The sequence below is a fragment of the Calypte anna genome, chromosome 1 (assembly GCF_003957555.1).
Source record: "Calypte anna isolate BGI_N300 chromosome 1, bCalAnn1_v1.p, whole genome shotgun sequence".
In the NCBI taxonomy this organism is placed as follows: Eukaryota; Metazoa; Chordata; class Aves; order Apodiformes; family Trochilidae; genus Calypte; species Calypte anna.
The window spans coordinates 82047546-82190255 of NC_044244.1; the positions used below are offsets into that span (position 1 = coordinate 82047546).

General features: G+C 45.3%; 3 protein-coding genes and 1 long non-coding RNA gene across 7 annotated transcripts; 2 read left to right on the plus strand and 2 right to left on the minus strand.

Annotated features, from left to right (window-relative positions):
* Nucleotides 1-253: 253 nt before the first annotated feature.
* Nucleotides 254-16210, minus strand: ILDR1 (immunoglobulin like domain containing receptor 1). 2 transcript variants are annotated; one of them, XM_030469443.1, is made up of 8 exons: nt 16134-16210; nt 12903-13073; nt 10906-11055; nt 10088-10207; nt 9780-9926; nt 5147-5278; nt 2628-3442; nt 254-1575 (listed from the first exon to the last, which is right to left on the minus strand). In XM_030469443.1, the coding sequence occupies exons 1-8, from the start codon at nt 16186-16188 to the stop codon at nt 1534-1536; spliced, it is 1632 nt and encodes a 543-aa protein (XP_030325303.1). In that variant the 5' UTR covers nt 16189-16210; the 3' UTR covers nt 254-1533. The 2 variants fall into 2 exon arrangements, with proteins under 2 accessions (XP_030325303.1, XP_030325304.1); XM_030469444.1 differs by lacking the exon at nt 10088-10207 and having other exon boundaries at nt 255-1575.
* Nucleotides 16211-17102: 892 nt separating this feature from the next.
* Nucleotides 17103-60098, plus strand: CFAP44 (cilia and flagella associated protein 44). The gene is made up of 34 exons (XM_030450642.1): nt 17103-17118; nt 24094-24186; nt 24999-25176; nt 26195-26357; nt 27383-27485; nt 27806-28022; nt 29382-29496; nt 30004-30168; nt 31149-31304; nt 31948-31995; nt 32480-32579; nt 33742-33836; nt 35161-35370; nt 36290-36400; nt 37106-37258; nt 38772-38990; nt 39479-39624; nt 40369-40639; nt 42564-42619; nt 43000-43162; nt 43500-43630; nt 44587-44777; nt 45188-45353; nt 46032-46209; nt 49473-49961; nt 51380-51587; nt 51993-52184; nt 53148-53258; nt 54748-54878; nt 55994-56110; nt 57014-57215; nt 57852-58045; nt 59179-59313; nt 59859-60098. The coding sequence occupies exons 1-34, from the start codon at nt 17103-17105 to the stop codon at nt 60096-60098; spliced, it is 5463 nt and encodes a 1820-aa protein (XP_030306502.1).
* A 1425-nt stretch (nt 60099-61523) lies between these two features.
* On the minus strand, nt 61524-118946 carry BOC (BOC cell adhesion associated, oncogene regulated). Of its 3 annotated transcripts, XM_030469268.1 has the most exons (19): nt 118567-118946; nt 85850-86023; nt 85183-85461; nt 76673-76819; nt 75963-76106; nt 75244-75537; nt 74510-74782; nt 73471-73769; nt 70571-70739; nt 69623-69733; nt 68232-68438; nt 67232-67413; nt 66100-66205; nt 65796-65918; nt 64898-65119; nt 64255-64481; nt 63603-63682; nt 62774-62967; nt 61524-62234 (listed from the first exon to the last, which is right to left on the minus strand). In XM_030469268.1, exons 2-19 carry the CDS (start codon nt 85932-85934, stop codon nt 62050-62052), a joined length of 3327 nt encoding a protein of 1108 aa, XP_030325128.1. In that variant the 5' UTR covers nt 85935-86023; nt 118567-118946; the 3' UTR covers nt 61524-62049. The 3 variants fall into 3 exon arrangements, with proteins under 3 accessions (XP_030325128.1, XP_030325127.1, XP_008500862.1); XM_030469267.1 differs by lacking the exon at nt 118567-118946 and having other exon boundaries at nt 62022-62234; nt 70577-70736; nt 85850-86010; XM_008502640.2 differs by lacking the exon at nt 118567-118946 and having other exon boundaries at nt 62022-62234; nt 70577-70739; nt 85850-86010.
* Nucleotides 118947-119144: 198 nt separating this feature from the next.
* LOC115600337 lies at nt 119145-120160 on the plus strand. The gene is made up of 3 exons (XR_003988905.1): nt 119145-119160; nt 119593-119779; nt 119998-120160. It is a non-coding gene; the product is annotated as an uncharacterized LOC115600337 (long non-coding RNA).
* The last annotated feature ends 22550 nt before the right edge of the window (nt 120161-142710 follow it).

The following is a 142710-nucleotide window of genomic DNA, read 5'->3' on the forward strand; positions in this document are numbered from 1 at the left end:
AAGAAAAAAAGGAGGTAGGCAAAGTGAAAGCCTCTTCTAGGCAGTCTTCCAAGTGAAAGCATAAGCACATCAGTAATAAGGACATTAAAGAACAAATTGTTGAAAGTGTCTTATGCATCACTGATTGGGAAAAAAAGCTAGGCAATAGTCATTGATACTGGCCAGTCTCTGCTGCATCTGGGTTACAGAATAATTCACAAGATGCTCCAAAAGTTTCCTGCCAACAGTTGAGTATCTTGAATCCAAGAAGTGCCTCTGGCAAGCCAGTTTCCTGTGGAAGCAGCCAGCATTCAGAAAGCTTCTTTTTTCCAACACATTTTAAGTGAGAATGGTGAATGAGTAACATCAAGAAGAAATGGACAGTTCTTCTCCTTTGCAACTGGTCTCAGAGCATATAAAAATTCTAATTGAATATAAAAGTTCTAATTGCAGGGTAAGAGATGAGAAACCCCTGCAATCTAGCTGCAGATCAGATATACCACATATGCAGAGCTTGTCAGAGTAAAGATCAAGGGCAATAGTAAAAATGGTGACTGTAAGACTACCCCACCCCATGTATATGATACATGGAAAGGAGTGCAAAGGGAGTACAAAAAGAGTATGGAAAAGAGTACATGGCTTACAGATATATCCATCAAAGCCACACTTCCAAGTCTGAAGGAAATTCTGGTCCATGGTATGAGGCACAATAGTCCTACTTCGTTCAGTCCCTGGGGGGATGGCCAAAACTTGGTAAATTTAGCCCTTTAAGTTTACAAATAAATTCAAGTCTGGGTTAAAGGCTAGAACAAGTCTCTTTTAAGGCATTAAAGTCTAAGCTTAGGCAAGCTGTTTCAGCCAGTACAGGGCTGATAAGCTGGCAATTTGCAGATGTGCTAGTCAGCTCTTATTAAGGCAGTCAAACATCCTTCCAGCACTGTGATTCTTCTGTTTGGGAGAGAGGCTTACTGGGCACAAAAGAAAGCAACTGTTCCAAACATGCTGAGCAACCAGGCAGAAGCAGCAAAAATTACACATTCTGAAGCACAACAGAGGGCCTTTAGAAAAGAGATGCTGTGCTTTCTTACATCAAACTCCCAGGAGGCTGGATCAGATGATCTCAAGAGATTATACTGTCCTGTGACTGTACAGCTTGGTGATCACTGCAGCCATTCCCAGTATCTGGCATGATAAGGACCAGCATACCACAGACTGAGCTGGCAGTGCCAGAGCACCTAGCAAAGACAACTGGTATCTCTCTTTAAAGACTGGGCGTACAACATTTTACTAAATAAAATCAGATGTTTCCACGAGAATGTTTTCAACATAGCACACCCCACTGCAAACCTAAGTTTACAAACTACAGCAAGAATAAAGAGGGGTTATGTATTGCTAGATACAGATATAGATTCTTCAGAACTGTAAGTCGAAGGGGAAGCTGCTTCATCTGTATCTTCACTGGTTGTCTGTTTAATCAAACACAGCCATCCCATCCCACATAGTAGAAAAGCTAAGAGGAGTCCAATGAGAATCTTAGTTCTTTCAGCACGAGCATTAAATGACTATGCTTCTTCCACTGTGGGAACTTCCTCTGTCCTGTAAAAGAAAATAAAAGATTCAGGAGACAAGGAAGGATTCACAGAGATCATATGTCTTCCTACCTGCTCTGAGCACCATAACAAAACCATTTCTACATCCCAGCTGAGACTAGGACTGCACTCCTTCCAAAATTCAGAAGAGAAAATGGTAGTATTAAAAATATACAGCACTTTGAGAAGACTCTCACCTGGTAAAATTCTACATATACGTGATAACAGACACAGCATTTTTTTATTTAAAAAAACTCTGTTTTTATTGGCAACTACTAACTTGGAGACTAGCAATTGGTTATGAAGCTTTTCACACTTAGGCTGCTAACTGAAATTTAGTCCCAGTGTAAACAGATAAGATGTGTTGTGAACAATAGCTCTTCACTGACCATACAATGCACCTTTAGTTCTCAGAAACCCCAACAAGCAAGCCATCCTCTTCCACCTGGCATGAAGGATCATACATTTTAGACCACAACAGCCACCCAAATAGACCTTAGAGTCTATTCCATGTAGCCTTAGGCATCTTACCTGAATGCTCTCTCATATGAACCATCTTAAAAATACCACCAAGATACTATAAAAATTAAATGTTAGAGATAGATAATAAGAGAATCATGTTAAAAGAAATCAGAAATAAACCAGCATCAGAGATGGATTTGTATTAATGCATACAAATGCATACAAATCAGTACTGCTGCCTGCTCTGGCAATGCTTTCTTCCCAGGCAGTGCCAGAACAGATATTCTAACCCAACCCAAAATGGATCAGGTAAGGAAAGGAGTGAGAGGGAATAATATATCATATGTTGTGGGATGAGGTAGGGGACCTACTTTATTTATTGCTTGCTTTGGCCCTGAACACACCATCATTACACAACACATGTCTGAAGGCAGGAAACTCAGCAGCCTCTTCACAGGCAAGCTGTGCAGAGCACCCAGTGCTCCTTTGCCCTCTGTTTGAAAGAGAACAGGCTGCAGAAAGTAACAAACATCCACCTTCACTTCTTAAAACCAACCTCTTCCCTTACATAGGAAAGCCAGAAAGCAGCTGACTCACCGAGCGCGGCCCAGCACTGCTTTTGTTCTTCTTATCTTGACCCGGGATAACTTCTAAGGAGCGGTAACTGGGGGGTTTGTCTTCAGGCCATTCCCGAGACCGGCGGCGCCGCCGCTGCTTGCGGTTTGTCACTGGGAGAGGGACTGGCTCTTCTGAGGAGCTCCATGACCCTCTCCGAGAAGGGGGAGAGTAGCTGTGCCGCCGATGGCCCGGGTTGTTGCTCCTCCCAGCGTGGTGCTGGTATTCTCGCCTCTCTGCGGGCTCCTGTCGCCAGCCACGATGGTGGTTGGAGCGCTCCTTGGCCTCCTCGGGATAGGAAACGCAGCTGCTGCTGCTGCTCTTGCCCCTCTCAGCCTGGCGTGGGGGTGACACGTCCCTCCTCGGGTGCTGGGGCCTGCCATTGTAGCCACCTGTTCTCTGCCTCTGAGGATGGTCCTCTCGCTGCCTGTCCCAGGGCTCCCGACTGTAGCCGGAGTGGGAATCTCTGCCAGAAGGCGAGGGCAACCTCCGGTTTTCCCGCCTGTTCTCTGCTGCAGAGTCCCAGGGTCTGGAAGTACGGGCAGCTTTCTGTGGATGTGAGGCGTTGCTGCTTCCATGAATGGAGGAGACATGGTCAGCAAGAGGAGGTGGCATTATCTCGGAGCCCAGGGAGGACAGCAAGCTGGGCTGCACTGCCTGCTGCTGCTGGGAGGGTGGCCGGAGCTGTGACAACTTCAGGTTTTGGATTTCAGACTCCAGGTAGTCCAAAACACCCTTGTTATGGGAAATCTGAGCTTGTGGCTGCACCAGTGGAAGACTGCTTTGCAGAGACACATCTACGGATAAAAAGCACAGGAGAACACAAGCAAGTCACGGGAAACAATGAGGAGAGGAACTTCTGCACTGCTGATCCTGGCTGAGTATCTTTTGCGCCTTTCTTCTCCTGTTCCTCCTCACTGCAAGAGCAGTGTGAGTCTCAACCACCACAAGAAGCACATCCAGACCACACGAGGTAAGGTGCAAAGAACAGTAACTTGTTAGCTGCAACATTATCTGTGTTTTGGGCATCACAGAGGTAAGAAATCAAAGTCATCCAGCACACCTGGGAATACAGTTTATGTATTTAAAGAGAGGAACATTTTTTCCTATAGCATTGATAAATTTAATTTTAAAAATATCAGAAAAATTTCATAGTGTTTCCTCTTCTATTTCATTCAATTGGAAGAAGAAGAAAACAATACTGCAAAAGAAATGTATACATATAAATACTCACATACATACATACATGTATGTATAGACATAGGTAGTAAATGGAGAAGTTTCTTCATTAGGAGACTGGTCCAGCTCTGGAACAGTTACCCAAAAAAGTCACAGAATCTCTATCCTTGAACTACACAAAGCCACAGCTAATGTGACTGAGGTTGGTGGTAACCCTGCTCTGAAGACCAAGCAACCTTCTACCCTACAATTCTAAAAGCTGATCTGAAATAAATTTAAGGGAAACTTTGGTACAGGAGATTCAAGGACTGTGAAAACACAAGGTAAGAAACTGTCCAAGGAACATACTTGCCCATTTTCTGCCAATATGCACATAGATTTCCTTGAGAAAACTCAGCGCATTCTGACCTAAACCATTGTAGGTCAGTCAACAGATATTCCTAAGGAAAACATATGCCCTGGCTAGGAAAAATGGTAACTGTAGAATTGACCAGCAGGCTAAAAAAGTTTATACTCAAATGTCTTGAATCTAGCATTTAAGATGTTTGCAAACTATTTCTTCTAACAACAGTCAAGACTTGGCAGTAAAAAAAGTGATGAAAAACTAATTTCAGATGAAAAATGTTATAATTATTTGAAAAGTCATGTTGAATTTATCTGCTTTCCTTAGGTGATTAAATGATACTACTGATAGTAGTAATTTTATTATTTATTTCTAGTAATTTTATTATTTATTTCTCTAGGACTTCAGAGACTCCATCTTCTCTGCTTCATTAAAGTTACATATAAATACTACTAATACAGGGGATTTGGGGGCAAATTCTTTCTGGTTCATTAGAGTCCTTCCTTTTTTGCTGCATACAGGCTAGATCTATTGCACAGAAGGCAGTTTGCCCTTAATCATTTGAAGACTAGACTTTTGATAAGAACTCAAACAAATTGCAGCTCACTTGTCATGCCAGTTTTGGCTATAAGGAGTTGACCGTGACCAGCACAGCAGAACAAAGAGACAGTACCCTCCTCTACCACATGGAAAGAGATAAGCTGGGTATGTTTACCCTGCAGTTGCTGGGGTGTAGCACAGTTATACCTTAGTTAGCATTCAACTACTTCACCCAGCACTGAGCCTAGCAAGACACCTAAGATGGATAGGCTGTGTTTATCCACCTGGGCAAATCTGCTGCAGTTGTAGCAGAGCTGTCATGCTAGGAATATCTTTCTCTCTTACATAGCAGAGGCTAAAGCCTCAGTGCTGAACTACCCTGAGAAGTTAAACTGTTTCTCATCCTAAATTCCCTTTGAAATGATGCCCATGGTCTCACCTTGTTGCAGTAGAGGGTTCAGCTGGTAAGAAGAAGGTTGCGAGTTCCTCTCGCCACCTCCATAGAACATGTTGTGTGACATCCAGGGTGCAAGTGCCTGAGCCTGCTTCATGAACTGATGCCGTCGCAATACTGTAAAAGGAGAAGGAAAAAGCTTACAGTAGCAATCCTCAGAGCACACCTTGCAGACCACGTATTATTTTGCTTGATAGTCTGTAGCCTTTGGATGTGATCAGATGTAGGAAATTCATAGAATGAAAAGCTGTCACCAGCCTATGATGGAAGTAAAACAGAGCACATAAAATTCCAATTCAAAGTTGCACAGCTTAAAAAGATACCTCAAACAGAAGAGAAGAGCTACTGTCTGACATTCAAGGTATAGTTCTAGCAACTGGGAGCAAACAGCACTATGAGTAAGTATACAGTACATAACCAAATGCAAAACTTCTACCTGCCCTGTCATTACAAAGACAGTTGCAGAAAGGTGGGAAATTGTGTTTCATACAGCAAGACATACCACACTGTTTTCCCTCTCTTAAAACTTTCAGCTTATCCCTGGTACTTTCCCCTTTTGGCTTTGATTCATAGCTAAAGGAGACCATTTTTTTGCAACCTCTATGTAGGCTGAGTTCAGATCATATTTTCCACACCATACTCCATCATTTCCTCTCTGTTTCACAAATAGGGCACTCATAGATGCACTGTTCAGCTTCTCCCTTTCTAGTACTTCAACCACTCTAGTTGTCTCTCTCTGCAATTTACCTCAGCATGACTGCTAAAATTAAATCCCTTAGGACAGTGTGGTCAAACTGGTGAACAAACTAAATTTCCTGTTCTTAACAGCAATATCCAACAGTGTGCCAAAAGAGCAAGGCTAGTGGAAATTTCTCCCCCTCACTGCTTTTCCACTGCTAATTCCAGATCCCTCTAGTGGGGTCAAACTCCAATTCCACTTCACTTTTTTCAGCACTTCTATCTCACCCCCTCTATACAGACAACATCACCATCCCTGTCTTCAAAATCATTGCTCATTGCTGCTTCTTTTTTTGGAATACCTAAAAACATCTTACAGAAACTTACTCCTTCTACCACAGACAATGAAAACTTAAATTTATGAGCAAGTAAATTCTGCAAGCCCCAGTCCTTACAAAGCCTGTTTCTTTACTTCATGAAGCTTTTCTCCAACAAGACCTTTGCAAAATTTCTATTATATGTCTTCTCTGGAGCTGAAAGTCTTTTCAGAGTTTCATGACTGGCAGGCTTTTCTCTGGTCAGGCATGAACAGGACATTCCTGGCTGCATGGTTCAGGAGACAGATAGGAATGCCTTTGAGATGCTTACCCCTTTGATAAATCTGGTTGAAGTTGGCAGATGAAATTATCCCCTATCTCTTTCCTTCCAATAGCTTTTAGACAGTCAGGTTGACTGTGTAAGCCTTGCTCCTTCAAGAAACCAGGCTACAGCTAAGCTCCAATTAATTCTGTCCCCTGAGTTCATCTGCAGCAGACAGCAGCATTTAGACTGCATGCTCTTTGGGACTGAGCTCTCCATTTCAGGTAGCACTCCAGTTACTAAACATGTCCTCCTTTCGCTGTTTCACTGAATTTATGCATGAAGCATGCCTCTCAACACATCCTTCCCTTTCACCACAGTTCAGGCAGAGTAACCTCACTCTCCACTCCAAACTCCCTCCTGCTCCGCAGCCTGGTTCCAACCAGAGTGAATTCCAGAGCTGTAAATGTCAGGGGTTTTAATCCTAATACTCTCATTTTCTTCAAAGAGACTGTGGCCTGAGGTAGCAGCTTTCAAGCATTTTATGCCAAACATGCTTTGTTTTTTTTTTTTTCTGAAGTGATTTTTCTCCAGTTTAGGTTTCAAACTTTGAAGAAGAGAGAAATAAGAAAATGAAAAAGGATAAAATGGAAAGGCCTTATCTCTTCTTCTCCCATCCCTTCAGTTATCACCTTGAGAATGCCCTGGATTTCACTGAGTGCCACTGGCTTTTGAACACAGTCTTTGCTTGAGAAGTGAAAGGTCCAGAAGCTTTGGGCATACCAACTCAAGAATACCCTCCCTATGATATAAAGGCAGTCACTAAGACCAAAATCATTCTGTCCCTGTAGTTCTATGATTTCTCTCTAAACCTAAAAAATTGCAGAATTCCACTTGGACCTCTTTCACTTCCTTCATCCTCTCTTCCTCCCCCAGATGCTTCCCCTTCCAGTTTGAACCTGATATACACTCTGATTCCTCATCTGCACAATGGAAGTGAAGTTACAGATCTCTTTTTAAAGTGAACATACTTACCTGAGGAAGGTCATATTCACCCTAAATCTAAAACTCCTACCTGCTATAAAACTTGGGCAGAATGTTGCAATGGTCCCTTCACTTACTCTCTGCTGTGAAAGTTTGTTCTTCACCTTTGACATATTTTACAGCTGCTGTGCCAATTATCTAATGATAGAAAAAAATTTCCTACCTAGTCAGACCCAGGTGAAAGCTTATCCTATTTTGCACCAATTCATCTGTAGAAGTCCACTGTAGAAAAGGAACAAGGAAGAACAGAAGGAGGTCGTACGTATATTTACCCTGGTGCGCTTTTCTGAGAGCTTTCCATGGGGAATGTAATTGGCTTGCTCCTGGGTCATGTTTAATATTTCTGTACACCAATTCTGAATTACTCAAACAATGAACTTCCTTTATTACTAGGTTCAAAATCACTTTAGTTAATGACCTAACTTAAAACACCCAGAATTATCTTGCCTCTGTTCAGCAGATCTAGGCTACCCTCTAGTGGCCAAGGACTGGGAAGAAATCACCTGTACATTGCTCACACTGTAACTCGTTAGGGTTTAGTTGAGGATTTCTTCTTGTGTAGAACTGTTATTCCTAAAGGCTCTTTTCAAGATCCCTCCTGTGATTTTCAAGGCCTCGAGATTATTTCTTAGAGTGTGAAAAGTAAGTCAGGGGGAGGATGAAGTGAAGAGAAGGTGTGCTACAGGAGACAAGCAGGCACAGGAATCCCCTGCAAAGCCGATAAAGAGGGCCAGCAGCTGGGGTGGAAATTACAGCCACAGAATCCAGCAGGCAGTCAAGGAGGCTGGATTTGTCAGTACCTTCTTCTCATGAGCAGGGCAAAGTTTGGAAACCCCACAAGAATCCCTATCCATCCTTAGTAGGAGGCAGAAAAGATAGCAGTCTGGACTGCCATTATCTCCTAAGCACAGAAAAACAAAAAAGAACTCACTCATATTCTGAATACCGTTTTTTATGAGAACTAGGATGTTGCGGGCTGTGAGTCTCTCAGCCTAATCAACTCTCCCTGCCTTCATGGAAACTAATTTTTCTGCCAAATTCCCATAGCTTTCTGAGCAGCACACATTTTACTTGGCAGCCTTTGAAGCCCCTAGAGAAAGTGTTTGGTTTTGGTTTTAGCAATACGAGGGGTACTTTCTTCTCTCTCTGCAAGGGCTAAGTAAATTAAGCATAAATCTAGAACTCTCACAAACTGCTAACATGCAAGGGTTACCAAATAGCTCTTTTGCACGTAAAGGGAAATCAAAGAGAGGTCCTTGCTCATAAGTCCTCTCCCTGTAGCATCTGAGGAAGAATCAGGTGATTTCAGTGATAAATAAATGTTTGTTACATTTGGTTCCTGTCACATGGTGTAAGCTGCAAGGACTCTGGTCTACCTCGTGTTGCTATAAAGTTACAGGAACAGAGAGGGTTATAGGACCCTTGTAGCCAAAATTCAAAAGATGTCCTTGTTAAGAGAAAGGGTCTTGCTGCTGAGTCTTGATTACTGCTGAAAATGACACACAACAATATAGCGGGAGGAGCCTTTCTTGCTCCTGAGGCTCGACGAGCTGCTGGTCTCTCCATTGCCTCACAGAAGAGTGAGCTTGGCTTCTCTTTGTGGGTGTGTCCCACCTTTATTGGCCCCCTGGTCTTGCTCATGCCCAATAGGGGCCTGTCCTAATCAGGCACAGGTGGACTCACACCCACTCTTTGGCAGCTCGAGGCACCTGGTTTATCTTGTTTCTCTACACACAACAAAGTTTATCTTGACTCTCAAAACCTCAGAATGCATCTACAGGATTAACCACCAAGACAGACCACCTTTCCCTTCTCTTTCCCCTCAGAACAAACAAAACCTTTTCATTGCAGAAGCAGCAGCTCTGAATGTAAAATGGAAATAGAAAATATGAAAGTAGAAAACTCAATTTTTTACATTATTACCTCTCAGATCAACATACATTAAAGTTAGGTCAGTCTGGAGGTATTAAAGGCATTTGCTTGCCTTCCTCACATGCACAGGCATATGAACCACAAGACAGAATAAAAGTCCTGAGCTATTCATACAAGGAAGACAATCGTGCCCTAGATGACATGAGAGAAGATGGAAGCAAGGTGTGAGTGAGGAGCAACTTCCGTAAGTAGAATACAGAGGAGACCAGCTCCATGTACCCTAGCTCCTCTCAACTCAGGTAAGCTGGTCATGGATGTCGTGCTGGCCAAAGAAATGTTTCAGTCTATATGGACACTGAATTGGAGAGAGAAAGTGGAGCTCACCACATCAAGGTTTTGTCTTGCAGGAGCTATATGAATGGCAGCACATTTGGTGGAACCTCACCTTCTTCATTACAGCAGCACCGTTCTGGGCAGCAGACACACGGGATGTGGCAGCAGCAGTGCTGGGGGCAGCACTGGCACCAGCAGACTCCAATCACCAGAAGGAGGAGGAGCCCACCGAGAACAATGAGGAGTACTGTGAGCCAGTCTGTGGGAAAAAGAGAGAGAAAAGAGGGAGGAAAAGAGATAAAGGGGATCCTGATGTACCTGAGCATAGGAAGTTACGGAGCATGTCTCCTGTGCTGGGTGGGGGTGGAGGAGAACAGGAGAAGGTATCTGCCAAACAGGCAGTGAACCACTGGCACTTACGGAGAACAATCAGCTTAACTTCTTTGTCTGCATCTCCTGAGGTATCTCCTGGTGCTTCCACAGTGCAGTAGTACACCCCATGGTCCCACCACATCACCTCACTGATGACAAGGTCTGCCCCTGTGGGAGAGGTACTGAGAGGTCACTGGGCTATTTGGGACTGGCAGACACTGCTTTCAGGCCCCACTCTAAGAAAGAAGGCAAAGAAAGAAGATGCAAGTGACACTACTGCATCTCTCTTCTTCTCAAGTGTAGCCATCACCTTGAAACAGCCCCTCTGGAGTCCACAGAGAATGGTAAACAGCATCAACTGCCAACTTCTTTTTTCTTTATGTTTCTTGAATGCAACACTTTAGAAGTGGGACTAGTTCTCTGAGTAATGAAATAACCAGAATGCTACTGGGTGGTAGATACCCACACTGCTACTGGTTTTGGAACACAGATCAGTGTTCCCATCGGGTCAGCCATCCCAGTACCTATTTTGGCAGCAGCAGCAGCTATTTGCCCAGGAACAGCAGGGAGTATATAATGCACCTGGTAACTACACAGTACTTCTTAGGCCAAAGAATAATTTTCTAGCCCCTGGGATCCTCATCTTACTTTTGCAGTCTTCAGCAAAGTGCTCAGGCATCCTTAGCCTTAGATGTAGCACCCACAGGACCCTCAAGCCAGCTGGGAACAGAACTCTTATGTTACAGAATATGTAAGGTGCAGATGACATTAGCTGTGTTTATGCTTCTCCTTGCTTGGCAGGCCCAGATCTTGGATACATTTAGTGATAGTTGACTCCTTGCCCAGGAGGTCAACAAGCCACTTACTGTTCTGAATGGTGATCTTCCTTTGCTGGTAGTCGATGCCCAGCACAGGCTCCTTCTGCCCATACTTCTGGATGACAATGCGCACCTTGCGCTGGCTGTCATTGCAGTCATCAGAGGGGTCCTGGCCCAGAGCTAAACCAGCCTGGTATGCTACAAACCAGAAAATAGGATGCCAAAAGTTATTTCAGAGGACCGAATCTATCCCCTTGAGAGCAGTGGAGAAACCCTTGAATGTGTGTGTGCATTTGCTTTGGTTTACTAGAAAAAAAAACCAAAACATGGCTTCTCACCAGCAAGGAAAAGTTGCTTTGGAATAGTCAAAAGCAAATAGAGATAGAGCCACTGGAGTGACAGAGATTATCAGAACACAGGAGCTGGAGAGGATGAGAGGGGAAGTGGAGGGGGGGGCAGGGCAGAGAAGGGGCAGAGAAGGGGGAATGGAGGGGCAGAGAAGGGGAAGGGAGGGCAGAGGAGGGGAAGGGAGGGGCAGAACAAGAAAAGAAAAAGAGAAGAGAGAAAGAGAAGAGAGGAGAGAGGAGAGAGGAGAGAGGAGAGAGGAGAGAGGAGAGAGGAGAGAGGAGAGAGGAGAGAGGAGAGAGGAGAGAGGAGAGAGGAGAGAGGAGAGAGGAGAGAGGAGAGAGGAGAGAGGAGAGAGGAGAGAGGAGAGAGGAGAGGAAAAAAAGAGAAAAAAGGGAGAAAAAGGGAGAAAAGGGAGAAAAAGGGAGAAAAGGGAGAAAAAGGGAGAAAAAGGGAGAAAAGGGGAGAAAAAGGGAGAAAAAGGGAGAAAAAGGGAGGAAAAAGAGGAAAAAGAGGAAAAAAGAGGAAAAAGAGGAAAAAGAGGAAAAAAGAGGAAAAAAGAGGAAAAAAGAGGAAAAAAGAGGAAAAAAGAGGAAAAAAAGAAAGAAAAAAATCTTTTTGATAGGACCCACAATGATCATCTAGTCCAATTGCCTGACCAAAAGTTAAAGCAAATTATTAAGGGCACTGTCCAACTGTGTCCTAAACACAGACAAGCATGGTGCATTGACCACCTCTCTAGCAAGCCTATTCCAGTGTTTGTCTCAGTAAAGTCCTGCTTCTTGATGTCCAGTCTAAACCTCCCCTGGCGCAGCTTTGAATCACTCCCACCAGTCCTACCATTGGATGCCAGGGAGGAGAGCTCAGCACCTCCCTCTCCACCTCCTCAGGAAGCTCTAGAGAAATGAGATTGCCCTTCAGCCTCCTTTTCTCCAAATTAGACAAATCCAAAGTCCTTAGCCGCTCCTCATAGGAAATGCCTTCCAGCTTTTTCACCAGCTTTGTTGCCCTCATCTGGATGCATTCAAAGACGTTCAGGTGATTTGTAAATTGTGGGGCCCAGAACAGCACACATTACTCAAGGTGAGTCTGCACCAAAGCTAAATATAGTGGGATCATCACCTCTTTTGACCAGCTGGTTTACTGTGTTTGATGCATCTCAGGATGCAGTTTCCAAACCATCTTAAACACTCCTGAATTAAGGCTGCACGCACCAAAATATCTGCACTTGAAGCGCTGCCACCCGTACTAAATATTATTCTTTATTAGTCTTTCTGCCCTGCAGAATGCTTGTGTTTCTTCTGCTTCCTAACATCAGTAACATTTGATCACAGGTATCTAGCTGCAACCACAGGGTCCCCAGTGGAATCATAAAGTCCAGTTCTTGCTTGCTTTCAAACTTCCTTCAGCATAAAGTAGAGCTGCCAAGACTGGCATGCATCAAATTGGCTGAGCCATGTTGAGCTGATGACAAGAAGGTCAAATGAGAGGCTTAGGCTGGTACTTCTATGCAATCATATCATAAAGCCTTGGCATTGCAAAGGAAATCACAGACACTACCCCTGTTTTTCTTGGAGTGCAGGGAAATACCACCACCTGACCTGGTCTGTGGACAGGAAGAGGTCAAAGGCCTGTATTCCCTAGTAAGTCTACCTTCCCATTTGAAGAGGGATTCTTCAGAGGACAAGCATGACACTTACAGGCTGAATAGTAGTCAAAGATGGGGTCCTTGCAAAAGGATTTGAAGCGCCAGGTCACTACCACGTCCTGCAGCTGTGCTGAGGTGCTGTAGTCACACTTGAGGACAACAGAGGCAAACAAGGTGGTATAACGTTCAACATCCTGCACTGTCACCAGCAGGGAAAGGCAACCTGCAAACAAGAACACAGAAGGCAAGCAGTCAGCAAGAACAGACACTGCATCACAACTTTAACTCTGCACCAGACTAACAACTGAGGTACATTTCCCTTGGCCTCATCCAGGACCCGTATCTATGAACCTCACCAGCCCCTTTGCTGAAGCTGTCTGTCCAGAGTTACATATCCTCATTAGAATGTGAGTCCCATCTTTCTCTGACAGAAGGCAGCTCGAGCCAGGCTTGATTCAGGCATTACGGAATTAATTCTTAGTGGCCACTATGTATTACATCACTTGGTGCTCTCCTGCGTGGGGAAAAATGTCTCTCTGAGCTGGGAGGGGTAATTCCTTGAGCCCAGAAGCACACAGGATGGGACTGACTTGCCTTGCCATCCTAAGCAACAAAGTTGTGCAGCACCACCCATTCACATCAACACCAAATTAATTTTATCAAGGTCTTGATAACATAGTCATCAGAATGTTACCTAGCGGTGATGAGGAATAAGACAGTACAACTCTATGGCTGTAATGTCACAGTTGAACTTGGATCTGTTGACTGTCACTTCAGAACAGCACACATCAATTACCCTTTCTTACTTTTTAAATGAAGCTACTGTTATAGATGTTTGGAACTCATCCCTAACAACCTCAGCAGCATTTTCTACCCAAGCAGCCGCAACCACTGAGCAAGTTTTTACTAAGTTTCTTGTAAGCTATGCTTTGTTTTACCCACACTCCAAAGGCATCTCTATCTTATTTAAACTTTGATAATACAGTGATTTGTGCTTGTCATTAACAATAGCGAAGTTATCACCAGTTGCCTTTGATAAGGCAATACAAACAGTGCAGAGCAAGTGTGGGATGCCCTTTTTGGAATATACTTCAGAGAACAGAGCAGGGTTTGCAGTGAGTGCTTCTTAAACTGAGGAGCATGACAGCAGGAAAGGAAAGAAGTGAAGGGGAAGGTTTGGGAGCTACCAACTGAAAGGGTCACCACAAAACCTGCACTCTGGTTTGGGTTTTTTGTTTTGCTGTTGGTTTTTTTGTGTATTTCAAAGTTTTGCACTCTGCTCCATGCTTTCAGGATGAGAGCAAGGGAACAAGGGACTATGTAGTAACATCTGGATCACAACTGCAAGCATCATTCTTTCACTGTTCTGTCAGGCTGCACCTCCACAGTACGTCCCAGGAAAAAAAGAGCTCACCCAGTTTCCACCTGGTGGAAAGCATGCTGCAGAAATGCAGCACTGCCTCAACAATTAATTCTGCAGTCGGGTATTGCCACTGCAGTACTTGCTTAGTTTCTGGTTTGGAATGGACTCCTGGTCAACTAACTCAAAGCACAGACAGAACAAACTCATTTGCCTTAAAAATACCACACAAATACAAAGGACTAGGGTACACTCTGAGTCCAAGACTTTTCTGAAAAATAAAATATAGACACATGCACTTATATGAAGAAATGCCAGCAGCTGGTGCACACACACAAAAACAAGGATCTCCAATTTTTACAATACTGTAAACACAAAATCAAGTCTGGTGGCAGAAATTTACAGTGTCTCTTAGTTACTACATTGTAGTTCAACACATTTTGAAGCATTTCAAAATGTGAAACTTTCACATTGTGAAACAGTTGACTAATAGGATCTTACTGCAGGAAATCACATGAATCCAATCCAAAATCCAGACTCTCAAGACTTGCAAAATGTTGATCCCATTAGTGATCAGCTGAATCTCTGTATTAATTCTGATTTGTTGAGGCTCATAGAAACAGATATTCCATGGGTTTCCAAAAGCAGCATCTCTCAAGTGAAAATAATACATTCAAAATCACTATGTGCTTTTCACTTATAGAAACCAAAGGTCTTTGTAAAAGGGATCCTTTCTCATTACCACTGTTCAGCAAAAGCATTAGAATTAAAAGACGAATTCCTCACTTTTTTAGGAAGTTATAACCCTGCTGCTGCCACCAAAGGACAGATGGATGACTCTGCACATCTGATGTTTCATACTAAACTCCCCCAAGAAAACAAAGACGCAGTGAAACAAAGAAGAAGCAGAAAACAAAGAAGAAGCAGAAAACAAAGAAGAAGCAGAAAACAAAGAAGCAGAAAAGAAAGAAGGCCGCTTTGTAAACTTGAACTGCATTTCTCCACCGCCTTCTCCTCTTGGTTGAAAAGAACAAATCTGGACACTATCAGCCTAGTTAAGTTACCACTACCACAGGCCTCTGGCTTTGCATTGAAGACACTAACCTTCAGAACCAGCAAAGCCAAGCTTTAGCTAGAACATCATGCAGAAGCATGGCTGTCAAGCGAGCCAATCAAAAAGTGTGCCTCCAGTTTTATATTTTTTCTCTCTTTTTACAGGTTCTCTGTGAAAAACTGAGCTTTAATATTAAAGCTAAGTCATCAGCAGAGACCCAGGCACCCACGATGCAAAATGATAATTCTGTTTCCTACAGGAGATCAGAGGTAGTCAAGCATCGTGTAAAATTTGGCAAAAAGGGCTCTGCTTGCTGAAGACAGCCTGTGGACATGGAGGTGAGCTCCTATTCTCCATACAAGACATGTATCTAGCAGGTACGGAAGCACTGCAGCTACATCAGGTCCACAAACAGGTTGGGACTACAGAGCTACAAGGCAAGGTTGAGTGGGCGCTTGTGACAAGCCGAAGGGGAACCCCTCCGTGTTTACAACCTGTGCTCGGGGCGAAACCAATCTGGCCCACACACAAGCGATACTGGATGCTGCCAGGAAGCAGGAGGCCACTTCCTCCTAGGAGAGCAGCTGGCCGCACCTTTGGGGTAACCAAACTCTCCTCCCGCACGGCTTTAGCACCGAGCACGGGAGAGCTCGGCGGCGAAGGAGACGAAAGGGGGAAAACAGCGCTCGCCGAAGCCAGCCCACCCCTTCCCCTCGGGGCCGCGGGGCCGCCGCCGCCGCACCACGGGTTGACCCCGGGCACATCCCGACGGCGCCTCCGGGCTCCCTTGTGCCACAGGTTTGTCCGTGGTCGGCGAGAGGCCCCGAAAAAGAGGGCCGGGACCCCGCCGCCACCACCACCCCACTCACCGGCCGGCAGCCAGGACAGCAGCAGCACCCACCGGTACCTCCCACGCGGGGCCATGGCGCTGCCTCCTCCGCCTGCCCGGCCACCCCGCCGCGCCCACAGGCCCTCCCCTTCCGTGGCACCTGTCCCAGCGCCGGGCGCTGCCGCCGGCGGCAGTCCCCTCCCTCCCGTCTTCCCTCCGCGGCCCCTCGGCGCCCGCCCGGCGGCAGGTACGCCTCCTTTCCTCCTCCGCCAAGCCGAGACGAAACGCTGTTCTCGGGAAACGCTTAAAGCAATTAATTTATGTATAAAACGCGTAGAAACAGGTGCATAGGGAGGTAGGGGCATGGATTGATATGCGCGTTTCGGCCCCAGCTCCACTGTCTGGGGAAGCGCTCCCGGAGTGAGCGGCGTACGGGAGCCCTGCGGTCACCTCCCCGGGAGTCACCAGCGCGGGCTGGGAGCGACGGGAGGGACCCGCTCAGTGTACTCGGGGTACGGCCCGGCTTCTTCTTACCGGTACTTCAGAAACGTCTGAAAATACCGAGGGGAAAAAAAATAATAAAAAAACCAACCAAAACTAAAACAAAAAACCCCCAAACCTACCAAAATAGACAAATACAACAAACAAACAAAAAACAGCAGGAAGCTAAGGGAAGTAGTTTCATTTTCTCACTGAGTTTTGAAAAGACCGCAACAGTGCTCAAAAGAGACGTTTTTTTAAAAAAAAAAACCAATAAAAAACCAAACCGAACCTCCCCCGGACCCCTTTATTTCTGGAGCAAGTGAAGCGGCGCTCCCCAGCCCTAGCTGTTCCACCGTGCTACGGCCGCCGGGCAGGTGCCAACCCCCAACACACTCTCCACATTCCCATTCCATTCCCTACTCTCCATTCACCATTCCCCGCATCAGCGCATGCGCACACCGCCCCCTTCGCACTTCAAGTGGCGGAGCGCGGCGGGAGCGGTTGCCTGGCAACTGGTAACGCCGCGATGGAGGCCGCCCCAGGTAGGGGTTGGTGGGAAAGGGTCAGGGCCTCCTCCTGGCCCCGTGTGTCCCCGCATCCCCCGTGTGTCCCAGCGTCCTATAGACTTGCCTTCCTTCTCCCCCCCCCCCCCCTCCCTCAGCTACCTGAGGCACGCACCTCCTCACGCACCTCTTCACGGCCCGGACGTCCCCTCTGCGGCCCCCTCCCCATGGTCTCCCATGGAGGCTCCCTCCTCTGCTCTTCCTGAGGAGCTTCAGGTGTCCCCTGCCTGCCCCTTTGCTATGCCCCGCAAAACAACCGGTTACGCGGCGCTTCTGCCTCGCCATGGACTTTTCCTTGTGTCTGGATGGAAAGGAGGCCTTGGAAGAGCGTCAGGCCAAAGCCTGATGCCCAGGTCTGGACCTCTGTGCAAGGCCATCATCCTTGTGCACTGAAGTCTGTGTGGGACCAGGCTTCCTGCACTGAGGCTTTTGGGAAAGAAAAGCTTTTCTGTAGATGCTTAGCTTAGAAGAAGTGAAACAGGAATGAATGTCCTGCAGCTTAGATGGACTGCATTTGGAATGTGGGCCTTGTTTGTTTTGCTTTGCCATGTGAGGCAGTTAATTTTATTTCCTCTAGCATCTGTGGCACAGTTCTCATGTTCATTTTTATGATTTTCCTTTAAACTGTAAGTTAATAAGTAACTGCGGTGATGTCACCTGTTCTGTAAAAGTGTGGTAACCTTTATCCACAAGGCAGACTTTAAGACACTTGAAACCTTTGCTTGCATGAGAGAGAGCCAGGACCTCTGGGTCTAATGGAGGACTAGTTTAGTTGTAAGGCTGTGTGTTAGAGTTAGGTTTTATTTCTCCTAATTTTATAGGAAAATATTTTTAACGTGTACAGCATAACAATAGGGAGGTTCTAAGCAGGGCTCTCCTGTCTACTTTCTTTTCTCTGTTGAGGGGAAAAAAAGAGGCAATGGGGCTACAATAAAGATAATGTGTCTATATCCTTCTTTGCAGCTTTATCCTTGCTATCTCAGTGTCTAACTGGTAAATATTTTATATGCTCAAATGCTCTGGGAATTGATACCTTTTGTTATGCTCCTTGCTCTCAAGCCTTCCAGCTCTTGTAAGAGACACTGCATTGTTCTCTAGTACAGAAATTATTTCTGTGTTATTTGGGGTTGATCGCCTAAAGCTGCTTTTATTACCAATCTTCTTGTAATGCTGACTGACAATGATACACAGACAGCACTGATAGCCATGCCTGATTTACACTTGGATATTTTTCTTTGTGTATATAAGCACTAAAGGACACTAAGTTTTTTGAAAGAAAGTTTTGCAGAACTCCACTGCTCACAACTGTTGCGCTAATCAGCAGTCCAATAAATTGCTGATGTACCCTAATGTGATCTGAATGCTAAAAGGCATGCTCAGAGAGCTGTTCAGTGACATGCTGTTTTTATAAAGAAATGGAAGACTGAGGAAAAAAAATGCTGAGGGGACTGTGTCTAAAGATGAGTTAAATAAGCAGGACTTGGCAGGTGGAAAGAAATTGGACATGTGCAAATCAACCTAGGCTCGAAGATGATCAGCCTGGAACAGATGATTAGTATGTAATTCCTTGTGGCACACACCCATCATAATAGCCTAACTTTGCAGTCATTATTTTAGACCAGTGTTACCCCCAGACCAGAAAGATAGTGGTCATAGTAGAGTGCTAAGAAGAGTCAGGATTGGAAGCAATAAAATGAAGTTCTGGGACAAACTGAGTTTCTTCATGTGGAATTAAGATACATAGAGTTATAACACAGAAGACAATCTTTACTGAAGGGAAGAACAAATTACTTTTTCTTTTCTGCAAAAAAATATGCTTGGAGTGAACAAAAAAAAATAAATCCTGCAAAAGTAGCATAGTCTGGAGATGAATTTTTAATCTCTTGCTCATTACTGGGACTAATAGCACTGCAGTTATGCTCTGCAGTAATATATCCGTATTTCTGCATATCCTTAATTAGTGATGTTGTGATTTAACCCCAGCCAGCAACTAAGCATCACACAGCCCCTCATTCTCCTGCATGTCAGGATGGGGGAGGGAATCAGAAGAGTAAAAGTGAGAAAACTCGTAGGTTGAGATAAAGTTGAGTAAAACAAAAGCTGCAGGTGCAAGCAAAGCAAAACAAGGAGTTCATTCACTGCTTCCCATGGGCAAGCAGCTGTGCATCCATCTCCAGGAGAGCAGGGCTCCATCATATCTATTTTGGGAAGACAAACACTATCAATCCAAATGTCTTCCCCTTCTTCTCCCAGCTTTATATGCTGACCATGACATCAGATGGTCTGGAATGTCCCTTTGGTCAGCTGGGGTCACCTGTCTCAGCCATGTCCCCTCCCAAATTCATGTGCATCCCCATGACTCCTCCCCAGTAGGGTGGTTTGAGGAGCAGAAAAGGACTTGAAGCTGTGTAAGCACTGCTCAGCAATAAATAAAATATTGCTGTGTTATCAGCAGTGTTTTCAGCATGGGACCAAAACACAGCCTCGTATCAGCTACCATTAAGGAAATTAGCTCTTTCCCAGCCAAAACAGCAGAAGTGGGAAAAATAGATGATCACTCTCCTGTAGATGTGTATAACAGAGGTCTTTTAAGCACAGTCACACAGTTAATGCAGGGGCAAACACAGATTCAGTTTCTAAAATAAAACTGTGGGCCATGTTTTGATCATTATTTAATTTGAGGCATTTTATGTGGTTGAAGCGTCAGTCACAGCATCTATGAAGCTTACAAACTTTTATATTTTTTCTGAAAAGAGGAAAAGTGTATGACAAAATACAAATAAAGCGGTGTATTTTGCTACCAAACAAGCACCCATTTGATTTAATTATCCTGTATTTTGAATAAATGAGACAATTGTCTGAGATGAGAAATCTCTTAATAGCCAAATTTATTGAGATTTTTTTGAGAAGTTCCTATGTATAAAGACTCTATGGAGCAGCAAAAGTGCCAAGGAACATCTTGGGTTTGAAATAACAGGAAGAATACACCCAAAGGAACACATTTCTCCATCCTGAGGTGAGCTGTGGCTTCTGAGAACACAGCTAAGAGAAAGGAAGTTTGAAAGAAAATGGAGCTTTGCTGAAATTCATAGTTCATAGCACTGAGCACTGAAACAAAGAAAATCTGAATTAACTGTTGAGTGAGTTCTTCAAAAGCTAAATGATGGAACTGATGTGGAGCTGTATAGTGTTTCAAATCACTATCTCGAATTACTAGAACTAGGGGAAAAAATAGCACTGTCCTGGTCAGGCATACTGTATAATCATGTTTGGAAAAAATGTCTGGTTGGCAATTTGTTTATTTTTCCTCACTTCCCAGCAGCTTTACTTGCCACTTTCTCAATTTCCAGTATCGAAGGCTGTAATTCTAGATTATTTGGGAAAACTGTCTAAAAAAAAAACCCCGAGACAAACCCACACAAGAAAGTCAGCATTCAGAGAGATGCATAACTTTGTCACGGTAAACGTACACAAAAACTTTCTACATCAGTCAAGCCATAAAACCCAGAATCTGCAACCAAAGTGGTTCCTGCTTGAGCCTCCTCTGAATTTTTAGATTAAAAATGTGTTTTGGTACAGTGCTTGAATGCCATCACTGTAATGTGCACAGTGAACATCGCAATAGCTTTCTTTTACTGGAGCCCAGATATCAATGAAGATAGTAATGTTCATGCCCTCTTTCAGCCTAAAGCATTTTCCAGTTATGAATTGATTTATAATGAAAACTATGATAGTCTTAATTTTTAGAAGATAAATGATTGCTAATTAGTTGCGATAATTTGAAATTTTAGAGCACTTTTCTCTATGGATATCAAAACACTTTGCTAAGATGGGTAAGTATTATTATCTTATTTTTCACAAGAGATAACTGAGACAGCCAGAGGTAAAATGGCTGATACAAATTCTACACGTCATTACTAGGTCTGGAATTAGAATTTATATCTCTCAACACTCTACTATATATGTATAAAACTAGTCTGTAAATATTTCTTCAACTTCAGTGATACCAGTTCTGTTAACCCATTGTGAACCCATGGGTGAACCCATTCTGTTAACCCATTGTGTGTTAAACCTTGTGAATTTAATTTAATTATTGTCTTTTGATTTGTTTTCCGAATTTAAAACTTTCTCATGTCTATTTTCAAGTTTTCTGAGCTCTCCCAAGGGGGAAAAAGCTCATTTTAATTCTTAAATTAAATTATGCAGAAAGGTCAGATTCTGGCAGCAACTCAGAACCTGTGGATGAAGATTGAGTAAGCCAAGTTGACTCTATAATGACATGAAAAATATGTCTCCCTTATTTTTTTTTACTTCACTGTCCTTCGGGTGTACAGTGTTATGGTTGGATGCTTTGCCTATCCTGAAATGCCTAAAAAGTCTAAAATGCCTCAAAAAGTCTTTTCACGAATGGATTTTGACCCAAAGCCAGAAACAGAAAATGCATTTTTAGGGACTCTTTCTCAATATCAAAGTAATGCTTACACATAAAAAGAGATTAATTTGCCACCTGTATGTATTTGTTATTCTGAATATTTAGGTTTCTTTACATTCAACTTCTGAATTTTCTGATTTCTGATAGGATTTATAGTATTTTATAAGCTGTAGTATTTGTACAAAATTGCTCTAATGTTCATTTTAAAGTGTTCTATTTGGAAATGGATACCGTGCTTGAAATATAATGGTAGAACAAATTTAGAATAACAGCAATGCTTGTGCTTTTTTGATTCTTTCAGAAACTTCCTCATAAGTGATCAACATAGTTGGTTTTTTGCATGAAATAAATTTTTTTTCTCACCCTAGAGAACAACAGTAACTAGTGAAATTGTAGCACTCAGAAAATGATAGTCTGAAAGCTGCAAAATGGCTGGAGGGTGTTCATTAAGCTGTTTAAAGGAGTTTTTAATGGTATAGTTTTATTAATTCACTTTCCCTGAATATTGAAAGTAAGTAGTTTTCCTTAAATATTCATCTCTCCTGCTTTTCCTATCAAGACATTAGTTGGTCTCAGAATGTCTATTTCCTGGTATTTTTGTGAAGTTCACCAGAAAGGTGGAGTAGCCTTGTTGTCTCAAAACCAAATTTCCCCCCAGTATTTCAAAAAGAAGCCCCAAACAAGTAAATCTGACTTCAGCTTATCCTGTTGGCAATATTTGGTCTTTCTTAGGCAGTATTTGGTATTTCTCTAGCAATGTACACAGAGCCTGGAGTTAATGCATTCACCCTAAAAATTAGGGCATATCTTTGGGTTATCCATATTTAGGATGTACAGGCAGAACACAAATATTACCTTTGGAAATCTCAAAAGCAAAGGAAATGGTCCAAATGGCAGATGAAAGCAAAACCACTAAAAGCTCCTCTTCACCACACCAGCTAGAAAGGACATTCTGCTAGCTTCTCATTGTCCCCCTTCTATTCCATCTTTTCCAAGGGAACACAAGGGAGCTGATGAGAAGCCAGCAAAATGTGCCTGGGCAGATCACAGTGGTGTCTGTGAGTAATTCCTACTGTTATATGGTGATTCAATATTGAACCTACAGTGGCTTCTGGTTTCTCCCGACAGCCACCCCTTCTTTACTAGTAAGTATTCATCTTACCATGGAATCATAGAATAATTTGTGTTGGAAGGGACCTCTAAAGGTCATCTAGTCCAACCCCTGTGCAGTAAGCAAGGACCTAGATCAGGTTGCTCAGAGCTTTGTCAATACCTTGAATATCTCCAGGGATGAGGCCTCAGCTGTCTCCTTGGGCAACCTGTTCCATTCTTCCACTACCCTTATGGTAAAGAACTTTTTCCTAACATCCAATCTAAATCTGCCCTTCTCTAATTTCAAAGCATTGCCCCTCATCCTATCACTGCAGACCCTTGCAATCAGTCTCTCTCCAATCTTCCTGTAGGCCCCTTCAGATACTGGAAGGTCTCTCTTAGGTCTCCCTGGAGCCTTCTCTTCTCCAGGCTGAACAACCCCAGCTTCCTCAGCCTGTCTTCATAGCAGAGGTGTTCCGGACCCCTGATCATTTTCATGGCCCTCCTCTGGGCCCACTTCATGTCCTTCCTGTATTGAGGGCTCTGGACCCAGATGCAGCATTCCAGGTGAGAACTATGCCTGTCTTACCAGAGCAAAGTGGCAGAATCACCTCTCTTGTGAGGTGCTGTGCTTCTGGCTGTGCTTCTTTTGATGGGCGCTGTTGGCTCATGTCCAGCTTTTCATCCACCAGCACTCCTAAGTCCTTTTCTGCAGGGCTGCTTTCTAAAATCTCCTCCCCACCCCCAGCCTGTTCTGATAGTGTGGATTATTCAGACCCAGATGCAGGAGCCTGCACATGGTCTCGTTGAACTTCCTGAGGTTCACCTGGGCCCACCTCTCCAGTTTGTCCAGGTCCTTCTGGATGACATCCTGCCCCTCTGGTTTATCAACAGCACCACTCAGCTTGGTGTCATTTGTAAACTTGCTGATGGTGCACTGTTTTCCTGCTTGACGTTGCCAAATTTCATTTTAACTCTGGTCAAAGATGATTCCTTCCAGTGAAGTTCTGGGTTGACCATTGTGTCTGCAGTTCCTGCTGTCTCTCAGCCCACGAAGTCTCCCCCTTGAAAATTTTTGTTGCTTAGACCAGTCTCTGCGGTTAGGTCTGCAATAAATCCATTAACTCTCAGTTCTTCTTTGAAAGAATTTTTAATATTTATGTTGGTGAACTACTTTTGGCATTTGCTTGATCCTCCTATTTTACCTTTTCCTGTTATAGGATGTATATCTTTTCTTGCCCTAAGTTTTAAAATACACATTTTTGAAAGCAAATTTCTCCCTACACTTAAAGCTAGCAGGCAGTCAACTGTTGGACAGAAAGGATTCTTTTTAATAATACATAACTATGTATTTATTTAACATGAAATGTATGAGCCAGGTAGTCAAAGGAATTCAGACCTGAAAGAGTATTTTGAATTATCCATTGCAGAAGAAAGCAAAACAGGCCTTCCAAAGGAATCAGCAACTGCAGAAGAGCAGGAGGAAGATGCGGAGCAAGTGGAAGCAGACACTGAAAGTGCTGGTGAGTGCTGCTTGAGGAGATGTTTGCATGATCTTGAAAAAAGCTTTCTACTTATAATTTTTTAATTGTTACTGTTATAAACAGCATCTCAGACTAGTGCCAGCACTTTACAGTGATTGATCTTTTCTGCTTCCTTTCAGTTACCTTACCTTTTGCTCTTTCCCTCTGACCCCTTTGTTGGTTGTTTTCATAGAACACCTAGGAGAGAAAAAAAATCAGGACAGGGTGAACAGCTCACAACATAGAAAATGGGGATTTGATCTGAGATATCAAACTGAAAAGCACATTTAGAAAGTGCATATGATAACTTGGAAGTCAAATTGACAGTACTCTGCATTGCAGTCCAGCAAAGAACTACACTGGACAACGGTGTCTTCTGGTGGTCTGATGTATGTACTTTTACTAATTATTTTATATAATGATTTTCACTAAATAGCTACTGAAAAGAGACACTTCAAAGTTTATTTGGTTTCTAAAGCTGAGACCTAAACACCCAGCAAAGCTGAACTGAACTTCTGCAGTGGTCTTGAGTTTTAAAATCAATGTTTTTAAAACACTCTCCAAATTTTTCTTCTTTAAATTCTTGTTTGGAATACTCACAGCAAAATTTTTATTAGCCTGAGAGAGCACTTGTTACAGGTTGCTCCAGAGCAAGTTGTTACAAAGACGTGGTACCCCTGTTCTGAGCTAAGGAGTGTCTATTACTCTGTTGAAGGAGGAAAGGCACATGTGAATCCTTCTTTATTAGAAATATCAGTAAGGAGACTAAAATTTACTGTGACTAAAATTTTCTCTATGTTCCCAATTCTGAGATGCAGAAGGTGATTTGGAAGAACGTGATGATACTGAAGAACCCTTGGAGGAGGAAAAAAAGCCTGAGAAAGTAGAAAAGAAAATCTCTGAAACATTCTTCTATAATTATGAAGATCTATATTCACGGCCATTTGTCACTGAAGACTCTGGGATACCAATTAACCTTCTTACTCTTCAGTATCCTTTCTGTTGAGACTGTGCAAACTTAAAGCTATTAAATATATGTTCCTAAAATGGTACTTGTCTAATTTGGAGTAGCCCAGGTGGCATTAGTGGGATACCTTTGGTTGAGACACAGATAAGAATCTTGACCATTTGTGGTTCTGAGTGAATTTCATCTTCAATGTTATCTTGAGCTCATAAACATTTCTTATTGGGCATAGTTCTTACTATTATAAGTTCTCTTGTAGGACCAGATCATGGCCAAATTAATGTCACCAGGCAGAAGACTACAGTAAGAGTATCCCCTGCATAACTCTCTCTTTCTATGTAGCTGCACTGGTGTTCCCCAAGAAGATGAGGGGAGGGCAAGAGAAGAGCAGCTCACAGATGTGCTAAGGGAGAAGTGGGGAGGAAAACAGGTAGATATGTAGGTTGGTGCTCAGGTCTAAACTGGTAGAAGGAAGGAAGGGATGCCTATCAGTTAAAAGCTAAACAAGTCCTTTGCTATTTAAGAGCAAGGAGGATATATGTGGTTTTTCCAAATGGTGATGGTGTTCTCTGCAGACAGTCAAGTTGCTATTGAAGACTGGATGTTCCCTTCTCTACATCTGCTTGTAAGCATTAAATAAGTGAACTTTAGTACTTTGGTTTGATCTCTTGTCTGTAGAATAGTTCCTACTAACCTGATGCACATCTCTTCCAATTTGTTTGAAAAGAAATCACTGATAGAATATTAATTCCTTGGAGCCCCAAAGGATCCAGTGAGGCAAGAGGCAAGAATCTCCCCGTAGTGGAGATTAAAGGATGGAATATGAACTGTAGAAGGTGTTTACTTGTGCCTTGGCCTCAGTTACAGAGACTTGATATGTATTACATTCACTGTATACTGAACAAAAGTATCTCCTGCCAGCAGGCTTTTAGTAGCCAGATTCAGAATTCCCTTTTAAAGTTTTGGTTTAAGTGTTTTATCCCCTTTAGTAAACTTCTCTAGGAAAGCCAGTGTCAAATCTTTTCCTTACTGAACTGTTCTCAGATATTCTTTTGGATATGACTGCACCAGAACTGCAAACCTGCTTGTGATGGATAACGAAACACTGATGTATATAGCAGGAAACCAAGTGGTGCTCCTGGACCTCAAAACAAAATCACAAAGCTATGTCCGGAGCAGCGGTGGTGGTGGAATTGGTTTTATCACAGTATGGCTTTTCTTTTATGTTTTAGGATATTGGTCACTTTCTAGAAGTGAAATGTTCATGTGGTTGCCTGATGGGAGATTTCTACACCTGCACACACATATACCTGACAAAGTGTGGTATTGATTTGGGGGATATGTGGACCATGCAGCGTGGGCTACTCAGCCTGTGAACATGATTGGCAGAGGACAAATATCTGCATACCTAAGTCATAGGGTCGGGTACAATAAGGGACTGACAGGTGCCAGCTGGGATTAATTTTTAGAGCTACTGCCTTCTTATTGTTTCATATAAACTTTTTTTATTTTTAACATTCATCTCTCTCTCTCTCTCTCTTAGTCACAACTGGCATTAGAATAGTTTTTTGCCTGTAGTTGAAATTTAGAAAACCATACTGTAAGGCAAACTAAGACAAAAATGTCTGGTTTCACTCTAGTAAGCTCCTACCAAGAGTCTGGACTCTCAAATACTTCTTCTGGATTTGAAGTCCCTTACCTTGTGAAGGGCTCTGACATCTTTTAGTTGTATTCTCCATGAGCAAGGCTTTTGGAATAGTGGCCTCAGACTGTTCTCTTCCATTATAAGAAGGCTTTTCTGGGGAATCATGGTATTTCTTTAGGTCTTCAGAGCAATGTCATGGTGGCTTTTCTGCAGCTGTCTGCTGAAGTAGATGTTTGCTTACAGAAAAGCTGTTCATAGAAAGATCAGTTAGTGAGTTCAGGGCGGTAGGAATAGTGAAAGAATGCATTATAAACAAAATAATTTCACTTTGTTATGGTTCTGCATTATATGTGCAATATACCATTTTATGTGCATAATGGTTTTACCATTTTGTGTGCAAGTAGCTTCATTCTGATATTGAGCAACAGATTGGCAGTTGTTCAGAATAGATGCACTGAAAAAATGTAGCCTGCTATTTATGGCAATATCTTTTTACTAATGGGTGAATAAATACAGTAATTCATGACTAGCAGGATAATAGACAAAGGTGTCATTACAGCATGCAATAGAACTTTTTCTTTTTCAAGGCACACCCTACTAAGCAATACTTTGCAGTAGGAGAAAAAGGAGAGAAGCCAAACCTCATCGTCTACGAGTATCCTTCACTGAGGCCCTACAGAATACTGCGAGGTAATGTAAAAAATTCTCTTAATTTTACACAAATGAGCCAGTGTTTGTAAATCCCAGCAGATGGAGTACTGTGTCACTTTAGAAATTTAGAAGAAAATACAGCCTTTTGGTCCCTTAGAGCAAAATAGAAATCACTGATTCCAAGATTTGTCATTGTTGTGCTGGAGCAAACTTTTATTGAGTTGAAATAGCCAACTGAGAACTATTACCTAGTGAAAAAAGAAATTGCAGTGAAAACAGAGCTCCTTCTAAGTAGAATTTCCTGTTGTTTCTTCCTCTTCTGTGTGGGTGTGTGTACTGGGGCTTGTGTGTTTCTTCAGGTGGAACAGAGAAAGCATATGTTTTTGGTGATTTCAACAATGCTGGAACTTTGCTGGCAAGTGTTGGGAGCAGCCCTGACTACATGCTGACTATATGGGACTGGAAACAAGAAAAAATTATGTTGAGATCAAAAGCTTTTTCACAGGATGTTTACAAGGTCACATTTTCTGCTGACAATGAAGAGCAACTAACTACATGTGGATCAGGACACATCAGGTAAGTTACCTGATTAGGAGTCACACATATCAACTCTGAAATCATAATATATAGAAGATGACTAACAGGCAAGCATGAATGACTAAGGAATGCTATTTTACCTGGTTATTACAATGTAAAAACTGAGAAAGTTCAAGTCCTTCAGCCAGTCAGCCAAGTCTTCTAACACCTTTGCTGTCTTGCTCTGTTGCTTGATGTCGCTCCATTCTTGTACCTCCATTCTTGTAATTTCAACAAGCACTGGAGAGAATTAATTATAAAAAATTGATGTATATGTGTCTTCTAGCTGGTAACATAGCTTATATGCCTCTTGGGCTTTCTGCCTTTGATTTCTTGAAATCGTTTGCTGTTTGGGCAGCCATTAGAACTGGTTGCCAAGTATCAGAAACTCTTAAATACCACCAAAAGCCTGCAAAAGATATGTTCTTGTATAGTCCCTTCTCTGGTAAGTTCATGGATCCTTTTGTAATAAAAAATAAACCACAACTTTAAGCTTTGGGGCAGGGATTAGCTTTGTGTTCTGTATTTATCCACTGTTCAATGTTAATACAGTAGAGACTTAAGATATTACTGTAACAAAAATGTTCCCTTTAAATTAAGGCAAATGTAAAGCTTCTTTGAATTTTAACAGAAGAATCAGGTCAAAGTATGAGATTTGCTTTCTAATTCATTTGCAAGGTGACTCTGAAGTAGCAAATAGCTTATTTATACTCAGAAAGAATGTCGCTTAGAATACCTTATTTATGGAATTCTGACAAAACAAAATCTCTTACAAAATTTGTTTTAAGCTAAAATGCTATAAATAAACTCTGATATTGCTTTTGTAACATGATAACCATGAATTTGCACACAGGGTGAACCAACCCTAATTGCAGTAGATATTAATTTTTCTGTAATGCAGTAATTTAAAGCTTATAATGTTTTATAAATGCTAAAAATGTAACTATCAAAGAGAAATAGCTGTGAAGCTCTAGGATAAAACCTTTGGCTCAGTGAGATTTTATAGTCAAGCTCAAGTCCATGGAGGTATGTGGATGAAATTTAGTGAAGTCCTTAGTCTCTTGGATTTACAAAGTTTAGCATCATGCACAGAAGACAGCAAAAGATATCTCCTAAATGTATTTTACACTTACTATTCTTAAATAGTAGCTTAATCTTCATTCTCCCCATTCCAAATCCTACTCCTAGCTTTTCCTTAAGGGTAGAATAGGGAAATGTTTGAGTAGTTACAAAGTTTTATCTCATTTTAAAAAGAGAAACCCAATGCATTCCTGCTAAGACTATTACAGAGTCTGAGATAGACTGAATAGTGTGTTTAGGAAATTTTGTAACGGGGAGTAATGTTTTTTCTGTATTCAGGTTCTGGAAGATGGCTCTCACATTCACTGGTCTCAAATTACAAGGAGCTTTGGGCAGGTTTGGGAAAACAGCAGTGTCAGACATTATGGGTTATGTGGAGCTGCCTGATGGGAAGGTAATTAAAAGAAACTTAATCAATTTTATGTTCCCTCTCAGATTTTGATATAAAGTCTACAGTGTAAGGTGGATAGTTACTATTTGCTTCAAAGGAATTTGAATTAGACCCACAATGCACTGCTCTGGTAAGCTAATAATGATATTAATTTGCCAAAAACCTGGCTTGCTTTGTAAAAATTTAATAGTACGGTTAGTATTTTGTTTTCCAGACAAAAGATATCTGTAAGCTTTGAGCTGAGGGTCCTCTAATGGGTAGAGAAAACTTCAGTTTAAAGAAATACAAAGACTGTATGGATCTTTAGCCATTACAGTGTCTGTAAATCATGTCATATTGCTAAAAAGTGGGATCTTGGCAGCTTTTACACCTTCTCTTGCAAATAACTGTACATTGCTAGTGATTTAATGGTCTCATGGAAGGAAGCCACAAAGGTTAATCAGATTTTTGCTAATATTTCCACATGGTTAAGAGCAAGTCCTTATGTTCTACTCTTCATTTGCATTGAAGGTTGTCTCAGGGACTGAGTGGGGCAACTTGCTACTTTGGGAAGGAGGCCTCATTAAGGTAGAGATCTGTCGAGCTGGACACAATCCCTGTCACAATGGCCCTATCAGCCATTTAGTTCTGGAGGAAGGAGAACTTATCACTGTTGGACAAGATGGCTTCATTCGGGTGAGTTTTAACTGTGCTCTGCCTTTAGGTGTGCAAGTTTGTGATCAGCAGGTTTCTTTATCAGCACTTATTTATGGAAGCAATTTATAGTGCAGTTGCTTTCTGAGAATGGATTTTTGGAACGGAGTAAAAAGCACATCTCCACTGTGTATATGCTTGAATCAGGTACTGTTCACACAATGTTTCCTGTTTTATAGCAGCAAATAAGTCACCTTTTACTCTAATGATTCAAAATAATTTTCAGTGATTTTCTAAAAGCTTTCTTCTTGCCTTCATAACAAAATCTGTTCCATGTGCAGCTTTGGTGAATCTTTGTAATTTCCAGGCCAATTAATGTGTTATTTCAAAGGATAAGCTATAACAATATTTGATATTATTTTCTGATTATTTGAATGCTCAGATTATTAATGTTATAATGACATGGGAATTAACTAATATATGAAAGACATGCTGAAACAGACGATCAATTAAAAGAAAATACAATGGCATCTTGAAGTTGACATATAATTCTATAAATTAAAGTAAAAATTGTTTCCTTATTGAAACCATTATGATCTCCCCTGCCAATTATCAATGATTTTTTAATCTTGTTTCCTGCTCTTTAGAAAAATGCTGGTGTGCCAAAGACCCAGATAATCATCACACAGTGGCGGGTATCAATCACCCTGTGTTTTTTCATTGTTGTTGTTGGTTTGGTTTGGCTTTGTGTTTTATAAATTGATATTTTCTCATCGGGAACTTTTACATACACTTTGCATTGCACCCAGATGTATCAGATCGTACTTGCTGATTTTCACTGTCCTAGGTTACATTCAGAACAGCAAGGCAGATGTGATAGATTTCAAAGTACCTGTAGAATCTACAATTTTACACTTTCCTGGATTCTTGTAATTTTGCATTTCCATATTAATCATGTATGAAAACATAACCTAGCCTTATGAAACTCCAGTATTTTATTTTATGTTTCCAATGCCATGAAGGTGTGGAACTCTGATACAGTAGATGCTGCTGATTCTGTGGATGACACAGGGTTACTGGAGCTGGAGCCTATGAATGAACTTCAAGTTGGCAAGAATGTCAGTCTGAATTACATGTCAAAAGTTGATGACTGTGAACAGCCAGTTTGGTATGCTCAGGTAAGAGACACTCCAGTACATGCATCTCTGTGGGGAAACCACAGAAAGAGGAAGGTGAATTTAAGCCACAGCAGGAGTCCATTTCAAATCAATGTGTTTCTTTATGGTAGAGTTTAATCATCCTCTGGAGATCGATAGATAGATAATCTTACTCTTACATATAGTCTTCTTTAAAACACTGGAGCAGGATTCCTAGAAAGGTGGTTATTGCCCCAGGCCTGTCAGTGTTTAAGAGCTATTTGGACAATGCCCTTAATAATGTGCTTTTACTTTTGGTTGGCCCTCAAGTAGTCAGACAGATGGACTGGATGATCACTGTAGGTCCCACCCAACAGAACTATACAATTCTATTCTATTCTATTCTATTCTATTCTATTCTATTCTAGTCCAGTCCCATCCAGTCCAGTCCAGTCCCATCCAGTCAGAACTGCATAAGAATAGGGTAATGTAAAAAGGTATTGTCCAAGTTCTGTTATCCTGCACTGTTGGATAGGACTCACAGGACCAACATCAGCACATTTACTCATTTCAGTTTCACAGTGATGCTCATTAATGAACTTTTAAGGAGTCTCTGTGAGCAGTGTTGTTTCCAAATTGTGTTTGAAAGCATTGAAGGTACATGTTTTGTTTTTTACTTCTGCAGGATTCCAATGGAGCAATCTGGAAGCTGGATTTGACTTTTTCAAATATGGTTTGTTTTCTTTTTATTTTTTCTAATTTCTTCAATTCCTTTGCAATAACTTCCTTTAATCATATTGGATGCGTCTGCAATGAAGTTTGTGTTCTGTCAAGATTTATGAATAGTGGTTTCCCAGGCAGCATAAGCATTAGGCTTGATGGTGTTTCCTTTGCCTTCAAATAAATAACTCTTTGTTAAAAATACTAATTGCATGTCAGAAAACACTTAATGGAAAGCATTCCCCTTTATTTTTGCATAGAAAATTATGGAATTTCAAATTAACACCATGTTCCTACACTAAGTTTGCTCACAATATTCTTATGAACATTTAATTAAAAAGGGATTTAATTCTAGATACCTCATGCATGCTGAATTTTGTTCACACAAATAGCACTTGTCTAGGTTTTTCAGGTTCACCGTAAGTATGGTTGGCAAGAGTTTACAAGTGCAGCTCCACAATGTAGCAGAATTTCTGTTCTTCTGTTTTGCACTGCAGACTCAAGATCCAGAGAAACTGTATACTTTTCACTCTGGAAGAATTGAAGCCATGAGTGTCTCACCCACTACATACCTACTGGCCACCACTGCTCTTGACCGTAAGTGTATTATTCCTTTCCTCTCATACCACTGTGATTAATGTTTGTGAAGAGCAGTGATGCTTGGTTTGGAACTGGTCTGTTTTGAATTGAAGTTGTGTGCTTGCTCTTGAAAAGCAAAAGTCACTTTTTAGACAGATGTTATTCCTGGGTTCTGTTCTTTATTTGTTAAGACAAATAATTAAATTTTTGAAATAGTGCATTAAGGCTGTTTCATCTTAAAAGCCTGTGAGAAGTTTTTAATGGGAGGCTTTGTAAATTTTGTTAGGTCTGAAGGAACTGCTGAAAAGATGAAAAATTTGGCAGGAATAACAGCATTTGTATTCAGGGCTCTGGATCGATAAGTGTTGGGATTTCTGTTTTCTGAAGAATTACATACATCTGTAGCATTGTGTAACTCATTGTGAATATTAATATTTGTGTATTTCCTATAAAATGCAACAGCTATCATGTGCCTAAGAACTGCTAACATGTAATTACAGATGTATTTATTTAACTTACATAAATATTGCAATTCGAGCCTCTCACATATTTATCATGCTTTGAAAGAAGAAACACTGGCCAGAAACTTAGCAATGTCATTTACACTTCTCAGAAAATGCTATGCAATTCTTGTCAGCCATATCTTGTCATCTCTCTGTGTTATACAATGTACATGCTCTTCTAGCCTGAAGACAAATTCCTACCAGTTGAGCAAATTACAGGATATAGGCCAGCTGGAATGGAATATTATGTGGGCCAATATGTGTGTCTAAAAATCTGTTAATTTCACCTCTGGTAAAATTTGCTTTTCTTTGGAAAATTTCCCATGTTCATTAATTTAAATATTCTCCTCCCTAGGCTACCTTCAAGTGGTAGCATATAATCCTTTCCTATATTGTCAGTACAGATTTCCCTTGTAGTATGCCACAGTGCTGTGATTACTTGAAAATTACACTTGGTGGTCAATATGGGACTTTTTATTGCAACCCTCAGCCCTGACAAGTCTTGGAAGTCTGTAAATTAAGGAGAGAATAAAGTTTGTATTTTGTTCAAGAGCACCTGATACTCAGAGAAAAATGAGTAACTTTCTATCCAGCTCTAAATAAATAAACGTTTCTCCATGGATCTTAAGACACCAGTAATGTTGCAAGAAATAAATTCTTGTTTCCTTTCTGTACAGGGTCAGTGCATATCTATGATTTCATCAGCAACAATCAACTGAGTAAAATTAAGTTTAAACAAGGAGGAACAGCACTTACATGGGCACCTTCTGTTGTGAGTTTTTTGCTAGTGCGTTAACAAAAATTCATAAAGGGTGTATGAGTTGCACAAATACAAGACCTTAAAGAAGTCACTGTTAGGCCATGGTAGAATTTACTGTAGTAGTACTGCATATATAAGTTTGTGGAGTAGTATGTATGTATATAGTATGTGTACGGTTCGGCTTTACTGTGTATTATCAGGTACCCTACTTTGTGTCTTCCTGAGGTTTTAAAATCAGATCTCAGTGTGCAGTTCCATGAAGTAGTCTTAGTTTATAGACTAACAGCTTCTATTTAACCCACACAGAGTAATTGTCAAATAAGATGAGATAGTTAACACATTTTGAAATGACAGCTCAGACAATCCACAAACATTTGGAGATAAATTATAAAAAGCTGTTGCCAGGACTGATCATTTGTGGAGTGTGGAGTCTATCACTTTTAGACATATTTGCTAATTTTAATTAGTTTCTAGTTATGTTCTTTAGGAAACATAGCAAGTCTGGTGGGTTAATTATAAGCAGATTTATTGAGGAAAGTGCTTGCTTGAATTTCCAAGATGAGGGTAACACTGGGACAGTGCTTTTAATAACTATAATTCTGGCATTGCAGACTTTCAGGGGTGCTGTTAGGTGGTGACCTATGCATTCAAGAGGTAAGCTGATTGCCACAGTAAATTGTACAGCATTACAAAACTGACTCAGTTCAGTTTTAAAATGGTTGGTACTACACACAATCTGAAAAATCAAGGGTACTTAATCTGCATTTAAAATCCCCTTAAACACCTGCATGTAGCTTACAGTGCTGAAATGTATTGGAAAGTCTGTGCTATTAATCTAAGGAAATATCATCCAACCATGCTGAGTTGTGCGTCTGGGTAGGAATAACTCCAAGGAACCAGCACTACCTGAGGATCTGGAAAGCATCTGGAAAGCAGTTCTGCAGAGAAGGATCTTAGGATCCTGAGGGACACCAAGCTGACCACGAGCCAGCAATGCATGCAAAGAAGTCCATCAGCATCCTGTGTTGTATAAGGAAGGGTGTTAGCAGCTGGTTGAGTGAGGTGATCCTTCCTCTTTACTCAGCTCTGGGGAGGCTGCATTTGGAATGCTGGTTCCAAACAAAGAAATAACCTCCAGTCCTCCCACTCCCTCTATGATAGCATATTACAGACAGTAAACAACATCTTCCATGTATGAAACATTCTTTATGCTTTAGCAACACTTCCATGTCAGATGAGCTACAGGTTAACACCAGCACATGCTATATAGATTCTTATTCTAAACTCTCATATGTACACAGTGATTCTTTTTTTTTAATTCATTTTCCACTCAAAGGTAAATCCTAAAGGAGGTCTAATTGCTGTGGGGTTTGAAGATGGTGTTGTCCGCATAATTGAAGTTTATGATCCCAAAGGACTCCCAGTTCTTGCAGGACGAACTGATGCAGAGAGCGCAAGGATAAATCTGAAACAAGCTTTCAAACCTCATGCTACTGCAGTTACAGCCTTGGCATATGAACAGAATGGAGATGTGCTTGCCACAGGGGTATGTATCGCTACTTCTGGTTATTTTTATTAATCCACAAATGTAGAAATTGTTTAAAGAAAGATGTTAAAGTTCTGCTACTGCTGTTGATTGTTTCTTATAGTTCTTAGCGGCGCTGGTGGAAGAGAAGGATCTGTTAGCACTCACATTTGTTTCTGAAGGAAAGCAGCCACACAACTCACACAATTAATTTTGTAAATTACTGGACTGCTTAGTGTGAAACACTAAAGGGAAATCCATCCCTTTGAGATGGATTAGGCTCATTTTGGCATTAATTTAGTAGTATCTTGGCATAAGCAAGTCCATTTGTACACCACTTTGGCAGCACTCCAGCTTCTGCTCAGCACTTCTTGGCCTTGACAGAACCAACCAGTTTGTTTGTGTGCCTGCTTGTCTTTGAGATGATTTCCAGTCAATATGGAGTCTCTTTTTAAAAGCTAGCCTGCAGCCTTGATCAGTGCATTTGCAGTTACACCTTCCTTGATCTGAATCACCATGCATTTCACTTGATTCAGGATTTAAGCTGTAATACATCCTGTTTGTTCTGGATTGTTTTTTTTATCCAGGTAAATCAGCCTGTGCTATCTTACCTCAAAAATCAGGCCTGAGGCTGAGCTTTAAAGGAGCTCCTGGGGCAATGGGTAGAAGGCTTCTGTCTGGGGATGCCATTGAGACCCATCAGGATACACTCAAGGCCCTGGAGAAAAGTGGGCAGGATTTTTACTTTCTGCCTGTAATCATAACAGAAGTCAAATCATTAATTCCAATGCACTTTTAAGTCCCCCCGTTGGGCCACAAAATATTTGAAGTATGTATTTATGTCATAAAATACTTAATCTTTTGAATTTTTGGTCATCTTTGATTCAGTCATAATCATCTTTGTGGTTTTGGTTTGGTTTTTTTTTTTTTTTTTTCTCAGAGTAAAGACAAAACTGTTTTCTTTTTTGCTGTTGGAGATAAATATGAGCCAATTGGATTCATCTGTGTCCCTGGGCCTGTGCAGGCATTACAGTGGTCTCCACCTACTCATGTGAGTAATACCTTTGCTTTTTTTTCCTTCCTTCCCTGCAGTGTTAAAATGTTATTTTCAAAAGAGCTTATAGTGAAAATAGATGAAGATACATGACCCCAGTCATGTTCTGGGTAGATAAGGCAAAAAGGTGTTTTGCTACTTGTTTCTTCATGTTGCTTCAGAATGGCAGATTCTTTGTTGCTGTATTTCTGGTTCACTCACTTTGGTTGTACCTTGAACTCTGGGTAATGAAGTGCGGAAATACATGCAAGCCCAGAATTTTACTCAGCTTTTTGAGTTTCTGCCTTGAAGATCTAGAGCCCAGTCTTGAAGGTGCAAGGGATTTATTAGTATAGACACATATGGACTTTCAAGCAATTATCAAAACAAAAACCCAGCTCCTAACTTGTGGGTCAGATCTGTCCTTTAACCCAACTCCCAAAATATCATACTACTTCCAAGCTGGGCACTGTAAGAATGAGAGCTGGTTTGTACATGGCAAGGTCTTCTTCAATTCCTTAACTTTGCCTGGCATACATAGTATAAAAGAAGCTCACTGATTTCTGATGTCCATTTAAAGATCTCCATTTATGTAAGAGCACAGTTAGAGTTAAAGCCTCCTGATTGGAGCCCAGCTTTTGGCCATCTTCTAACTTTTTCCAGTTGCTCTCAGTTTTGGCTATACATCTGCCCTGTGCTTTTTGTGTGTGTGCTTTTGTACAGGTGAAGAGCATGCTGCTCATCCTTTGTGAGAATGGTTTTGTTCTCCAGGTTCCTGCCCCTGTCCCTGAGGAACAGGATACAGCGTCCACCTACCAAATAAAAAATCTGCCAACACAGTACTTCCATTTTTATAGTATTAAGTCCAGAATCAAGGTAAAGAACTCTCCTAAGGGAAAATTTCATATTCTTCATGTGCCAGAGGACAAAGCTACTCAAAAATGTTTCTAGTTGCCTTCAGGGTGCTGAAGGCGGTTCTGTTCATGGTGCTGAAGGAGTGCTACCTGCAGCCAGTTGTCCTGGACCCACGAGCTGAAAGGAAAAGGGTTATGCCAGCTTCCAGTTCTAGTTAATTTTGGAAAAATCAAAAAGCAAGCTGCTATTAGGCTCAGCAGCAGAACTCCAGTGAGCAGGCTCTCAGTCTCATGTTCAATTCACCACAATCCAACAACTACTCGGATTCTATCCTTAGCCTGCAATTTCTTTGCTTTCTCAACTGCTCCTGTCTTCTGAGTGGTGCACTGCTGAATGTTGGGCAAAGCCTCATTTCTTGTTCAAACTAGGAGGGATTCAGCATTCAGGAGAAAGATATCTTAGTGGGCTTCTCTCAGGAAGAACCACAAGAATGATCACAAAGCTATCATACATATTTAAGGAAAGGTTGAAAGAATGTAGTGGAATTTTGTTTGGATTTATTTTGGTTTGTTGTTTTTTCTAGTCAGAAGAAGACACTATACATACTTAAAAATTTAAAAAAACACCACAGAGTCAAAAAATATGAATTGCTCTATATTTCCTCTATGAATAGGTCAGTAATTAATAAGGAGCAACAAGGATGGTTTATCTAAGATGTGAGGCAGGATTTCTAACAGTAAGAGCGGTGAGGCAATGAAATAGCTTGCTTAGGCTGTAGAGTCCCCACAGCAGACTTTTAAAGGACAGGTCAGACAAACATCAGCTGATAATATTTAAGGTTTATCTTATTCTGCTTTCAGGAAAATAATGCTCTTTTGAAATACTTTCCAGACCTTTCTCTGTGATTTGCTAACTAATATCTTCTTCGGGAGATCCTGTTTTAGAGATTGTTTGATATTTATTTATGCTAAAGTAGGCTTGAATGAGAAGGGCTTTTTTGAAGGTTTTATAAATCCACAGTTGTCTCCCCTTCATTGTTCAGAAGAAGTAAAGCCCAATACAGTGTCTATTTTTACTCTACATCAATGATGCACTGAAGTTCAGGAATGTGAGTTCAGCTTTCCAGTGCTTTTCTTTCTCCTGGGCAGGCAGAGGGCAAGGCTTAGGAGTTCTGCAGGAGTGCTATGTGGTTAAAATTAGGAATAATCTCTCTGAGGAAATGCTGAAGTCTGCTTCTCATGAAGAATGGTTTCTGTTTCAAAGGACTGTGAGTCAAAATACTTTAGAGGAGGAAAATGGGGGCATTTCCACTGGAGACTCCTATGAAGTCTGGTTGACCTCTGGTTGTTTAGTTGAAGGAAAAGAGATTTCTCTCGACATTCTGTATATATAAGGACGGGACTACCTTGGATTTCATTTATGGGACTCCTTCAAACTCTCATAGAGGTCTTTTCCAACCATGACAATTCTGTGATTGAGTCAGTAATGCATAGTTTCATGCCTTGGTTTAATGTTTCTCTGCTTGTTGTAACAGCTGGAAGAGGAAATTGCACGGAGAGAGAAAATAAAGCAGGAGAAGGAGAAAGCCAAGCTTGAATGGATAAAGCAGCAAAAGGAGATGGGAAAGGAGATAGAAGAAGAACCTGAAGAGGAACCTGAAGAAGAGCCATTACCACCTCTGTACATACCAGAGGAACCCAGTCCCATCCTCTGCGGGTTTTATTCAGCACCAGGAAAGTTTTGGCTTTCCTTGGTAAATCAATTTTAATTTCACTTTGGTGGGACTGCAAGAACCTTCCCTCACTGTCTGGTTGCCTTAGAATACTGATTATTTGAAACCTGCTTCTCTGTGACATGGAGTCCCCTTCATACTTGATAGTTTCAGTGGTCTTCGTGAAGTTAATCAGTAGTGTCACTTCAGCTGAGATTGTTCTATAAATTTCCAATAGCTGTACTTCTTGACGATGCTGAAATGGGCACAATTTCTAAGCTGTTCCCTCACAAGCAGAAGATACAATTTTAACAAATTGATAGGATGGCTTGTAATGCCAGTGATCATGATAGACTTTTTTCTGTGGTTCTCTAGACCAGATCTAGGATCTTGATATATTTGGAAGTAGCATTTTCTAATCTGTGGTACATTCCTAAGAAAGGAATAATTATTCTGAAAATTGAATTTACTTGGTAAGCTGCTTCACAGTTCTTTTGTTGCCATTTCTTTATGGTCCTTCTCCTCTTCAGGGTGGGTATGACTCAGGGTTCCTCTATCATTGTGAATTCTCCTCAAATGATCACCAAGAAGACCCTGAAAAGAGGCAAGATGAACCCTTTGAAGTGATTCCTATTGAGGACACCGACAACAATCCCATCCACTGTATCTCCTTCTGGTAAGACATTTTAGTGTAGATTCACTTACAGTTCCTACTCTGTGTCTGACAGTATAATTTTAAAAGCCCCCCAAAGATGAAAATGTCTGATTTCCAATTAAGTACTGATTAGCACTCAAACATCCTAGATTGTAAATCTCCAGGAGACCCATTAGAAGTCTCTGTGAGTTGTGATCTTCAGAAAAGCTGTTTTTTGTGGTAGTTAGCAAAGAGAGGACACAGCCCTTGAGGAGAACATGTGCAAGATTCACTCTTGTGCAAAGCATACAGGCTTATTGAGACATTCTGTGAACTGTGCAAGTGAAAAGGGTAAACTATTTTCAGAGTCCCAATATTAGGTTCCCGGAAAGGCCAGGCATGATCTGCATCTAAAGTAGTTCATACTTCAGTCTACAGTTGGCTGTATTCACCACCATCCCACTAGATTGAGAGTGGGGAGGAAAATTTGTTTTTTCTAGTGCTGAACTTGGTGTCTGCTACCCTGCATAACTCAAGGCTGAGACCAGTTCTGTGATACCCAGGAAGTGCTGAAACATTCTTGAGTAGAGATAGCAGGAAAAAAATATTGTAGTAGTATCACACATACTTGAAATGGCCAAAATACTTTGTTCTGAGCTGACAAACTTGGGAAGGCTACATTTATTCAGATAGATTAGCCCTTCTGAAGAGGTATCACGTTCTGAGCTGTGGCCTTACTCATTACAAGTTGCCTGTTATTACTATTTCTTATTGATCATTTGGCAGTACCAGCAGACAACTGATGGTCTGTGGGATGCAGAATGGTGCCCTGCGTGTTTATCCTCTCCAAGATGAAGACCTCTCAGCGGATACCCTGAAGGAATACTGGTCCTTAAATGTACATGACAATGACTGTGGCCAGATCCAGGGGATCTGTTCTAGTTATGATGACAGGTTTCTGATTACCTGTGGTGGAGATGGAAACATTTTTAGTTTCAACATCTTGTCTCCAGAGGACATTCACAGAGAGCAAAAGGCCAAAATTCCCTCTCCGAGGGTAAGTTGCTAACCTCCTTCACTAGGTTAGGCCTATTTGCAAAGAAACTACTGCAGGTGGGTAAAATCCAATTCAATTATTTGGCATCACAGCTCTTCCATACCAAAAACTGAGTTTTCCCAATTTGGAAGAAGAGCTCTTGTGAAACATTCCCTAATACAAATGCACTATACCTGCACTGTTCCTCGAATGTTTTGCAGTTTTCTCCAAATAGTATGTGTTTTTCAAATGTAGTATTCTGTTAGTCCTTCCACACTCAAAGGTGTAATCATGCAGGTTCCTTGAATGAAAGAACCACAATAATTTGTCATAATTAATACCTGTCTGGGATTTAATTCCAATAAAATATGATTCTGCTCTGGGTGGGAATTCTAGAAATAATGTTGAAGAATACTGAATGTATAGTTTCCCAGTGCATCTAGTATCCTTCATATACAATTCACAAGTTGGATTTTTTTATGCAAAATCAGCACAGCATGGTGCTGATCCTGTTGCTCTTTCACTCTTGGACAGCATTAGCAGTAATAATTTTATAGGTGTCCTGTAATCACTGTACAGGCCAACACCTCTTGAACAGAGGCACTGGAACTTGGTAACAGTATTACTGATAAGACATGAGAAGAGAGAAGTATCAAATCCCTCACTAAAAATGTTCAGATTTCACTGAATTGTTCAAAATGACACGTTTTAAAAATCTCTTGACTGCCTGAATAAAGCAAATATAACTTGAAAGAAGCAGTGAGATCTGTTGAGTAAAGATGTGCTATCAAGCACAATGAATTTTGGAGTTAGATATACATTCAGTACAGTTTAAAAATCTTGAAAGTAAAACACATTCAACCTTTAAATATTTTTAATATTAAATTTTGAAATATGATTGACAAGGGAGACAGAGAGAAAATTGTGATTTTGGTCATTTAATTAAGTTTTTCACAACTAGCTAGAATTCTTTGCCAATATCACAAGAATATACAACACTAAGATAAGACTTAAAATTGTTTTCTTAAACAAAGTGAATGATTGGAACCTATTAGAGCCTTGCTAGCTCCAGTATTACAAGTAGTGATTAAAATGCAATTATAAAGCATATATATACAGTTTTATAATTTTGAGTATGTAATTAGGTCTAAATAAAGATATTTATGGTTTATTTCTATTGTTCAGGCTAGCAACATTGCATAATGGCCATCCTAATAGAGTTTTTCCCTTATCAAAGCATATCTTCATTACATATCTATTCTAGTTCTAAGTCGTGGAAGATTTAAAAAATTCCATCTTCATTAAACTTAATGGGATTCTTAGAGAATCAAGTATAAATCCTCTGAAACTAATTAAGTTAAATTACAGATCAATTTAACACAGCTGTATTCACTGTAAAGTGATAAGTCTCCCTCTTTTTTTAGTTCATGACTGCCTAGGGAAATGAGGCTTGTGTGGCTGTGTCCATCCATCTGTCACTCTTCACAGCTAATAATTGTGAACCCACTATGCAGTCAGCAGAAGCAAACAAGATGAATTACACATGTAACTTGGAAATAGCTCAGGATATGTCATCTCTTGTCAGCCTGGCAGTGAAGGGAGATGAGAATTGAATGAGAGGGGGTAGAGAGTCAAAGATGGTGTGGGATAGAGTGAAGTTTGGACACGCAATGATATAATGGTTAAAGTTGATGGGAAGGATGGAGGTTTTGTCTCCTCTGTCCCTCAGAACTGTGCTTCATTATTGTTTTACATGTAAACCGCCTTCATTGCTTTTTATTCTTGAAATATTAAAACCTGGCATTTAAGGCCAGTAAAGCAATGTTGATCATGAAGGTTTCTTTGGCTTTGTGAGACGTAACAGGGACTTTGTCCTGATGTTTGTAAAGTTTTATTGTCTGTTGAAACATGTTGCTTGTTTAAAGACAAGACATTTTTATTCCAGAGTGGTCTTGAGAAGGAGAAGGCTGCTGAAGACATTGAGGATCCTGATGCCTTCAAGTAAGAGATGTTTGCATAATGATGAAAGAGATTTTCAAGTGTTGGTAGCTCTTGCTTCAGATCATGTATTTCTGCCTGAGTTTGGGTTATTTCCTTGTTCCATACAAAGTTTTTTCAGCCTTTCCCTCCATTTCATCAACTTTTTCATGGTAGAAATTAAAATATGCTCTTCTGAAACTTACTTAACTTCAGACTACAGAGACAACACAAGGTCAAAGTCAAAGCTTCATTATATTAGGACTAAAAATATACAGAAGTGTGATTCCTTTCTAAGTTATCTTTGAACCCATTGAGACCACTGAAAGTTTAGGGCTGTCAAAGAAATCTAAAATGATACATTAACTGTACTCTTTTCTCTGTCCTTTTGCATGTGTTTTCAGCATTGAGGAAGTCAAGCAGAAAAAGGAATATGAGCGGATAATGAAGGAAGCTGAAGAAAAGAAAAGAAAGAAAAGAGAGGAGTTAATTGCACTGAGACAGGAGTTCCTTGTTCTTCTTCAAAAGAATCAGGAGTTGCCCAAGCACATGCAGCTGGACAGAACGGTACATATGGTTTTTGTAAGGGTCATTCACCTATAGAGGCATCTTCTTATAAAATGTTACTACCCAATGCACTGGGGCCAAAGATGTCCAACCCTTTGGATTAAGGTAGTTCTGTGAATATATAATTTCTAGGACTTTTGAATCTCAGGGATGTGATGCCATTTATTGTGCTATTTAAGAAGCATGTCAAGAAAATCTGGTTCTCTGTGGCGATATGAATAGTTTCTGAACTAAAGGATTTTGTTGATGTGCATGGAACTCTGGCACTTGGGCAAGAATATTTATTACCAAAATCTAGTAGCCAAGATGTCATGCTGGGCTTTCTATCTTTCTGCAGGAATTCGAGATGGACCATAGGATCTTTGAGGAGCTGAATAGGCAGACAGCACAGAGAATCCAGTTAGTGCAAAAGGAGCTGGCTTGGGAGGAAGAGAAACACTTGATTGGACTGCAGAAACTAAAAAATCAGTAAGTGCCACTTCTGCTTCTCCCTCTGACCATGCATGGGGCTTATAATTTATAAAATTGTACCTGCCACCAGGAATAAAGAGTGTGGTTGGTTTGGTTTTGTTTTGTTTTTTCCCCTCATGTAATCGGTATTTCTTCTGTTATGATTCTGTTCTTATTTTACTTGGAAAGCATACAAAAGTATACCTTGATTTTAGGTCTACTTACTTCTTTTGAATCTTTGGTAATAATCAAATCTGCAAGTTAAGGAAGTGGCTTCATTCTGATTCTCTTTTATATGAAGAAAAGTGGGGGCTTTTTTTGAGACTAAATTTTCCTTGGTTTTGGCCAGTAAGTTCAGTAATAACCAAGAACTCTTACTGGAACTTTGAAAAACAGTCTATGAAATAAGCCTCTGCTTTTCAGGTATGTTGCATGTCTGTCAGATATTTCAGTGTCATCACGTTACAATGTTCTCTATCTAGTTTAAAATTACGCAGTGCATTTTCTCAAGAGCACAAGTTTAAGAGGAAGGTACATTTTGGGTTGGTTTTCTTAAATCTAAGTATAAATAGCAAAAGATTATTTCCTAGAAATACACAAAAGCAATAAGGAATAATAACAAAAACGGCTTGGGCACACACTGTGTGATTGGGAAAAAGACTTTTAATGAACTTGGTTTTAATCAGTCCTTAATGGTTAATGAGTGATATTCTCATGAGGAACTTGATGTAAGTTTCAATATTGAGAGAGGAGTTATTTTGCTTATTCTTGAGTGTCTCCATTCCTAGATTGGATGAAAGTCAATAGTGTCAGATGTCATCATGGTTTTACTTACTGGCTTGTGAACTTACATGTAATGACTGTATGTGCAATAATTAAACTATGCTATTCATTATTCATGTCCTTTTGGTCAAGGAAAAATGGTAGGTTGTGCCTATTGACATCAGTCATTTTGGTCTAATTTGTCATTTCAGGTTTCGGGACTCACTGGAATTTGACACTGTTGTTGTTCATGCTATTCAAAGCAACCACCAAATTTCCACTTACAGACTTCTAGCAATGTCTGAGAAATTCTACCAGCATAAGGAATGTCCATCAGGGAAGAAGTCAGTATCTAAAGGGTCATGCAAACAAGCAGCAAAACCAGAGACTGTCAGAGAGACAAGTTATGACTGGAGGACTAATGGTGACCATTTAAGTCTTACTAGTAATATGGTTTCTGTCTTTCACCTCTGTTTGTTTTCCTGAGTTCAAGCTAAAGAAATTATAATTTCTTTAGGTACAGATTAGGAAATATAACTGTGGTATGGTTTTTTTAGTACCTGCCTACATAGTAACACACATACGTAGTTTTTCCCTGTTTAGGTCAATGTCAGGAATTTTCTGTCAACCTTGTGAATAAAATGTGACTGAGAGTCAAGTCAAGGAACCCGGATACATTTGAAACATCCACTGCAGTTTAGCTATACTGATAGACACTGGCTTTACAGGAGCTGTTCCAGGCAGTTGCCAGTAGCTGGGACTGCACTGTGCTGCATGGTATTGACATCTTCACATGATTATTTTTAGGTCCAGATGCTAGAATTCTTGAGAGTGAGGCTGAAAAGCTGAAGACATCAGAGGTCCAAAAGCCAACCGCACGCTATATAAGAAGCAAACATGAGCAAATCAGAAGAATGGTTGAGAAATCTGATGAGATGAAAGCAAAGATCATAAAGAGGAAGGCAGAGTGGGATGAACTGTGAGTTTTGGACTCTGTTCCCTTTTAGTTTTGCTTCTTGTCTGAGGTCAAATAATTGTATTTAGCTGTCATATAACATTATAATATCTCAGTGTAATTTTTTATATTCCTAATGGTTGTAATTAAAAAGATGCGTTTTCATGTATATCTGCATTATAATCTTTCAGTCAGTGAGTGTTTGTGATAAGCCTTCCCACTCCATGCTGGTCTTTATCCTGAGAGGCAAGAAAAAAGGACAAAACTTCTTTGAATGCTCATGAAAGTACAGAAGTTCTTCATTAGGAGATGAATGACAGGGAATGAGAATGTAGAGCTGAATTACAAGGCTTTCTAAGGGTATTAAGTGTCTAACAGTACAGAGTAGGATCATATATCTCAATATAGAGTGCTGTGGGCTGGTGGAGTATTGACACACAGCTCCCTGAGATTGAGAGCAGCAGTACTAACTAAACCCAGAACTCAGTCCAAGTGTAGAGGTTTAACCTGTCTCATGGCAGAATCATGTTTTAAAAGTTTTATGGGAAAAAAATAAATCGGAGGCTACAATTCAAATGTGTGAGGATACTCCTCTCATATTAACCACTGCTTTCTGAAAGAGGTGTGTGATTCTTGATCTCTAGCTCACCTCCCAAGCAATTTCAGAAGGTGTGAAGTTCAGCTTTGTTTTGTACCTTCCAGATACAGGAGCAAACCTAGTGTTGACTATGAGGATCCCAAGGTTGTTGAGGACATAAGAGAAGCACGGGAAAATATGGGATGTTACAAGCTAAAGACTGCCACTAACTACAGAGTCTCTGAACATGAGCATCTGAACATTGAGAAGAAGGTGATGCAACTTACATCCCTGGAGATGCTGGTATGTAAATTGATTCACTGATGTGTGTATTTCTCCCTTTCAGGGGTGAGAGGATAATGTATTTAGTCACTGAAGAAATTTTTTTAAAGGAAATCAAAGTGTACATGTGAAGAGGCCATGAAGGACAGTTTGTATTTAGTTACAACTTCAGTTCAAATCAGCCTTCCTATTGTGAACTGTGAGTGCTTTACCAAACTCAAAATCAATGCAGGATAACTCTCAACTGGCACTTTTTTAAACAAGAAAGGGAAATTACCCTTTCTAATACTTCAGCAGGAGCATTTATCTATTTGAATTCTTAAAAAATTCTTAGCATCTAGTGACTGGTATTTGTTCCTTAAAACACTGAGTTAAATAACCCCTGCCATGGAACACCTCTACACAACATTGGGATGTGAGGAAGGAAAGGTGTTACCAGTGTGATGTCTTCACATTTGCACTTTGGCAATCATGGCTTCTAGGTACAAGTCTTTTGAAACCACCTTTCTGTGATAGGACTCTACAGCTACCAGACATCTTTTAACTATAAGGACTCAAGATACTCAAATGTTGTGCAATATCTCTGTTGCTTTCCTTTTGACTTCTTCCCCCCATCCTTCTCATAGGAACAGCTTTTTGTTTCATTTGAGTGGAGTGTGAAAGAGGAACAATTTCTTTTGTAAATTTAATTTTTCTTTTAAGAGCCATGAAGAAATAAAGCTACTGAACTTGTATCTAGCTGCTTTTTGTTTGGAAGGTTTATTTCTTGCTCTGCTTACTGACAGAGGAGCCTCTTTCCTGCATGGTTTATCTTTGGCAGAAAGTTATAATCTCAGTGGCTCTGAATCTTCTCCAGTTGTATCCTTATGAACATGTTGCATAATCTCAGGCACCCTCTAGGCTGGGCTGCTTTGATAGCCAGGTCTAAGCAATACAGAAGCAATGCTACAGTCTCAGGAGATTTGTTGAGTTGGTTTTGCCTTATGCTTGGGCTCCAGCACTTCCTTGTAGTACTGATGTTACCAGATACTTGGTAGCTCAGCAGGACAAGCCAATACAAACAAAGGGAATAGTTCTTGTTTTAAATCCAGGTTTATACAGATATAGAATTAATTCAGGTGGATGGTGTGCAGGGTTGTTCTCTTTTTATAAAGATCAGAGAAGTTTCTGCCACATATATTAATGCCAGATCACATTCAATTATTATTTCATGTGAAAGTAGTAAATTAATGCAGTGTCTTCTTATCACAGAATGACTGAAGTTGGAAGACACTTCTGATGGTGATCTAGTGCAAACCCTCTGCTCAAATAGAGCTATCTAGTGCAGGTTCCCCATGGCCATGTCCAGGTTGCTTTTTACTATCTCCAAGGATGGAGACCCCACAGCCTCACTGGAGATACTGTGCCAGTGCTCTGTCACCCTCACAATAAAATTTCCTCATGTTCAGAGAGAATCTCCTGTGTTTCATTTTGTACCCATCTCCTCTTGCCAGTCACTGGGCACCACTGAAAAGAGCATGGCTCCATCCTCTTTGCACCTTGCCTTCAGGTATTTATATACATTGAAGAGATCCCCCCAGCCTTTCTCTTCTCCAGCTGAACAGTTCCAGCTCTCTCAGCCTTTTTCCATATGAGAGATGTTCCAGTCCCCTGATCATCTTAGTGGCTGTTCACTAGACCATCTCCAGTAGTGCCATCTCTCTTTTTGTACTGGGGAGCCCAGAACTCAACACAGCACTCTAGATGTGACCTTGTCACTGCTGGGAAGGGATCTCCTCTCTTGATCTGTGGCAACACTTCCTAATGCAGTCCAGGATAATGTTAGCCCTTATGTAGCACAAAGGTGCATTGCTGTCTTATGGTCCACTTGATGTTTACCAAGATCTTCAGGTTCTTTTCTGCAAAACTGCTTTCCAGCTGGTCAATCCCCAGGATATACTGGTGCATAGGGTTGTTCCTCCCCAGAGGCAGAACTTTGCATTTTCCACTTGTTGAGCTTCCTGAGGCTGCTTTCAGCCCATCTCTGCAGCATTGCCTCTCTGGATGGCAGCACAACCCTCTGGGTTACCAACCTCTCTTCCCAGTTTTGCATTAGCAGCAGTCTTGCTGAGGGTACACTTTCCCTTTCATCTAGATCATTAACAATGTTGACCAGAACTATTGTTACTGAATTCTGAATCTGGAATTATTACTGAGGTCTGCCTACAAGCCAAGCAAGATGCAAACAAGTTTTTACACATAGGTTTTGCTGTAATTGGCTGTATAATTTCCACCTCAGACATCTGATACATGCGCCACTTTTCATATTAGCGGACCTTCATCTTGGTTTGGAATAAAAATATTCAGCTGATGCCAAAGTATTCTGAGTTGACTAAGGGATTCTAGATTGCTGGAAAGCCTGGAGAGTATTTGTTTTGGACATCTAATGATTTCTGTAACATTCAAAAGCATCTGACAGAATGTTATTTTCTTGGTTTTAGTAGGGCTATTTTACTATAGTTGGAAATTCAGAACTTCATTCCACTTCTAACCACCTGCATTAGCTGTGACTTCAGCTTCACCATCACATATAAAAGACAAAAGTCTCATCTGCCTTCCAAAAACTATTTTTATGGGTGACTGCTTCAGTATCTTTGAGGTTATATGTGATAATGGCTTTGTTTCAATGACAATGTCAAAGAAGTCCATACTTCTGTACAGCTGCGCATTTGGTACTGTGTACAGTAAAGGTCCCCTCAGGTATTTTTCTTTTGTCTTGGGGATGGAATCTTGCTTTACAAAATACTAATAGAAATCTGATTTTCTTTAATTGGTTAGTGTATTATTTGTCCTATATGTCTGAAAAGAGGACCACATCTCAAAACTCTCTATGTAGAGAGACAGCCCAGATGATTAATCCTCCAAAACCCACAGCTTACTTTCACAGCCTCTGCTTTCTGTACCGCTTCTATATCTCACATTAAGGAACTCACAATTAAGTCAGGAACTGAGAAGTGTGGGAAAGCTTCATTTCTCTTTTTATACTTTTTCTGTTTTCTGTGGAAGAAGAGAGGTGGTTCCAAAGATTTTAGAACCACAAACTGAAAGACAGCTGTTTAAAACTGCTACTTTGTGGAGATGGTATAGAGCAGAAAGCTAGTATGGAAAGAATGAAAGTCAGTCTGACCAGCCTCTTAACTGTGACTTGTGTTGGGGAAGACTACATTCATATATATTACACATTTCACATTACATTCACATAAGGGTTCCTGAGGAATCCTATGAAAATTGTTTTTCCTTTGCAGATCCACAAGAGGAAAATGAATATGAACAAAGAAATCATGTCTTTGCGGGAGCTCAAGATTTCTATTATTGATGAAATCAAGTGTTTAGTGCAAGAATTGAAATCCATACAGGAAGCCTTGGATTTATCAGAACGTCTCCCTCTTCCGCTGATCCCTCAGTTACACCCAGATGAGGTTCCTGAAAAAAAATTTGAGTATGACAGAGATATCCTCCTGAATTTCAAAGAGGAGCAAGAGGCCAGGGCAAAGCTCAAGGAAGAACTGGAAGGGTCTCCCTCATCTAGTGAACTTCTTCAAGCTCCTTCCATTAATGAGACAGATCCCACAGCAGAGCCTGCAGATGTGTGCCCAATAGAAGTAGCATCACCTGTCATGAAGCAGCAAAAAGTTTTTGAGATTGAGACGGCAGAGCCAACAGAAATGGAACTTGAAATATTAAAGAAGGAAAAGATTAAAAATCTATACTTGCAGGAGACCTTGATTAAAAAGGTAGGAAATCAAAATTATTTTTGTCACATGGAACAATTCCACTGCATCGGAAATAAACCCAAAATACCTTCTGTCTCTCCAGTGCAGCTACTCGTGCCTTTCCAAAGTTCAGGAAAATGGTATCTGGTGCAAATTTACAGTGTAAATCTGTATACATCCCTAACTGTGGCCTGTTTGCTAAGTATTGTAACAGATACTAGTTTTCTTACTGGTTGTTCTATGAAAGTATAAGCTTAGTAGCCAAAAATGACAAGGAAAATGTTAGAAATTACTTGGAAGGTGATGAAGAAGAAAAAAGGAGTATCACTTTTTTGTAGATTCATGATGTTCTCATCTCTTAAATAACTGTAGTCTTGAGCGTTTGATCTCAAAAAATATTTGTAGAACTAGAAAATGTACAAAAGGCTTAGTCATGGAAAAGCTTCTTTAAAAGGATGATTTTAAAAGGATTTTTTAAAAAGGATTATTTTATCTCAATGGATAAAATATCTTTGACTTGAAAAAGGGGAAGCTGAAGATGATAGTGTAGCAGAAATGATAAAATTATGAATAGCATAGGAAAGGAGAGTGGGAATCATCTCTTAAAAGAAGGAGAGATTTCAAATGCAACGGTCATCTAGAAAACTTTAAGCATGCAAATGGAAATAGTTTTCCTCTCCAATGATAACTGAGCTTTGGAACTCAGCATCAGTATATGGGGGAAGCTAAAATTTGTTGAAGTCTGGAAGAAAAATCCATTCAAAGCTCTCAAACTCAAGCGTGCTGCTTCAAGCTCAGGATGTCCCTAAATCAGAGTTTTGGAGGGTACAGAGTGGAGTGTGCCAGAGGTGGATCACTGTTCACTTGTTTGGTACCTTTCTGCCTGTTCTCACCCTCCTGCTGTTGTCCATTGACTTGTTGGTCTGCCTCAACACTGATAACCTTGTGTTCAAGTGTGTGAAGGTTTTGATAGAATACCCAAATATGCTGTGACCATCACATATATGTATCAGCTAATGTTGGTATCTCCTAGTACTGGTTTGAGTGTAAATGTCTAAAGGAAGAGCTGGCAGGTATTCTGAAAGAAGTTTTCCAAGGCAGAAGGCACATAGATTGCTACATCTGGGATTGATACATGAACTACTTCAGGCTACTATAAAACATTCTCCGAAGAGTAAAATAATTCTGGGGTGGAGTGGGGATGCAGTGAAACATTCTTGTGAACCCCTGGTGATTCTTTTACTATTGTGCAGAGAACAAAGATACATTTGGGATTAACTTTGTTTTTCCTAAGTTCTTCAGTCATCAATAATAACTACAATGGGAAAGTTGTTGATTTGGCAGACAGTTTTTTCCCCTCTGGTCCTTTCTGCAGCTTACATTTTTAGCTGCACTCCTAATAGTCTCCCTGATCCTCATTTGACTCCCATGTGCTGCAGATCAATGCACTGGTGATCAACTTTGATGCTGAACTTCGCATTCTGCGGCACAAGAAGCTGAAGCTGGATATGCAGATGAAAAGTGCTGACCTGCACTACATCACTTGCTATGAAGAGCTGCTTATCCTAAGGAAACTTGAGAAACCTGAGAACCTTCTCCAAGACCGTGTCAACACCCTCATCAGTGAACAGGAAGCTGTGCAAGTAAGTCGGCCATGTGTCTCTGGATTTAACATTACCACCAATGGAGGGCTTGAAACAAAAGCAGGCCATAAAGTAAATGATGGTGTCTCTTCATTTTAGCACTGATCCATCACCTAGTGCTAAATTTTGGAGAATAAGAAACTCCTGATAATCAACCTAGGATGGCTGCTTTTAACTTCCAATAGTTATTATTTTCATAGACTTAACAGTTATATTGTAATAGGTACTTAATGAAGTGGAATCAGTGACAGATCATATGCTTGAATTTCAGACCACATTTCTAGGTTTTGCTTGATTGGAGCACAGGCTTTAAAGAGAAAAAGTGAAGTTTTGAATATCCAGATCTTCACAGATACATCCTCTAGGTTGTATCTTTTAACCAAAGTTAGTTTTTTGTTTGTTTAGTCAGAGTTGTACAGCTGCCTTGCACAGATGGAGGAGAGAAAGTGTGAGATTGTAAGGCTCCAGGAATGTGAGAAAGCTCTTTATGCCACCTTCCAAGCATCCCTGGGAGAAAACAACGAGTTTGCCCATTTTCTGACCAAAGTTCTGAAGAAGAAAATCGAGTGCATGGAAAACCAAGAAGATGGAAGAGAAGCAGGTTCTTTTTGTTTTATGGATTTGTTACAAATACTTCCTTGTAGTGAAGTAAATGTCTATCTAGAACCCTGGCTACCCTGAACTCAGTGCAAAAAACCCCAAACATAGATCAGGATTACCCAGGTTTATTTGTATACTGATTCATGTTCTTTGGCCACCATTTTGAATAACAATGGTGTAATTCAGTTTCTACACATGACTACATCTGGTCTGATGACAGCTCCTTCAATTTACTTCCTGTAACTCAATACCAAGGACTGATAACTGGTTTGAAGAAGGGGTGAAACTTTAAATAGGTACTTCCTATGCTGTATCAATGGGAGCTATGGATAAATAATTAGTCTGCCATATTCATGGCATTCATGGCTTTAATCTGTCTATTGACTAATGACAGATCATAGACCTAATCACCTATTAGTCACAGGACTAAAACATTACGAAAGGAATTAATTTGTCTAAGTGACTCAGTTTGAAACTGTTAACTGAGTTAACAGTTAACTCCTGTCAAGCTAAAATCCTGGTGCTCTCTCTCTAGCTTGGCTTTTGATTTCAGGTGGGACACAAATAGTAAAAAGTGCCGACAATGCTGATGCTTTTGTGACAGTTTTGTGCCTCTGTATTTTGCTTGGTTGATTAACCACTGTAGTAGAATGGTATACCTGCAAGATTTAAATTCCTAGCACATATATATATATACATATAAAACATTAACGAAGGAAGTCCTCAAGATGTGCCTGTATCTGTCTGTGCATTTGACACTACTAGATATTCTCACTCCCTTTTTCTTTCCTTTGTGTGAAATTATCAGATCAATGCAGTAGGCTCAAAGTGTTTGAATCCACATATTATTACCAGTATGATCTTTGATAGGTTACTGGGATTGTTCACCAGCACACTGGCATACTGTACAACTAGTGGGTCTGAGGGTGCTCTGAAAGCCAGCAGTACTATCTTTTTCTTCCAGATGAAAAAGATGAGAATGAAGAGGAGAATGATGAAGAGTCCAGCTCGGGGACTGATGAAGAAAATTCTGGATCTGAAGATGAATTCTTTGATGACTCTGTTTGCCCAAAGAGTATGTAACCAATCATTTTCTTGGGCTGACTACTTGTTTAGCTTTAGGGACAATATTGTGGGTTTAAACAGAAACCACAGAATTTTTCATTATTCACTGCCTATTACTTCTATTAAGGGCCAGAATGTGAATATCCCTCCTGCCTGCAACATTTCTCCCCAGGAGACTTCAGTAAAACTGCTGGCATTGTAGGGTACCCTAATTTAAAAGTTTGGGAAAATAAAACTTAGCTATGCATTAAGAATTAATTATTTTGAGTAAAGATGAACTCACCATTTCACAGCTGTCTTCTGGAGAGAAAAGGCTCCTCTCAGGAGTGGGAGCATTAGAGCAAGGCTGTAACTGCTTTCCCAAAACTTACTGCCTGGCCTAGCTGGGTGACTTCAGGGAAGTTCCGAGGGGACTCTACCATACTATTAAATTAAGCTCTTTGTTACCACCTCGTGGTTTTGTGCAGGAATTGCCAGTTGCCAGGCTGCACCCTTAAGGTCGCTGAAAAGTTAGGAGCTTTTCTTTACAGAATCCTCTTCATTCATTTGTCCAACAAAGGCAAGCAACATCCCCCCCTTTTTCTTGTGTATGAGATTTACTGGTGCACGGTATTATTTTTTTAAAGAAATCTTTGAGTGATATGTCTGTGACCATGTAACAACACTGCTTTGTGTTCAAACTTAAAAGCAATTTACCAATTAATTTTTAAATTGGAGTTTTAACATCATTTCCACAAATTGAATTTTTTATTAACTCCTCATTCATCTCCTTTTTCAGTGAAATACTGGGGAGAAATGAAGATTTTTACTTTTTATTAAAAAGTCCAAATTACTAATTTAATAGGAAAATTACAAGTTGTATTAGCTTCTTCATATTTGTCTCTTCTTGTATCATTTGCTTCGCCTTTATTGGACTCTATTTTTATCATGCCTACTGATTTGGGCATAATTAAGCACTGGGTTAGTATGACTGAAATGACTGGGTTAGATAGAAGTTCACAGATTTTTCCTCACCATGAAACAAATGAAACAGGTCCTATGAACCACAGCTGTGTTTACAAATAGAGCTATAAATGATCCCTACTGCAAGTTTGTTTAGAGTGAAGGCTGCTAGGGAGAAAACAACTCTGGGTTCACATAAATGAAGATTATACTGCAACATGCAGTAATTTTTGGGACATCAATTAGAAAAGCTAATTTCTGAGCACTTGACTTTAATATTGGCTTTGATGCATTTAGGCTCATTTAGGCTTACTTCTGGAAGCAAAGTGTCTTTTCTGAACGTAACGAAAAAAAGATCCAACCAAGACATTCACCCCCTTATGGAGGGATGGGGCCCATGTGGTTTATGTTTGAGAAAACTCTAGGGAACCAAGAACATGGCCTTATTATGGGGAGAGCTGGGCAAAGCACACAATAGGAGAGGCTGCTAGCTCAAGTGTGTGTAACTATAGTAGTCATAATGATTCTAAGCTATTCTTTGACTCTTTTGGTTTCAGACTGCAATGAGGCACTCTACCAAAACACCATCGAGCTCCGGCATAAGAGGTTGGACATTAAGAAAGCTTTAACAGAGGAGAAGAAAGATGCTGCTAAGCTCAGAAAGATATACAATGCCTTGGCTGAAAAGGTATTGTAGTGTTTTCTTCTCAGCAATCATTGGCTAGCTCCACTGTAGTGAAAATGTTGTGCTAGTGATTTTGGCTAAGATGTAAAACCAGAAACGTAACCCTCTGAGAGGCCTCAGTTTGGGTAGAGATGCTTGTGGTAGCACAGAGGCAGGAGGCAGCTCAGCATGGGTCACCTGTCCTCCTGAAAAGGATAAATCAAGTTGGTCTGACCTTAGCTTCTGTGGGGCTGGATCCAGGTTTTAGGTCCAGTTCCTTCCCAGCTGTCTAACCAGCAACAGCAGAAACTGGATTTTCTGGTTCAGATGCAAAACTTGGTGTAGCTCTGTGCAAGTGGATGGCAATGGAGAGATCAAAGAATCCTTATCCTAACATAAATGCAGGTTAAATAAATGCATAAAATGCTATTCTTCCACCTATTTCCTTTGCTTTTACTTATTTTCTTCTGTTCTTTGTCATAGTTATTACTGAATAAACTCAATGCAAGTTTTGCTTTTAGCTCTTTTGAGCTCCTGCATTCGTCAAGACATTTGATTTATATTGATTCAAAAATATCGTAACTTGAAGGGTTAACCAGATAGAGAGTTCTGCCAAAATAACATTAGGCAAGTCTTGCATTTTATTGTGTCCCAAAAATGTTCCATCAAATATGCTTAGCCTAAAATATTTAATTTTTTAAAGGCTCTCCAAAGTGCCAGCTGCCACATATTCACCCTGGGGTCTGACATTTGAGTATGAATTGTTTCTTTCTCATGCAGAATCAATAAGCATTTCCAGGCATAACACAATAAAAAATATCTTGCAGACTCTGTAGATCTAGAATTGTTTAAGACAAAAAAAACCAACAAACTGTCTTGATACTTACAGGGCTTCTTTACTAAGGAGACATTTATGAGTGTACTTTTGTACAGAGTTATTCAGGGTGGAATCTTGCTTGAATGTGTAGATGAGTCATGTGTTTGCCTATGAAACTCACCTATCATAACATGACCAAAAAATCCCAACATTTTTTCCTATACTTCTTTCTCTGGACCAGTAACTCCTAACATATAACCTTGCTGCCCTATGGTTTTAAGTATGACAGGATTTTTGTTTGTCCAACATTTGTCGTCTACAGGCAAAAGCAGTGGAAACCAGTCTGGGCACTGCAGAAAGAGAACTGGAGACCTTTCAGTGGGAAAAGCAGCAGAGAATGAATGACCTATATGTAGTTGTGCCTTTGAAACTTCATCAGGTAATTTAAGATGTTGTGCCTCTGCAGCTTCAGAATGGCCTGTGTGCATCTATACAATGGTGTTACTGTTTGTTAGGGCCCTTAGTTCCTGATTCATCATCATCTCCTGGGGCTGAAGAGCTATTAATTGACCTCATGCTGCTATTTCCTCTAGATTTTTTTTCCTTCTCAAATACTGACAGAAAAAAAGGTAAGGGTAGGCAGGTCAGCACATTGCTGAAATGTGCATAGCCTTCAAGTGTTTTATAGGTGTGGCATGGGATTTTCCTTCAGGTCTATACTTACTGATCTTCTCCTGGAAAAAAAACCAACACCCTCCCAAAAATAAACAAACAAAAAAAGCCTCCAAACTATTGAAACTAATAGGAGTTTTGGCTGATTCAACAATGCTGGATAGAATGCAATGTATTCTTGTACACAGCTGTTAGCACAATGATAAGTAAAAAAATGAAGAGAAAAACTAAGACAATACTGTTATTTCGTCTGGGTTGAAGATAGGCCTCTGCCTGTTATGGATTATATAGCTCTGAGGCAAGCTCAGCTCACTCCATTTGTTCTGTCCTACTTCATTAAAAGCTAAGTAATACAGACAGAAGGGTTTAAGACCTGACCATGCAATCCTGCAGCTCCCAGATCATTCAGAAGTACATTTGATAGGGAGTTCCTTAATCCCCCTTTGTTCCAGGTGCCACAGAAGGGTAGACAGCTTTATATGTAGGTATTCAGCACAGCTGTAAGTTGTCTTTGAGCTTTGCTGAGTGGTTGTGACCCAAAATGCCAGAGTTGTGCCCATGCTTACTATTACTTCCCTCATTAGTTCTCTACTGCTCACACATTTGTTATCCAGAGAGCTCACCAGCACCCATAAATAAAGTCAGCCTTGCTTACGGCTTTTTCTCGCAGGTGGAATACTTGGTTAATGGGGAGATGCCCAGTGACTTCTCCCAGGCTTTGGTATTTACCAACCACTCCTTGGAGTATCTGCAGAAGAGAGTTGTGGACCTACGTAATGAAAAGAAAATGCAAAGAGAGATATATAGGAAGGCCCAGGAGCAGCATAAGCAGCTTATCCAGGACAAAAAGGCGATGGAGATAGAGATTCGACGTGAGTAACAGAGGCTTTGAGCAACACAGGATACTAATATCCATTCTGTCTCCCACACTGAATATTGGCAACTCACCAGATGTGTCTTTACACTCACACAGATGTCACAGCTTGTTACTGCAGAAAATAAAACAGAAAGAGCAGAGCAAGTGGGCTGTTTCAATGAAGTACTCATAGTTCTCCAGCATTGCAGAATTGTTAGGCTGTGTGAAATAATTTAGGAGCTTAGTATAAGGAGAGTTGACTGAGAGGAGACACTGGAAATCAGGACTTATGATTGCTACAGACTTACTGTCTGTAAATCAGAATGCTACAAAACAACTACTTTCCCCAAATCTATGTAACCTTTTGGCATTTTTCCCCTCTGTAACATAGGAACAGTGAAGTAAGCCCTATTTGAAACAGTTTCCCAAGGGCCAAACGCAAAGACATGTCTAGCACCACCAAACCTCTGGAGACCCTCTATAGCTTTTGGTCTGGGGGTGGCTTACTGAAAACACAGACATGGACATGGGTAAGAACAGCAATACCCACGTGTGACATCCGTGCGGATGATTTATTGCAGAGCAAATACCAAAGTGCTCAGACAGAAAACTGGGGGTGAGGCAGATATTCTGATTAACCCATGAAAGACAGTGCTGCCACTTTGTGCCATGCACCTTCTGTTAGGACTGGAAGAGAAATGCAGTGATCTGATGATGAAGAAGTTTGGCCGGCTGGTTGATTTTGAAGCAGTTCAGGCACGCTCTGCTAACATACGCGTGGCAGAGTTGGAAGTACAAATGATGGAGAAAGAATACGTGCACTCCCAGGAACTGAAAGAGTGGAAGGTAAGGTGCTGGAAAAGGTGGAGGGCATATGTGCTGGGATGATCTGTTAAGCCTTCATTTGCCTGGGGCTGAATAGCTACACGAAAATCTTTTGTAAATATGTTTATGTTTGGTTGGGTTTTTTTCACCTGTCATTAATAAATCATAATACACAACGTTTGGATACTATGGAAAAGTGCATGTGTCTGTCTGGTAGGGGCTAAGGCTCACTACTGTGGTGCATGCAGGCAACACTGCTGCTGCTGCTGCCCGTACAGAATGATGTCATTGCCCATCCTTTTAAAAATATGGAGAGAGGAAAATTAGAAACCCAGGAGAAATCTCTCTTTGAGCAAGTACGATGCCTCTTGTTTCAAACTGACTTAAGATTTTTTTTTTTACCCTGAGCAGTAAAACATCAGCACCCTTATACATATAACTAATATGTTCTGTGATTTCTACTTTTTCCTGTTCCTGTTGGCTGCTGTTCTGGGCTTAGCCTTACTGGTGGGTATTTACCGCTCCTTAGGGAAGTGAGTCTGGTATCCTTCAACAACACACACATCTAGATCTGGCTCAAGACTTCTCTAACTGACATCAGCAAGGACACAAGTAGGTTTGTACTGACCTGTCCTGGCCACTCTTTGCATATTTGTGGGGCATGGCACGTTGCCAGGAAAGAAGAGTGTTTAAGCAGATTTGCAGTTCCTTGCTCTACTGGTTGTCCTGTGTTTGTAGCTAGGAGAAGAACCCCTGTCCTGCTTCCAGACTGGGATGTGAGACAAATCTCAAAGTGATAAATCATAGCCCCAGCCTTCTCTATTCCTCTGCTATGCTGGCTTGTGGCAGGTGTAGGAACCAGCTCAATTGTAGCACATACACAGAAGTCCTATGTACCTTATGGTTTTGTCTCTCCCACACTTTTGCCTGTGTTACCTAGATACTTGGGCATTTGCAACTTTAATAAATAAATAAATAGGAACAACCAAAATAACAACAACAAAAGAATAAAAAAGATAAGATTGCACTAAGGGTATTGTGGGATCAGGTGGTGTTTGCAGTGTCGCTTTACCACTTCTGTGCCACTTGTAACACTAACACTTCCCCACTTTCTTTTTGTCCTCATCTCAGCACAGCCTTTTTTATCTTTCTAGGGAAGAATCTTAAGCTTGCAGCAGCAGCTAATGAAGCTGACAAAGGAAAACACCAGTAAGCTGCAGCAGCTCAACCGCTTCTGCCTTGAAAAGCACCAACTTGAAACTAAACTGGATTCACTGAAGAATGATCTGGTAAGCCTTTCAGCCACTGTGCTGCATGCAAGTTTGGGGCTATGCACACATAGGTAAGAGATCATCTGGCCCTCCTCACCAGCTCTCTGCTCTGCAGCGAGCAGTTCAAGCTGATGCAGCCTTGTGAAACAGCACAGGCTGAATGTCTACTCTAGGTCTTGTAGAACAGGATATGAGTGAGCTGACCCTGAAGAAGGCCACACCGTATCTTCTCTGCTGATTTCTTACTTAGCTGCTCCCTAATACCAAAACAAACTCATTTCCAATTAGAAAATGTAGCAAGTCAAAATTATTCCTTTATAACACGGAGACAGGTAAATGAATTAAAGTGTTCTCTTTGTTCTGTATTAGGAAATGATGCAGCCATCTGTGCCAGTGTAATACGGTAGTGGTCCCTCGTTATGACTTCCCAGTAGCTGTGACTCAGGAGTAGATTAGTCATGGAGCTGCCCTGCATCTTGGAAAGCTTCACTTTCTCACTTGAAACAGATATCCACCATTCACTCTCCCATGTTTATGCAAGTTATTTTTTCCTCTCCTTACAGGGACTAGAATTGCAGGGCATCCATTCTACTGACATCAACGAGAAGGCCAGGCTGGCCTCACGGCTCAAGCACACAGCTCATGGCGCAGCCCTCATGAGAGAAGAAATCAATCTTCTAAGCAGGAAAGATGGGTGCTTAATAGATAAACTCATGCATCTTAGCAGAAAAGGTGGTTTTGTTCTTATACAGCCTCCATCACCAGAGGATTTGGACAACTGGTTCTTACCCAAGAAACAGTAAATAACAATCTTTCCTTAAAAACAGTCATGGTTAACCATGGCAGTAGTAATACCTGCAAGTGTGATATGAATTGTTTTGGCTATACAGGTGTTATGTTTGTTTACCTTATCAAAATATGACTGTAGTGATAGATATGGAAAAAAAAAAGTGCAACTACAACCAGTAAATGAGCAAAACAGTCAACTGCAGTGTGTGTGCATGTGCGTACATCTGTTCTTCAAACGAGTGGCCTGTGAAGGCTGGATAGGAGTGTTTCATCTGAGCAGATCTAGACCTCTACTCAAAAATGGTAGTATATGTCTGCCTTAAGGGTATATTCTGTTATTTTTTAACATCCTAGCAGCCACAACAGTTTTCTGCTAAGTGAGCTAGTTAGTGTCATTGTAAAAAGAGAACGGAAGTGCTATTTGTTTTAAGAATGCAAAGGGACCTTTCTCCTCAGGGCCTACAGCACCCAGATGTGTATGAAACCACTCAAAGCCTTTCTCATTTGCCTCTACTCTGTAGAAGTGGGAAAACTGCACTGCCATGAAGGATGTAGTATTCACCTGGCATGAGGTTATAGCAAATGCAAAGTCAGCCTGCAATTCCACTGGCTTTCACCTGCTCCACTGGAGTTAGAGAACACCAGTCTATCTTTTCAGGTTTTATATGTTGTGGTTTTTTTTTTTAAATCTCTGTCATTAGGTATGGTGGTGGCACATGATCATTTATAGCACTTACTCTGTCTTACTGTGACTCAGTTGAACTCCAAAGCAGAGAGGCTGCACTTTTATTCCAGTGCAGTGTCTGGGGGGGCATGCGGAGGCTTGGGGTTTGTTGATAGTTTTTAACTGAATAGCTTGAACAACCTACAGCTCCACTTGCTCCTCCTCCCCACTCCCTATGTTTTGCCACCTCTGCCTGGAATACGTTCAGCCAGGATCCAACCAGATTCCAGCCAGGCAAAAGAACTGTCCCTGCTGGCCCCAGCACAACCAAATGATGGGTACTTGCACTGCCAGCCTTTTCACTGGAGCCCTATACAGGTGCTGAGCATCCTCTGTTTCCTTAGGGAAAAACAACCTCCATTATCCATAGGCCTGGAAGGTGAAGACTTTTGAAGCTAGAAAATCACAGGGTGGAGGGTAGAGGATAAGCAAATAAAATCTGCATAGATTTGGGTGTCTTTCTGCCCATCCTCATGTCACCAAACTCAGGCAGCTGTCTTTGGTGATAACTGAAAACTCTCTCTAGAAGCTCTGTATCACTTAGCTGGCACAGGTGGTGGCTGTCCCTTTTCTCCTGAGCTCAGCACTGACAAGATTTGCATGGCTGCCTATGTGTAATATGATAACTGCAGGGATATATCACTTTTCTCTAGGCGTCCTGCTTGCTCTCTGCAAGTAAAAAAACCATCATATTCATTTAGCATACAGCCAGCCATAGAAAAGACTAAAGCCTTTATTTTAGGTGTCAAAGCGTGGGTTTGTCTTTACAGATACGCGGCTGCAGAGGGCGTGTATGTGAAGGGCTGTTTGCTTTAAACAGGCAGAATGCATAACTCCAGTTCGTTCACAGGAGCCTGTTCCTGTGGGAATGGGACATGCCTTCCCAGGAGAGGAGAGAAAAAGACCTTTGTGATAGTTGGCTTTCATGAAGACCTCACTGCAAGAGGGTACTGGATCTTGGTGGTGGCAGCTGTTTGGACCCACGTCCCGTGACATTTGTTGTGCTGCTAATTCAGTCCTGTGCTCTGATGAACAGCTCTGTGCCATGGAGAGCTGCTCCCTTGTTTCTTGGGTGCTCCTGTGACCTTGCTGAGGATGCCTTCTGTCTCCATAGCATTATGAAAGGCACATATACATTTATATACAAGTGCATAAATATATAAATAGGGGTGTTATACAAAAATAAATACCCATTCTCTTTTTCTCTTTATACTAAGTCTTTGCAAAAGGCAGCTTGGTCCCTAGCTGGTAGGAGAATGAGTCTCTAAGGGCCTCAGTGGTGGCGGGCTGCTGTTCAGGTGTCTTGGTAGGTCCTGACCCAAAGATGTGCTCTCTGAATTCCGGAGATGGAGGTCTCCTCTGGACTGGCAGCAATCTAGTCTTTCCACCTCTTCAACTGGCACTAGGCCTAGACAGCAAGAGTTTCCTGAAAGAGAAAGGAGAAACAAATGTTTACAATACATTCTGAAATGAGATGCTATGGTAGTTTTCCAGTCAAAAGTTCACTTTGTGAGCTTAGGTACTGTGATCCAAGAGGAAGAACTGTACTCTCAAAGACCTGGGTACATGGGAGTCTGATCCTGTGCTTGCACACAGTGAGTTTGATCCCAGTACCTGGACCTTTGGACCAGGCCCCAGTGAGATGGATTCACATGATTTTTTAAGGACCATGCTGTTTTACTGGCATACTGAAAAATGCTAAAGGACAGTGTCTCTGCAACTGGGAGTGGGTATGTGCCCTTCTGGCAGCTTACAGCTCAAACTCACTCTAAAATTGAGTGAGGCAACCTACAGTCCCCAACTTCTAGTATGACCTTTTTATGCTGTTGTTCTACGTGGTATTAAAACTGCCCTTGCAGCCACAGAAGTGAGGATGAACATCAGGAAGGCTCCACAGAGTGTTTTCCCTTCAATATCAAGCTTAAATGTTGAGATGAAGCAAGCAGAGTTTTCAAGACCACTGACCTTGGTGGAACAGGGGATCCCGTCGAGGATCCAGGCTAGGGCCTCCCACTTTGCTGCCCATCACTGGATGATGGAGGCCAACAAAGTGCTCTTGAAGGTGAGGACACTCATCTTGTGGCTGAAGAAGCTGGTGAGTTGAGTCATCTGGAAGACTGTAGAGGAAAGAGCCATCTTCTGTCTGTGAGCTGAGCAACCTGGAGAGGCAAACAAAGAGGTTCAGCACTATTCACACATCTTTCCTCCTTGAAAGATGTGACCTATTTAACACCTCAGCCAACTGCACCAATGCCATGACAAAGAGCATTCCCAAAGATGAGGAAGAACAGAAATTGAGATGTACCTGGGGGATGGGAATGAGGTCATGGGAGGCTGGTTTCCATGATTCAAAATCTAGTCAGTGCCACAGGAGCTGGGAGCAGTATCACCTCCCAGGGAGCATGGAAATAACGACTTGATGTCTCAAAGCACCTGCAATTGGACCCTGGACAGATTCTGGGGCAGCTGTCTGTCAGTATCCAGTGAGAATGTTAAGTTTCTCTATGCCAACTTTTCAGTCTCCCACTTAAAAGGAGGTGGAGGAAAAGAGGGCAGGGGGAGACAAGTCTTGGCCTTCTCTACAATTAAATTATCTCTCCCTCAAACCATAAGAGGTGTGAGCTCTATGAAAACAATTTAGACCAGGAGGTCCTAGTGCAGAAGCATGGATTTGTCTTCCAAGTTAATTGGGACAGATGGGCTGAGCTTGCTGAGGGCAAGCTTCTGTGACTGTGTAGTCTTGTGAGCCCCACTGGATTGTTCTACCCTCCTCCCTCCATAAGCCAGGACTAACCTGGAGGTCTGGTAGTCTTGCTGGACATTCCCATTTTGCAGCACTCTTGTCTGCAGCAAGGCATTGGTTTCTTCATGTGACTGGAAGGAAGACAGAGAAGGAATCTCAGCAAAGCAACACTACAAAGGAGCTGATCTGGGAGCCAAGCAGCAGGGCAAAGCAGTGGTACTTGTATGACAGAAGGCAAACTAAAGCTTTTACTACAAAGGACAGATTAGAACTGACCACTGAAAAACTGACTTCATGCTTATTGCTGAATCACTGAGATGATAACCAACTTATAGTCTCAGCGGGGGCACTGCCATGTCCTGTGTTACTATTTACCCAGAGTTCCCAATATTGTTTGTCCCTGTGAGCTATGCTGACGAGAAAGAGGAACCATTCCCCATAAGAGTAGCCTTTGCTTACTGCTTTCTCCATATTTGAAGTCAATGCCTTAAGACACCACCTCTTCACCAGTGTTTTTGAAACCTTCCTATTCCTCCTGGGTCTCAGACTTCACTACAAAGGGGAAGTCTCTTTTAAGCAGGATCCAGTTTTGCCAGTCCTACATGCTGCAGGGGGTGCCAGCCGTGGCTGGGGAAGCTCTCTCACTGCAGTCACAGCCTCCAGCTCGTATCAAACCCACTGTTAAATGCAGGTGTGGACATACCTGTGGCACTTCATCTGGACTGTAATCTCTGGGCTTGGTGCTTGCATAGCCCACTCCTGCAGAAGGGCAGATGCCATTCATATGTGCCCCACTGGCATAGGGCTGCCCATTAACATAGGGGTGTCCATTGGCACGGGGAGCAGAGATGCCCCTCAGAGGCACCATGGTGTACTGGCAGGATGATACCAGCAACCCAGCTCCTGGGAAGCCCATGTCGATGGTTTGTTCTGCAGACAGAAGAAAAGTGAAGTGAGGCCAAAAGCAAAGGCAAAGCTGAGCTTCCTGAGGTGAGCTGCCAGCAGAGATAGTGTTAGGCTGTCCTTTCCAGGTAGCTATTTCGGCACCCAAAGCACCCTTGGAGGAAAAACAGTGGAAAGGGGCCCTACACAAAGGCAAAGGGAGTGCCATTTTCCCTTGTTCTAGTCCCAGGGTTCCTTCTCAACAACCAAGCAGGACAAATGGTGGCCTTTCTCTTTTTGGGGTTCCACAGGACATTTAGGACTTGCCCTCTGCCCACCCTCCCTGCTCCCTGAAATGTGCAGCCCTCACATTTTGGATGTTTGACCCAACCACACCCAGGGTCAGACTCATCCCACGGGGCAGAGCACATCTGGTAAGTCAATCCTCAAGAAAGAACCCTTACTCTGCTTGGACCAGGCTCTCCAAAGGCAAAAGGGTATGAAGGCCACAATGAGGAGTACGATAGAGCCCAGCACAACGCCAACAATCAAGTAAGGCAAATCGCTGGAACGGGCCATCATGGCTCCTGTGCCCAGGCCACTGTGCCCACCACTGAGTGGGGGATGCTGCTGGGGAGGCACTGTTGAGAGCAGAAGACGACCTGGCAGTCCAAGAGACTTCCGAGCTGTGAGGGGAAGAGAGAGAGCATTAGACATAAACATGGCAGGAGAAGAAAGCCTGCCCCAGAGATGCCTATGCTGCTGTGGAGTGGACAGACTTCTACAGTGGCCTTAAAGAACTGCATCTGGATGCAAGAGGATTTCTTAGGCTGATACATATTGCAGTATCAGACAGGACAGAAAAGTCTTCTGTGCTTGGCTTACAGATCTGCCATGCTTTTGGGCTGCTAAAGGAAAAGGAAAATAGGTTCTCCAAAACACTCACTTGGACTTAATACTGTTCCTATCATGACAGTACAGATGCTTGGAAGACAACATGGAGCCAGCTTTATAATCAAATACAGGAGTTTGGAACAGCAAGGGCAAGCTAGCTTTTCTGGTTCCAGTCACCATCTACATGATGCTTATCAAAACAAAAGGTAACTACTTCTCTGAGGGAAATGATGATGAGGTCTGCACAAGGGGGCTGTGAATACTGGTATGGGTGTATACACATACTGAGCAACAGCATCAACAACAAACCTACCCCTCTTTTCTCCCCAGTGTTGCCTCCATCTCCTTGCCTGAGCTTGGGTGACCCACCATCAGGCAGGGATGGTACCTGCCTTGCTGTACTCCAGACAGCTGCAGGCAGGGAAGGCAGCAGGCTCCCAGAAGCACCCTGCAAAGCTGGCTGTTTACCTTTGGTTTCACAGATCATCACATTGCTGAACTCGCTTTCACCACCTTCGTTGAAGCATTGCATCTTGATGTCATACGAGGTCTCTGGCTGCAGGTGGCTGATGGAGTGCCAGTACCGATCTCCTGGGGAGGGAACACGTACAGGGTGCCATGAGTTTCCTCAGGAACATACAGCTGTTAAAGGTAAAACAGGGAAAGCAGGCCTAAACAGCAGCAGCAGCTGCATTTTGTGCACAGGGCTCCTTCTGGACAAATACTTTCAGGAGGAAGCAACAGCTGGGACCAGTCTCCCAAAATGTCCTACCTTCCACCACATCCTTCTTGTAGTCGCTGTCATTGTCACTGTCAGTGGGGCGGTAGTAGATGTAAAAGCCATGGATGGGAGTGTTGTTGTTGCTGGCTGGGATATACTGCAGAGAGTGGGAAGGAGAGCAGGAATTAGCAGAGATTCTATGCTCCATATTGTACTAGGTGAAGAGCAGGTGGACAAGAAGACCCAGCAGGAGGATCTTTCTTGAGTTGCCATTCCTTTTTATAGTAACAGTTTCCTGCTAAGAGCTCAGTGCTGCTTTGCACTCTCACACCTCTCTTCTCTCAGGTGACAAGCCAGGAGTTTAGTCCTGTCACCCCAAGAGTCCAGTACCCTGCTCCCCCACCATAGCCACAGCCAATGCTTCAGGGAAAAAATTCCTTAGCAACACTGACTTAGCCAAGCAAGGACAAGCACACTTTCACCTTGACTCCAGCAGGCTCACAGCTTCCAGACAAACATCTTGCCATGAACCAATGAATGCAGCAGTCCATCTTTCTGAAGATTGCTCTGTTCCTCCCCCACCCAGATCAATACTGTCCTAGCTCCATGTACTCCTGCTTTGACCCAGGATTTTATCAGCTAATGTTAGTGTTTAGGTGAACACTCTGTAGCAACTCCTGGCTAGATGCAGCTAGAAGAGGGTGATGCATCCCTCTGAATAAACTCTAAGCTGTTTGAAACTCTTAGATCTGAGCTTGTGATCTAAAAGATCCGGCACATTCCTAAAAATCCTCTCGGGCTGACTGCTGTAAATCATTATCAGCACTTAGGATGGCTACCCAGAAAGTGAGAGTGAAAGACTTATCTACTGGAAATTACTGGGATGGGCAGAGGTGCTAATGGCTTCTCGGAACTTGGCCAGGAGAGCAAGCAGCCACCCTATGAATTGTTGAACTGTGCTCATTAAACAAAATGCTCAAGACCCTGAGGTTATCTGCAAGGATCACTTCTATAAGCCCCAAGCCCAGCCCTCCTATACTGGAGCTATTGGATCCTGGATCAATCTGTGCTTGTGACAGGCTCCGGTGTCATCTCCCAGAAGATGCATAAGCTGGACAAGTAGCATCCACCCTACACACCTACTTCCTACACATTCAGGGATCTCCACCCCTACAAACCTTACCATCCACTTCAGCATGATGGTAGTCTCATTGATGGCATCTGTAAAGGTGATGTATGGCCCGGCCACAGGGCGCTCGTAGACCCGGTTGCTGTACCCGGACACTACGTATGGCCGAGACGCCGCGCTGGGCTCGCTCTGTCCCAGGATGTTCAGTGCCCGGACACGGAATTTATAGGAAGTACCTAGGGGGTAAAATGGGAAATACAAGAATTTCAGAGAGACAGGAATGATGTTTTTCAAGACACCTACTGTCAGCATAGGCCTGACTGTCGAGAGGGGCTACATCTCCAGAAGGCAGAGAGCCTAAAGAAAGGTTTTAATCAAAGTACAAACACCAAATGACCAGATTTCGGCCACGGGCTAGATGGAGCCTGCTTTTATTTCCCATCCCCAGTTCCTGTCTGGATAATCTAGAGGTCAGGCAGCAGTTCTGGGAAGTGTGTAGATGGTTCAGAGATGACTGAAAGCATGTCCTGTCCCCTACCTGAAAGGTATGGGAATACGTCCTTCCTCTATGACATGGAAATCAGCTACGTAAACATCGGTTAAAATCTCAAAGCCTAAGTAATTTTTAACCAAACATAATTTTTCTGTTTTCTAAGTTGGGATACATAAGTTGCCCTTTCAAGCTGTCCAGTGCAGTGATGGCATCTCTACTCATGTGAAGCACATTGAGAACTGTTCATCCATCTGTCTTGCCTGTGGCTAAAGAAAGTTTTGTACTGTCTAGTAAATGGCAAAACCAAATGCCTTTAGTAATTACATCCTGTAATACAGAAAGGCATGTGCAAGCCTCCCTGAGGGAGGTCAAATCTATACAGCTGGAGAAATCAGAGAAGCATCAGCATTCCCCATGCATTCAGGGCTGGAGGTGGGGAGGCTTTGTTTTGTTTGCACATGCCAGGGTTAAGCATGATGTGACAGATGGTGAACTGTCCTACAGGGACTGCACAGCTTTTCTACAGACCTCCAGGAAACAGGGAGGAGAACACCTGCCTACCTTTCTCCAGGCCTGGGATTTCCACAGAGAGGCGAGAGGGAGGGATGTCACTGGTGGCTAGGACCCAGTCTCCCAGCTTCTTCAGTTTCTTATATTCCACACGGAAAGACTGGATGGGGAACCCACCATTCCCACGGGGGATCCAGGTCACATACACAGATGTCTCCGATGCCATGGAGATGGTTGGACGGTCTGGTGCCTCTGGAGCTGCAAGGGATGCAGAAGAACATCAGGACATGAAACACATTCCTCTTGCCCTGTCTGGAGGGTCCTGTGGCTCAGAGGTATGTAGGTGAGGGACTGCCTGCATTGCATCCTCTCTTCTTTCTGCCTCTTCATTGTAGCTGCCCCCCCCCAAATCCTCACTCCTTTCACTCTGTGCCCTGCAAACACCTTTTAGTTTTGCTTACACCTTGCCCCTTTTCCACTTCCAGTTCAAGTAGTGTGAGATGAGGTTTGAGGACTGAACACCCATCATGAGAGGGAGAGCAGTGAGAGGTGTGGATGCAGGGCTGGAGACAGAGAGCAAAAGGCCTGACTGATGTGGAAGCAGTGAGCAGGGAGAGACTGACACTGGGGACAGATGGCATCAGGAGAGACTGAGAGGAATCAGATAAGGAGGAAATAGGAAGTTCTGAACTGTACAAATGTAATTTGATAGGAAAGCAATCAAAAGATGGGAGGGAAAGAGACTGACTGAGCTACAGAGGTAAAAGAATTGGCAACAGATGAATCAGTGTGGAGGACTGAAGGAGGAGACTTCATAGAAAGGATAAGGACTGAAGAAAAGAATTTCATAGAAAGGATAATGGCACTGAATAATACTAATGGCAGACACAAGGTGGGAAACAATGAGTTGGATTAACTAGGTGGGAACCGATGCTTCTCAGCTGCAGCAAAGTACACAAATGGAGCACCCTGCCCCTCTTGAATGGGCACTAACTACCCCCTGTCAGGGCTTGGCTGAACAACAAGGACACCAGGATCTGCAGAGACTTGGTTTCCCTTTCTCCATCGAATTACTACAGCTACCCACTGGTGCATGGTAGCTTGTTGGTCCTATGTGCTACACATTCAGAGTCCATGGCAGGGCTTTCTGAACCCTCTGTGTGAAATTCAGCAGGAAACAGAGAGTTTCTGGTAAGTCCTTGCATTAACAGTGGGGACAGGCAGTGGGATCAGCCTGCCCTCCTCAGACTGCCTGCCAAGTGCAGTAGCAGAGGTGTCTGAGAAGGACCTCTCCTCACCAAGAGCTAGAGGACACCCATCCACCTTTGCTCAGTCTTGATCCACCCAGTGGAGACTTCAACCCCAGCATGTCCTGGCTGCCACCCACAAGAGATTGATGTCCTCTTGCCCTCCCTCCTTGCCCAGTTCAGGAAGGGCCTTACGGGACAGGCGGCTGTTGTCAGACAGGTTACTGCTCTGAGTGCTTGTGCCTGGGTCATCCCTCTGGATTTGCTGTTCTTTGCTGGCAACAATCTCTGGTTTTGGGCGCCGGCCTGTGCAGAAGGGAGAGGTGGCATCAGTGATGATGAGCAAAGAAAATATTCCCAGCCACAATGCCAAGTACTCTGTGGACACAAACAGCCCTAGGGCACCAAAGTGTTTAGCTTGCAGGCAGGAACTGAGACTACAGGGACAGGTTTGTGAAACTGTTACTAGGTTGCCCTCATATTTAATTTTCTAAGATTTTTAATCGCTTTTCTTGAAATGTTGCTAAATTCCTGTCTGAGAGGTAGTTAATTAGTATAAGGGAAGAGGTGAGCATGCCCAACACCATGGGGAAGGTTGCTACAAGGGAATGCCATTCTTCACACCTGCTGGAGACAGCAGCCAGGGAACAGTGGGACTTAGCATAGACATTTAGAGCATCCTTTTAGTGGCAAGGATAGCTCAGCACCAATCAGACTGCATGGGAGGGCTTGGAGCTTCCTTTAGTGCAGGGCAAGCTTTAAAGGACAGATTAGACAAACACCTGTGGGGAAGAACCCCCAGGGGCTGATCCTGTCTCCAGGCAGATAACAGACTAAATGACCTCTTGACATCCTTGCCAGACCTATTTTCTACAGTTCTGCAGGTGTCCAACTAAGACACTAAGGGAAGAAGGGACTAACTCCAACACAGGCAAAGAGGAACACCTGATTTTGCCCATCCCATTTCAATCCCACTCTCCACTTTGCCTTCTGATAGTCACTCTAAGCTGTAGGCAGATAGGTTTCCAGAGCAGAAACAGCCCCTTTGTCCTAAGGCTGGTGCCTATGCCTCAGGTCTGGCGCAGGGTGTTTTGGTGAGGCCCTCCCCTGAATGAGAGCAAAACACCCAGGGAAAGGTTTGACCTTTACCAGTCCTGAAGGTCACCATGGCCGTCTGTCCCTCGCCGGCACAGTTGTGAGCGGCCATCTCCACCTCGTAGAGGCTCCCAGGGTCCAGTCTGGTGAGTGTCAGGCGGTGCTGAGAGGCTGGGACGTCCCTCACTGACCAGCTGTCTGAGGTGTTGGTGACCTGCTGAGAGACCAACACAGGCATTGCAAAGTTTGGGGGCAGGCTGTGCTTATTGACTGCACTGAGCTTAGAAATTTTTCATCACAGGTTGTCTACCAACCAGGGCTACCTTTCCTGCCTGGAGGACAGTTCCCCACATGCACAGGAGGGAGACATTTGCAGCCTGATTTTTGCAAAGCTGAGGGATTCAGGTGTAAACAAGACAAGTCTCCCAGTACTGGGAGGTTTTCTTCACCTCAGAGACTCATTCAGCCACATCCTGTCCACTGGCTCCCTCTGATACCGCTGCCCCTCAGTGTGCATGTAGCCCTGGAACAGGCATGTCCACAAAGGGCAGCATTAGCCAGAGGCTTGAGCCACCTTAGGAGCCAAATCTCTCTTGCAGACAAGCTGCTGAGCTGCTCATTTAAAAGCTGACCATTTCCATGGGATGAGGTGCCCAACACCACTTTGGCCATTTGGACCTAAATGATTTGACTGCTGGCTTTTTTATACATTTTCATCCAGCCTCACCACTGGCGCTTTCTGTCTAAAATGAGGAACTGTGCTGTTTGAGCACATCTTTCTGTGTGGAAGAGACCATCTATGGCAGTGGCCCCCAGAGAGACTTGGAAACACAGCTCATTTTTTGGCAATGCCCCTGGTGCCCCGTGTGGAAGGGAGTGGAAGGTGGGACCTTCCTCCTTCTCCCTAGCTGCAAGGATAATATTTTTGCAGGCAAAGAGGCAGGACACTGAAGTGACCCGGTGCCAAAAGGAGCATTAGCAATGCAGGCAACTCAAAAAAACGGAAATGCCAGGACTCTGCTGTATCATTCATCTTCTCCAAGCATTTGACACTGACTGATTAATGCCTGCCTCGTCTTATTTTTATTCCCAAGCCCGTGGAGTTGTGAGGCCAGGGAGGGGAGCCCTAAAGACTGCAAATACTCGGGAAGGTAAAAGAGATATTCTTAAGAAACAAAGATAATGGCTGCATGGCATCTGACTGCTTACAGGCTGCTGAGATTTCAGGGGCACCATTAAGAGAAGGAAAAAAAAAAGAGACATCTGCAGGATATCTGCAGAGGAGAAGCAGACCCTTGTCCAGTACAAATGTAGGCCTCCTGTCAGTAGGTTTTACTTTCCTTATAGCCATCTTTCACACAAAGAGCCTTTTCTTTTGTTGCTGAATTGATTCCTTCCCTCTCTGCACACATACTTTTCCAGTCAGAGATGTCAAAACCAGATCATTATAAAACGTGATCTGGAGGATCTCGGATAGAAAGAGACTCTTTCAAAACAAGTTTAAGGGTTATTTGGACTAATTCCTTTCACACAATTCTTAAGCATTCCAAGAAAGAGTCTCCAGCTGAGAATTTGGACTACACTGAAAACATATTACTGCAAACTGCAGTGACCCATGGTGACCTCCATGCCTTACAGCCCTTCCAGGTGAAGCCCTGAAAAACAAACAAAATATGGGCAAACTCCAGCCTGCAACTTATTATCGCATGCAGAACTGGCAGTTACATGATGCACCATTTGGGGACAAATCTCCTCTTGGCAGAGAACCAGAGCCAATAGTTTGGTGAAGCTTTTGGCATCTTTTGTTCTTATTTAAGCTTGCCCTGTTGTGTTCTTGTGTTGGCATCTTCTGCCTTTGTATTAATGGGCTCTTTAAAGAGATGGGTTAGCTGAAACCCTCAGCTTGAATTTTGTTTAGTAATAAAATCAAGGATGTTTAGGGGGTTTAACAGCCTCCTGTTACACCATATTTTTACAAAAGCAAACACTTCCAGGAAAATAGATAGATATATTTACATATAATTGAAAACTGTGCCTTGCAGTTGCTGGGAATCCAGAACATGCCAGATTGGGAATGTACTCAAACTCGAAAGCAAAACCTGCCTCTCTGCTGCAATTCCCTGCCACCCCAAAGTAAATACAAGCAGAAAAAAAATAAATCCAGTCCCCCTTTTTTCCCACTTATTTCCAGAAAAATGAGAAGAGATGCACTACACCTCAAAAGCAGAATTTTTACCTTGACAGTGCTAGGTTACAAGCCCTGCCTGCACTCTGGCCACTCTGCAGAGAAGCACAGCAGAGGGCAGAAGCCCTTGGTCTCAAGCAGTGCTCAGCAGTGCACTGTGTGCTTATGCTGTGGCACCAGCCAGGAGACATGCTCAACAGTGCACTGCCTTTCAGCTTCCAGAATAAAACAGTGGCTGAGGACCCTCCCAGAGGATTTAGCACGGCTTCTATGGCCCTCTGCCAGCTCCTCACAGCCACTGAGAGAGGCTGCTTCAGCGCTGCTGAGCAGGGAAACTATGTGCAGCAGGAGAGGGGCTGCTGCTCTGCCCAAGCCTTTCAAGGCAGAGGGGTCCTTGTGGCTTGTGCCAAGACAAAAGAATTACAGAGCCAAGCCACCACACAATCTGCCCTCCAGACTTTCTACTTGTGTGCACACATCGGGGAATGGGAAGTGGAAGCTCATGAGACTAGAAAAACAGCTGTGTGCATACACTCTCTGCTTATTTAGGTAGACAGATGTGCTGCTACGGTGCAAGGCTCGGCAAAGCCTTGCAGCCTGCACTCATCACACCTCAGTGGGCTAAGGCTGCAGCTGAGGAGGTCCCACTGACCAGCATCCCACAAGGCACCCCCCCACAAGGTGTGAAAACATGCAGTGAGGGCACCAGCCTGCCAGTGGGATGGCACAGAGGAAAGAGCGGAGCAGGTCAAAACAGCGGTACCTTGCGATGTTTCACCACGTAATAGAGGATGGGGGCTTTGCTGTCAGGCCGGGGTCTCCACACCAGATCGTAGCTGTCTGTCTTGGATGTCCGGGGAGAACTGAGGATGATGGGGGCCTCAGCTGGAGACACCAGCTCCTTGTTGGCTGTGCAGTGTGGGGACACTGCCAGTGGGGTTGTGCCAGGCTTTGGCAGTCCAGCTTTATCCAGGGGCAGCTTTAAGGCACTGTCCCTGGAAGGCAGTGTCGGAGGCTGAGCTGACCCCAGCCAGGCATCTCGCCTAGGGTTGAGTGTAGCTCCTGAAAGACAGTATGTCAAGAGTAAATGTGTAGTGCAGGCAGGGTAAATGCCCATTACAGTCTGCAGTGAAGGCAGAACTACAAGGAGCCCCTTGAATCCTTTCACAATACCAGAGAAATAGACTCTCTGAAGCACAAGTATCTTAAGAGATATCAGGTCCCAGGAGGTGCTCCCTGCTGTGCCACTCTTTTGAAAGAAGTGTTTGAAAGAAGCTCTCCTTCTGCTGGTATAAACCTAACATGCCTTGCTGGGGGCTCTCCCAGAACAGGCCTTGACCACATGGAACTTCCTCCCTCTCTGAAATGGCTCTTACCATGGGAAAGTTCAGAGGAATCCAAAGAAACAGGTGACACCTCTTTTACACCAGATGAATCCACCCACATTGGTGTTTATACTCTCACTCAGTGTAAGCTCGGAGTCAAAGAACTGAGTAAGCCACGGATAAGGCACTACACGCAGATGTCATTTGCCTCTTGCTTAGAGCTACCTCACATACACACACGTGGCACTGCACTTAAGAGGCAAAAATGCAGCTATCTGTTACTACGGGGAGGGAGAAAGACCCCAGACAAAAAAAGCACCCAGAGCATAGAGTGAAAGGGCAGGAAGACCATGGCAGCTCAGACACAAGCAGGAGCTCCAACAAACACAGCGACTTTCTTCTCCTGCTCCCCTTGCTCCTTCCCCACGCATTAGGTTCTGGGATTGATAGGCTGCGTGCTTGGAGGGAAGAACTTACCTGGCCGGGCTGTCCTCAGCTGCACCATGGCTTGTGCACTGCCGACCTCATTCTCTGCCATGCACTGGTAGATGCCATCATCCTCAGGCCCCACACTGAGCAGCCGCAGCGCTCTGCGGGACAGCCGGAGCCGGTGGCTGGCAGAGAGGGGGACAGCGTTGTGAAGCCACATGACAGAGGGCTGGGGGTTCCCTCGCACCTCGCAGGTGAACTTGGCGCTCTGGCCCCAGGGGATGATCTGCTGGGACAGCTCCATGGTGACCTCTGGGGGCTCTGCACAGGGAAACACAGCTGCTAAGTGCCACTGGGCAAGGAGCACAGCACCAAAGGATGTGTGGTACTAATAGCTAAGGTGTAGTATCCCTTAGGTTTCCCAGCCCACAGAGACCTTCCCTACAGAACAGAGCAAAACTGAAGTCACTCTGATGTCTTCCCAGCATCAACCAGTCTTCTCCTAGAGAGTGCTGGAGCAAACCCAGTGCCACAAATGACAAGAGCTTCCACAGGAGCAGGGAAGATCCATCATCTCCAGCTCATGGTGGGGGCAGGAAGGAGGAACTACCACCTTCGAGGAAAAATTCATGCCATCTCCTAGAAACCGGAGCCACGAGGAAGGGTTTGCTTTACATAGTGGTTTGTCCAGGGAGAAGAGTACAGCAGCACTAGTATTTTTCCCTGAAAGCAGTGTAGAAAGCCCAAGCCCTTCTTGAAACAACAGACACAGCAGCACTTACCGAACACTTGCACGTTGTAGAAGATGAAGGCAGCTCCAGCCTCTCCCACCCCATTGTCAGCCGTGCAGCTGTAGGTCCCCGAGTCCTCCTCACTCGTGGGGTCAATGAGGAGGTTACTGAGCAGGAAACGTGTCTTGTTGTATGCAGAGACGCTGGAGCCATCCTTGGCCCAGGTGACCCGGGGTGGGGGAATCCCGCTGGCCACACACTCCAGAATGAGGCTTTGGCCCTTGGTGACAATGATCGTTTGAGCTTCGGGGGGGTAGATTATCCGGGCTGCCTCTGCTGTGGAGCCTGGTAAGGAGAGGAGGAGGAAGGAGGTGGGTGGAAAGGAAGGTGGCCGGTGTGAAAGCACCCTGTGCTGGTAGGGGTAACAGTAGGGCTAGTGAGATGCTCTCCTGCACTGGGATGGATAAATGGCAATGCAGGACCAGAGGGACATTCCTTAAGGGAGGCATGCACACAGCAAGTGGTCTTGCCAAAAGGTCTTTGCTCACCCATCACCAAGAACAAGTGCTGAGAAGGTCTGGCAAACCCAAGGTTGCACATGCATACCCCAGGGACAGACCTCGGGGCCCTCTGCTGCTGGCAAGAAGTTTTCCCAGCAACTGATAATGTCAGCTCCTAGAGAAAACCATCTGCAATAGCACTGGTACATGGTCCCAGGGCTGGAAGTGCTATGGAGAAGACATGCAGTGGAGGGAGAGAGAGAGGCTTACGTCTCACACGGAGCCTCTCACTGGAGACCGAGGTTTTCACCTCCTGCGTCACGGGGTTGTAGGCAGCACATTTGTAAGTCCCCTCATCCTCTTGGCTGGCATTGACGATCTGAAGGTTTCCGGATGGCATGATGAGGTAATTGTCTGTAGAGAAAGAAGAGGAGGTGGCACGTGGTCACTTCATGCAGTGCCCTGAAGAAAAGGTGGTCAAGTGGGAAGGCAAAAAACGATGCAATAACACTAACAGCACTGAAATGACCACTTCTGGTTCAAATATCAGGGGGTGCAATAATGCAGTGATGGAAGGAACAGAGCCTTACGTCACAGGTACATGAAGGAGATGTAGTGAGTGAACATGCAAAATTCACATCCAAATTTAAAACATATCCCCAATTTAAAAGTTTCCTTCACCCAGGCTGGGCTAGAGGAAGGCTTCACCAACACATGGAGATGCCCAGTGAAGAGTGATGTTATGCATCACCCAATTCACCTTTCACCTTTATGACAAGGTGGTGCTACACATGGCTTTCCAATCCCAGACAGTGGGGACATCAGGGAGACCTGGCAGAGATGGCTAAACTAACCTGTGCTCAGATCATAAGCAAAGGAATTACAAGGAATTACAAGCAAAGGAATTAGTCAGAGAAAGCTGCTACTGGTAAGGAAGGGCATACGTAGGACCCAGTGGGACAGAACCCTGTGGCACTCACCTCGGGAGGCCTCAAGCCACTCCTGCTTCACACTGTAGCGGACCTGAGCCTTGGGGTGACTTTCTGGTAGGTCACAGGCAATCACAGCCGTGTTCCCTTCATCCACCTCAATCACGTGCTGTCCATCGAACTTGAAATCTTTGAGATCTGCAGAGAGAGCAAACAACAGGGCATCTCAAAGGCTGGCTCAGCATCCCAGCCTCAGCTCATCCCTGTGGACCTGGGGCTGTTTCTCTGCGGTGCCAGCAAGGGACTGCTCTGTCCCCAGTGGCCATGGAACCTGGCTTGATTTCAGAATTTTTTCCTCCTCCTTCCTACAAAATGGATAACATAAAACACAGCTTCTGGAGAAACCACCTGCTCCGTGGCTGAGAAACTGGGTGCAAAAAGTCCTGGACTGAAAGTGAAAAATGAGCCAAGTTACTGCAGCACTGAAGGGCAGCCCAAACTGGTTGCTCTGCTGCTGGCTATTTCAAACGCGGCTGCTGTCCTGCTACTGAGAAGCTAACTTTGTCATCATAACTCAGGGAGCCCAGCCTGCTTCAAGAGTGTACAGATACTGGGTGACACAGTGGGAGAAGGTGTGTGAGCACTGGGTGCTCCCAGAGCTGTCCTGAGCTCCTCCAGCACCAGCGCCATCTGTCTCCACTCTGGGCACTCTTACTCCTATTAAATACCTCACAGCCCCGGCTGGTTAACCACGAGGCTTTGAATGTGTCCAAGCAATGCTCACACTCCAAAGAACAGGGACTTGCAAGGAAAAACAGTTCTTCTTCTACACAACACAGCTGTTCCCTCCCTAAAGCTGCCATGAAAACACCCCATTTCAGCACCAGTCCCCCTACAAGGCTGCGATGGGGGGGACACAGAAGTGATGCAGGCAGCACATGTGGCAGCACAGGGGCAGAGGAAAGGGGCATGCGACATTTTATTTTCTTTTCCTGTTTTTTTAAAAGTAGGAGCAGAGGACTGTGGTAAAAACCAGCAGATTAGGGCAGGGCAGGGTGGGGAGCACACCAGTGTGGCCTTGCCAAGCTTCTTGGAGATGGAGCTTGTCCCTGGTCTCCCTGGGCATGATGGCAAATCTTCCCGGGGCGCTGCAAGCCCAAAGTTTGTCTCAGCCAGCCTGTGCCGGGAGGGAGAGGGGCTCGTGCCAGGAAAAAAGTCCTGTGCATGCATTTTTACAGTGCTGTGCAGCATCCCAGGCGACCACTAGCGACAACTGCACATCCTACAGCTGGTCACGAGTCACGTTTCCAACCAAGGCTCAAGCTGACCCATCTTCCCAGGCACCCAGCACTAACACCCGTCCCTGGAGCCGCACGCTGCGAAATCTGTATGAGACCACACTCTCTTTTCAAAACCCCACGCTAAGTCAGCGCACTGCATCCGTCGCCACAGCATGGCATGGCATGGCCACGCGCTGTCAACAGCTCCCTTGCCCCTCAAAACCCATTTCGGGACATGGGGCCCGTGACCTTGGGCAGTTTGGAGAGCCAGGGGGAAGCAGGAGGGCTGGCGGCGGGCAGACGGCAGGCAGACTCCCTTGGCAGCCCCGGTCGGCAGAAAAATGTGGTTTTTGTTCTTTGGGAAATGCAGCAGCGCTCCAAGAGCAAAAGACAACTCTGGCTCCAAGCTTCTCCCACCCACAGTCATGGAAAAGTGACATGAAATTTCTCAAGCAGACTTTCTGATTAAAGCAAGATCCTTTATGGAGTTTAAATAAAAACCAGCTCTCTTGGCAAGGCGGTGAGAAAGCCTCCCCGAGTGCAGCATGGAGGGGCTGCTGGGCGGCTGCCGGGGAGCCAACGTTCCCGGGCCCAGATCTGAGGGAAGGGGAGGAGGTTGAAAAGAAAAGGGGAGGTTTTGCAATGTCATAAAAATTATTTGCAGCGAACATGTCTAATACTTCTGGAATTTCTTGGCATCGTTCAATTAAAAAAAAAAAAAAAAAAAGAATATGAAGAAGGAATACGGGTGAACTTCAGATACGATTAATCCTTTAAGACAAGCCGAGGAGGGGAGTCATGTCTCCACTGGGTATTAAAGCCAGATGAAGGTTAACTCTTAACTCATGAAAACCTGGCAATGCCTTGTGCTCCTCCAGCAACGAAAGTTACTGCTGGGGAGGGGAAGGGTGCGGGATATTTTCTCCTCACTGCTTTTTATATTTGATCAAGGAATAAAATAGCAAGAGCCACAGAAATGGAAAGAAGTGGAGAAGAGGCGAGAGCTCAGTGTCTGCCTGCCCACATCATGCATATTTCTCTGATCAACAAAATATAAACGAGCATCAGGAAAATTAATGTGCGCCTTGGTGGTCTGGATTCATCACAGCCAAATTAAGATTTCAGAGCAAAGGCAAAGGCTTCAGCAGTGCTGGCAGGGATCTGCACACACACATGCATACATGCATGCAAGACCTTGAAGAGGAGAAGGGGCCCAAAAGTCTGGAGGAGGAGCAGACCTATGGCTTCAGCACAGCAGAGCCCACCGGGGAGATCCACACTCTTGGAGGTGGAAGATGATGTTTCTGTGCTGGGGGACCCCCGGGACCACCTTGGGCTGGGAGACGCCTCACGTGCAACCCCCCCAGACAGCTGCTCAACCCACTGTTCTCACAGCTGTGAGTGCTGAAGCCCCACGGGAGGAGTGGGACCCTTGGCTCTTCCTGCCTTCCCCTCCCAGCCCAGCCATGGGGAATGAGAGGTAAAGCAGTGGACAGAGAGGGAAAGAACAGAGGAAAGGCATCCTGGGATGGCTGGGGGAGCAAGAACTGCACACTGCCAGAGCAGTGGAGTGAAACCAGCAGGGGAGAGGGGAAAAACATCAAGTGGGCACCGGGACAAACTATTTTCCAATACACAAGTGTATGAGCATCCTGCCAAACTACTCCCCTAAATTCCTGCTCCCCCACAGTGAACAAGACTGTTTTATTTAACCAGTGGGTTTTGGCCATGGGCGGTCTGAACCGCCCTGCTCCCAACTGGTACAGGAGCATACAGCCACCCATTAATGCTGGTAAGTTGGCTGAAGCTGGCAAAGGGGTGTTTGGGGGCACTGCTGGGACTGGGGTGGGGGCACCCTCTGTGTGTGTGTGTGTGACCAGCACCCCTTCACACAGCCCTTTGTGCTCGGCCCCAGCACGTCAGAACAGAGGCTGCTGTGCTGGGCTAAGACACACAGTTTCACTTGGGGGGCTTCAAATGAGCCCCCCCCCCCCTTGAGTTGTGGGGAGCTATGCATGCCTCCCCCCACCAGGCAGTGCAGGGAATGGTGGAGGAGAAGGTCAGTGCCAGTGGTGGGATGCAACACTCCCCTCCGGCTGCCTGGCCGGCAGCAGCTGTGCCCCTCGTCTAACATGCAATTTGCACCCTGGGTCTAACTCCTGATGCAGCTGGGAGAAACCACATCCCCTCTCCCCTGGCTGGGTTTTCCTTTTCATATGGCAGCACCCGACGTGCCAGCCCATGTCCTTGTCCTCAAAAGACTCACACACAACAGCAAGTCCTCATCCACCAACTACCGGCTGGGAGGTGCTGTGGACAGACAGACAGAGCATTTGCCAATCCCAGCCATGCTGGGAGTACCACAGGGTTTATTTTTTTCCTTCTTTTTTTTCCCCCTCCTCTTTTTTTTTTTCTATTTTTTTTTAATTGTTCAGAAGGCAGCACAACCAAAGGGCAGTGCTCGTGTCCATCTGCACCCTTCCCCACAGCGTGATGGGGCGAGCCGGGGTGCGGGGAGGGTCAGCCCTGCGGCAAGCTGTGCCCCTGTCATCGGGGAGGGAAACCAGCTGAATCCCAGGGCCAGGGGCCAAGCAAGGAGGCAGGCCAGACAAACCAGATTAAATGAATAGGAGACCATAAATAACTTTGGAGAAGAAGCAGTAAACAAAATGCTGGCCCTCAAGGTGAAAGTCCTCTCCACTGTATCGAAGTGTGAGGGAGGGAAAGGAGGGACACTGAGAAGGCAGGGATGGGTGTCCCCCAGCCTGGGGCCAGGCACCCTCCACTAATCCCCCCCTTGTCACAGCAACCCAAGGTTATGGCTCTTGCTCCCCATCTGGTCAGTGTCAGAGGAGCCTAAGGACGAGCACTGTTCCCACCCGTCCCCTCTCACTCCAAGGGGACAGGAGCAGCCCCCCAGTCTTCTGCCTGTTCGTGCACCCCCAAGTGCATCCCCCCAGCCTGTGCCCCACTTCTCCACGTTTCCCTGGGCCCACAGCACAGCCCCCTGTGCCACAGCCCCACTGGCTCAAGCAACACCACCTGTGTTTTCCTTCCCTCCCCTCCTCACGCCACCTCTGCCCTCGAGGCCAGAGCCCCCTGTGCCTGCTCAGCAAACGCTTTTCCAACACGCTCTCACCCCCTTCCTTCCTTCCCTCCTTCCCTCCCGCCATTGCCTCTGGGGAACCATGAGAGGAGAGGCCCAGGCAGAGGAAAATGAATGGGGCTGTCTTCAGAAAGCAGCTGCAAATTCCTGGGGGATGCCCAGCCTGACCCGGCTCAGGGTCACTGCCCACAAGTGCTGCAGGCTGAGGCCCGGCTTCCCCCACGTGCTGCTGCCAAGCCAAGCTGGTGCTGATGGAAAAGCCTCCCTGGGACCACAACATCCCTGGGACGCCTCTCATCCCTCTTTGTGGGGAATACTCTGGAACAGGTAGAGTCCCTTTTCTGCACCCCTGTTCTAATTTTTTTTTTTGTTGTTTTGCTTTTAAATGTCACATCTATCCAGGTGAGGCTTGCCCTTGTGCTCACTGCTCTGATTTTCCACACACAGAGCTAAACGCTGGGAGCTGCATGGCTTTCACCACCTCTGCCCTCCACCTTTGCTCCAGCCCTGCACTTCAGATGCCTAAAAAGGGCTCACAACATTCCAAGCCTTTTGCTACTGCAAGTCCAGCCCACAGCACCATGTTCCTGTCCCTGGTGGACTTAATCAGGCTCCACCAGAGCCACTGCAGCCAGACCTTTTCCATGTAGCACCTCTAACCACGAGAGGGGCTGAAGAAGGGATTCTGTCATGATGAGATTTGCCACCTGCAAGTAGGCAGAGAAAATGCTTTTCTCTCAGCTCTCAGTCACATGAAGGCTTAGGGCCTGCCTTGGAAAACCAGGAATACCCCTGCCCCATCCATTCAAGACTCCAGCCCATCACCACAGGGCAGAAGGGATGCCTCGGGCCCAGGCAGGGCTGATGTTGTGCAGCAGGCCAGGCCAGCAGTGATCAGAGGGAACCTGTCTACACTGATGTGCCAAGGGGCTTCTGAGGCTCAATGAGGGATCATGGAGCACCAGGCTGGCTCTAACTGGACTCAGATGTACCCAAGTAACGCTTGAAGTGCTGCTCCTTTTGTTGCTTTAAGAAATCTTCCCCCCTTTCTGCAAATCCCTCCTCCCTCCACCCCTTGACTATACAATAGCTATTTATTCTCTGCTGGAAGAATTAAATGCTAGTTTCAACCAGCCCTCCAAGCCAGGAAGAGCAGAGCTGGACTTGGCATTGCTGTGCCACAGATAGGAGAAGGTGGTATCGGTCCCAAGGCTACATTGTGGCTGCCAGCATGGCAGAGATGGTTATCTGTTTGCTGACTGTCAGCAAAGCAGCAGGCCCTGAGGGACCTGGCATGCAAAGCCTGAGGCATTGCTAGGGTGCTTCCTCCAAAGAAGGAGAAAAGAGTGGAAACAGATTAAAAGTTTGCCAGATGATGTTACCTACACCCCTCAAAACCTAGCAAGACACTTTTTTTCCAGTGAGCCCAGTTCCAAAGTAAACCTTGAAAATATTTCCACAACTCTACTCTGCTGCTTTCATTCATGTGCAAGTTTCACTTGCCCCCCTGGCCTCCCCAGATAATTTCTGGATGGGGCTAAGACTTTCTGGGGTTTTCTTTCAGCCCAGAGGATGATCTGGAAGAGATTTATCAACTTCAACTCCTAACTGCCAGGGGCTTCCCTCTCCACTCCAGGGACCATGATCCCCACTGAATCAGCTCAGAGCAAGGCCCTGTGGAGGAGGTTTGGAGCAGCAGAGAGCCAGTAGCACATATGCTACCACAGCTTTCAAATTCAGCCCCACCATAACTCGATGCCCCATGTTATTTCAGACCACTGCAAAGCCAATGTTGCAAGCAGGGTCCAGCTCACAAACATGAAACTGTGTTTTTAAACCCTGCAGAGGCTTTCTCTCCTACACGTTCAGCCCCACATTTTTTCTGTGTTGCCCTCTCCCTCTCTTCACTCATTGACTGCCAAGACCTCCCAGCCTGGGGTCTCTCACTGAAAGCATGGGACATGGCTTCTGCCTCTCCCAGCACCCCTCAAGGGTTAGGGACCTGTACAGCACAGGGGTGCTCCACGATGGATTAGTTCCTTGTTCATCCATCTTCTGGCTCCAGTCTGGTGAACTCCACTGAACATCTTACAAAAGAGCAGTTGGGCCTTTGCTATGGCAGGGATGGCAGTGATGGGCAGCTCTCCCTGTTTTGTACCCCCACCCCCCACTGCAATGCAGTAGCTGGAGGTTATTTGGCTCCTGGAGAGGGCTGACAGCACAGCTGTGGTTTTGATTTGTCCTGAGGAACATGGTGGGACCTGCTGGTGCTCTAGGACCTGTCACCCCCAAACCACCGACACTAGACCAAAGCAGACAAATAGGTTAAACCGACATGTTTTGTTCCAGGAGACTGAGCTGATGGTAGAGTTGGGGTGACGGAAAGGAAAGGAAAGGAAAGGAAAGGAAAGGAAAGGAAAGGAAAGGAAAGGAAAGGAAAGGAAAGGAAAAGGGGATCAGTCTAAGAAGGAACTGATCAAGCTGAGAAGCTGCACACACCCTGTTCTTCTAAATGCAAACCATGCCCTTGGTAATTCCATCCACCTCTCCCCTCCTTTCCCCTTCTCTCTATCAGGCCACCAGCACACACAGCCCCCTTTCTGCTCTGGAATGTGTTCTCCGAAACTTAATCTCAGCATGGAGCTCAGGCCAAATCCCCCGACAGATTCGGCCCCATGACAACCCCCTCCCACCCTGCCTCAGAGCTCAGCAACTCTCTCCTCGCTTTCCCTCACCTCCTCCTCCCACCCAGCTTGGCCTAAACATTTCACTCCTGATTAATGTATCAGTGACAAGCCAACAGCTCTTGGCTTTAAAGCAAAGCCAGCCCCCACTCTGCACAAACATCTTCACTTCTTAATTTTCTTAAGACTTATCCCCAGACTCCCTCTTGCTGGGAAGAGGAGCCCTTCCCACAGCCAGAGGCTGTCACTGCCAGGGGATGGATGGTGGTCTCCTCTGCATGCACTTGCTCCACTAAGAACTTCATGGCTCCCAGAAGATCAGATTCTCCATTGCTCAAATAAGAGTGTTCCACACAGCCCCACCAGCTCCAAGCAGGCGTGGGCTGCCCTTTCACAGATGGATCCAAATACAGCATTTTCTCACATTTAAGCATAACATCTGGCCAAACACAGGCACCTGTAAGGCAAGTTCCCCATTTTAAGACCCCTGCCTTCCATGCACACACCTATTCTTGGTCTGTCTCCAATGCCAGAGGGCAGCAGTGAGGAGCACCTAAGCACAGAGGTAGGAACAAAGTCCCTCACTCAGAGCTGTGGCTCAGAAACAAGGTGGCTCTTTGTTCACCTCATAGGAAGAGGACAAAGCCCTGGAAAGGGAGAGCACACTCTCTGGGACCAACAGCAGTTTTAATGAATACAGCCTGCAGCCCCTTAAAGACAAAAAAAAAAGTGTTATGAGTGCTTTCAGATACTCTGCTCTCCTGCATCTGCCTCCTGCTGCCCTCTGCACCTGCCTTACCAAAAGAGGACAGTGCAGCCTCTGCCTTTTAACATCTCCATGAAACCATTCTCCCACCGCCTCCTGCCTCATCTTGCATTTTGGCCAGGGATCTACCCACTGGTGCACAGAGGACCACCAGCCACTTAATGCACTTACTGCTCTCAGAAGCACCTCCTCACCACAACCAACCAGATCAGCCTTTCCTTACTGGGGGCTGAGACTTTGGTTATGATGAACCCAGGGGCAACACAAAAAAGTGCAGGACTCCCACATGAGATGGGTAAAAGACTTCACTTTCCATGGGTCAGGAAGGCAACAACACTTAGCACACACTGACCCACAGCACCAGCAACAGCTCCAGAGCAGCCTAGGCAGTGCTTTGGCCATCAGGACCAACAGGTACTTTTTGGTAACCTCAATCAAGAAGTAAGCAACCAGATGAGGCAACATGACTGCCCCATCACTCACACATTTCCTGCTTTATGTAATCTTGCAAAAATCTGTCACTGCAGGACAGGTCTGCAGCCTACCATGCAGGTAGGGTCATGGCTGGGTCACACCACAACAGCCTGTTCATGATAAAAAAATCCTACAGAGCAGCCTGAGCCAAAGGCCCCTCATGGCAGCAGGAGGGTGTGGACGTGCCTCTCAAGCTGCATGAATGATGGCCCAAGGAATGCAGAGGATGGTAGAGGACTGAAGTTACTCACTGGCTAAGGTAACCACTGCGGGAACACTGGCAATGATTCCTTCAGGCACACGAGCAATGCATTGGTATCGCCCCACGGTGTGGTTGTTGAGAGCCATGATGATGAGTTTCCCTCCCTCGATGTGGATACCCAGCACCTCATCAGATCCAGACAGCTCCTTCCCATTCAGTCTCCAGGTGAGGTTTTCTCTGGGGAGGTCTACCACGCACCCCAGGCTGACTGCACCCCCAAGCTTTTGGACAATGGAAGCTGGCTGCACGGTGACCTGCAGAGATTCACCTGCACAGAGGAAAAAAATGGGCATAAGAAAGCTTTGTGAAACTTGGTGAAAGAAAGGAGAGAGAGGAAAAAAAGCAGTTCTAGCATCTTTTGCATTCCCCATCACTCCCACTGGTGCTGCCCTTTCCCTTTTAGCTGCTCACCCTCCACCCCCTCTAGTGTTTTGAGATGCACACCAGTCCCATTTCTTCTTGGCACTACTAGACAGAGATGTCCAACTCTGACTGTATTCCCTTCTCCTCTGGAGGAGTGTTTGAACCCAGACCTTTGGTCAAGGCTACTGAGGAAGTAGCAGAGACAACCACCTTGTGCTTGAGGCATGGCTATGCTGAACAGCATCAAGGCAAAACAAATGAAATGAAACAAACGGGTCAGAAAAGAAACTCACTCAGTCTGGCAAAGCAGCTAGCAGCTGCAAGGATGAGACAAGGGATGGGGGACATGGGTCTCTTCTTTCCATGTGTCATTGCCATCCCATGCAGTGTGTCCTGGGGCAGAGGTGCCCAGGGAAGGGTCCCATAAGCTGCCTCAGTGGATGCAGTGGAGGTGTGGCAGTGGATTCCTGTGGATGACAAGAGACATGATGGATGAAACCCTCAGACTTCCCTCTGCTTTCCAGCCCTGCCTGGCTTCTTTATCAATATCCCTAAATTCCCAGGGATTCATTGAGCTGGTGGCCTCAGCATTTCTCTTTTCCAGCCTCTCTCCCAAACATGGTCATGGGTCTCCCAAAACATCCCATCCCTTAGTACAGATCTACAGCTGTGCACACAGACACATGCTCAGCCCCCTCCTGCATTCCAGATTTGCTGCAGATTCACTCAGCAATGCACAGCAAGTAGTTTTCAGGAGCAAAATAAAAACATTTCCAACAATATGTGGCCAAATATACCTGCCAAGTGTTATTGTCACTTCTTGGCCATGTCTGGAATATATTCTAGCTTGAACAGAAAAGTAAATGAGTAGGTACAAGTCTTGAGCTATATGGAAACTGAGGTGATCCCACTGTTTCAGTCTCTTCCTGAGACTCTGGCCAGCCCACATACAACACTTTAGGAGATGTAGAAATTTTTCTGGGCACTTCTGCAAGGTATTACTCTGAAGTGGAGGGGACACTTTTTCAGAAGAAAAGAAATGCTCAGTTCTAAAGTTGTTTAAATTTAGTGCAGTGAGTTGAGTGTGGATTACACCAATTGGGCATTATTTGAAATGAAGAGACCGAATCTATGGAAAGATTTCAGATTAACTGTTCTGCCTCAAACACACTGCCTATTTTGAGTTGAACTATCCTGTCTGGATATACCACCAGGTTCATTTTTGAAAGCATCAACAATCTCCCAAAAACTTGGAGCAAAGGCCACATCAAAACATAGATTGCTCTGAAGAGCCACACTGCAGCAGCTGTTTCAGAGACTGTTATGAACCAATGTTAAAGCAAACAAGCCAGGTCAGGGGATTAAAGATCTAAGTGGCTGCACCAAGAGACACCTCAGATGCCAGACTGAATTCAGCTTCAGCCAAGTACAAAGGGCTGAAGTCAAGAAGAGACTTCTCCCTATGGACATGGTAATGCAGCTACAGGATTTTGAGCTTCCTCCAACTGCAGCACCAAGACAATGACCCATGAGACTCAAAATTCAGAATTTAATTTCAGAATTACTCCTCTGGCATGCCCACATCAGCATGGGAGAAGCCCAAAACCAGACCAACCATAGCAGTCAGCCCAAACAGCAGTTGTATTTCCTGCTCCCCCTGCAGAAACACTATTAAATGCAACCACCATCTTCAAGAGCACCTGGACTCTGCTGAGCAGTATTTCCTACCTGGTCACTGCTCAAGCCATCACTTGTTTGAGTATGTCCTTTCCAAACCCAACTCAGTCAAACAGAGATTAGTCACTCCAAGAACAACCTCTGAAATAAACTTCCTAACTCTTCAAGTAAGGGCTGCCACAGACTCCTCATGAGACGATCAGTAAGTCATTCCAGGCAAGGCTGATTACTGCTAGCAAGGAACCCCAGCATTTGGGGAAATCTCACCAAGCTACTCTCAGGTGACTTTTCTTGGCTCTCTGGTGAGACCAAAGGTGAAAAGCTCAGCGTAGAGTTAATATCCATAGCTGGCTATGGCTGAGATCCACATCATGACAGCAGGAATCCAGCTAGCTAGCTTACATGCATCTCTGCAAATTGGGCTGTCCCCTTTCCCCATAACATCCCAAAGTGCTTCATGGGGGAGTAGTCACGGAGGAGACATGAAGTTGAGAAGAGATAAGGAAAAAGAAAAGCCACTTCTGAGCTGGAAATTTCAAAAGGAAGGAAGGCCCAATACAGTAACTTTCAGCTGGAACTCTGCAAATGCCACAATGAGCATCTTCACGTGGCACTTTGCAAGTCGATGTGTGCTCACTCAGCCAGCCTGCCCAGTGGGCTCAAGGCAAGGCAGCTGTTCCCTAAGAGTTACTTAGTCATGGTTACTGAGGCTGTGAGCACAAGGTAACAAGCCCTGCTGATAGGTAGTGTAAATCAGGCCTGGCTTATGAGTGCCTGAAAGCACAGAGTTTGACCATCAGACATCAGGCTGGGCATACCCTGAAGTCACCTAGAAATATATGCTAGACTCATATACAAGCTACTGCAGCCTGCAGCCCCATCACATGTAAAAATCCTCTGTGGGTAACTTTCAGTGTCAGAGTGACAAGACAGCAACTTCCTCCCCATGCATCTCATCCTTCCTGGTATCCCTCTTCTCTCCCTGAAGAAGGAAGAGAATCTCAACAATTTGTCTTTGAAGAGTTTCCCCCACCAAGCAGCATGTACAACTGTAACAGATGCTTTTGTTATTGTCTTGGAGACCATCTGAGTTACTCAGTATCATTTCTCCATGTAAGACAGCAAGCAAAATATCCTTCATTATGCCACAGACATCTTGAGCAAACCACCAGTGATCATTGCTGTAAAAGTGTCCGAGGTTCGTCCACACCATAATACACACGATTGCCACCACTGATGCACCACTACAATCATCTGGAAAAGACGATGAGTTAGTTTGAGCTTAAAAAACAGGTATAGTTTGAACCTCACACCACCGAGATTGCTAGGGATAGAAAGCTTTCCACCAACACAGAAGAAACATTTTGGGGTAGGACTTAATGTCTTGTTTCTCAGTGCTGGAAGCCTACAGAGCAAAGCTGACTCATTCCCCCTATCTGGATGGGTTTGGCAGCAGGATGGAAAAAATGTTGGATGGAAAAGAGCTTCTCCTTGGAGTCCATGATGGGGGAGGGGATAGGCAAAGACATTCCCAACCAGACCTCCCTGCAGCTCTACATCACGCAGAGCCTCTTGCCAGAAGGGCAAAGCCAAAAGCACAGGAACGTGCAAGGGACCCTTCGTGAGCTGGGACCACCCAGGCACATCCATGCAACGAAGAAACTGGCTGCCCCCAGCTCTGTAAAAAGATGAGGGCAGTGGGTGGAGAGAAAAGAAGGGAGATAAAAAAATTTGGCCACTGCACTGGGCAGATTGAAGAGTATTGAGCAGAGACTGAGCAGAGAAGGTGTGTTGCAACAAGTGTATGGTACCTCCCCAAACCTCCAGGCAGAATATGAGCTCTAAATAGGGACATGTGGCCATTCCTTTCACAGCTGAGTGAAGTACAAAAAGTAAATGGCCAGCATAAAAATAATGAGGAAAATGAATGAAAACATCAATTCCAAAAGAACTATTAGGATCCCGGGCCAGATTTCGAAATTCTCAGCTTCCACAATTGAAGCCAGATTTTCAAAAGCATTCAGTTCTTGACATGCTGAGCTCTCCTGAATAGGCAACCAACATATTTCGATGCCTAAATGGGAGCTGACCCCTTTTGAAAATGCTGCCCTTAAGCAGCCTGCAGTAGTGCAAAGCAAGGAACTTTATTAATCAGGCAGCTTTCGATCTGCTTGGCGTCCCAGCAAGCACTGACAGAGGGCTGCAGCAGGAGAGGCAGCAGAGCTTGGGGAGCAGAGGAAGCCCCAGGCCCTCTGGTTGCCTTCCCAGAGGTGGTGGTGGACCCAGACAGGGGGAATGTGCTGGAAGCTGCAGGTCTGTGGCATGACAGTGTTCTGCTCTGCTGCCTCCTCTGCCCAAGGGAGATAAGGTACAAGATACCCCTGGTTTCTGACACTTCAGCAGCTGCTGACACACAAACCTCAACAGCTCCTGCTTAATTGCTATCTGGGAAAAGAAGGAGTTAAAGGCACTTAAAGAGCTTTGAGAAGGGAGGGAAAACAAAAATAATTTGTTTATTTTCAATTCTTTCCTGCCAGGTTAAAATAACAATTTCCTGTCGGTGGAGGGAAGGCTTTAAGTCCCTTTCAGGCAGCCCAGTAAATCAAAGGAGGGGCCATTAGGAGAAGCAAATTAACGAGAGCTTCATCAGATACGGAGAAGTGGTTGGGTGTAAAATCTGTCGGCTTGGCTTCCCTCCACACACCTAAGCCCACCGAGGCTCCTGCAAGCAGCCCCAGCTGTGCCGTGGGGATGGAGGGCACCACAAAGGGAGCAGAACCAGAATGAGAAACCAGAGGTGAAGATATAAAAGAGAAGAAAAGTGGGAACGTGTGCCTGGGGTGTGCGTGATAAAGCTGGAAAAGAAAAAGGGATCTGAATTAAGCGCAGGCAGCAGCAGAGGTGTTTGCTGATTAGAAACTGAAGGTTTTACTGAGGAAATGCTGCCCACAGGCCCAAGCCCCCTCCTGCTTAACAAGGGCCAGCCAAGCAGCCCTTGTTACAGCCACACTGTCTGTGATTTACAAGGCTCCCAAATCGGAACCAGCCTCTGCCCTGGCTCCAGGGCACCATCCCCACACCCCAGCTCTGCAGGCAGGCTAGGGGGAAATGCAGAGGCAGACTGGGTCAGGTCAGATGTCCCCGTGCTTTCACCCATCATCAAAACCCTACAGGACAGCCAAGTGTGCTGGTGCACACCAGAGCAGGCAGGGGGACAGATCCACTGCCCCTCCTTGTGCATGGGAGGAAGGGCATGAAGGGGAAGGAGCTGCTTTGCACTAAGGCAAAGGCTGCAGCAACTCAGGTCCAGCAACCAGCTGGGGATGCCCTGGGTGACTCTGGACAATTCACTGCAGCTGGTCTCTGTTTCTGACAGGTCAAGTAGGGACAATGATATTCCTAGTTCTCTGTTTAATACGTTGAGACTTAAACCCTTCAGAAAAAGAAATGTCTTGTACAGTACAGTGTGCCAATTTTACTTGTAATAATTAGCTTTTTATACAAGGCCGTATTTCTTTTGTTGTTCCATAATGCTTAAACCACTGAAAGAGAAAATGCAGAAGAGAACCACAGCACCCGCTTGCTTTACAAATGAGAGAACCCAAGGGCTAAGAGAGGAAGCCAGCCCGGCCCAAGGTTATGCAGTAAAGGAATAGTAGGGATGGAAATCCAAAGCTCTCTGACCAGGACCTCCATCCCATCAAGCAAGTTGTTCTTGGAACTTCTGCATCCCATCTAAAAAAAAGCCACCATCCAACTGGATAATCCTCTAGCTGAAAAAATACTGTGCACATGACACACTTGAGCAGGTCAGCAGCAAAGTCCCTGCATGATTTCAGGACACGGATGGCAATCTGGGGACCCCTGACTGTTTCTCCCCAAACCATCAAACAGTAACATCCCAGAGGGCAAAATGAAGCTCTACCAACCTCCACCCATACTCCAAAGTATTAATTTCATGCCGTTAAGTTATATTGGCTGTCTCTGAAAGGGTTTGGGAAAGGAGAGGTTGGCAGCAACAGAGATGGTTCCCCTACCATGTAACAGCACGGGCATCCAACAGGGACTGGGGTGTGGATGCCATAGGGAGAGGCAGGATCCCAAATGGGAAGCAGGTGGTATGAGGAGAGGGCAGAGAGTCAGTATCCAGTGTTACATTACCATGTTGAGAGTCAAGGAGGTAGCACAGGGTATGTGCAAACAGGGATAAAAGCTTGCCTGCTTCCTTCTGTAGCATTGAAAGCTCCTGACTTCTGAATGCCCTAGTTCTGTTAACATGGCCCTTGATTAACTTGTGTGAGGAGTCATTCCCCCTCCCTCCCTTTTTTAAAGTGATTAGGCAAAAAGGACTCTCTTACTGGCTACTTGTGAGCTCACTGAGTCCACGAAGAAGCTACAACAGAGAAAGCCTAGGATAAATTCATGCTTATAGTTGGGAGAAGGAAAATATCCAGAGCAAAACTTGGCACAGCAGCAGCACTGTGCAGATGAGTGAGTTTGCCTGCAAACTACAAATTGCACTTGGGCACTGGGTGACCCTACAAAAGACCCACAGATTTTCTCCAAGCAAGTCCTGAAAAAAATCAGTGTTGAAAGACACCGCTCTCAAAAATAAACTCAGTTAGCAGTTAAAATAGCTCTTTTCCCTTGAAAAAAACTGTTCATGCAAACCAAACCATCCATGAATCAAACAAAACATGCAGCTATCTTTACGACTTTTTGTCTTCCCTAAGATGAGGCTGCTGCCCTGGGCATCTCCTATACACAACAGCTTGCAGCACTACCAGGGAGAGGACTGAGCATGCTGGCTTCAACTTAGCAACAGGATGCAAATCCTTCTCCCCGCCTGCCTGACTTTTGCTCACACCCCTGCAAACCCAACACCTGCAGCTTCTGGCACTTCTCCATCCAATGCTTCCTCTGAAATGAATGGGAATTGATCAGGCTGACTTTGCTGAGCTCCAGAGAACCCTTTCTCACTGGTGTTCATCAGTCAGTGGGCATGAGGCCATTCGAAGAACAAAATGCCATCCTCACGCTGGCCATGGACGCCCCAGTGTCACCACAGTGGTGGTACCACAGCGAGTGGCACTGGCCTCAGGTAACGCCCGTGGCACAGTGATGGCAGAGTGGCTGGACCCACCAGCCTGATGCATGCATGCAGGCCAGGGAGGTAAAAACAGGCCCTTGCCCCATGGAATATACCTCCCTTTTTCACAGCTATCAGGAGAGGAGCCCCATGCTTGTGCAGAGTATGCGTGCTGGCTTTCACTGCCCCTTGGCACACCCCAAAAACAGCTTCAGCCCTTGAAAAGAGAAGGCTAAAGTGTAAGAAAGAAAGAAAGAAAGAAAACCCGCGTCCTTTCTTCAATATCAGGCTCCCCCACCCATGCCCTAGACACTTAATTTCCCTCCTTCCCCCCTGGCTTCCCCCTCCATTCTGAGTAAATTCAATTTGACAACCCTGCTAATTGGATAAACGCTGCTCCCTACGCTCCTTTAAGGCTGCCTGCTTTTCTCTCCTTGTTTTTGGAGGGCGATTGTGGCTGTTCTTTAACATGAATTCCATCTGCTTTATTTCTCCTCTGCCCATTCAAGACCCCTCCTGAATATGTATGAGGGGCTGAGCCCCCCCACCCCCATTCTCCTCCATCCCACCTCCCTCCCTCATCACCCCCCCCTCCCTCTCCCTGCCCTCTCCCATTGCCCAGGACAATAACCCCCCAAATGCCCCCTTCTCCCACCCTGGCCCTTTTTGCTTTAGATAAACACAGGCAGTGTCAAGTGTGAGGAGGGGGGGGGGAAGGATGGGGTTCAACTGCCAGTCAAGCCTCGGGCCCTCAATGAAGCCCGGAGGCCTACCCTAATCTGCTGCATGCTTGCCATATGGGAGCTGTGTTGCCCTGGGAAACACTAACAGGCAGAACGGAGCTTAATAGAGTCCATATTCATTGTAATGCAGTGAAATGGCTCGAGGGACTATTGCCCCTTGGGTCTGTTTTCATTCTTCTGTTCCCCCTCTTTCTTTTCTCTCTCTCTCTCTTTTTTTTTTTTTAATAAATTTTTTTCCTCCCCTCCTTCTCCCCCCCTGCTTTTTTTTTTTTTTTTTTTTTCCCTTTCCTTACCCCCCCCACCCTATTCCTCTTTTCTTCCTTTCAAAAGGACCAAGTCCCTGGGGAGCTCTAATCTGGAGAGGCTGGGGGCTCCCCGAAGGGTCGGCCGGCCAGTGGGGTAGGAGCAAGGGAAGGGGGAAGGGAGAGGATGGAGGTGGATAGGGAGGCGAAGGAGAGCTGGAGGGCAAGAAGAAAGTAGCAACTAATAAGCATGCAGCCGGCCAGCTGTCAAGATGCTGACAATGCTGCTGATGCTGCTTCGGGTGCAAAGAGCCCTGCAGCCAGGGTGGTGCAGGGTCCTCTCAGGGAAGCTCTTGCCTCCCCTAAGTGCCTCCAAAGCAGCACAAGTGACAGAAAAAAAAAAAAAAAAAAAAAAAAAAGGAAAAAGAAAAGAGAGAGAAGGGCACAGATGGAGCGTGCTGCACAACCTCTTCAGAAACAAAGTGCACCTAGGAAACAGATGTTGTTGCTGCAACAAGCCTGGAGCTGCTGGCTGCTCTCTGGCTCCTTCTCCCAAGTGTGCGAGGGGGGAAGCAGCCCTGCAGCAGCTCTTGGGGCTGTCCCTGCAGCTGGGACAGGATGTGTCTCCTGTCAAAAGCCTCAACCAAAGACTCAGAATCACAGAACCATCCGGGTTGGAAAGGACCTCTGAGATCATCAAGTCCAACTCAGTCCAGCTTTGGCCCCAAGCTGGGAGAGCTGTTAGCTTTAGATCAACTTTTCCTCCACAGTCCCCATCCTTCTCATCTTTGATCTATCTGTAGACTCTCCATCCTCCCAGCTAAAGTCCTAAATTAAAGAGCTGAGGACTCCCAAAGGGAGTGCAGATGTCCACTGCTTACAGAGAGGTGCAGATCATGCATGTCATAGCATTAGAATTGGTGGTGTTGAGGTCCCATGAGAACCCGACAAAGTGTGCATAGGGTTGCAACTTGTATTCCAAAGCTGGCATTATCAGAAAGGGCCAGGATCTTCTTGGAAAACTACATCAATGTAGCTACTTGGGGAGATCAGTTACCTACTCTGAAGCATTTTTAGTTTGCCCCAAGCCTGCTACAAACTCACCTCACAGTGCAGCAGGAAAATCTGAATTATCTGGGGCTATGGGACAACATTGGGTTTTCATGGTGCTAAACACCATAGAGGAGGCAACAGGAAAATGATCACCCATTGACATAAGCGTGATGTGAGAACACACCTTCAGTCTTGGAAGCAGGGGATTTACTGCACTGTATTTCTTGGCTGCCAACTCAAGCATCCTGTCTCTTGCTATATGAGGACAATACCATGTTTTACCATTCACATAACACTGAAGCCAGAGATCAGCAGCAATGCAGTCAGAGCTGCAGACACAGAAGAAACACTATCCCATGTCCCAGGGACTTGACACCACCAGCTAGAAGAGTTATTCACTTCAGGCTGGTTAATAAAAGCTGTAACAAGATCCATCTATCTACACATTTTCCTATTTGCACAGAGGGGCAAAGCACAGAGGAAGGAGCTGGGAAGGAGGGAGAGCGTGAACTTGGGTGAGGAAAGCCCAGGGGACAGCTCTGCTGGGGGCTGTCACTGCGAGACCCAGAGGAGGGGCAGGGAGTGCCGGGTGATGCTGCTGGCTCCAGTGGGGCTCCACCACGCCAAATCCCACACCAACATGAGCCGGGTGTCAGGTTGTGGCCCTCCCTGTCAGCAACTGCAGCAGAGGAGATGGCCAGGAGGGATGGGCAGTTCCCACCAGGAGCCGTCAGCACACAGGCACAGATGTGACTGTGGCTAGTTTACATTAGTTCAGGGCATGGCTTTTGTTTTTTTTTTTCCACTCTCATCCTTTCCAAACAAAACCACAAAATTTAAAAAAAAAAAAAAAACAAAAACAAACAAAAAAAAAACCCAAACCAAAATTTGAAGTCTGAGGTTGAGACTCTAAGTGCCTCTTCGCCAAGGGAAAGGTCGAAGAGGAGGCAGGCCCAGTAGACTCAGGGAAAGAGATGCTGGGCAACTGCCCTGCAAGATACAAAAGGAGAGTGGGGAATAAAGGTGGCAGAAAGAAAAAGGCAAGATAATTAAATTGAGATGCGAGGGTCAAGAAAGAAGGAAGAACAGGGGAGTTGGTACTTTTGGCCAATTTCCTTGTGCTGCTTTTGTCCTCACTACTTCAGGGAATGGGCAGGCAAGGAGCAGGCAATGCCAGGGCTCATTTTCCAGGTGTGTGCCCACGCTCAAGCCTTTGCCCTGCCTTCCTCAGATTGGGGGCCATCACCCAAGACCACCACTTCTCAAGCAAATCTCTGTCTTTCCAGCTTTGTTTAAATGTGGTCCCAGTGAAATAGCATATTTGTTACAGGGAGCACATGATGCTCTCCTCCAAAGCTGTTTTTGCTCAGCTCTGCTCTGCTTCCCCCAGCATCTCTTGGGGACCAAATCCATCCAGGCAGCTCTCACCCATGCAACTGAAAGGACACTGCCAAGTTGACCAAAACTAGCACTTCCCCACTGAGGTAGCACTATAAATCCAACATCCTACATTACCTACTATCACCCTATGGCCTGTCTGCAGCTGGACCAGTGGTCAGTAACAGGTCCTATGGATGGAGGACCAGAAATCACAGTAAAGGTGACACTGAGCAGCCCTGAAGAGACCAATTGGTTTTCTTTTTTATGTCTTGTGATGGGGTCAGGCATGAAACAGGACACACAATAAATATCAGAGCATCCATTCATACTGGTAGCCAACAGGTGAAACACTCCTCACTCTGAAAGCAGAATTAGTGTAATATAAACCAAACCACAGAGCAGTGGTGTAACAGACAAACACCCCTGGTCAGCATCTGCACTAAGTGCTGCAGTAATGCCCAAGGAGCAAGGACCCTTTTGGTGTGTCCACTGGTCTACAGCCACCTCTGAACTGGGTTTCAGAAGTACTCAGTCTCAGAGAAGATCACAAGCCAGAGAGACAGCAGCTACAAATGCTTTCTGAGAGTGGTCCAATTTGTTATGTGTTTAAACATGGACCTACCTTAAGTGAAGTTTAAAAAAAAAGAAAAGAAAAAAAAAAAAAGGTCATCTTTGTGTAGGAACAATAGAAAATCTTGGCCATGTCCAATTAGGAACAATAATAGACTGAAACAGACAAATAAACAAGAAAAAGACAAAACCAGAAACTGGCAGTGGAACTGCTGTTAACCCTTCCTTGGGGAAAGCTGGAACAGGAAAATTTTCCTATTGGAGCAAAGATGTGTGCACCTTTCCTAGCTTTTGAGCCTTCTTCCAGTGTGTAATTGAAGAGCAAGAGCACCTACAACTGTTGCAGTGACCAAGTTTATACTAAATAGAAGTCAGTGATACAGCAGAAACAACACAGAAACATGCAGAAGATCACAACAGAGGACTTGGTTCTGCCACCTCCCAAATCAGCCAGATCTTTGCCATTTCTTCAATGGGAGCAGGCCCAAAAAAACGCATTAACAAGCATGAGGCTAGTTTAACACAGTTGCCATCAAAATCCAGAAGAGCATACAAAAGAGACAGGACAAAATACTCACCAGTAACATCAATATGAAGTTTAATCCCCAGATGGCTGGCTTTAGAGACATCCCAATCACCACCATAAAGAGAAACTGCCTACTAGTTTGCACTCCTTTCAGCAATGCCTTGTTGCTGGGATGTGAAAGAGCACATTTTGAGCACAAGCTAATTTTTCTTGTCCTTTGAAGATCATATAAAAATTTAGTTTATTTTTCTCTTCTATAAATTTGGGGATAAATGGGTTTTTTTTCTCTCCATATTTGTCACTTAAATGCTTTTCACTAACAATATTCATTTTGGTTATGGGAGTAGGTCAAAAGCCTACTCTAGGACTTTCCCCTGGAAGACATGTCACTACTCCAAAAAACAAAAGAGGAAGCTCAAGGCCAGCAAAATAAAGGGACAGAAATAAGTGCCCATAGAAAATGCTCAAGCCAGTGCCAAATGCCTAGGTGGGGTGTTGGGGCTTGCTGCTGAGTGCCAGCAATCAGATGGGCCAAGCCCCTGTCCTCATTCTGCTGTGACCAGCATCCACCATGCTGCTCCTGAATCCCACTGGATGTAAAAAATGGGGGACACACTCACAGCAGGGTCTTGGGGTCGGTGACAGATATCCGCTGCCTCAGAGATGAAAAGGAGACTGCTGCACCTCTTGGGTCTTTTTTAAACACGTGTTTGCACATCCTTTGTCCCATTTATCACCCCACCAATATACAAGCCTCTCCAAAAGGGTGGCCCAGCTGAGAACAGCAACTCAGACACGGGCAGGAGATGGAGACGGACCTCGCATTGCCTTGCAATGATGGGCAGAGCCAGCACTTGGTTTCTTCCTCTCTGTAAGGGGATGGTCTGGGACAAAAAGACATAAACAGGCTGCAGTGGCACCATGCTACTGCCCCAGAGCCTGGGAAGGGAGGCTCACCTGCCTCTGCCCAGTGCTCCATTAGGACACGCTGGTGAGAGCCATGGCTGGTGCCCGCACCACCTCTGGATGCAGATGCAGTGCTGCCGCAGGCAGCAGCACCCACGCACCCACCGATGGGACACAGCACAGACCCATCTCCAGCTCCCTGCTCTCTGCCCTTACCCCTTTGCACTTGCACCCACGTTGAGAGAGAGAGTGAGCACAGAGCCAGAGGCACCTCCCCGGGCCCTTCCCATGATAAGCGCCAGCAGCAATTCCAGCTGCAAAGTTTGCTTTCCTTGACACACAGTTTACTTTCCCCGTTCCCCCGCATCCCACCCCTGCCACTTACCCCTCACTCCAAAAAGGCTCTCTCAAACAGGCTTAAGCTTTAAACAAATAAGGGGCTTGGAAAGCAGCAGCCTGCTCCTGTTTCCTTCCCCACCACCCCTGCTCTCCCCCCGCTGCCTCCAACTCTGAGCCCCAGCACAAGCAGAGCTGGCGAGTGCTGCACAGGCACAGAAAACAAACACGTGGAGCAGAGCCAGCTGTGAACTTGGATTTGGCATATGCTGTTTGCAAAAGGAATAAAAGCACATGGGAGAAGGGGGAGGAGGGGAGATGAAGAGAAGGGGAGAAAGGGAGAAGGGTGGGGAGCCAGGGGTGCCCCAGCCTCAATGAGAGAGCGTGGCCCTGATACAAATCCCTGGTGCCCACCCACTGGAGGCTCTGTACCCACTGGTGCTGATGGTGTGCCCTGTGTGGATGCAGAGGGAAGAGACAGGCCTACAGCAACATTTCCCAAACTATTTGGCATCACAATCTCCCACCTCTTTCCTAGCGAGTCTGACTGTTTTTGCATGCTCTTGTCCTCTCTCCCAGCCAAAATTAGTGTGTTCTGATGCAACACATGAAAATAAATCCACTATCCCCTCCTGAGGCTTGAAATTTTCCCTTTCTCTTCCTGAGGATTTCTTATCCCCATGATGCTCCTGGGACCCATGGCACAGGAAATGCTGACCCAACTTACCCATCACCTCAGATGAGGTTACATATGTTGAGGGCGTGCATTCACCCATATCCTCACCATCACCATGTATTTTTTTCCCCTTCCCTCCCCTCTCAATTGTCCCTTTATGGAAGGGTTTCAGGCAAAATATCCCTGTTCTTACAAACAAGTTCACAGAGGATGTCAGCTCAGGCATTATTATACCCTCACCAGTCTGGTCTAGTCATTGGAATAGCACTTGCAGGCTTTGGGAATGGATCACCTATGGCCTTACAACAATGCTGGATCCACACAGGTTTTCCTCCATCTCCCTCCTCTCCCAGTCATCTCCATGTGAAACAAAACACAAGCTCATATACTATGCCCAGTTTGGGGGTGAATCCAGTGATTTGACGTGGTTTGCTTGTGGTTTTCACCCAAACCCATACACCAGCCCAGGTTAGCTTGGAAGGTCCTCAGTTGTGTTTGGAGCTGGTAAGAAAAGCAGCAGTGTCCTACCTGGTCTTGGATCTTGTCCAAAACAGGCCAGCAGCTGGACAGATTAATGGTCCAGGCTGACCACCCAACCACCTGCAGACATCTTTTCACCAGACTCATTACCGCCCTGAAACACAGCAAGATCCTTCCCCTTTCCAAGCTTGCCATTAACACTTGTCACTCAGCACCACTCCAAACCACCAGACTTACAAGAGCAGGGTGGTATTTGGATATTGCCCTTCCTGCCAACCGCATTATGGACACCCCATCACAGCCAAAGAAGACAGCTCGCCGCAGAGAAATCTTGCCATTAGCTTTTTGCTCTTGGGTGGAATTTATACAGGTGCCCAAAAATATACACAAATCTGTGGATTGCTGCAAATAGAAGTGTTGCTGGAAACCACTCTCCCACTCTGATCTCTTTCCTCTGGTGGCCAAATCGGGTATTACAAGACTAAGGGAGAGAAAGTCGTGAAGGCTGTGAAGCCACATACCTGGAATCACTTCATCTGCTGGCCAAAACATACCCCTACCTTGCACCTCAGCTTCCCAGGCTGAAAAAACAGGAACAGCAAATCCCAGCTGGTACAAGCAGTAACGAGATGAACATGAGTCAGACAATTTCAGATTTTTAGATGAAAGGTGCTAGATGGGTATGCAGTCTTATTATTTGTACTGCTTCCTGGTAGCCCCAGGATTTCTGGATCGGTAAATACAGATGTCAGCATCCTGGGATTCAGCCTCAATAACTGAACCAAGCAGGGAGGGGCAGGCTGATTACAACAAGGGGAAAAAAATACGAATTTGCAACACACGCAAAATATTGTGATCAAGGGAAACAGCAACCAAGAGATTATTGACAACAGAGAACAGGGTAATTCAGTGGGATTTCTCAGACTAAAACTTCCATAATCACAGCCTTCCAGGAAAGTGTTTGTCAAGCAAACATTCAAACATGCAGCTGCTAAGAACTAAATAGAGAAGAAGCAGCAGCACAGCAAACGTGGCACTATTTGCAAATGCCCCATGATCAGCTGTCATAGGCCAGTTGAAGCCATCAGTCGGCACAAGTGAAGACCCACCACCAGGTTAGACATACAAAGAGCAATTTGTGCCTTCAGAACATTTTCATCCAGCAGAGGGTTTGCAGACAGAATCGCAGAATCACAGAAAAGACCTCTGAGATCATCAAGTCCAACCCTTGATCCACTACCACTGTGGTTCCCAGATCATGGCACTGAATGCCACATCAGTCTCTTCCTAAAAACCTCCAAGGACACAGAATCCACCACCTCCCTGTGGCAGCCCATTCCAATGCCTGATCACTGTAAAGAATTTCTTCCTAACATCCAACCTAAACCTGCCCTGGCAGAGCTTAAATCCATGCCCTCTTGTCCTACTGATAGCTGCCTGGGAAAAGAGACCAACCCCACCTGGCTACACCCTCCTTTCAGGGAGCTGTAGAGAGTGATGAGGTCTCCCCTGAGCCTCCTCTTCTCCAGGCTGAACACCCCCAGCTCACAGCACTTCCTCACAGCATGTGCTGGATCCCTTCACAGCCTCTTTGCTCTTCTCTGGACCCACTCCAGCACCTCAATCTCCTTCCTGAACTGAGGGGCCCATAACTCAATGCAGCCCTGGGTATGTAGGGACAAAGCAGTCTGCGTGGGTTCAGTGGACACTTCCCTGCAACATCCATGTACACATGCAACCACCGGGGCAAGCAAAATGAAGCCAAACTCCAGGCTGAAAGGAGCCCTCTAAAATAAAGAGCAATACCCAACAGCTATTGGTATAAAGTGAGGTTTTTTAGCCTCACTTCACCTAGAAGCCTGTGGTGGTAGTTACTGTGTTTATGAGGAGCCAGAGACCCAGGACAAACACACCACAGATCTAAGGGTAAGCCAGCTGATCCTGGCCCTGAAACCAGGGGTGCTCAGTGGTACCAAGCAAGTGAAGGGAAACACTGGTGTTCACCTTTTCCCCCTAAGTGTCTATCTATTGGTCAGTGCACCTCACCCATGGTTTGCCAGAGCGCCAAAAAAGGGTATATGGGTGGCTTGAGGTATCCAAGAAAAGGGATGAAAAATACGTAAGTTCAGACATGCTGTGGAGTTAAGCTGTGCACATGAAATTTACAAGCAGGTCTACTGACCTCCAGGGGAAGACATTGAAGACTGCACAAGCTGAAAAAACATAAAGCTGAAACCCATCCATCACAGGCAATTCTGCACACCTACCTTCTGTCCACATCCTCCTATTCTTCCCCACCTCACACTGATGGGTGACACCAGAGTGGTGCTGCACTAATTTCCTACAGATCAGACCTCTCTTGGCTGTCTAGAAGGAAGTGTGCAATACAAGGCATGATTCAAGGCCACTGCTGGATGCATCAGTCTTCTATTAGTTACTAGCCACCAACACCCCTCAGTGGCACTGCTATTATCACCCCTTGGCATGTCTGGGGACAGTTGCACTTTATGCAAGTGACCAAAAATTCACATGGTGCAGCTATAGCTGCTGGAAAGAGGAAGTTTGTGGCCTCCAGCCCAAAGTTACTGGCACCTTCTTTGGGGCTGAAGATTGTGCACATGTTTAGGAGGTTAACAGGGGGAATTAGGAGAACTATTATCCCCCTAGGTCCTCACAAAGAAGGGGTCTGCAGGCTTAGTTGTTGTGAACTGTGATTCCACCCGGCTTTTAAAAAAAAGGCACTTTATGCAATTTATTCATACTGCATTGTTCCCCCCAACTCTGAGGGAAGAAGGTGGTTTCCCCAGGAGAACTCCATCCAGACTTAAGAGGCTGAATCAAAAAAAAAAAAAAAACAGCCCAGCACCATGGATAATATCTCGTTTTTTTTTTAAATCAGGAGGTATATGACCTCCTCAGAGTCCTGATACAAGTGCTCCAAGTATTTACAACATGGAAAAGACCTTAATGAAGAGACAGGGTTGATTTAAGTTTCTATTCTCTTCCTGCATTCCCACCCTCAGTTTGCTGCGGTGCAACAGCCCCAGGGCAATTAAATCAGCAGCCTACACACCATGCAATATTGATGGCCCAAGGCAGTCACAAATATAGCAGTACATGTCCCATGAACTACCCAGGGATGGGTTTGCTGTTGCACCAGATTCAGCAGCACAGGGCTTCTTTGCTCAAAGGGCAAGGTGTTTCTTAAGTAAGCATCTCACACATCATGAGGCAAAATTGCTCCCTGCCCCCTGATGGGAACAGCTGAAGTAGAGCTCAGCAGTGTTCCAAATCCCTGCTTTTGGCAGGGTGGGAAACTGTACAGCATTCTGATCTGCTGTAAGGAACACACTGATTTTGGTTTTCCAATGGCAACTGCACTACTTCTGGGCTCTCACTGAGCACAGATTGCTCATCCACTCGTTACAGTTTCCAGCAAGAATCTTGGACTGTCATTAGAGTTCAGTCACAACAGCAGACTTTGGCTTGGGACCATTCAGGCCACCTGGGCCATGTAACACAACACAGCTCCATTTTAGGTCCAGGACTTTGGTAGTTCCTGAATGGCAGAAGTGGGAAACTAAGAGTTAAACTTGGTATAACCTCAAAAATCGCTCTTTGCTTTCCAAAGCGAGAGCATCTTTGGCAGGGTCCCCATCTGGGAAATGACATCCCGTTGCCCCTCGCTTCCCCTTCTTCTCCCCCTGAACTCAGAACAAAGCACTGTACTGCCCAACATGCTCCTCCACTGGTTTCATCTTGGTCCAAATGCTTCTTGTGTTTCAACTCCTGCCAAAATGAAATGCATTTAAAAAAAAATATTAAAAAAGAGGCATGTGTGGGGCATGGGGAGAGGAAGCAGAGAGTTGAGGGAAGTCATTAAAATTGAATCCTGATTAGCAACCAGTGGTGGAAAAAGGAAACAGTGGGGAGAGGAGATTTTTCTCTTGTGATATGTCATCTTGAAGCTGAAACCAGCAGGCCCAGAGAAGACAAGCCTTATCCACACAATCCTCCACCAAACCTAACTTGTTTTACCTTTCCAGGTCATCACATGTGACCCCATCATCGTCAGAAGAGCCATCTTCTTCCTCAAAACAGTTTCCTGCCAATCACCACATACATTTTCCACCACTCACCTAGCTGTAGCCCTCCCAGCGTTCCCCTAACCCCACACTGAGCCTCGGCTGGCAGAGGCTGAAGGACACAGCACAGCTGGCCTGGTTTTCCTGCCCCTCCCACCCTTGATATCAAACACAATGGCTTGGCCATTGCAGAGCCACAGAAAACCTTAGACAAAATGCATCCTGTAAGAGATAGTTTGTGCAGGCTCTGTGTATAAGCTGGATGGGCCAAATGAAGAGCCGCAGACTGGCTCTGTCTCCGAAAGAGACACTCTCCAGCCAAGAAAAAAAAAAGAACTAAAAAAAAATTTTAAATCACATTGGCTAAAGAATCATTTTAAAGCAAAACAAAAAAAAAACCAGTCCAATTTGGAGAGTCTGTAATAGCTGAACCCAGGGACATGCAGAGGATGTTTTTTGTTCCCTCAGTACAAAAGCTCTTGGCTTCCCCTCCTCCTCATTCCAGCATTTCCCCATTGGGGATGTCAGAGACGGTTCAAGGTCTCCCAGCAGCACAGACAAAATGTGTCTTGCTGCCTTGAGAACAAGTGGCTGGGGGGACTATCAGAACTGGGGGGATTTGGGGAGTCCAGAAAAGCTGGGCAGGCTGAACCTGCTGTCCCTGGAGGATGGCCAAAAGGTGACCCCTCCAGCATCCCTGTGATCTGCCAAAGACCAATGCTTCCCTCTGGGGTTTGGCTTCCCAAGGTGTGACTCTGGCTCACAGGCTGCAGGGTTTTGCCATTTTGCTTTCCCAGGGCTCACTTGTGCTACAGCTGGCACTCTGCAGCATGTCAAAGAGAGGGAGACATTAACTCCATTTTTAAGTATCTCATTACTGTTATATTTTTAAACACAGCTGGTGAAATGTTTTTCAGCAAAGTCATAAATAAATAAATACTTAAAGAAAATCTGCTGTAATCTGAAAACTTTACCTGATGGTCTAGCCTTTATCAGATGATATGTATTCTCTCTCCAGCATGTATATGCTCCATTTGCTTTTGATTTCTCTCCCATAAGGACCAATTCCATTGAACTACTGATAAAATTTCAAAATTTCACTGCCTATTCTGTTAGAGATTTTAACAGTGTGCAGCAACCACATACTCATTTTTGTCCCATCTGATCACCTTTCGTTTTACTTGTAAATGATGACACGATCTCCTAAGACACTGAAAATGTATCTCCCAACCCTGTCCACAAAATAGTTCTTTTTCTGCTCCTCAGGAGAGAGAAGACAGAACACAGCCAACCAATACTCTGATTGGTTTTCCTCTTCTGCAGATCACCCTGTATCTCATCAGCTCCCATGCCTCCATCCCAGTCAACTTGGTTTAGAAAACAAACAAACCATTTCTACAGCCATGGACAATATTTACCATCACCATCTGTCATGACATCCTACATAAAGTAAGTAAGAAAAACACCACCCACCACCTTCTATTAGCAATCCCTTAAGGAAAGCAAACATTCACCCCCTTCTGAAGAAGCCTGATATGGGAGGCAGGATTTCTCTTTTAGCTGGACCCTGCCTGCCAGTGGCAGACAAAGCCTGTTCAGCATCATTTGTACAAGGCTCTACTGTTACGTAAATAGCAAATAACTCTTGGGGCCAGCAGAGAAGAGGGGCTTTGAGCATAAGGCTCTGAACATAGAGCAATGGAAGTGCTTGACCCCAAGAGGCTGCCTTTCTACAGTACTTATTTCACCAGGATGGTGCCCATTTAAACCCTCTTTGCCTTTAGAAGAGATGGTTTGGAGCTCCCAGCCTTCTTGCCCAAAAGCTAACCCGCTCCTTGTAGCCCAAAAAAGGAATCAAATTCACCACCAAATCACTTCTGGTATTTTTTTCCAAGCTATTGTTATGTGACTGCATTTGGAAGTAAGGGAGAAAAACAAATACATGACTGTGGTCAGTGCCTCTCCTAGCATATGGCAAGAAAAAAACCCCAACCAACCCTCAAACCCAATCCTTGTTTTATATGTTTAGTCATTTTTGGAGAAAACTGTAAGCAGTAAAGACACCAGGAAGAAACAGCAACACCAACCCCTGGGCCTTGGGGGATGACAACAGAAGCAGAACAGGAGTGAATATACCTCCATCTATTAATGTATTCTATTCAGCTTAAGAAATTCTTAAAAGCCCCAGCAATAGTCTTAGCCAAGAAGTCTATTTATTACTCTGCTGCAAAAGAATTCCTCTGCTGTAAATTGCTTTACCAATTTAGAAAGCCTTTTTGATGCAACAATCACCTTCGCTTGGCAGATGTTAGTAGGCATTTCACAGAAAAGGTCAGATCACCCTCTCCAAAGGATACCAGTTTTCTGGGAGAACATAGCAAACCTCTGACGTTTGTTCACTTGCCCACCAGAAAAAAAAAATATTTAAAACTCTTTGGATCTACCAAAGATTCTTACATGACTGCCCCATAGAGGAACATAAGAAGTATTCAATTCTCTGATTTTACAGAGACTCCTTTAAGACCTCGGTGTTAGGTACTCTACAAAACCACAATAAAAAGACATCCTCTGCCTTAAGGACATTTATCTCTAATTGCTTACAGAGACTGTCAACGCATTCTTTGAGAAGGGAAGTCTGTGACTGTCCCATAGCACTAAATACCCCTAGAAAAAACTTTCACTAAGTCAGCTATAGACCAGCTCTGTCAGTACCTACCCTCCAAATTATGTTAAATGCTGTCACTCGCTACAGACCACAAATACCACACTAGAAGTGGAAAGGAGTAAGGACTTCCTCTCTACCTCTGGTAACTGAGCTATAAAAAATTCAGCTATAGAAGTGACACAAAATCTCAGAATTACCAATAGGGAAATTTCTTAATTTAGAAAATACCATCAACTCTTTTAGGATGAAAAGCACTCTTCAGTTTTGAGATTTTAAATCCACGATTTTAAAACCAGTTATCCCACTCTGCCTGGGATGGCTAAAGCAAGCTGTTCTCATATAGTCACATTTACAATATGCTGCAGGATTTCATAGTCCCTCATGAAGGAGATAAGCTATATAAACATAAACTGTAAGAATGGGGCAAAAAGCAGCTTCTAGAATTCCCTCTGTAAGTCCAACACGGAGGCAACAATAATTTTCCTTTGCATTTCTCACCAGCTGAGGTTTGTCTGTTCCTCTGCTTTGCTTTGCCAATAACAAACATCTGTTGGGAGTGTCCCTCCCCATGCAAGAGGGGAACACATCCATCAGAGCCTCTGGGGCTCTGCAGCCCAGCAAAGATACTGGAAAGCCTCCACTGTAAAAGCCACAGAGAAACCTCTGCTGGTCTTATCTACTGACTACACAAGTGTTACACGGAAAATGAATCGGGTTTTGCAGCCTTCAAGTAGGTAAGCAAACCTGTTAAAAAAACACATGAGGAGCCTCTGGTGGAAGCAATCTCTTGAGGTCCACCACAGATGTGCCTTTCTAAGGATCTTTGTTTTAGGGTCTTCCTTCCCAACTCCTACCTACCCTTTGCATTTACTCATGAATTTCTTAGGCAGAAAGCTCTAGAAGCTGAAGGTGGCAGGCTCCCAGATAAAGCTCTCGATCATTAAGAACTGCTCATTACAGTAGCTCATTAACAGTTTGCTGAGGTTTTCTGGCCCAGTGCCCCATGCAGATGCTGGCACCTCAGAGCATGACATGTCTGCGGGCCCCACTCAGCTGCTCCACTGGTTGCCTGTGAGGAGACAGCTCAACACAAAACCCTCCCAGTTTGCAAAACACACTGAGATTGGAAACACACACTGGCTGAGACTTGAAAACGCTGCCTTTGAACCCTTGATCCCCAATCCACCAGCTAGGGGGAAAGAAGGGCAGGAGAGATGTGTCTCTCCTTTCAAGGATGGTACTTCTCCAGAATAACCTCTGGGGAGGCAGCAGCCCTGCCTGCAACTGCAGGCAGCCACCCTGCCCAGGCAAGGGCTCCCTGAACCCGCTCTGACATGCCAGCACCCCGTGCTTGCCCCGGGTCAGTGCAGGCTGGTAGCACCTCTCCAGCAGCAGCCTGGTGCCTGGGGAAGCACCCCTAGTTGTTCCTTATCAGCCTTCCCCAAAACAAGTAAGGACAGGGGCAGCCGGGATACAGTCCAACAAGCTTTTCTCTCAGCCTGGCAAACGCTGTTGGCATACACGGACCTCAGGCAGAAAAGAGGAAATTAAAGCTAGAAAATGGGGAGAAAGGGGGATGCGAGGGCCGGGCAGCAGCCCCCACATCCTTTGGGAGGCAGCACGCTCATAGGGAATGGGGGGCACGCTAGTGGCTTCAGCTGCAATCCTGTTCTCCCTCTCTCTTGATGAGTCTGAGGGGAAAAAAAACCTCCCCATATAAAATGAGAGGGATGTGCATGCCAGGAGAAATAGATTACTTCCCCTAAGCATAAGGATGGATGGGCAGCATAAACCGATTTTTTGACGCCTTTTCCATCTTACACACTGCCTAATTCAGCTGGGCAGAAATTAAGCTACATTAGTGCCTCCACACAGTCTTTCATGCACTTTCTTTCCCAATGACCTGGGACCAAAAGAGAAGAAAAAGCCCTTACTGTGCAGCTGCCTGGCATCTCCTACCACTCCCAAGGCACTGACTGAGCCAACGAGAAACAATAAGGGCTTAAACACCTCACCTGAGATTTTATTCTGTAATTAAATTATTTGGCTTGAAGAGGGCAGATCAAACCCACTCACAAAACAGGAATTCTACTTCAGATAGGCTTCTCTCTCTGGCTCTTCACCCAGCCACAAAGAGCCCTTGGTTACACAGTGCCATTAAAAACAGTGTAATTCAAAGCATCCCTCTATGCAATGAAGCACTTATTCACCCAGCAACAGAGCAAGGCCATGAGCCAGTAGTTTGCCCATCTCTCTTTGCAAACAAACAGGTGCCAGAAAATGCCTATGCACCCCTATCTGCTCCCCAAAAAAATCAGACAAGAAAGGAAGAGTGAAGGAACCTGCCCACTTTTCACTGAAGCAATCCAAACACACCTGAAAGATAGCTCCCAGATACGCCACCAAGCCATGTTTTGCTACTGTCCTGCCATTAGCATCCACACAGCTGCTCCATACTGACCTAGCAGTGCCTGTAGGGGTCAGGTTAGCTTTCAGGTACTCCAATGGGTCCACACCCATGTGCTCAACACGGCAGAGCAGCTCTTTGTACCCCTGCTGTTCCTCATTTCTCTTCCTGCACCTCCCTGCAGCAGAGGGTCCCTCTGTGCTGACTGGGGAGAAGGGAGCAACATCTCTGCTTGCACCTGGGACAGAGGGTGAGCCACAGACATGGCCTTAGCACTACATGTTAAGAGTTTATCCTGGGCTTGGGCACTGAATGCCAGTGCCTCCAGTACAGGAGAAGCATGGTCCTAGACCCCTCAAGAAAGAAGGCAAACACTTGTTATGTAATGAAAATGTTCTACTTGAGATTGCATGTGGCAAGCGAAACACTTCCATTACACAGGCCCTCTGCTTTCCCAGATATCTTTTGAAGCACAATGCCACAACTGAAAAGTAGCTGACAGAATTTTTGATTGTTGATCTGCCTGAAGGTAGGAAGGCTCTACAGAGGGATCAGGACAGGCTGGATCAAAAGGCCAACTGTAAGAGGCCAAATGCTCGGTCCTATTCTTGGGTCACAGCAACCCCATGCAAGTTACAGGCCTGGGGAAGAGTCACTAGAAAGCTGCCCAGAGGAAAAGAACCTGGGGGTGTTGATCAACAGCCAGCTGAACACGAGCCAGCAGTGTGCCAAGAAGGCCAAGAGCATCCTGGCCTGCATCAGAAACAGTGTGGCAGGGAAGCAATCATAACCCTGTACCCGGCACTGGCAAGGCTGCACCTCGAGAACTGTGTTCAGCTCTGGGCTCCTAACTTCAAGAAAGACACTGAAATGCTGGAGCATGTCCAAAGAAGGACAACAAAGTTGGTGACAGGTCTAGAGCACAAGCCCTACAAGGAGTGGCTGAGGGAACTGGGGTTGTTTTGTCTGTAGAAAAGGAGGCTGAGGAGAGACCTTATCCCTTTCAGCTACCTGAAAGGAGGCTGTAGCGAGTGGATGTTGGTCTCTTCTCCCTAGTAAAAACCAACAGGACAAAAGGCAATGGCCTCAAGTTCTGTTCAGACTGGATATTAGAAGAAACTTCTTCACTGAAAAGGTTATTAAACACTGGAACAGGCTGCCCAGGAAGGTGGTTGAATCACCATCCCTGGAGGTGTTTAAAAGACATGTAGATGTGGTGCTTAGGAACACGGTTTAGTGGTGGACTTGGCAGTGCTGGGTTAATGGTTTGGCTTGATGATCTTAAAGGTCTTTTCCAACCAAAATGGTTCTACGAATTAAAGTCATAATTGGCTCCTTTCCTTCCCCTTCAGCCACACACTCTTGCTTTGCTCCCACACCACCCCAGCAGACCTTAAGCTCATCTGCCTTCTGAAGACAGACAGGAATCTCAGCTCCATGAGACTGGCTGCCCACTGTGATGCAAGGCATGCTGCAGAGGCAAGGTACTACCAAAACCACCTGTTGCCCCATTTAGGCAACCACTTACTGGAGCATGGGAACCCACATCACTCCTTATTACCTGGTATAAGCTGGGTGCTAAGGGAGATGAGACTCCACAACGGACAAGTCTCAGCTTAAAGGCAGACCCTGAGTCAAGCCCTTGACTTTAACCTCTTCTTCTGAAGAGCAGGAGCACAGGACTGGGTATCAGGCAACACAGGGTGTGTACCAAGCTCCAGCCTGACCTCCTGAGTCATTCCAAGGCACATGGTTCCTTTTCCATGCTCTGGTTTTATCTCCTGGCTGTTTTGAATGGGGATGCAGAAACCATCTTGCATTACAAGTTATCTAACACAGCTGGGTCCCAGGCTTGGCTAAAACATGTAGACACAACTGAAATACAAATAATAATTTGGGGTTTGGAATACAGTGATGGGGTAAGATGGCATGTCAGGCCTTTCATCCAAAGCAGCAATGTTAAGAAACTCTACTTATCTTCTAATGCTGAAACTATGCAAAAATTGGGTTATGCTCACATTTTTGTGGCTGCTGGAAGTTTTGCTTGTTTGCTTGGTCACTAGTTTGGGAAGTTTTTTAAAGGTGGTTCTTTGAAGTGGCTCAGAGGCTAGGGATGTCCAACGCTATCCCAGGGGAGACAAATTAAAGAGTGAAGTGCAGGTCAAGCAACAATGATAAACACAGCTCACCACTTTGCTCCTGATGTTGTTCTCTTTGTGCTCCTCTTCTCTCCTCCCCAAACCTACTGTCCAGGCAATTATAGGATAATCATGAGGTTCAGGCAATCATGAGGAAAACCTGAAAACTGTACTTTTAGCAAGTATATTCCTGCCTAACTTGCTACGTTAATAATGAAGTAAATAGTGTACCCTTGCTCCCAAAAAAAGACAGCAGGCCTCATGTTGCAATCAGCAGGATTCCACATCTTATATTACACATTTGTGTACCAGGTTAAGTATAGTCATCTCTTGCTAGTAGACCAGTGCCTGTCCTATGAGATACAAGGCTGGCTTGTCTTGCTGTGGCCATGTAAACCATCCTGCTTTTCCCAAACACCTCCCCAGACTGGCTACTCACCTCCCTGCCAAGAGGGCATCAGGGTCAGCAAACACATATCCAGACTCCAGCAGCTCCAGCTCCATACTTTGGTATTGCCACCACTTCCTCAATATCCATCATCGAGCTAATAGCCTGCATGGTCACTGAGCATAGCTGACCATGATCCCAGACCTTCTCCCTCTCTCTCTGCTGTCTGGGCAGCCATCTCTGGCAGGGTCTGGAGCAGGGATTGGGCACCCAAAGCAGCAAGGTTCTCGAAAGCAACTAGCTGTCATGCTGCCTTGGACTCCTTCTCTGCAGTATTATGAAATATTCAGGCACAAGCTGGTATGCAACCAGAAGCTCTGCTCCTTGCCCTTTGGGAAGCAAAGACCTTTTCCTTTCAGGCCATCCCCACGCACTTCAATAGCAATATGAGAGTGATTAAACAGTGATGAAAGAAAGCAGCTAGCATATGATCTCCAAGGAGCCCTCCATGCTCCAGCTTCTCAAATCTCTGTCTCACCCTACAAGTCTCTGGATCCAGAAGTGGCTGACACCTACCAGCCAGATACCCTGCTTGGCCAGCTGAGGGGTAGGGAAGCACCCCCAGGGACTCAAAAACTAGTAGAGATATCAAGCCCTCATTCTGCCAAGGTCCCAGAGCTCTGCTGAGGTCTGGTCATGCTGCAAGATCCCAGAAGGAACTGGTGCTGGAGTGTTCCTTACTGGATTCAGACCATAATACTGATGGATAATTGGGCCTCTGTGCTTTCCTTCTAACCAGATGGTGCTGGCTTAGAAGCTGCACTTTGTTTGCAAACCAAGATGTGCCTGACAGCCACTTTTGAAATAGTGAGTCTACCTCCATGCAGGAGTAGGTGGCAGGGACTAATCTGAGCAGCTGCCATGCTGGTGACCTTACTTAAAAAGCAAGAAGAGAGATGTCTGGCCTCTCAATGCACAAGTCTCATTGACTCTCCACCACATCATTAAAGTCACCCCAGGTGTTTTTGAAAAATCCCACCCTGCATGATTTTGAAAACATTTCTTGACACTGGGACTCAAACCCACCCCTCTTCAATCTGACAGTTTGTTAAATAAGCAGTTTTCTTCTGTGGAAGAAAAAAGTAAAAATTGCATTGCCATCCCCATTCAGGGGACCCAAAGGAATCTCTCACTGACATCAGCAAGCTCTAAAGAAGCAGGGCCAGCTAGCCCTTTTTACCACCCACGGCCAAGGAACATGCAAGCAAGCACCACCTTCCTGGCCCAGAGGGGACTGCCATCCATCGGAGGGCTGAAGTGACAAGAACTGTCTCCACATCAACTAGAGCTCAGGGAGTAACTTGGGACAGAAGGCACTAGATGAAATAAATTATTATTCAGCATCCAGAGTACTACTGGCTTTCAAATAATTGTCTATTTGTGTGCGTGCATGCACAAGAATCCTTGCTCCATGGTCTCTGCCAGCGTATTCCCAGCATCGCGACTCTCTGGGGACAAGGCCCATACTTGTATTCAATCTCAGCTTTGGATCTCAAACACTAAGGTTTCAGATTTTGTTTTAAAAAACATTTTCTCTGGCAACTGGGCTGCTAATGGATTTGATGTTTTTGCTCTCACCTCCTCCCTACCTTTAAAAGCTTGGCACCAAAGGGCTTCTTTGAAGATAAGGCCAAATTTGCAATTTAAGGGGAGGAACTTCATGAAGCTAGACGTGAAGGGATGGAGTGGAGGAGGGAGGAAAAAAAAAAACACAAAAAAAACAACCCAGGAGCCACTTTGCCTGTTGAGACTGTACACTACATAGGATTACAATGGCCTCTCTGTACCACTACTGGCTGGAGCCATAAATTTGCTGCAGCTGCAATGCTACTACCTAGGCTAGACTCCCCAGGGATCATGCTCAGAGAGCAGCTTCTCTGCAGCCAAACACTCAGCCCAACCTCCAAACCAAAAGCATCACGCAGCCCTTACAGAGCCCACAACCACCCCACATGCAGGGGTGGATGTCCCCTGAGGCAACCACAGGAGCCTCCCATTGGGCTGCCAATGCCACAGGAGGCTCTCTGATGAAACCAAGCATGGTCCTTATCTGGGCGGTTTTTGGAGGGCCAGCAAACCTGAGGTCTCCCTTGATAGCCAGCAAACCTGGCCTCAACACCACAAGGAGGCAGGGAAGTGCCACTTGCAGGTTCTGCAGGTGGAGAGCTGAGGCAAAGAGCATCCCGCTCCAGCTTGGGGGGAAATCTGTGGTTTAGAGGGGAATCAACCCAGTTCTCCCCAAATCCCAGGCTCTGCCCTGAAACACGGGCATCACCAAGCAAGGTGGATGCTCTAAGCTATAAGTACCAGGATAAATTACAGTGACGTTATAAGAGGAAGCTGCATTTTGCATAATAATTCTATATTCTAAGCCAGCATATGCACATTTGAGGTTTCTTTCTCCACGGCTACCTCTGTAGGTTTATATCACCACAAAATTTCTTAACCACACTAAGCTCAACACTGATCCATATGGCTTTGCCTAACCTGTCCTTTTGTTAATTCAGAGAAAAATAAAAAGCAACCTCATTCTGGCATCTGAAAGCTGACAACACAGCTCTGGCAGAGATCTTAGAAACTTTTTCTTCTCCGTTCTTATGATTTAAAGAAGAGCCTGAGCACAGTGTTTAGACACATAAGCTTGTTCAGACTCGCTGACACGGCAACCAGTGAACACATCCTTGCATTTGGCAGGGCCCCAGAACTGTGTCTGTGTATAAGAGTATGACCTGCTGGCTAATCTTTTTTGCCAGAGCAGACCTTAGAGAGCCAAAATGTCACTGCTGCTGCAGGGCTCGGGGTGCAAGACTTAATGCCTACGCTACACACAGAAGTTAATGAAAAATGACTGGTTTTCCAAACACCATCTGGCTTTCACAGACATATATAGATACACCACAGCCCAAAGTCTCTGTGAACTCAACAACAGAGGGCTTACATAGGGGCAACATGCTGTGGTGTGTTTTGGACTTCACCCAGCAAGCTGCAAGGGCACAGGGTGCAGTCACCATCCTCACATTGAAGAGGAGCTCAGGGAAGGGTCTGGGACACAGGGCAGCAACCTCCCCAGAGCAGCTGAGCATAAAGCAAGGGTAAAGTCTGGCTCTCACCTCTGTGCTGGCACACTGCCTGCGAGGAAGGCGAGGAAGCTCAAGCACGTCCCACATGCTCCCTGAAGCACATTTCCCTCCATCGATCCCACCAGAGCCAAAATAAATTGGCACTGCCTCTTACTCAAGAGCTCCTACAATACACAGCAGCAGCCCTGAGAGCCCCTCTTAGGCACCCTGTCTGCATTGTGCCAGGTGCTCTGCTAACAACCCCACCAGGCACAGCTGAGCCTCCCACAACATTTGTCCTTTTGCAGGAAAAGAAGAGAGGTCATTTTAATAAAAGGAGCATGCAACATCCTCAGGGCAGGGATCTGTTGATCCCTGTCTATGTAGAAACCCCTGCACTGCCTCTGGCAGCTCTGAGACTGTGTAAGCATCAAGTTTTTGTTGGTTTCTTGTTTTTTTTTCTCACCCGCAATAAGTATCTTTCTGAGCTCTTCAACTGACTTGCTTCCACTGCATCTATGCTCCTTTTGCCTCAGCTTCCCACTGATGCTCAAAGAACTGTGTTGCTGGAGCCCATGCTCCTGTGGAGAGCAGATTTTAAAAAACCCTTATGTGTAAATATGCATACAAAGCACATTTCCAAAGCTTCCCATCCTGCAAGCATTCCCTCCAGACAACCAGCCTCAAGCACTGTGTTCAGCCAAGGAAGCACCAGAAACAATGTTGTGTGATTCAGGGCCAAGATGAACTAAACCAAATAGCAGAGGGAAAAAAAAAGATACTTGTGATATCTTTTGTTGAACAACTACCCAAAATACATTTAGAAATCTGCAGGATGATATTCACCCTGGTTCAACCTAAGGACCTGCAATTCATTTAGTCACTCTTCACGTTAAGTTGTTCCTGCGGCCTAGGAATGGGAATGCATAACAATCTCTTAAACTGAGACTGACCACAGGAGCACCAAAATACACAGCAGTAGGTTTTTCCCTCAGGATGTTTTCAGTCTAACCAGAAACAGGAAGTCTCCAAAGATTTTGCAAGAGAGCTTTTTCATTGAGGGATATCCCATCCACAGCACAGACTTTGCACTGCTAAGTTTTTAGCCTGGGAGGTAACTGTTTAAACCAAGACCTTTGCAAGCCTTGGTGCCTGACACACTAGCATTAATACCTAAAGTCATCTCTAAAGTGCAAAGAAGCCCAAGGGAACTGCACCTTGTACCTCCGACACACTTGGTGTCATTAAAACAACTGATCCACTGTTATTCACTGCCAAAGAAACTTTTGTTAACCTGGAGCTACACTGGCCTACTCCTGCTGTAACTTCTTGTGGGCTGAGTGACTGCACTGAGACCCAGGTCTCCAAAAACCCACCTTCAGGCCAACTTGGGCTAAAACAACCAACATGGCCCTCCACACACTCTTCCCTGTCACTGCTCCCTCCCTTCACAAGGCACACAATGGGAAAAAGGAGTCATTTCAGAAGTGTAGAGGTGCCTCTCCATCCCTCTAGCAGCCCCAGAGATGCCTGGCACAGCAGAGCAGGTCTGTCAGACATCAGGGTGGGTGCTGGTTGGCTGATGAGTCAACATGGATGGCAGTATCAGCCCTGACACAGCTGTTGGTTCCAAGTTTAGCCCCGTTTTCTGTATGGAAAAACCAACAAGGCACAGGGCAGCAGAGGAACTTGTTTAAGCTCACACAGAGCACATGCCCCAGCTAAGGACAGCTCGAACAGCCCCATATCCAATCCCTGCACTTCCACCTGAAGAGTGTCTTTCCTGCCCCATCTCCCTTTTTCTCACCCACTGCCCAGGCATAAGGAGTAATAGAGGTGGTTTTTTTTTAAATAAAAGCCTCTGTGACCCCAAGAACATGAGACTCAGGAAGAGGTGGTGAAGCACTGGCAGGTAGATTTGCTGGTGTTTCAGTCAGGTGTGGTGACTCAGTAACAGTAATGAGAAACTACAAAAATACAAATTTGCCCTAAATAGATTATCTTTCTTAACACAGGAAAGGAAGTTTCCCCTCTGCATCACTAGGGAGGACGGGGACAAACAGGCTGCTCACTCCACATCCCCACCTGCAACACTCCTTGCTGTGCAGGAGGCTCCAGCAGACTCCCAAAGGACCAACTCTGCTGGTCCTAGTCCTAGCTGTACCAGCATCCTGAAAGCACTGCAGGGCTGCTAGTTTGGTGTTAAGGGCTTGGAAGCATTTGTCTGCTGCTAGTTTTGAGGACAGAGTAGAATTTCAAGGAATGAGAGAGACTGTGCAATGATTCCCCTGTCTTTTAACAGAGCAAAATTCCAAGCCATAAGTCTCACAGCCTAAGGGAACATCAGGCACTGAGTTTCACTTAGCAACATTCAAGAGTCTCTCACTCTGAGCTTACAGGGGTATCGTGTAGTTCAAGATACAGAAAAGCACTATTTTCCAGGCAATAGGGAAGTCACCCATAAGACTTACATGCCAGTTTATAGCACATGAATTCAACTATAATATTTCTACTTTGTGCCTATCAGAGACGAGATTTATGTGGATTCAGCTACTTGTAGTGGGATGTCTCTCAAAGAGAGCTCTTCTGTGTGTGTGTGTACAAGACAGAGGGAGAAAATTGACCTTGCTTTTCAAATCTGCACAGGACTCTTGTGTACCCTTCAGCCAAACCTACTTCATTTTTCCCAGTGGGAACTGCACCAGCAGAGAGGACTGCTCTGCATCTGACTTCAATGCCCACAGCAAACACCTCCTGGGACCTTGCCTGCATTGTACACACAGGATGAGTCCCAGTAATTGTATCTAGAGGGCAGAGCTAAGAAAAGTACATGGAACAAAACTCCATTTTTCTTGTCCAAGAATATTATGCACCCAGCAAGGAGCTCACAGCTCTCCCTAATTGTCCTATTTACTTCAGAAGATCCCAAAATGACTTGCATGAGCAATTGCAGTTATTCCACCATCATTTCTTTGGGTCACCTAAATAAACAGAACAAATCAGTGCAGCAACCCCAGGATGTGTTTTGGCTGAAATCTCTCAATATCTAACCTCATAAATCTCAATATCCAACCTATTAAAAAAAACTCTGCCCATCTATGTATAATGCATAAATATGCAAGAACACTCCTCTAAATGTATGCACGCTAAGGTAGTTAGTTTCGAAAGAAAACTAAGATTAAATCCTACTTACAAAACACCCACATTCTTCCAATATTTTCCACAGTAGTTTGTTAGCCCATGGGAAAATTAACTTTAATGCCAGACTGCAAATGAACGTGTCAAAAAGACACCACATTAGTGATGTAGAAATCAAGAGAACTGGGTACTAAGAAAAACAAGTAAGTTAAGATATGCCAGAAATTATGCACGGGCACACTGTGTGTGTGTGGATTCATTCCACTCACATAATGCTGCCGAGAGGTCAAGAGAGTTTCTTTAAAACAAACACGGACAAAAAACCTCCTTTAATAGACCTGAACTGCCTTTCCTACAATGCCAGTGAAATAACACTTGGGGTACCAGAATTAGCTGGAGAAGTGCTCAAAGATACAAGATCTGTATTAAATCTTTTGCCTGCCAGGCATGTTGGTAAAAGTCTGTTATTATTTTTCAAAGCAAGTATAAGTACCTTCTGAGCACTTACTAGTCTTGTTTGGACACATTTACAAATACAGCATCCCACGTTTTCCCCAATACATTTTCTGTTTGCAGTCACCATCGAGAGGACCTGCCAAAGTTGCAGTCCAAGCAGCGAGGCAGACGTGCGCAAATCCTACAGCATCCCTCCACCGAGCAGAAAGTTACTTCCCCTGACCCAAATGGCTCCTCATCCCTGCACCGGGGTTAAAAACTCTACGGTCACACAAGACGACGACAAAAGTTTTAGTCGCAGATTACCCACCCCCGCTTTTCTACACAGCAGCAGTTCCACAAGGCAGGAACCGAAATGCCTTTGCATCTGCCGGGTCTCGCCTGCAGCCTCCCATCAGCTTTTGACAAGAGCTGGAGCAACAGGGGATGAATCTGGGGTTTATTTCGTACGGCTTCTCCCTCTCCCCCTCTCCCCACCGTGCACCGTCCCTCCTCGACTGCCTGGCGGCGAGGATGGGGCGATGAGGTGGACCAAGCTTTTGGGGAAGTTTCAGGCAAGCGCCAGAGCACGGCGATGCGTGTGCGTGCACTGGGCCCTCCATTAACGCCAACCCACCGAGGAGCAAGAGCTGGAGAGGGAAAAGGCCAAGCCCCCCGCATCTCACCTGCACAAGTGAAAAAACAAGCCCCGTGCTGGAAGGGAACGCAGCGGAGTCTCCTCCACTCCTCCCCCTGTCACCTCTCCCGCGTCCCTCCACAGATCCCCCTTTTCTCCCCGCATCATCCCCACGGCCAACTTCCCGAACTCTTGACACAAAGATTGGTGGCCGGCGTTGTCGCCGGCTGAAGAGAAGGGGGAAAGCGCTGCGCCCCGCTGCCCGCCACAGCCATCCTCCCGACCCCTCGCTGGGCCTGGGCCCCCTTCGCTTCACTCACCGCAATCTCCAGTGGAGCAGGCAGTGGAGGTGGGGCGGGGGGGTAGGGGTGGGGGGAAGAAACAACAAAGATGCCCCAAACGAAGGGAAGCAACAAAGAGGCTTAACTCCAGGAGCTGGGAACTTCCAGGCCGGATCTGCAGGGAATTCAGCACACACACACACAGAGAAAGAAAGAAAGAAAAAAAAATAAAAAAAGAGAGAGGAAAAGAGAAGGGAAAAGCCTGTTGGGGGGGGGAGGGAAAGACAGGAGGAGGACTTGTTTTGGGGGGGTTGGTTGTGCTTTTCCTGCGGGTTGCCGCTGGGGATGGGGGGGCCGCGCAGAGCTCAGGCGCGGCGAGAGGAGGAGGAGAAGGAGGAGGAGGAGGAGGGAAGAGGCGCGGGGATGCGGGAAGCCAGACCCTCCATACGGGAGACGGCTTTTGGATGACTGAACTCCCAAACAATTCCCGGCTCCGGCTACTCCTGCCCCAGAGCCTCCTTCCTCCCCTCCCCCTGAGGAGGAGGGAAGAAGAGAGGAGGAGCCAGAGAGAGGAGAAAACGCAAACTAAAACCCCTTCTTCGCAAGCCACGCTGCGGCTTCCTCCCCTCCCTGGTGTGTATGTCCCTCCCCGCCCCGTAAGAACACTGACGGACCTCATTTCGCCGCTACCCACCCCCTAAAGAGGCCGCCGGCACCCATAGGGCCGCTCCCCGCCGCTCTTCCCCCCCCTCTTTCCTCCCGGCAGGCGGAAGCGGGAAAGTTGGGCCGAAAAGTTTGGCCGGGGTAGGCGGGAGGCCGCGGGGTTGGCGGGGCCGGGGCTGCCCCCGGGCCCAGGGGGATGGAGGGGAGGTGGTGGTGCGGCAGCCGCCAGGCCTCGCTGGGTGAAGTGGCCTGGCTGGCGGAGTGCCCCCGAGTGTCCCCGCACCGGCGGCCATCCCGCCTCATCCCAGCTGTGAAACGCGATGGCAGCCGTGGCGGTGAAGGGCGAAGGGACAGCAGCCTCATTTGTAACGAAATGGGCTGCTGGTAAAATGTCTCTAACAGGCTTTGTAGCGAAGGTCGTGGGAGAAACCCTCTCCCCCCACGCCCTCTTCCAGGAGGGACCAAGCCAGTAAAGTTGTGTAGAAATTTCTCCAACCACCTGTCGAGCTTCAATGGAGAACGACATCTTTCCTATATGTCTTATCCATATGCTGCCTGGCAGCTGCTATGTCCATAGGAGCAACCATATGTGAGCACTACCACAGTTTGCCCAGCCCATGCTCCTGCCCTCCTCCAGGCTCCAGTGGTGATAGGGTGCTGGGATGAGGCAAGTCCAGTCGTCGCTTATGTGCCTCAGTTTCCCCTGCTGAGCCACTGAATTTCAAGAATCTGCCTACCTGCCTCATGGACTTAACCAGTGTTTGTGTGGGGACCTAATGTGCTTTCACTCTCCAGCATTGCCCGCAGGTTCGTTCCCTCCAGAAGAGTGATCCCATCCTCCTGGGGCTAGTGTGGGACGCAGGACAGACCCTCTAGATCAGGACATAAATGAAGGCAGGGAAGGACAGAAGGAGGAAGAGAAATGACTATGTAAAAGGCAAAATTTTGCATGCACCAGGATTAAATAAGATGCACCTAAATGTTTATTTCAGGTTGCAGTTTTCTCCCAAAGCATGTGAGCTAACATTTTGCTAAATTAAGACAGCCCCTTCCTTTCAAGACTAGCTTGGAACAAATCTGTCATTGAAAGGTCAGGATTGGTTTCTCATGTCTTGGTGAGGCATGGAGCATAGATGATAAACATGACCTGGAGTTTCTAAATCTGAGGTCTTTCAGTCAGGGAAGAAGTTGAAAGAGTAAAAGTTTATCCTTGTGTCATCAGTTTCAGGGCTGTTCCTGCTTACTGGCACTGTAGGAGGATCCTGTGCTCCTGGATTACCCATTTCTCACACAAGGATAATTTTAGGTATTTGGGGTTTTTTATATGTGGGGTTTCTTATTTCCTAGTTTTATGACAGGGATACTGAAAACGTCAAAACTGATTTTTCTGCAGGGTTTCTTGAGTTCCAGGGGAATACTTACTGATGACTCTACCTTGCATTTGAATGGGTGGACTTAGCAGGTTGAATGAAAACTTCCTTCCTCCTCAATATTAACTTTGCTGTCTAATTATCTTTTCAATAATTTTCCCCCCAGGTTTCCCAATTTTTCTTTACACTGCTTAATAATGCAGTCCTCAGGTGCTTAATCCATATGTAGACACCGCACTAAGTGGCCTAAATTTTAGGTCTCCACACGTGTGGAGACCTCAAGCACCTGCCTCATCTGAAAAACAGTGGTTTCCTCGTTTAGAGCGGTTGTAAACTGTCCTAAATTAAAACAGGAATTAGCCCTGACTAGTTTTAGACTTACAGAGGTGAGAAGAGGCAAGGGAGCAGAGTTAGTGCTACTTTGTGCAAAAAAGTGCCCCAGGGCTTGTTTAATGCTAGGGAAAAAAAGATTGCAGCCCTGCAGGATTATATTCCCTCTTTATCCCCAGGGAAGAGGAAACATGAGGCGCAGCAGTGCCCTTCATATCTGCTGCTCTTCCCACCTGCCTCCCTTGTTAAAGCAGGAAGAAATGCCTTGGGGACAAAGCAGGATGCTGATTCTTGTGTCCCTGTCCCCCCGGCATCCTCTTGCAGGCAGTCACCCTGTTACTGTGCCGGGGATGCTGGCCCTAGGCTGGCACCCACTTATTCCAGATTAACCACCACAACTGACTTTTGGGCCTGACTGAAGCTGGAAAGAGTTGTGAAAGCAGAAACCCCTTCCTTTAGCCCCATTCACACAGCCATAGGAGGCTGAGTGGGCATTGACCAGGCACAGGCTGTACCTGGGACACCCGCACCCCCTCCTCTGCCCCTCAGGAGGTGCGATAGCCCCCCAGTCCTCAGCTACTGGCTTGACAGCATCAGACCCCAATCTCAGGAGAAATTCCCACTGCTGCTGCTGTCAGGATGCAAAGGCTCCTCCTCTGGGCTGCAGAGACTCCAGCTGTTTGATATTGTGTGGAGCAAGGCGGGGGGCACGGAGGGACTCCGCATGAAAGGGCGAGCTCAAAGGAAACCGGACCCTGGCATGTCGGCACGGCACTCAGTGGGTAACAGGCTCAGTTAAATTTGCTCATTCAGCCAGCTAAGAGGGAGAGTTTTCTCATCCGTCCTGCTATGTTTAATTCATCCACACATGCCTCCCAATTACGGCAGGAGTAATAAACAGAAAGGGATGTTGGGGGCAGGGGGGGGGGGAGCACGCCAGGCCCCGGCCCTCAAACATAAGCACCCTGAAAAAATGTGAGCTGCCTGCTGCTGGTATCTGTTGTCCTGGGGGGAGATCAGCAGCACCACTGGCTCCAAGCCCAGCTAAATTTTAGCCTAGACTCAGGCCTGTTCTTTGCTTTGGGGTTTATTTCTCCTCATGTTTTGTTTTGTTTTTCCTCCAGAAATACACATTGCAGGAGGTACGCGTGCAGAGTGGTGCTTTCGTGTGTCCATGCCTAGCACCTGAGTTAGGAAAAGCTCCCAGCAAAAATCAGTGCAGCATCCCTGCTTCCATGGAGGCTCCCGAGCTCACTCCCAAGTGTTTCTCGCTCTAAATGTTTTTTAAAATGTCAAATTGGTGGGGACAATCAGACTAGGGAGCCAGAGACAAGATGGAGAAAAAGCTCATTTTCAGAGTGAGTTCAAAGTTGTCCATCCATATTGTGGGAAATTTATGGTGAGTTTGGTGAAAGGAAGGACGAGGAGGTGTTGACTAGCTCAGCCCCAGCAGTGGGCTGTTCTGAGAGAAGTGGCCACAGTCCAAAGCAACCAGAAAGTCAAGCCATGTGCAGTGGAGAGGGGAAAGACTCACATTAGAAAGGGAAGGCAATGGGTTCAAAGGAGTTTCAGCCTGAGTTTTACTTTGTTTACCCTCTTGTAAAGCTATTTGTTACTTCGATAATCCATAGGAAATGGGATCATTTCTCTCTCGGCATGTCAAATTAAATAAACAAATAAAACTTTGTTTGGCTGGTGAGAAGCTTAGAAAGGAAAGTGTATTTGTACAGGGATTCAGGAACTAAGCATCTTTCAGAAGCAGAAGATTAGGAAAGAAATCAGAGAAACAAAGAGGCAAGTGATTCAGTCATCAAAACTCAAGAGCCAAATTAAAGAGGGGGAGTGGGTGGGAAGGCAAGAGATGGGGCCTGTCTATATTAGGAAATCTTTGCTGGTGTAAACTAAACCAACTCAATGTCAGTTTAGTTTTACTGCTATGGTCCAAGTCACAGACATACCCTGATGTTGTGATGAGCTCTCCCTGACATCAGACAGAAATATTGTACATGTACTGAAATTTATTTTATTTCAGAATATATATATTATCCCTTATGTGCATTTGCATTCGTGCACAAAGCAGTACTGTACATATTCTGGAATAAAATACAGCTCAGCCAATGGGTGCTAGCTCTGCCTTGCTTTCGAGGAGGACTGGCAACAGAATGGGTTTACTGGTACAATTCCTATATCAGGCATGATAAAAACAATGTAAAAGAAACATATCCCCACAAAGGCACCATTTTCCCTTTGTGCAGTGATAGGTTTACTGCTATAAAATGTATTATATGTGGGTACATCTGTGCCTGTGCATCTTTAGGGGATGTCATAAAGAACTATTATTTGTAGTCAGTTCCTTGATAGGAAATATTTGTACAGTCAAGGGGCTCCTAGGTCTATGAGATGACCCAGTTCAGCTTCATCTGTTTTCTTGTCTTAAAATGTTCAAGGACCAGAAGTGAGAGAGATCCTCTTCTGTTTGAGGAGTGTTTTACAATGTCACTGAACATTTTGGATGGAGGACAGGGTCTTTAAGAAAAATATTGTGTTAACTGGAAGTTACCAAACGCAGAGGTTAAAAACTTTTGCTTGAGTAAGGACCTCAGACAAATGCCCTAAATAAGTAGCCTGCTTTTTTTTTTTCTTCCCCTAGAATCTGCTTTCATCCACTGAACTTAGCAACAACTCTTCTACAGTTTAAAACTTCCCATGCAGTGAAAGCCACTGCAACCCCATTTGTGATCATGGCATGCACCTCAGTGCCAGTGCTAAATGTGGCAAGTTCTGAGACTGGATACAGGAGCACCATGAACCTGCCATGCACAGAAAGAGGTAGTGCAGGCAGTGAATACCCTCCTGCCTTTGGGTTCATCACCAAGATCTATCTCAGAGAAATTATAAGAAATGTTCTCCTGATGGACAGAATGAAAAAGAGGATGTAAAACCATGTAATCTTTTGCTGTGACAGTACTGTTACATGATATTAAATACGTATTGTGTTTTTATTTCAGGAACAGACAAGCTTTTTCAGGTCCTTGAATGGGAAGTTACTGGGAATGTTTAGGATGCATGTGCAGTGGGTAGACAGGATAAGGTGTTATAAAGTAGTTCACTCTTCTGGGTGGAGATGGGAACAGGTGCTGAAATCAGGACTTTTGTGGGTGAAAGGCAATAAATAAAACAATTTCAAATGAAAATTGTGAATCTCAAATTGGAGGATATATATGTGCAATACAGGTAAGTGTTAGCATATCATAGAATCATAGAATTGGCTGGGTTGGAAGGGACCTCAGAGATCATCAAGTCCAACCCTTGATCCACTACCGCTGCAGTTACCAGACCATGGCACTGAGTGCCACATCCAGTCTCTTTTTAAATATCTCCAGGGACAGAGAATCCACTACTTCACTGGGCAGCACTCATGTGTATGTACACATATGTCTACAGTGTCTACAGCTCATGGAAAATCAGAGGTGGGTTTTGGTTTTCTTTTTGTATGTGCTCCCCTTGACCTAGGAATCATGGCAGGGAGTGTGAGATGTTTGTGGAGCATTGTATTAGGTGGTTTTTACTGATCCATTTCTCTTGCTATCCATTTTTAGGCTTGCAGAGTTTTGTTGGAAAAAGCAGCTAGTTTCCTCTCGTGTTAGATGAAGCCCTTCTTTTCTCTGGAGGCTCTGAATGGAAACCTGGTGCTGCAGTAGGCAATGGAAGTCTTACTCCTATCAGTACAGTCTTCACTGAGTTTAGATTTCACACATTTTGCTGATTCCCTTAATCTAAAGTAAGTTGTTGGGGGTTTGTAGACATCAACAGTCAAGGTAGGGAAGCATCTTAAAGGTGTTCCAGGTCAATGCTGAAGGCTGAAAAGATCCCTTTGACTGGGGTGCAGTCCCCGAGTAATTACACCAATGTGAAATAGCTACCTGTCACGTCTATCAACAAGAGAGCTTACGTTTTAAGGCATACAGATCTCTCTTTCCATCACATTCTCTCTTTGTTGTAGTCAGTCCACTTATTCACCTATTATTTACCTATAATCTCTCCTACCTCACAACTTTCCCACACACCTGTTGCCTTTCCTTCTTTCTTTTTCATTACCTATGGCTTGTTCTCCCCTGGTCCCCTGAAAAGGCCCTCAAACCAGCCCTTAACTTATCAAATGAAAAGGTTGGGGATCCCCAGTCTCCTGGGCCCCTGCTAACCCTGCATCTGTCCCCTTGCCCCCCCACCCTGCCCACTGCCCACATCCTGCAGATGAAAGCCGTCCGGATTAATCCGGCACAGAGCACATTGTGTGTGAGTCATGACAGGCTCACTAAGGCGTGCAGTGCTGATAAAAGGCAGCTCTGATGGGCTCTGTCAGGGATCCCGGAGAAACAGCGTGGAAAAAATCTGCTAACCCACATCCCAGCCTGACGGCCGGGGCCTGGAGACAGCCAGGCACCGAGGGAAGCCCCTGCAGTGCTGGCAGGTCCTGCTCCGGGCTCAGCCCCCGGCCCCCGGGCATGAGCTGGTGCTTTCTGGGGGCGGTGAAAGCTGTGGGGGGCAAGGCAGGGCTGGTGCAAGCCCCCAGCACCTGAGGGTGCAAGCTGGGATAACAACCCTCTGGGAAAAGGATGGTCCTGCCCTCCCAAGAGATGTCGGAGATGTCACACTCCCTGAAACTTCCTTTTCCAGCTATGCCCCTTGGGATCAGCCCAACTGAGGAAGCCTGCAGGACCCACTACTCCAAGACAGTTTCTCCTCGTTATGCTCTTGTCTACCTGGGAGATAGACACACCTATCTCCCAAAATATCACTATGTTACCAACCTGCAATTTTCCTGTTTTGTTCATTATTCCCTTTTATACAATCCTCAGCAATATCTCCGGTTCTCTGATGTTGACCCTTGCAGACACTGACTTCTGAACTGTTTTTTTAAGTCCCTCTGCTTTAGGTCAGTCTGGCTACGCCTTGCTTATCTACAGTATCCTTTTAAACCTTTCCTCTCTACTTCTACATGATGTCTCTGCTGAATACTGTCACCATACTGCAATCTGGAGTCTGTGTAAAAGGCAGGAATAACTGCTTTTACAGCTCAGTGCCTCTGTGCATACATGCCCTGGTTTGTCTTTGCATTACATCGTGCAGACATTGACTTTTTGTGCATTTTAAAGACAAGGATAGCAAAGCACCTGCCAGTCATTGCTTTAAATCTTTAGGAACCAGGTCTTCTTTTAGAAGAAGAATCACAGCTGATTTAAAGGCCATGGTGCTCAGGAATTTACAGTCTCTGAGAACAAGGCTTAGATGAACATTAAAAGGTTATTTAGCGTAGTGTTTCTCATCCTTTTTTAATCCAAAGAACAAACTAATCTTTCAGGGAAGAAAAAAAGAAATCCACAGATTCTTTCATGAAGTGATACCATGAAGCAGCCTGCGGTTATAGCCAAATAAAAGTCATGCTAAGCTTTGAAATTCTGCATTTTTCGTATCTGCCAGCTGCTTTTATTTGTCACCATTTCATTTGAGTGCATATGTGACATATTGCATCAGGCGTGAGCGCATGGGTGGAATTTGGAGAGTGGTGCAATCCACCACCTTCTGAAGTCTTGCGAGCCATCAGCGCTCAAAATACTCACGATATAGCCTGCCTGCTGCATGCCAGACCATGCTAAACCCAAAACCCCTTTAATCCCCTTTCCTGACTGATGTAAGCCATACCTAGAAGCTTCTTGTGGAAGGCAGAACAACAGCTTAGGGAATGCGTGTCAGCTGTAATCTTTTCTCTACATATTAAATTTTACTCTGATATAGTTCATCCCATTACTTCTGATTCTGATATTTTTTAGACCACCCCTGCTTAGCATTTACAGGTCTTTGATCGTCTCTGTTGGTCAGACAGATAGACTTGGTCTGGGCCCAATTCTCCCTTCCTTTGTTGGGCATAAACGCGTCTAATTCACACCGGCATGGATGCAATGTAACATGAGAAGTGTGTGAGGCCCTTTATTCTTTCAGCCTCCCATCGTAAATCAGCTCCTGCAGCAGCACCTGAAGTCATTTTTCTCAAGACCAAAACATGCATGGAGAAGTTTTTCTTGGGAGTCTAAGGAGATCAAATGATCTCAGAAGGTTTGCTGTTCCCCAGAGCCCTGCAGACAGCTCGGCCAGGCTTGCTGAGTCTGGGGACCATGCACAGCACAGCTTGGCACCAGGAGAAGTAACAGAAGGGGAACCTTAAGCCACCAGTGAAAAATCATGGCTGCTTCTGCTTGTTGCACTGACAGAGCAGTGTGACCCCAGCTGAGGGATCAAGCATAATTATACTTCTGTTTCATCTCTGCAGAATACAGGGCTAGTTTATCTGCTGATGAGGTTTCAAATTAGACTAGCTTTCTGGTAGTGAAACTTTCCCATGAGTGAACTGCTAAGCAGCTGTTATTTTTGGTGGCCTTTCTACAGTATCTTTCATGTGAGCTGGAACAAGAGTGAAACCCCTTCCCACCAGAGTGACTTGTGCAGCTCTTCACCTCTCTGTCTTGGTGGGAGACAGCTCGGAGATCCCTGGCAGCTCTTACAGGGTCTGTATAAGGGATGAGTGAAATATTGGTCCCAGTGTGGTACTGTGACTCTCAGTACATGATAGCAAGTGGTACCAAAATTGCTGAGTGCACTTGTGCTTTGGTGTGTGCCACCCAACCCCTCACCTGCCTCTGCCACTGCCTCCATCTGAAGCCATGTGTCCAGCTCTCCTTTCCCTTGTGACTCCCTACACAGGAGAAAGAGGAGGAACTGGAGGCAGATCTCTTCATGTGCCATCACTGAGGCACTCCATCTTCAAGGTCATCATACATCCCCAAAATATGGTAAGTGGGATGGTAGAGAGAGATGAGGGGTACCTGTACCTCAGGAAGGTAGAGCACATGGCATCCTTGAGGTCCCCAACATCACCTTATACTGCTGTTCCTGTGGTGTGTGTCTCCTGTGGGCTACTTCATGCTTTCCATCTTGGTGCCAAACTCCTCCTCCTAGAGTGTCTCTGAAGATTTTTACCAAGGAAAAGCCAGGCCCCAGCTCCCTGCCTCCTGCTGAAAGCCTGCTAACTGCTGCTGACAACCTTCCCCCAGGTAAGTGGCTGGGCTCCCCATAGGGGAAGCACAACATCAGTACAAAACACAGCACAGCTGGGCCAGTTTTGTTCTTCCTACTACCATTACAATCACCTCAAAAATAAATATACCTTTACCCAAGAAATACTCATGTCAAAGATGTGGGTTTTTTAAATAATATATTTGAGGAAAAAAACAGAATCTGCTTTGCTTTCTGAAAGACTAAGCTGGTTGATGTCCTATCACCTGCCAGAGCTATGATTTTCTAAAGACTCTGAAGGAGCTGAATTTCCTTATTGAACCTCAGTGGGATTTGGGGGTGGGTGTTGGCCCTCCCTCAAATATTCAAACAACTGCGTCTCACACATCCTCTTCTGTTTGTCACTCTTTGCCCTGTTTGTTTATTTTTTGCACTTCTTGCAGCCTGGACAAGGCAAACAGGCTTGTCTATTGTTGGTGTGCATCTCTTTCACTGCAAGATTTGTTTATGTCTTAGCACAGTGATGCAATATTTGGGTTGAACGATTCAAGGGGGAATGTTTATAGAACTAAAAAAAATATTTCCATTTGATTTGTTTATAGGAAGTTTTTTCTTGTGGTCTTGAGTTTTGAAAAGGCCTTCGCATGTTTTCTTTTCCGCCTCCCCCACCCCCTCCTTCTGCAGATTTGAAGTTCAGAGCCAAATTCAATCATGATAATGCCATCACTGACTCTTAAGTGATTTCTACCGTGCTCAGCACTACACTACTGGAGTATCTTCATCTTGGCTTCCCAGCTTTTTTCAATGGTGGCATTTTTCCGATGTGCCAAGCTTCCCTAAGCCGCTATGCCAGGCTGAGGAGTTTCCAGCCCCAGAGTCCAATACCTTCCCCTTGTTCTTGAATTGCCTCTGACCTGGGCCAGCCCTCAGGCAGGACAGGCTACACTACAGGGGAGAGGAGCAAGAGTTAAACAGGAATGTTACTTAGAAGGAAAAACAAAAGAGTAATAAGAAAGGCATCTTCGTGTGACTGAGGGCTTAACCAAAACCAGGCTTTCTCCCTCCACCCCAGCCCAGAAAACAAGGCAGTACGTGCAGGCAGCTGCCGGCAGAGCGTGCGAGGGTGTCCTCCTGTGCCTCCGAGTGTATAGGCAAGGCAGAGCCACTCACAACCGGAGGGCAGTCAGACACTTGCTCCCACAGCCCCCGGGCCAAGTAGTTTCCCTCATCTGCACAGCAACACCCAGCACAGGTTCTGCTTACCACCACCATGTTGCTCACACCCTCCGTTGCACACCCACTCCCCCCTTTCTGGCTCTCTCCCACCTCCTTGGTGTTCCTCACACAGAGGAGGCTCCCAGATGCTGTTCTGCACCCTTCTTCTCTAGGCGTTTTGTGTCCAACTGCTCACATGTTTGGAAACACTGAGTTCCGCAGGGACACCTCCTCACCACATTGGGCAGACGAACAAGGATGCTGAGAGGATGTGTGTCACAGTTTCTGCTCCCACAGAAAGTGTTTTGGTGGCTCTGTCTTTGGGGAATTCACAGCATGTCCTGCCACAGCTTCACAGAATCACAGGATAGGAGGAGCTGGAAGGAACCTCATCTAGTCCAACTCCTCTGCTAGAGCAGGATCACACAGAGTAGATTCTTCTAGCTAGGGGCATGGAGAAGGTGCAGGCTTTCTCTCTTGCCTTGAATTTGTGCCTCTTGTACCATAAGCAGAGAGGACAGTTGCATAAGGTGCATCCAGCTACTTCACTGTCCTGTTAAGCTATCCCCACATCATCCATTGCTAGTCTCATTTCTCTTGCCCGGATAATCCATCACCACCTTTGCCTTGATGCACACGTACCTACCAGGAGGAAAACAACAGAGAAGACACAATAGGCAACACATCCTAAACTCTTTGCATCAACAAATATTATTGGCATTAAACATTTCTCCTGGGCACCCCCACATCTATGTCACCGTGGTTTCATGGCTGGAAATCTTCCAGTGTCTGGCCCCTGAGCCCAGGTGCAGGTCACTTTCCACAAGCTCACTAGCTAGCAGACCATCGTCTGCCAATAGCTGGTGTAGGAAAATTACTCTTTGAGATGTGTTAAGCTATTTCCAGATGCTGCCTGCACACGAATAATATGAGATCACTGATTCAGAGAAAGCTTTGGCTTCCATAGCCCGTGGCCATCAACAGGTGGCCCTGGGAAGTGGAATGGCCTGCATGTGCTATGGCCAGGGGGGATCTGGCATCTGGGTACTGGAATCATACCCAGATGAATAAATAAAATCCAGCTCCCCTTGCTTTGCCAGTTAGTGAGCTCCTCTGCAAGAGGAGATTGCGATCAGTGTTTGGTTTTTTTTCCCCTGAATGCTCCTAGCTCAACACTCATCATTCCAGAGGCATTTCAGCCACCTGCTGCCAGTGGCCCCCCTGTAGTCCTCAGGGTCCTGCTTCCATCAGACCCCACCATCACCACAGAGAGGCCCAGCACAGCCCCCAGCTCCCTGACTCCCATTCTGCCTTCTCCTCCCAGATGAAATCTGAGAGAAAGGAAAAGCATAGCAAATGAACAGGCTGGCTCAAGGCTCTTTCATAAGGGAATGAAGGACAACTTAAAAGAAAATGCATAGCCTGTTTTTCTGCAGATATGACAGGTTATAAGTGTACAGGTTGCTAGCCTGTGTTCTGGAGCCCAAGAACACTTTCAAACTCACTCTGACAGTCACCTTTCCTAATGATGACCAATGTTATAATCTCTCAGGGACATGTTTTGTGACAGCACTGTTGTGCTTGTGAAAAAGCAGGACCTTTCTAAGAACATGAAGGCCATACTTACTATTACCTTTGCTCTGCCCATTTATCTTGGGTCTGAGATTGCCCAAGAGCCTCACCCTCCTGTGCCTCCGCACATCCTGGCATGGAGTAAGCTGGCAAGGGAGCAAGGCAGGCTTGTGTTTCTGCTGAAAGCAATAACAAGGTTTTCCTCAGAGGCATCTACAAGACTGGTGAAGAAAACTGAGGCAAATATATTTTGTACAAAGTTCTGGTTTGATAAGAACTGTATTATCTGGGCCTATTATCTGTGTCTACAACACACACGAGCCATCAAAACTAAAACGTGCTAGTCTATTTTGGCTCTTACCACACTATCGTGCTATTAGGGATTTTAGTGCACTGGGAGCCAGATGGAGCAGAACACGAAAGGAAGAGGAGGACAAAGTAAACTTAAGTTCACTAACAGACAACATAATTACAAGGCTTCTGACGGAGAGCCAGGATGGACATCACTCACAAGCTGTGGCTAACTACATGCCTTCATGCCATCTTGGTACCCTCTTGGACCCACTAACCACATCCTCCTGGGAAGGGAAGTCTATGGGTGACACCGACTGGGTGAAGAAACCATGTCCCCTGCAGACAGCTATCGCACATGTGTTTGCATGTTGCTGTCGGATGCTGGGTTGTTGGTTCCTAAGAGTAGTAGAAATAGCTTATTTATTCTGTTTGGCATCTATATGCATTCCCTCTTGTTCCTCTCTTCTCCACCCAACCCATAACCCCCTCCCCCAAAAGCCAAGCTAATGCCTTCCAGATGAGGTGCTAGAAGCTGCTAATTGCACCCGGATCCGTCCTGATTTGTGCTTCAGTCAGCAAGGCACCTCGCTAATGGATCTGAGACTTGGCAGTGGGCCTGGGACCAGTGTCAAAGGAAATGGATGAGAGGGAAGGAGAGAGCAGAGGGTTAGGAGGAGAGCAGAGAGAACCAGAAAGAAAAACAATCCCTCCTCTTCACAGCAAGGGGACAAATTCTGATAAGGGCTTGCGGTTGTCCCCCAGGGTGAGGTGGCTGTGTGTGGGATGGCAGGTGGCAGGGGTGTGTGGCCTTCTCCTGGAGGATACCCCATACCTGCCACAGGGGCTGCTCCCTGCTTCTGTGGGGAGGCTCATGCTCACGGTGGGGCAGGAAGGCAGAGCTGCAGTACAACTGGGCTTCAGTAACTCTTGGACCTGCTGGAGGTCCAGCTTTCCTCATGGGTGGCTGGGAGATGAGAAGTAGGAGCCAAGGCCTAGCTGCAGCTCCCTATTGATCTGGGGCATCTGTCACACGTCCCTGGTGCTCTCCAGGAGAAGATGAGCCAGCTGGAGTGATTGAATGTGGATCAGAGGTCGAGAAGAGAGGAGAGAAAATAAGAGGGAAGGGGAGTGGGGAGGTGAGAGTAGGTGGGATAAGAAAAAAAAGAGGCTTGGGGTGGCAAGAGAGACAATAGGAGGTACCACAAAGGCAAAAAACAAGGGAAGGAGAAAGGCAAGGAGAAGGGCAAGGAGGAGTGAAGGCTGGACAATAAGGAGATGCAATACATTATGTCCATCTTGCCCCTGTGCAGCCTGCAAAAGCCACAGGGCTGCCTGGAGAGGCTGCACTAGCAGCCAGACAGGGCTGCAGCCTCTCCACATACCCACCTGCCAGGACCAAAAAGGGGACCAGGTATGGTGTTCTACCCAGGAGGTGAGGGACACAACTGCAGAGCCACAGGGATGGAGAGCTGCCTATCGACATGCCAACCTCTAGGGTAGGGAAACCTCTTCAACAGCTTCCCAAGAACTGCCTGAGGTGCAGGTCTGCTTCTGGAAATGTAGACAAGACCAGCACAAAGAGACTTGAGCAAAGCACCTAAGTGGCCAGGAGTCCAATTGAGTCTCTCCTGCAGGACCATGGTAACACTCCATAGCATGTTCCTGGTGCAGACTGCAGAGAGGAAATGCTAAGGCTGACAGCACCAGGATTTTTCACAGTAGCTCTTCAAAATGATCTGCCATCCCAGCTTGGTCTGGAGTAAGAACTTGAGGACCTCCAGCGGTAAATCCCCCTGGAACTCTGCTTCAGCATCTCAGCCTGGGACTGAGGAAAAGATTGTTACTAAATCCTTGGGGATTTGCTTGAGGATAACATGAAGCAACCTCCTTTCTGTGTGCTGAAGGAACCTATGGGACCACACAATGGTTCCTCTCCTTCATGTGATAACCCTCCAGCACTAAATCCACTGTCTTCCCCAAAGCATTTACAAAAAGGAGTTTATTACATGTGTTTTACTGGTGGAAAAAATGAAGGTGTGAGAAGTAAAGTAACAATGCCACAAAGATTCCAGGCCCCATCCAGGACAGAGCTTGTAGTTTTCATTCAGAGACTACCTTCTCTGCTAGACCATGCAGGTATAGAATGAGGAACCAGCAGAACCCTAAAGTTGTCAGAGAGATAAGTAAGGTTCAAGTGCAGAACTGTACCAGATAGTACAGTTTAAAGATGAAGATGTTTAAACCAAAAGTGGAGATCTGAGTAGATGGGCACTTGCTATCAACCAGTCCTCCTCCTTTAAAAAAAAAAAAAAAAAAAAAAAAAAAAAAAAAAAAGAAAGACCAAAAAGCAAACACAAACAAACAAACAACTTTTTGGAAGGAAACAATCAGACAACTCACAGCTCTCAGGAGGGCCCTGGAGGTGTTGTGAGGCATCAAGTAATCAAAAGTGATAATCCAGGGAAAGATGCTTCAGGTGGAGGAGAGGTGCCAGGCTGCAAACAGAAAAAGGACAATGAGAAACAACCAACTGCAATGGGAGCCCAGTTGGTTGGAACCAGTAAGGCACCATGCTAAGCTCCCTTTGGCTGTGAGTCTCATTTTCATCAACTTTGCAATTCTTGGCAAAGATCGGAGGGAGTTTCCACTAGACTGTGATTCATTTAGTGAAATCTGATCATGGCCAGCAGGGGAGGGAAGCAGACAGACAGACTGACAACGAGACAGCACATTTGAGCAGAGGCAAGACTCAGGCCTCTTCAGAAGGGGCAGAAAGAGACCTGTTCTATCTGATAGGGATCTCAGTGGGCAATCTGCAGGGGGAAGAGGTGAGGAAGTAGGAGAGCAAACTAATTACAGACATTGTATGTGCTTGTATGTGCCTACAGACTGATTAGCTCATGTCTCCAAAGCACTTGGAGATGGAAACCAGTTAATTATCCTTATTAATTTTTCCCCTTTTGCGGTCCTGGTTATTTTTGGAGACCATTTTAAACACCCTGAACCACCCAGGTGTTGGCCACCCCAAAGCCCACTGGAATTCCCTACGTGCATTTTCCTTCTCATACACAAAGGACAGAACAATCCAAGTGAGAGCAATTCCTTCCTCCTGAAACATATTCCATACTGACATTCCCAAATCTCATGAAGCTTGCCTGCTTCTATGACTCTTGGGGGCCAAAGGCAAGGTGGATGCCTGACTGCTGCTCCCTGGGGCCCTGGAATACTGGCATATGGATACCTGGGTGCACAGGAAACAAGCATAATTGCTATGGATCTTGTTGCAGCATATGTAAGACATAGATTCAGCTTCTTTCCTATTTTTTTGCTGTGGGTGCCCAACAGAAGACAGTGAAGGAAAACCTAGGGATCATCCTGAGACCACTTCTCATGGCAGCAACATTTCAGGTTTCTGCAATACAATAGGACAAGTCATTTTCTGAGAGAAACAATAGAAAAACAATAGATGTATTTAAACTTTATCTGCTTCATCCAACACCTACTCCCCTCATTCCTAGGTGGAGGGCATGGCCACTGGGTCACATGTGAGCTGTTTTCTTCTATCATCTTCTTCATCATCGTTTTCTTCATCGTCTTCTAGTTGCTTGGAGAACTAAGGAAGCAGCTGTGAATGAGGACACTTTGGGACTGAGGATTTTGAGGCTGATTGTGCTCCTGAGTCTGTGGCCCGAATGCAGGCAGAGCTGCAGCAACACCAGGCAGCCTCTGCCCCAGGAAATGGGCGCACAGTCGGATGTGCCTCAGGACTCATGTGCCACCAGACCCTCCTGGCTCTGGTCTTCTGGACTTTGAGTACTGCAGTGCTGCAGCAGGAAGTCCCCTCCAAAAATATCTGGAAAAAGTAGCTGTGGAGAAATGCCTGGCCCTTTCCCTCCCCTCCTTTCTGTTTCTTGCTGCTTGGGGCCAGGGCACTCCCCAGACAGCCAGGTGGGAAGCCACAGACCAAGAACTGGAGAATTAATATTTTTTTCAGCACTATGCCAAAGCATTAAGTGCTGGGAAACTGGACCATGCTGCACCATGTTAAAATAAAGGGATAGCTGAAAAGTTCCAGACCATGACAGGTTTGATCTGGCTTGTTTATTTTTTGGCAGGAGGAATGGAGGGAGGCCAGGGCAGGGACCAAGCATGTGTTAGATGTGCCAGAGAGAGCACGTCTCCTCCAAGTCAGCTGCGTTCTGTCTGCTTTCACACGTGGCCCCATCAGTTCCATTATGGTGCTCTGCTTTGCTTGGTGGCCTGAATGCAACAACATCTGTACCAGGTCCATTGCAATGTGATTTATGAAACCTCTCTGAGGTCCCATCTTTTCTTCCTTTTGGGGACTTGGGGATTTGGTTGTTTCGGTGGTTATTTTTATTTGGTTTGGTTTTGGGGTTTTTTTTGTTTGTTTGTTTTTGCTTTGATTTTGGTTTGGATACTTTTTGTTTGGGTTTCCTTTTTTGTTTTTATTGTTGGTGGGTTTTGGGGTTTTGTTTGTTTGTTTGGGTTTTTTTACAAAGAACACTCCAGTTCATTTAAGGCAGAATCCCTTGATTTACTGTGCTTTGGTTTCAGGAACAAAAGACTTAAGGAAGAAAAAGCCATTTAGGTTTTGGAGTGTTGTTTCCTGTTATACTTCAGCCTCCCTGTGCAGACAGAAAGCATGCCATGGTATAACATGGTACAGCACTTGCCTGGCACTGGGAAGGACCCAAATTAGTTTGGGCAACAAGTGCTCTTTCAAAAAGTCCCATTTTCTCAAGCAGGAAGTGTAAAACCATCAAGAGGCAGTTCTCCGTGCTGCACAACTGCTATACATGGTGTTTGCTGAGGTCTTGGACAAAGTCAGAATATAGGATTTTGACCAAGATACAAGAAGCAGTGTTACAGATGTACAAAAAAGAATTGAATGAAAGTGATGGGCAGCTCTCAGTAAGGAAAAAAATTCTGTAACTCATAAGCTTCTCAGGTGGCAGAAAGGGTGCAGAAGGAAAGGTGCCTTTCAACACCTCTCTCCCGGTATTGTACCCCATTATTTCCAAACCTCCAGAAGTGTAGTGATATATCCACATAAGTCTGCAGACCTGGGGACATCTACCCAGAAAGGTCCATTGTCTACCAAAATAAGATGTGCTGGGGGAAAAATAAAATTACTTCCTTATATCACCTTTAGCAAAGTGAGAAGAGGAATGCAAAACTGCAAGTAAGAGCTGGTGAGAGGCATCCAGAGGAAGACTACTCCCAAGAACTACAGCCCATGTGTCTCTCCCTTTCAGCATCTTCTAATGCCAGTTCCCAAAGTTATATTGCACCATACTTCACGGCAACTTGCCTTTCCCAAATCTAAAGGGCATGGGACTAATAGAGTATCCTGTGTAGAAAGGTTGAGTTACTGAGTTTAAAAAAAAATATTAGGAGCATGGCTGAGTGCCTACACTTTGAGGAGCTGAAATTGGCTTGTTTTTTCCTGAAGCCCAACTTCGGCTTAACTGAAAAGTTTGTATTTGTTTACTTCTGCTGCAGTATACTCTAGCCTAAAAGCTGTCATCTGCATTCTGCACACCTTTCATAAGAGAAAAACTAAGTGTTGTAGATGAGGCAGAGGATCAGAAACATACTAAATTATGTCAAAAGCACACCCGCACTTACATAATTTTATTTCGGCCTCTCAGTATCCTGTTGACGGGAATTCAGAGTGTCCAAGAAAATATCACAGGGAAAACCTACATGGACCTCTTGTTCTGTGAGAAAGCCACCGGATAAACAAAACCTTCTGCTAAAGCTATCCAGTGATACAACTCAGGGTGCATTGCTGTTCTGGGAAATCTGAGAGCCAACTTTGACAGCTAGTGCCACCAAATGAGTCAAAACCTCAAGTGTAACTTTATATCTACAGCTCTGCAAGCAAGTCTTGCGTGCTTTACCAGCAGCCAAACAATGATAGCTTTGGACAAGAGCTGAGTTGCTCCCTCCTTAGCAGTGTTGAGTGATGAGGCACCGCTCTACCCAACACTGATGGATCAAAACCAGAACCCATTGGGAAAATCAGTTTGTGCCTATAAAGATCACCACACTCAGACCTTTTCTGCCCACTGGGGCACCAACGTAAACCCAGGTGCTGCTTGGGACACTACTTGGGGCACAGGTGTGATGGAGAACAGTCTCCAGCATCTGCACTGAAAAGTGTAGAATTTGGAAGAGATGCAGACAAAGGCTAGCAGGATGGTCAGGGGAAGAGAGTACCTATCACAGGGCAGGAGAAGTTGATTCATTTTGCCCAGTGAAATGCAGGCTGAGGATGGATATGTTTGTTCTTGGTAAACACATCAGAGGGACAAGCACCAGGGAGGGAGCAGAGCTATTTAAGCATTGGAACAATGTTGGCGCAAGCAAAAGTGGGCATGTCTCAGCCAGGAATAAATTGAGACTGGAAATAAGAATGGTTTAAGCCTTAGAGCTGTCGTGTTCTGGAAGAGCCTACTAATTGAGGTAGTGGGAGAATCTTAAAACTTGTTAGGATTGTTTGGAGATTCACATTTGTGTGAAAGATTGCACGATGTGATTGCTGACAATAGCATGGGACAAGACATGGTAAAATAGGAGATCCCTTCCAGCACTACATCCCTACTGTGAAGCACTTGGGATTGATTTCTTTCTCATGTGTCCATTTTAAGGCAGGAGAGTTCTGGGATCCTTTGTCATCCAGCCCTGCGGGGAAGCTTTTTACAAGCCAGTTGCAGGCAAGGAGATGAGGAATATACTTTCTCAGATGGCTGAAGATGATATCACAGTTCCTACTGATGAACTGTGAGGAGAAACGTGTCTCTTGTCCCAGGAGGAAGACTGCAGGCATCACACCAGGCTGCAGCGAGGCAGCAGGAGAGAAATGAACAGCAGAGGCAAAGAGCCGAAATTCCAGAGAAAACCAAATGCAGGCATTTGCTCCTTAGAAAGCAGGAGGCTTTATATCTTCTTTGTCTTTTTGAAGGCAGTAAAGGTTGAACAACCACCAGGGAAAATTTACATAACACTTTCTGTCATTTTGAGTCATGGCAGCTCTGCAAAAACCATAGGATCACCTAAGCTGTTCAGGCCAGAAGTCAGTCTCAGCAAGATGATGGGTTTATGCAGTCATACACTACTTTCACTTCTTGAGGAGAAGAACTCCCACCCTGGTTACTAGCCACCCAATACCATGTTCATCCTTCCTCACATCTGCTGCTCGCTTCAGCATCTCCCCATAGAAATGGTGCTGGCAGCCTGTGACAAACTTTGATGCCCTCACTTTGCTTACCCTGGCCCTGGAGCTCAGATGTGAGGGAGTGAGTGAGGAGCCTCTGCCCTGGCCTGGGTGAGCTGCTCAGGGCAAGGGAGCTGCGCAGTGAAAAGTGACAGCCCTGGGACCTGAAGGCAATGCAGCAAGGAGGAGCTAGCTAGCTAGCAGCAACCTCAGGACTGAAATAACTTGTCTGGGCACAACACCAAGGAGAAAGCTTGCTGGGTAAAAGAATCCCCACCTAGGGCAGACAGGAGAAGACAAGGGTGCCCAAGGCAAAGGCCAAGGTATACATGTGGGATACACAAGTATCCCACAAGTGTGGGATGCTTCACCTAACTTAGCCCTGCTGGGCTTCCCCAGGGCTGTGTCTCCAAGGTGTCAGCAAGCTTGCATGTGTTAAGCCCAGTGTTAGCAACAACCTTATTAGCAAGGTATGGTCACTCCTTCTCCCTCAGCTGGCTGGCAGAGCTGGTGCAGCCTGTGCCAGGGATTGTGAGCCACCAGGCAGGTTAGCATCACTTAGAGGGGGCTACACACAGCACCCAGCTCTTGATGAGACTTCTGAGCTCAACTTCCTTGGGCTCCTCTCAATGGAGGAGCTTGTGCTGGGGCCAGTCCCCATCCAGATGGGCTGATCTGTCCTCACTGGATTTAGGCAGAATCCAGAAACTGGTGTTACATGTGTCACCAGACAGTGGACTGACAGTGTCAGTCTGGGAGAGGGTACCAATGAACCATCCAACTAAATAATTCCTCTTGTCTTCCAAGACAAAATCAGCATTATCTGGGCAAAACTAGAATGCCACAGCTCTCAGCTACTCCTAGGAGTCATAGCAGCCTCCCACCATGGGTAACACACCCCTTTTTAAATCCTGGCCTCACTTAGTTGCAGATAAGCAGATGGAAGGGCTCAGAGAAAAAGTGGCCTTTCTTATCCTCAGGGACTCTACCCAAGACAGTGGGGGATGAAGAGATGAGGAACATTTGAGTGGGAGCATAACAAGGAATAAATGTTACAGCAGTCGGCTAACAGAGCCTCCCATATGGGCCCGATAAGATCGAATTCTAAATTCCCTTTCTTTAGTTCACTGCACACACACACACACAAACTCCCTTCTCCTTAGGAAACTGAAAGAAAGGAAAAGCAATAATAAAATATCTTAGATGAGAGAGAAAGAATGCTCCGTGATTGAGAACATTTAATGGGAACCATCTGCCTGAGCAAGACCAAAGGCTGATCCTGCTGGGGTTTTGTTGACGGGGTCACTTTCTGCAGGTACCTGCTGGGGAAAAGGGAGGGATGCCCAGGAGACAGTGCAGAGGAGGAGGAAGGTGAAGGAATGTGCTGAATTGTGTTTTACCTCTATGCAACCCCAGCTTCCTCTTTTACTCTTCCAAGAAACTCTCCAAGCTCTTGGAGAAGAGCCATGACAGGACAAAATGAAAACGCAAGAGCAAGCATAGTGCAAGCATGTGGGTGGCTCTATCTGAGCAAAAGAGGGTAGGTGGGAGAAAGGAAAGCAGAGCCTGAAAGTTCAGTGCATGAAACAAAAGCCAAGGCTGCCCCTCTGCTCCCCTTCCTGCTTTTCCTCATGACCAGACAGCCTCAATTAAGATGTAACATATACACAGGAGCTGCTCCCTTGGGCCAGTGTTCCCTGGGCCAGTGTTCCTTCACCTCCTCCTCACCTGCTGCTGGTGTGCTCACGGTGGTGACAAGCTCCCAGACATGAACCCACCATCAGAGAACTGCTGCATGGCTACCAAACTGGGCCAGAGATGCCAAAAACTGCTGAGCAGTTCACAGGATGGGAAATTATAGTGTGGTGTGTAACTGGGAGCCCTTTCAGGGCACCCTTTTTCCTCTGGGTAATAAACTGGCTGCACATACATGCTGATAAGATGGTGGGATGCGATCCATGTCCTGCTGCCTCTGTGGCCCCTCCTCCTCTGGGAGAAGCCTGTGCTTCTGCAGGCTTGTTTCCAGGGCACTCCGACCCAGTGCCTTGACATTCATCCCAGGCAAGGGTCCTGCTCTTTTGGGGATATGCCTAGCCCTGTGCCTGTACTCCCAGTTCAAAGCTTTGGAGATTAATATCAGGAAAGCTTGTCAGCTGTCTGCCCCTGGACAGTGAGGCTCATGTTGGTCAGTGCTTAGAGCATAGAGAATGCTAGAACTACCATTTGCACACTGAAAAAATATAATAAAAGCTTCTCAAAATGCTCCAAAGGTTACTCTGTATTGGGTGATATACTCTCAGGTAAATATTGTTATAGAAATATAGGGCTTCACTGAGATAGCTAGTAATTCAATAAGCTTTCTTCTTTCCTGTTGGCAGTGGATTTGCCCACCTTTTCCTGGTCTTTGTACTCTGTTTTCCTTGGTTTCTGTTCATAGTCCTTAATGGAATTGTATCTCTAAACCTTTTCCTTAAAAACCACAAGCTAGAATCCCCCATTCACCCAGATGAGGAGTTAAGCCTAATCATCATAATATATTGCGTTCTCACCCTTGCCCCTCAGATTTAAGACAAGTGGGATTATAGTGCCAACTTTTGAGCTCCAAGGATTTATACTTTCCCACCACAGGATGAAGTCCCCAGTCCTGGGGATTTTACTGCTTCAAACAGTCAAGTACAGAGAGGGAAAATGCTGAAGGAAGAGTCACTGGGAAAAGAGGTGGCACCTCTATGTGTACCATGTCTTCTGTTTGCTGAGCATCTGGGATGTCAAGGTTTAACTGGGCAGTGCTTGCAGACCCTCACTCCCCTCCAGGAGGGCCCCAGCTCCTCCACAACTCTTATTCAGTGCTGATACGATGGTAGGGGAGGTAATGCAAACCTCATCACAGATGATGCTTTGACATGGACTGCAAGATCTCAGCACAGCAGTTAACTGTAGCTGCAGACTGGAGACAGCTTCATCCATCTCAGAGCTCTGGGAAGGAGACGTCTACACAGTCTGGGGGCTGAGAAGAGGGAGTACCCTAGTAAGCTGTGGCATGGATCTGATTTTCCATTCAATACCCTCACAGTAACTCAAGAAGATGGTAAATTGCAATTGCAACAGCTCACTAGCAGCCTAACATTTCCGCATGGTGCTCCTGAGGTGTGGAAAGATCTCTGCAGAGTGAGGCCCACGAAGGGGGGACAAATTTGCAGCAAAAGTTTTGGAAAAATGCCCTGCAGCCCCCTTCACCATTACCCTTCCCCTTAGCAGCATGCCACCCCCTTCTTTTCCATTCATCATGTCCACATGGGGGGGGAGGCCCACAGCCACAGACGCAGGGCCTCCCTCTTCACCCATAACTTCATCTGCTGCTTTTATTTCCAAAGAAAGCTTCAAATAAATCCCAAGCTTCAGTGCAAGGATGGTTTCCAGGCTTGGCTGTGTCCCCGCACCCCCGAGGGACAATCCAGCCTGAGGCCCAGGCTTTTGCCCTGGAGCCCCTGCTGCTCCCTAAAACTGAGAAGGACTGCTGCCAGTTTACATTAGCAGTCAAGTGACCATCTGTTACCAAGGCAAAATATGATTATTATCTTGAGGTGCACGCAGTCTTTGATGCAGTGCCCAAAGGTAATAATAAAGTATTATTTTTTTTTCAGTTGCGTGGATTGTGACAATACTACGACAAGAGTGTTGGAAACAGCCTTCAAAATGAGGTGTGGGAGGATAAGCAACACCTAGCCACATGCTGTTGCTTAATCCTAATTCCACTGACGTTCATAAAACCTCAGCTGGCACTGTATGGGGTACATGCCCCAGCTGCTGACAGAGCAGGATCTGACTCCAGCGAGAAGTTTGGTCAAGGAGACAGCAGCTCTGCCCCTGGTGAAGCCATGCCCCCTCCCTAAACAATTAGCTCCGAGCGAGCCCTTCTTCATCCTCGCACCTCAGTTTCCCTCTCCCTAAAGCAGCTGCGGATCAGCTCCTCTCACACGCCTACCTAGTATCCTCCCCTCTCCCTGCTTCCTTCCTAACCTCCCTTTTTAATCAGGATTTGTACGTGGCTTTCCAGGCTTCCTGGCTGTCCCATCTCCTCTTTCTCCTGAACTGCTTTGATGTTAATTGTCTCCAGGGCTGGAGCGCTCCTTGGCTGATTAAGTCCAAGAGTCCTCCCTGGTTTTGTTGACCCATGAATGGAGGCCTCTTCAGTGCTCAGTGGAGTGCAGGCTCATTGCCCCTCCTCATTCCCCCCCACCCCCCACCCCCCATTCGGTTTGATGGATTAATCCTGCTGTGTAAAGGAAAGTGGGGTGGGAGGGGAAACTGAAGCAGCGGGAAAGAGGAGGGGGGGGGGGAAGGCACGGGGGGGGAAGGAGGATGGGAGAAAAAGAGCGAGAAAGAGAAGGACCTTCAGCAAATGCTCGACTGCCCTTGCTTAAA

Coding starts and splice junctions, on each gene's coding strand:
- ILDR1 (XM_030469443.1), bottom strand. CDS start 16,188: ATGGCCCCGCGTGGGAGGTACCGGTGGGTGCTGCTGCTGTCCTGGCTG. Junction 5,279..9,779: donor GTGCTGCTGTAATGAAGAAG/GTGAGGTTCCAC, acceptor CTCCTTTTACAG/TATTGCGACGGCATCAGTTC. Junction 1,576..2,627: donor GCAGTGCTGGGCCGCGCTCG/GTGAGTCAGCTG, acceptor TTTCTTTTACAG/GACAGAGGAAGTTCCCACAG.
- CFAP44 (XM_030450642.1), top strand. Junction 33,837..35,160: donor TTACATGGGCACCTTCTGTT/GTGAGTTTTTTG, acceptor TTCCACTCAAAG/GTAAATCCTAAAGGAGGTCT. Junction 52,185..53,147: donor AGAAGATGGAAGAGAAGCAG/GTTCTTTTTGTT, acceptor TTTTTCTTCCAG/ATGAAAAAGATGAGAATGAA.
- BOC (XM_030469268.1), bottom strand. CDS start 85,934: ATGGCAATGACACATGGAAAGAAGAGACCCATGTCCCCCATCCCTTGT. Junction 68,439..69,622: donor TGACAACAGCCGCCTGTCCC/GTAAGGCCCTTC, acceptor CATCCCTTGCAG/CTCCAGAGGCACCAGACCGT. Junction 65,120..65,795: donor GATGATCTGTGAAACCAAAG/GTAAACAGCCAG, acceptor TTCCCCTCACAG/CTCGGAAGTCTCTTGGACTG.